This window comes from Urocampus carinirostris, chromosome 10, assembly GCF_059441175.1.
Source record: "Urocampus carinirostris isolate Australia breed hairy pipefish chromosome 10, RoL_Ucar_1.0, whole genome shotgun sequence".
Classification (NCBI taxonomy): Eukaryota; Metazoa; Chordata; class Actinopteri; order Syngnathiformes; family Syngnathidae; genus Urocampus; species Urocampus carinirostris.
In genome coordinates this window covers 16,448,034-16,558,256 of record NC_142358.1, presented here as the reverse complement: position 1 = coordinate 16,558,256, position 110,223 = coordinate 16,448,034, and the positions used below count along the sequence as shown (strand labels likewise).

General features: G+C 39.2%; 7 protein-coding genes and 1 non-coding gene across 10 annotated transcripts; 5 read left to right on the top strand and 3 right to left on the bottom strand.

Annotated features, from left to right (window-relative positions):
• Positions 1-1,104: 1,104 nt before the first annotated feature.
• LOC148357930 (rab5 GDP/GTP exchange factor-like) lies at positions 1,105-22,450 on the top strand. Of its 3 annotated transcripts, XM_088345223.1 has the most exons (9): positions 1,105-1,249; positions 1,632-1,826; positions 3,884-4,038; positions 5,566-5,747; positions 6,975-7,056; positions 7,123-7,255; positions 8,413-8,504; positions 9,795-10,051; positions 13,754-22,450. In XM_088345223.1, exons 2-9 carry the CDS (start codon positions 1,645-1,647, stop codon positions 14,144-14,146), a joined length of 1,476 nt encoding a protein of 491 aa, XP_088201349.1. In that variant the 5' UTR covers positions 1,105-1,249; positions 1,632-1,644; the 3' UTR covers positions 14,147-22,450. The 3 variants fall into 3 exon arrangements, with proteins under 3 accessions (XP_088201349.1, XP_088201347.1, XP_088201348.1); XM_088345221.1 differs by having other exon boundaries at positions 6,975-7,255; XM_088345222.1 differs by lacking the exon at positions 1,105-1,249 and having other exon boundaries at positions 1,309-1,826; positions 6,975-7,255.
• Positions 4,696-4,882, bottom strand: LOC148357931 (U2 spliceosomal RNA). The gene has a single exon (XR_015851909.1). It is a non-coding gene; the product is annotated as a U2 spliceosomal RNA (small nuclear RNA).
• A 5,026-nt stretch (positions 22,451-27,476) lies between the features above and the next one.
• On the top strand, positions 27,477-40,249 carry LOC148357929 (high affinity immunoglobulin gamma Fc receptor I-like). The gene is made up of 5 exons (XM_088345820.1): positions 27,477-27,558; positions 27,627-27,662; positions 31,753-32,031; positions 34,715-34,981; positions 37,815-40,249. Exons 1-5 carry the CDS (start codon positions 27,534-27,536, stop codon positions 38,084-38,086), a joined length of 879 nt encoding a protein of 292 aa, XP_088201946.1. The 5' UTR covers positions 27,477-27,533; the 3' UTR covers positions 38,087-40,249.
• A 2,455-nt stretch (positions 40,250-42,704) lies between these two features.
• On the bottom strand, positions 42,705-45,572 carry otol1b (otolin 1b). The gene is made up of 4 exons (XM_088346060.1): positions 45,203-45,572; positions 45,043-45,132; positions 43,690-43,761; positions 42,705-43,591 (listed from the first exon to the last, which is right to left on the bottom strand). The coding sequence occupies exons 1-4, from the start codon at positions 45,570-45,572 to the stop codon at positions 42,705-42,707; spliced, it is 1,419 nt and encodes a 472-aa protein (XP_088202186.1).
• Positions 45,573-51,936: 6,364 nt separating this feature from the next.
• Positions 51,937-66,532, top strand: LOC148357926 (olfactory receptor-like protein DTMT). Its single transcript, XM_088346128.1, has 3 exons — positions 51,937-51,972; positions 61,163-61,540; positions 65,999-66,532. The coding sequence occupies exons 1-3, from the start codon at positions 51,937-51,939 to the stop codon at positions 66,530-66,532; spliced, it is 948 nt and encodes a 315-aa protein (XP_088202254.1).
• LOC148357927 (uncharacterized) lies at positions 56,332-60,090 on the top strand. The gene is made up of 3 exons (XM_088346057.1): positions 56,332-56,395; positions 56,971-58,098; positions 60,065-60,090. The coding sequence occupies exons 1-3, from the start codon at positions 56,332-56,334 to the stop codon at positions 60,088-60,090; spliced, it is 1,218 nt and encodes a 405-aa protein (XP_088202183.1).
• Positions 66,533-69,861: 3,329 nt separating the features above from the next.
• On the bottom strand, positions 69,862-89,751 carry masp1 (MBL associated serine protease 1). Its single transcript, XM_088345032.1, has 12 exons — positions 89,715-89,751; positions 84,133-84,361; positions 83,863-84,064; positions 82,157-82,288; positions 80,380-80,576; positions 78,164-78,311; positions 76,761-76,879; positions 75,480-75,561; positions 74,356-74,430; positions 72,808-73,055; positions 71,587-71,772; positions 69,862-70,564 (listed from the first exon to the last, which is right to left on the bottom strand). Exons 2-12 carry the CDS (start codon positions 84,337-84,339, stop codon positions 70,169-70,171), a joined length of 1,992 nt encoding a protein of 663 aa, XP_088201158.1. The 5' UTR covers positions 84,340-84,361; positions 89,715-89,751; the 3' UTR covers positions 69,862-70,168.
• On the top strand, positions 89,108-103,852 carry ppp2r1bb (protein phosphatase 2, regulatory subunit A, beta b). The gene is made up of 15 exons (XM_088345033.1): positions 89,108-89,276; positions 91,858-91,948; positions 92,100-92,200; positions 93,215-93,447; positions 93,530-93,677; positions 94,579-94,734; positions 95,362-95,476; positions 95,563-95,633; positions 95,977-96,111; positions 96,653-96,826; positions 96,961-97,021; positions 99,416-99,570; positions 101,626-101,768; positions 101,846-101,937; positions 103,578-103,852. Exons 1-15 carry the CDS (start codon positions 89,199-89,201, stop codon positions 103,595-103,597), a joined length of 1,773 nt encoding a protein of 590 aa, XP_088201159.1. The 5' UTR covers positions 89,108-89,198; the 3' UTR covers positions 103,598-103,852.
• Positions 103,853-110,223: the final 6,371 nt, after the last annotated feature.

Below are 110,223 nucleotides of genomic sequence, written 5' to 3'. Positions count from 1 at the left end.
CCATCTAGTAATTCATTCTTTTAAATACATAAACAATTCTAATATAGATGCAAAAACCCAAGAAATGCAAAGTCTTATATTAGACTGAGAGCTTTTGAGTCTTTAATAATTCAAAAAAACCATAGGAGATAACGTTATCGCCACAAGTTTTTTTTTCAACAAATATATGAATGCCACAAGTGATGCGATGTGTAATGTACTATGTGATAAGCTTCGCAACTAAAGATTATTTTAATAATTAATTAATTGGCCGATTATTTTTTTCAATTGATCGATGAATCGTTTTGTTCTTCTAAACACAATTTTCATTTCCTCGTCTTAATTAAAATATTGAATTCTTGGATGGATAAAAAAGTAGTGCACAAAAAAACAGAATATTCAATACTATAAGTCAAATAAAAAAGCTAAATGTTTGTAAAATAGCTTAACAATGAGCAAAAATACACACAAATCAATGCTATACACTTGCAAATATGTGAGATACTATTTTTTATAAAAACGGTCTTGAGCGCCCTCTGCAGGGCCAACGTGCTACCACAAGCATGTCCCCACAACTCTACTATTATTTGCATTTAATTAACGTGGTGAGTGGCACATAAATCTCGTGACAAAGCGATTAAATGATGACATTTGTTGCCAACGCTTTTAATAAACGATTTTAATTGATTGTATTGATTCGTTTTGGCAGCCCTAGGTGTGATACTCCAAATTTCAGAACGGAATAGTTTTTTTCCAATGTGATTCAGGATCTTGTATCAGTTTTGTTACATGCCCATCAATGCCGAGATTCAGTTTGTATGTGACAGGATTTACACTGAAAAATAACAGCAACCATGTGATAAAAATGATGTATCTAAGTCAGCTCAAGGGTGTTTTCCTGCTACTGGTAACCATGGAAATATTTTTCTTTATTTAAGGTTTGTTTTTGTTTATTGTTTCTTTGCATTCACTCAGTATTGAGATAAATTCAATAATATCCAAGCACATGTTTTCAACGAGTGTTTAAATCTCTCCGCTATGAAGACATTATCAACACAAAAGAGTTTTGGTACTACCAAGCCGCTAGTTGGCGGTACGCTAATACAATTCACTTTCAGGTGATTTAAGAAAAGCAAGGAAGAAAATCCCCGGTCAAATGACAAAATGGCTGATTCTGTCTCTGGGACTGAACTATCCTTTACGCAAATGTAAACAGTCGACTTTTTAAAAGCCTCGAGTAGAAGCGACGTTTCGGGACACGAACGATAATGTACGTTGGCATAAACCACACACGTTGTCTTTTTATGACAATGACGGTTGTTGCTTCGGTACTTTGTTTTTAGCTTCCGTAGCTAGCTTGACACACGTTAGCCCGTTACATGACAGTTCTCATCCAGTGGCAAATATTTAATAATTTGGATACACACTCCTCCACAGAACCAATGCATTACTCTGAATACTTAATTGAATTGGATCTGAAGGTTTATTTCTAACCTTCACAAGACATTTAGGGGAGGATGACTAATTAGCGAGCTGATCTATACAAATAAACATAACTTGACTGACCACAAAGTTCAACAATACTTCAATCACGTTGAGGCTGATCATTGTTAGAATTTTTTTAACATCCATGTGCCCTGTTCCCTGTACAGTCTTCTGTGAAGAATGATGGCCCAGCAATCTGAACGTCGTCGGATCTATATGGATCAGTCAGAGCTGCTTTGTACTAAAGGATGTGGTTTTTATGGTAACACTACTTGGATGGGGTTGTGCTCTAAGTGCTGGCGAGAGGAAAACCAGCGAGACAAACAAAAACAGATCCAGGACGACTTGGCGCTCGCTAAGAGGTTTGTGACTACAAATATCTTGAACTTCAACAGAGGACGGTCCATGAATATTGTTCTTATGTTTTTTACATTTTATTTTCAAGAACATTTGATTGCTTGTAAGCGGCCCGATAATGCGTCATCACTATTTTTGCATTCAATCAGAGAGAGGAAGCGGACAAATCAACAACCATGGCGGACGGAAACATGGAGTGTCATGAATTCCTAAATCCATGGAAGATGAACACTAGTGTATTTTATAACTAACCTAACAGCCATCATGTCGCATACAACTGGATTCACAAGATGTTGTCCAACTACATTGCTGTAAAAGACAGTGGCACTCATTGATAAAGCCCTATTATCCTCTAGTGGTAGTTAACAATATTTACATTCAAATCACACTACATGGTGGGCATTCAAAGAGGGTAAAGCAAGGTTTTGGATTTAATTAATATTAGGGGTGACAACACTCCTTTAGTACTGACCGCAAACATGAGCACATTGCAAGTGATTTCACTTTGTCCTCTTCTATGCATGCAGACCACTTGTGAACACCCAGCAGATGAAGTTGCATACAAGTCGCATTTAGTTGGTAATGTGAACCATCTCACAAAAACATCGGATTTCACCTCAAAATCGGAATTGAGCATTATGCTCTGCAGTGTGAACCTAGCCTTAGACATGACGCACCAAGGTTAATGCGATATGATTACTATAACAACAAAAATAACATAAAAGACTGCAATAGGCATTTTTTACAATGTAGTACTTAGAGCCTGGCCTAAGTTAAAGTTATAATTATAGTTCTCAAATTGAGGTATTTGAAGGTACGCTCAAGCTCTTCAAAATGATCAGGCAAAATCGCAGCAGCATTTGCTTCCCTTATACATACAGATATCCACTCGCCACCTTCTCATCTTCAGTGGTTGTTTATAAGAATAATTGTAAATGTATTTTTCCCATATTCAAAATGTTTAACATATGTGTCTTTTAAAATATGAAAGTAGTTATTTAAATTAAACATAAATATCTGCTATTGCAGATAGAGTATATCCATCCATCCAATATCTGCACTGCTCATCCTTACCAGGTTTGCGTGAATGCTGGAGCCCATCCCAGCCATCTTCGGGCAATGGTCAGGGAACACTCTGATCCGGTTGCCAGCCAGACGCAGGGCACAAAGAGACAGACAAATCACACACTCATTCATAGCTAGAGACAATTCGGACCAGACAATTAACCTAAAATGCAGGTTTTTTGGAATGCGGGAGGAAACCGGAGTGCTCAAAGGAAACCCACTCAAGCAGGAAGAGAACATGCAAACTCCTCACAGGAAGGCTGGTAGTTGAATTCGATCCCATGACCTCAGAACTGTGTCGCGGACACGCTAACCACTCACCCGCCATGCCGCCCCAAAGTATAATCCACAATAAAATAAGATCAATTCTATTAAAAAAAGAAGTAAATACAATAAACAAAATAGAAATAAAATGAGCAATATTATGGTAAATGATAAATGGTCTGCATTTATATAGCGCTTTTCTCCCATAGTAGACATTTTAAGCTCATGTCATTTTTATTTTATAAGTCACAAATTAGTCAATAAATATAGTACAATATGCTGAAAAATAATGATTTAAGAAAGAAATGCATTGAAATTATTTTACTGATATTAAAAAAATAACCTATCCATAGAAAATACAAGTAAATAAATACACTTTAAGTGCTGTCCCTTTTTCCATTTTTTTTATTGCCAAAGAATAGTAATTAGTGGTTCATGTTGTGCTGTGCCCAAATTAAAGCCACAAACAAACTATGTAGAACTAGAAGGTTTTTGTAAACTTGTTTTTATTCTTGATGTGAGTTGGTTAGATGGGATCTTTGAGATTTCATAAAGACTTTATTGTAGCAGACTATCTTCTGTGTCACCCACAAATTTATTATTTTGCCAATATGAACTAAAAATTTTGAATGTTTTACATTGTGCGCCTTTTTTGTTTATGACATAAACTTCATCTTTTGACATCCATTATTGTCCCCTGACACTTCTGTTCTGCCTCCCTTGTCTGCCGCAGGCTGCAGAGGGAAGAAGAGGAAGCCTATGCAGGCAGACATCAGAAGACCCCGACGCAGCCGGCCACCGGGGAGCGCAAAACAAAAGAAAAATCGAGCAAGGTCAACCCTGTTGCCAAGTTATTCACTCCGTCCCTCAAAATACCACTAAAGAAAGGTAGGCCTTTTAGCTGATGCGTCTGCTTGCAAATAAATGTACCTCATTTTTCCGCACTACATGACGCACCCCCAAGTCTTTTTTTGAAATATTTTTTTTGCTATATTCTATAATTCACATCGGACTTTTAGGCGCATATAAATAAAACTACAGTAAGGGCTAAGGTTGCACTAAAGATGAATAAGAACCATATTTATGTATTGATTGATCAGTCAAATATATCACAGATCAAAGTTGTAAACCAAAAAATTGGATGTGACCGGAATCAAACCCGGATCCTGGCATATGTGGGGGGGGGCGTTGTAAGGTTTATTTTTCTATATTCTTTATCAATTATCCATTATCGGTCAAATCATAATACGCTACAAAGCCAAGGGGCCGAGACACTTGCTCTCTGCCAAGAGGCTGAGTCAATGTCCTAGCCACAGAGCCAAGCAGCGATCAGTGCGAATGCACCGTTCCCGGAGGTACTGCAATACCGGGCCGATGCGTGGGGTTTTGGGGTTTTTAAGGGTTATTGTTCTATCTTCGTTATTCATTATCCATTATCTGTTATCGGTCAGTTCATAATACGCTACAAAGCCTAGGAGCCGGGACACTTACTCTCAGCCAAAAGGCCAAGCTAAGGTCCTAGCCCTAAAGCCTTGCTGCGATCATTGCGAATGCACCGTTCCCGGAGGTACTGCAATACCGGGCCGATACGTGGAGGGGACAGAGCAAGCTCTTATACCATCTCCAAACTGCAAAAATCGATTGGAAATAAATGTCCTTCATTGAAGCACACAGTCCAATAACGTAATGGATACTACACAAATCCAAGGTCACTTGTCGACACAGACTGAATCTCAGTGCCTGGTCTTATTTACTATAATACAGGAGTTACAGACAAAGAGGCATTAGCTTTTATGTCATAATCACAATATTTTCAGTAACAGTACCATGTTGTTGATGATTTTATTGGGTCAGGCCACGAGAATATTGTTACAGTCCTTGGTACAGAAAAGGTTGCAGACCACTAAAATACAGTATTGTATCACTGAGTCGCAAAGGTCTTTATGAAGCGCACAGGATCCTGAACGGAATGAAAAACAAAAGGCATTGTGGGAAGTCATTTTGTTGTCCTGAAAGATATAAAGGAACGCATAAGCACACATATTCAACAACGTTTGTGGCTTGCAATGTTTAGTTTGAGCTTAAAAAAATTGAAATAGTTGCCCAATGATTATTATACTGTGATCTTATCGTCGCTATCAGGGTTTCATGCCCATGTTAAGCAAATATGGTGTGTGATATGTATTTACTGATCAATATTGAACAATTATGATAATATACTTTTATGCATTTCCATTTGTTTACGTACAAAAAGTGCACCGTTCAAATTTTTGGCCAATTTCAGGTTTTTGGGTGCAACTTATAGTCAGGGAAATACGGCATGTGTAATTAAACCATAAGTGTTTTACCCGGATGAAACCTCTCAAAAGCTCAAAAGTTAGATAATCAAACAGCAATTGTGTCTCCTCCCCCTAGATACCACTGCTTCAATTGATTCTCAGTCCACCCTGAGCTCCTGCTCCACAGTGAGCCGGCCATCCACCGTGGACACGGACCAAGCAACGAGAGATTTCATGGATTTCCTCAGGCCTCTAAAATACGGACAGCAAATCTTCAAACAGTGTCGCGCCTTCACTGAAAGCATGGCCTACAAGCGGGTGAGCCCTAGTACACTTGGCACATAAGTTAAATTGGAACATGATGAACCGTATTTTCCTATAAGGCGCACCCCAACAAACTAGTCTTTTTTGGTATCTTTTCATATATAAGGCACATAGAATTAAAACTAGTAAAAGGGGTAGAGTTTGAAAAAAAAAATAAGTGTTGTATTTTCGTGCAGTCAGATTAGATCACGGATCACAATTGCCGACGTTCACATAACATTGATTGCAACAGTAATCAAACAAGATCAAGGCGTGGAGTGTGGCAAATACTGTCCACTAGAACACTATGTATACAGACGACACTTGAAAAGGTATCAGGTCTTACCAAGTTGTTGATGTTGGTATTGGGCCAGGCTGTGACAATATTCTCACACATTAAATGGACTCACAGTCTTTTCGAGACACACGAGATTATGAACTGAATGATGAGAAAGGCGCGTGAAAATCTTTGGTCGTCCTGAAAAATATAAGTGGCCGCCCGTATGCAAAACGTTTGTCACTTACACTGTTTAGTTTGATTTGAGAAAAAAGTGAAACAACATTCTCTCTACTCTTAACATCTGGTTCAAGTTCAAGCTTTTCTGAATTGCTTGGGTCTTAGGGACACCACTTCTTTTGGTATGTCTTGAGCAAGTAGAGACTGACCATGGCCGTTCCTCTCCAGGTCGTTTTTTTTGGGCAGGGGTTTGCTCCCCCATATGAAAAAGATACTACCATCTGTCCTTGGTTACCAGTAGCAGGAGAAGCCTCCTAATCTGACTCAGATACAGCACCTTCATCATCTCATCGCCTTCGTTTTTTCGTGTAAAGCATCATCCCACTCTGTATAGATGAGCCGAACCTTGGCATTAACGGGCTGTGATAACGAGATAAGACCTGAAGCCATTTCAAATGTAGTTTGTATTCCTTGTTGTCTAGTTGATAGGATCCAGAGGTCTCCCCAGCCTAGTCCTTTGCATCCAATGTTATGCAATTGTGATCAACCATCCATGTCCCCAGCGGCCTGGTGGTTAGGATTCTGTGCTTTTATCCTTGCTATCAGGTTCGATCCCCATTGCCACCATTGTTATGCAACAGTGGCCAGCAATAAAATGTATCAATTGATCAATAGTTGCAGTAACATGGTATTTCCAATATTGTCCATGTCCAAATATCTGGACAATTTGGAGTTGCCTTACAGTCTGGAAAGTAATCATTTGCATTGATGTGTCCTCATATTAGGACATGGGTGCTGAGGACATGTCAGAATGCATTCAGGACTTTTACCAGAGCCTCTCAGAACGCCTGCACAGCCAATTCAAAGGTACGAGAATGCTTGTGTTGGTTAATTTTACACGTGAGGTTCTCAAATCCATGACTTTGCTTTCAGGCTCCTCCGAATATGTGGAAAGTATTATGGATGAGGTGGAGAGGTACATGATGACGCGTCTGTACAAGGAGGTCTTTTGTCCTGAAACATCCGACGATGAAAATAAAGACTTGGCAATTCAAAAAAGGATAAGGTTTGTGCACCGAACACACAGTTGTAATTGAATCATTTATTATTTCAGATTTAAGTTCACTATGTTCAGTTTTTTTCCCCAAAAAGATACCAAAATTCTGAAAGATTACTTCGAAAAAAAGGATCAATTTTATGAAGAGAAAGTTAGTTTCCAAAGACTGATTAGTTGATTTGCATTTTTGGAAAGTTGTACAGTGTATATAACAAATTTTCTATGGACAAATATAATTTTTAGCAAACGCTGTAGGCCTCCCAAAAGGTTGGTGGACCCCAAATGGCAACTGGCCCATAGTTTAGAGACTCTCTCACCAGCGTGGATAAATTTGTGGGACAGTTTGTATTATTTAGGGCCTCAGAGTGGTATAAGCACTTAATTTGCTAAAAAAATATATATATATATTTATTGCAATAATAAGCAAAAATACATAAGCTATCATATAAAGTGCATTTCTTTCCAATACCTGTAGGTATAGAAATTTGCATTTATTTTACATGAAAATATATTTTCCTTTTTTTAAATTTTAATTTCTTTTTTGTCCCTTTTTTACTTTTTGTTCTCTTCTTCTTATTTTATTGTGTTTCTATTTTCCCCATTCTTTTCTTTTTTTTCTTTTTTCCTCTTTTCTCTTCGCAAAACATGGAGGGAAAAATGTTGCGGTTTGGTCACTTTGAGTCTCCGTCGTTTGTAGTCTTCCTCGTGCTTTTAAGTCCTCGTTTTCGTTTGCACGACACAGAATGGGGACATCTAGTGGTCAAATATTACACACTGTTCCTTAAAATGTTACACAAAAAAAAAAAATCACAATTGTTATGAGATTTTTTAAAACAAATACTCCCTTTAAAACCTTATTTCTAATTTACTAAGATTTAGTATTAATATTTAATTTTCCAAATTAAAAAAAGCAAGAGTGAAAAGCCAATTCCCCACATGATAGTTCATCTCTTTTTGCTTATTATGGAAATTCACGTTTCTTTTAAACAAACGAAGGGTTTTTTTTTTTTTCGACCGTTAGGAAGTGCTCCACAATACTCACTGTCCTTTTAACACTAGCAACGACATGATCTGCTTGTTTCCGTGTTTATAGTCAGGTCTCATAACTTCTGTTGGTGGTGTTAGTATAGTTTTATGCAATCATTTCGGTGTCTTCTTATTGACAGATCCTTGCACTGGGTCACCATTGAGATGTTGGGCGTTCCCGTCGACGAGGAGATCCCCGAAGCTTCCGACAGCGTGGTCAAAGCCATTACGGGTTTGTCTCAAATAGGGATGCAACTAACAACTATTTTGATAGTCTACTAGTCTCCGACTGTTGAAACGATTAGTCCTATAATTGGATAATTATTCTTTTTTTTCTTACATGTAGCATGAATTGATTTACTCATATTGCAAATGATAATAGACTTAAGAAAAATGGGTGTTAAAAAAAAAATACACATTTTTTTTAACATACAGTCTCTGCTCTACTTACGAACGAGATCATTCGTGAGTTGAATTTGTACATAAGTTGCTTCAGTGCTATAGTTTGTATGTTTAATGTTTATATATGTATGCTTATGGTTTGTATAACTAACCTGTATTGTTTTGTCCTAATAAATAAACATTTCATAAAATAATATGCTCTATAAAGATAAATAAAGTTACGTTTAACTTACTTTTGGAAGATGAGCTTCAACAGTTAGGCGACTTCCTCCTCCGTGGTAAAAAAGTGGCCGACAAAAGCGATCCAACCATTTTCCCCACCGCATCGAGCTTTCTTATTCCACCTTAATTTCAAATGAAATGGCTCACCTCTTCTTTACACTTTACACCAACCATATTGAATGGATACAAGAGATATTAAACAATAAAAATGTAAAATTTCTTAGCACGCTGGAGATACAGTATAGAATGTTTACACACAAACTAGTAAGAGGAAACTGTTTTTTTTTTACTTCCGGGTGGATGCTGGGTGACCTCTCACAGCGTCACACGCCGGTAGCGGCGGTAAAAAGCACTACAGTAATGTCCTGTACACAGAAAAAGGTGCACACAATACAAAATCTAACTTACAGCAATGTCCGGATATTTTTCGACATCCCGAAAAAAATGTTTGTATCTACTGTTTTTTTGTAAGTGGAATGGTCGTAAGTAAGGGAGCGTCTTTACTGCGGATTTTCTGCAGAACTTTGAAAGAGAGTTAGTGAGACAAAGAATAACAATGATCGATGGATAGAAGCCTGGTCCGACCCAAACATAATGATTGATATTCTGGGGCCCCAAATTTTACCTCTACTCGAGATAGAGACACTATTACGCATGAGGGACTCTCAGCAGAGATTATGATTGTGTAAGAGGCCTCACTCGGTCTGAAAAACGTTTGTGACGACAATAGTCCAACAATGGAATTGATTTTTGACGACAATGTTGACTAATCGTTGCAGCCCTAGTCAGGAACCCACAACACAAACCTTAAACGCGTGATATGTATAGATTTGATTGTAAGAGTCAGTGTGTCAGTGTTGCTCTGCCACAACCTCAATTAACGTGTGCTTTTCCTCAGACGTGATCGAAATAGATTCCAAGCGGGTGCCCAAGGACAAGCTGGCGTGCATCACGCGCTGCAGCAAGCACATATTCAACGCCATCCGCATCAGCAAGAAGGAGGCGGCATCTGCGGACGACTTCCTGCCCACGCTCATCTACATAGTCCTCAAAGCCAACCCGCCACGGCTCCAGTCCAACATCCAGTACATCACGCGCTTTTGCAATCCCAGCAGGCTCATGACCGGGGAGGACGGCTATTACTTTACTAATTTGGTGAGGAAACATGTTTAATGTCAACTCTACACCTGATTTTGTTTTTCATTTTACTTGGGCAAGGTAATTGGGGCTCTGGTTTGTAGAAAAAGCATCAGTGAGCCACTAGGGACCGCCAAAGAGCCGCATGAAGCTCCAGAGCTTCTTGTACACGAAAGCAGATGTTTATTGGTTCTGTTGGTAATTATTGGAGATGCCTTGACACTAAACCTAACTAAAAACACTCACAGCAGCCTAAAGTACAACTGTAAATTTTTATGATAATCTAGCCGTATCGCAGCTTCTTATACATATACAAAGAGATATACATTGATATATTTAGACATATTAAATTTAGATCTGTGAAAACATTTGTAAATCTAGTAAAACAAGTAAAAAAAAAGGGAAAATCATGATTTAAGTCAAATTATCTTGCCTACAGATGGATTAATTTACTCCTTTTAAATATTATTTTTCTTAAAATGTATTCAAAGAGACACCGTGTAAAATTTGACCAATCAATGTCGCTGTATTGTGTCCTACACGTGAAAAGAAGTGCTACAAAGTGCAAGGAAGCAGGGCTGCACGATTTTGTAAAAAAACCTAATTGCTATTTTTCAGACCTCTATTGTAATTTTAAAATATTCTACTGTTGATGCCATCTTCTGGCTGAAATCATGAATGCATCCTCTGCCAAGCACCTTTTGTTGCGTGTGCAAGTAAGTGAAATTCCTAAAGTCGAGTAAATAAACTCTTCCTTTTTTTAATCTTTTTGGGGGTTTTGGTTGGCATTTGGACTGTATTTGAATCAGTTTTGTTTTTACTTTCACCATTTTTATTCAAGAATAAAAGAAAACCGCAACCATGGACGTTTTGTTACTCTCGCCCCCCATCCAACCACCAATACGGTGAATTTATCATGGTATTAAATATTAACACAATATTCTGCCAGATGAACAACTTTTTGTAACTGAGACTTTTTTCTTTTTTTTTTTATGTCCTCCGCTGCCATGGTTTGACTTCCAAGTGTGTCCAATTCTAAAGTGAATAGTTCCATACGGAATTACTTTTTTTAGATTATTTTTTTTCCACCTGGTAAAAAGAAAACACATGAGCAATATATTTTTTTTCAGTGGAGACTGAGGTCCTCCATTATAAAATAAAAATAAATAAAACAGTGATTCAACACAGGTTTTTTTTCCTGGTTGTTCAAATGAAATAATTCAAAACGCCTCGTAAGTAAAACGATGTGGAAATAGTTTGCAATACTCCGATTGTGCACTTCGGGGCAGTGTTGACAAAGTGAAAATCGGAAATTCCTTAAACGAATTGACAGTTAAAAACTGGATTATAGAATTCCACTTTTTTGATGCTTCAAACTGACTGTATATGGGCCCAGTTGTATCTTGACACCAACTATAAGATTTGAGACGCAAATTCTGTTTGAAGAAAAACATAAATTTTGCTTACTAACACTGTAAAACTCCTCCCAATTGGATAGTGAAAACAATTTTTGAAATAATTTCTCTCTAATTGACATACAAAAAACAGACAGGTATTTGCTTGAAATTTGTTTTATCAAACATGCCAAAATGCTGTGGAAATATCAGTTATCCAAAGTAAAATTTAAAGTTGAATTTTAGTTTTTCATAGAGTTCTATACTGTAATCAGAATGTATTTACCCTCATAACTGTATTTGTTATATTTAAAACTGAACTTACACAGTATTGGACAGTTGTATCACTTATTTAATGTTTGTACTTTGTGGTAAAGAGAGCTAATGTTGTGCTTTACTGCATACCTGTCAACCTCCACGGTTCCATGCCCGTACAAACTGTCATATTTTCCCTTACAAAATACAAAATAATCTTACACCATATTTTTTGGGGGGGGATGATGCATGATGGGAAATGCCCAGGCGGCAGACGCATGCACACATTAGCATCAGACCGCTCGCTTCGATTGCAACTAAAAAACGATACCGAGATAGAGGCTTCCGCGGCGAACTGGTTAGACTTGATTGATTTAACGTTTCGTGATAGTCGGTGTTTACCGGATGGTACCCATAATTTAAAAAATGCGTTTTCTTGTACATCGTACATGTTTTAAAATGCATAATAAACGTACTTTGTACGGCAAAAAGGTACTGGTTGACAGGTATGTTTACTGGGTAGTTGTGACCATCGTAAAAGGGACAATGTGTTTTTATCATGACAAAGAAGTTCACCTGTTAATAAAAGAATAATGATTTGATTAGAAGCAAAATTGTATGAACTATCATATAAAGTTGCTTTTAAAAAAAAAAAAAAACCCGTTAGTTGAGTATTTTTATTTTATTTTACATAACATGAGTCTCACTTAGTGGAAGCTGACAATGATGATGTAATGGTGCTGTTTGGTCATTTTGAGTCTCGTAGCTTGAAGTCTTTGTGGAATGTAGCACACATTTTCGGTTGCACTACACAATACTGCGTCATCTAGGGGTCAAATATTAAACAGCTTCCATTTAAATCTTTGTAAATATTATTACTGTTCTCTGGTGGCCAAGATGCACACATAATATTGAAAGCAATAATGATTCAGGGATATTTTCTATAGTTATCAAAGTTAAAAGGTATAAATTATTAAGTGAACACACATTATAAAGTCATTGTGGCAGTCCTATATTGCACTAGGAATGTGACATAACTGTAAGATCCCCATACATTTTCTCTTTCCACATTTTACACTTTAAAGGTGGGTTGTGTAGTTTGAAGTATCCTTAAAGAAGTTGAAATTAGAATATTTTCTCCATTAAGTATGTGTTAACGATGCCCAACTGAGTTTAAAGAGTTCTTGCGCTTTTTTCCATCTGCGCCTATTTGCTTTTAATGTTTGGCACAGCTGTTCGATGCAGAACCCATTTAGTAGGAGGAAAGGGGGGGTTGGTTGGACAGTGACTTCATGCTTGCCTCGTGTTTTTGTTTGTTCCAAATTTTAAGTGTAGCATGAAAATGGTGAAAGTAATAAAAGATGCCTACCCAAACTCAAGAAAGATGTAAAAAGACTATCCTAGCTCATCTAAGAAAGACTGATGCGTGCCTCATAAGTAACTTGACAGAGGTTGCGATAAAAACTTGGGCCAGAAGATCGCGGCAGTGGGTAAAAAAGCTCCAAATCCGAGACAGCTCATTTAACTCATTCAGTGCCATAACGTATACCCTATTTTCTGTACTATAAGTCGCTATGGGGCGTAAGCACCAGTCAAAAATTTGTAATTGAAATGTAAAAAACATAAGTCGCACCTGGAGTTCAAGTAGCATTGTTAGGGGAAATGTATTTGATACAATCCTATACCAAAAACATAAATGTCATATTGTAAGGCAATTTAAATGAAAAATAAAAAAAAAGAACAACAGGCTGAATGAGTGTACGGAAACTCACAGTACGTAGTTTAAGTAAAGACCAGATGATAGAGGTGCTGTATCTGAATATAAGGAGGCTTCTCCCGCTACTAGTAACCATGGAATCTGTCGAATGTGAGGGAGCAAACGCCAACCTAAAAAGAAGAGCTTGCAGAGGCTCATCTTGGCCCCGATACATCACAGGGATTTGTGAACTCTGAACATGTTCGGAGGACTTTTTTCTCTTTTTCAAATTATGAACCACATGATTTCCAGGCGTTTTCAAATGCCGCTCCCACAAAACAAAACTTTAAAACAATGTGAATGTCAACTTTTCAGTGCTGCTCCGTGGCCTTCATCGAGAAGCTGGACGGAAAGTCCCTCAATATGAGCGCCGAGGAGTTCGACAGTTACATGTCTGGGGGCCAAACGTCCCCCACTGCCGGCATCAACCAAGTGCACAAGCGCCTGGACCTTCTGACGGGCCTCGGAGAACGGCAGGAGCTGGTCATGGAGCGAGCGCGGCAGATGGAGAGCGACCTCATCGACTGGACGGACGAAGTGGAGCAGAAGGTCCAGAGCGTCCTGGAGAATTTCGAGGCGCCCGGCGCGCCCGTTGCCGAGGTCAGTAGTAGTGCGGCTGCCCCGGTGACTTCTTCAGCGATCGACTCTGATAACATTGAGAACGAACATCTCCCACCACCCCTGACGCCGCAAGTTTTCGCTGGATAACGACAGAAGAACTACGGATTCTGTCCATTGAAGTGCAAGTAAATCACAATAACTGGGTCACACCTACGACTGCGACTCCAGCTGGCGGGGCAATCCTTTGCCACTACATATATATATAAATTATTCCTAGTTAGGAATAATCTAAAATACACTACAACCTTTATAGAATATTTTGTGTCTGGCAGTGCTTCTCAATTATTTTCTGTCATGCCCCTCCTCGAAAGAAGAAATCCTCGCGTCCCTCCCAAAATCGAGCTTTTTTTTTGTGATCACATAATATTGGTGGGGACACAACAAAGCTTGCTTGATATTGATGGTAACACGTCAACCTTCCGACCGTGCAAATTCTAGGCCTTCCGGCACATTTTCACTGAGGAAAAACTCAAGGGTCATTGTGATTAGGTTGTAATGCATTTAATTGACCGCTTAATTAATTTGGCTTTGTGCTGTCCGCCGCCAACATTTTTAACAGGGCAAGCAAACTGTTCTTTGCTCGTCTCCCTCCAAGGTCACAGTGATGTGCAACGGGAGATTTTTGTTTGTCTCTTCTCCCCCATCTCCCCTGCCCTGTCTCCGCTTCCGCGTTGAATTTTTTTTTCATGGAGTCACTTGAGGGCGTGTTACACATCGTGTCTACACATTATACTAAATGTTTGTACTCTGTGCTTAATGCACTGCATGGAGGACAAATGTAAACAAAACACTCCACTGAGAACGCCACTGCCCCCTATTGTAGTGGTGCAACTGTTATTTATTCTGGGACCGTTAAAAAAAGAATAGTTCCCCGAAGTCCAACGTGCCCGTTCCCCCCATAACGGAGGGCCTTCTTCATTATTTGAGAACCTCTGGTGTACTGTAATTATTTGTGTATAACGCACTTTTTTTTAAACTTAAAAGAAAAAACTTTGGGTGCGCCTTACACATGAGTTTTACGGTAGTATTTTACAGTATTTTTGCACTGACTTATCGGTCAAAAATATCTCAAACCAGAATCACAAAACATTGGATACAGCAGTGATGAGAGTGACATGTCTTTACCACTGGACCCCCAGTGACACACATGGCATACCTAACATATCTGATTATCACGCTATTATCAAAGCCAAAGTCAAATTCATTTTCAATTCTGCAGCATAGAATTGAAATTACGTCACTCTTAAGTGTCTAGACAAGTCATGTTTCTTTGTATAATCACAAGAAGTCTCAAAGTGTTGCACAGACCACAGATTATTGCAAACCACAGACTATTATTACACCATCCCCTGATCTAGAACCTACATTAGAGCAAGGAAAAACTCAAAAACCTCAACATGGGGAAAATGAAGAAACCTTGAGAAGGGACCACTCATGAGGTAATCCCCCTTCCAGGATGACCAGGCTGCAATGGATGTTGTAATAACAATTAATACACAGATGTCGTCAACATGAAATATAGGTCATTCATAAGCTATAGAATATAAGTGTGTTTTAAGCCTAGATTAAAACAGTTCCACTGATGTTGCAGATCGGATCTCGTCTAGAAGATAAAAAAAAAGTAGCAGTACCATAGTAGAATTTTAGAGCATGGCAAAAACATAAAGTCAACAGTGTTTGTCACCTACAATGCATCGAATACAATAGAAGAATTGAATAGAATTTATTGTCCTTGTAACATGGAAATGCACGCCACAATAACATTTGTTGCTATTCCCATGAATAAAAATAATGTGATAAGATAAAATCTTACGCCTTTTCATCCGTCATCCATACCACAGTTGGTCCAGTGATTAGGATTCGGCACTATTACCGCCGCGACCCAGGTTCAATTCTTGTTGCATCCAACTGCAAAGGTTGATCTGAGAAAAAGTGAATCAAAATGTTTTACCGAATTTTAATTAAAAAGCCAAATGCGCGTTGCACACAAATAAATACAGTAGGTCTGATTCTATGAATTCACATTTAACTGTTGATGTGCTGAACTTGAAAGTCTGCAATTGTTTCCTGAATGTCAGTTGACCCATTTGAATTGGAATTTGGGTACACTTGTCCCAAAGATCCAATTTGTTTGTTTTGTATATGTTGTATCACATGTTTCATCAACTCTATTTTAAAAAAGAAAAATAGGTCAAAATTAGGTATTTTTGTAAGATGGCTAATATTTTTAGTTTTGTTTTTAAAGATAATAAGTAATGATACTCCTAAGCCATTTTGTAGATATTTAATCGTTTTAGGAACCCATTTTTCAACAAAATACAAAATGAATAGTCTGCTAGCTGCAAATTTATTTTTTTTAATTCTTTTTTCAATATATTTGTACTTCAATTACTTGGAAAAATATCTGCCATGTGACTAATTTTTCTCATTATCAGTATTATTTTTGTTTCTTTAATTATATTTTCAACCCTTTGGTAAAACAAGAAATTATTTACCTACAATAAGTAAAATTCTCAGTAATGTCTACAATTTTGGAAACGTAAGTCTTGTTTTTTCTGATTTGACTCTAAGGGACTACACAGATTGTATTTGCTTCCTATTTTGCCATAAGGTCAAATAAGAAAAAACAATAACTAAAATTATCAACTTTTACCCTTGTAAAGCGTGGCTCAAAATACATTAACTGTTGAAAACTGACAAAAGTAAAGTTAAAATAACGTTTTCCTAACTGGAAAATTATTTCAGAGCACTTTTAAAAATACCCAACTATATTTAACATTAATTAAGGCGTCATTAGCAAAAATAGTCCTTTGTCCCAAAATAAATGAATGATAAATTAAAATGTTTATTTTTAAAAAATCTTAATCTAACAGTAAACTAACCAAAATGTAAAGAAAATAGCACATGAAAAATACTAACAAACTCCTAATAAGACTAACTGAAACTGCAAAACACATTTAAAAAAAGTAGGAACAAATCTAAATGAGAAATAAGGACTTAACTTTTGCCAAATTAAATTCTCTTGGAAAAACCTCCATACATACCTTGTTACTTTTTTTAAAAATATTGAGGTACTTTTGACCCAACCATCACCATGCAATGTTAAAAGTAAGTAACTGCGGAGTGTTAAGTAAATAATACGTAATCAACACTTTTCTAGTGTTAATCAGTGTTTATCATGGTTCACCAACCTTTTCAAGCTAAAAGCAACTTTTCTGTTACTGATCAGTACCTGGAGCTACCAGTTTGATGTACATCCCAAATGACAAATGATTGTGTTTTTTGTTTTACCCGGTTGTAATTATTAGAAGAAGGGTTTAAAAGAGCAACCACTAAAACAGGGGTGTGCAAACTATGGCCAAATGCGGCATCATGTGTTTTTAATCCAGCCCGACAAATTAAAATGGTAAAAATATAAAAAATATGTAATGTATACAAAACGATAGAAAAAAAAGTACTAATGATAAAAAAACAATGTTGAATTGGAGCCAGTCCCCAATTTCCCTTTGTGTGTCTTTCATATTGATACTGTATGTAAATTATAGGCTAACTTAAAAAGAAGAAAGAACTGAGCATTTATTTAAAGACACCAATTGTGTCAATGATTTCTCATGCCAGTTAGAAATCAAATCTCTGAGAAAATCACAATGACCCATCACTGGCGAACTAGTTTCAGAACTGGTCTGCGGGCTACTCGGCTGTATTTAGGGGGCTACCAGGGGCCCATGGCCCTTTTGTTGGTGACCGCTGGTGTACATTATACTTGGCAATATTGGCACACATTTGCAAAAGGTAAAAACTACTTATGTTTTTACTATGTTATTATGGGTTATTATTAGAAATAGGGTCCAAATAGTCTCAGTCATGCACGAAAGAAGTTATAGTCTCATTCTAAAATAACTTGGGAAAGATTGGTCATGTATTTAAAGACAGTGATCACGTCACTGATTTCTCGTGCCAGCTAGAAATCACATCTCCTAGAAAATCCCTATGTCCTATCACTGGTGAGTGTCAAGTGAGGCATGGCAAAGGTTGCCCTCAGAGGTCAATCTGACACACTGGCTGGGGATGAAAGAGGAATTCGTTGACTCAGCTTGTGTGAGTTGGAAAGAGATTTTGTTATTGGTCATAGTGATGCCGGTCATTTTTAAACACATGTCCCTATGGGGAATGTTTTTGCAGGTGTCCAGGTGTGTATTTAATGAAAAACATGCAAGCGTCATACGTGTTGTCTTTCAAACCTTCAGAAGCAAATCGGGCACACTGGCTGGTGATGAAAGAAGGCCTTGTTGACTCAGCTCATGTGGGTTGCAAGTTATTTACAAAATTATAGACTAATTTTAAGTAATTTAGAAAGGCTACCATGTCTGTGACCCCGCATGTTGCGCTAACACAGCACTCTATGGTGCTCCATTTTATGACCTAATAACAACTGTTTTTATATTTACCATGACAATCAGGAGGTCCCACTGTGCTAGTTGCTAGCGACAAATTCAGAGATAATCATTTGCACACTAGTGTATGGAGTCAAACACTGAACGATGCTTTTTAGCACTTTTTTTGCACTTGTCCCTGCAATGCCAATATCCATTTGGATATTTAAAGGTCAATATTTCTATTTTAAGCTTTCAGGTATGCATATTCTGAAGCCATATTTGGTCTGTTTTTATTGTTTTGAGCGAATGTTTTTTAAATTGTTCAATATACTGTACAGTGCCCTAGTGAATGTATTGCTCCCCACCCCCCAAACTTTTTTGTCATATTGCCACATTTCAGACTGCAAACATCAAGCTACAAAAACTGAAACTTTTTTCTAAAAATCATCTACATCTGAGACACAACTGTGTACCGTAGTTGAACTAAATTATTTCAACATTTTATATTGAAATATACATTGAAAAAAACGGAAAGGTAAGTATTGCAAGAATAATGCACTCCTGTTCCCTCAGCTCAGTAAAGCGACTCCAGAAGTTCCCTGAGGAGTTTTGAATGATCCATTGTTGACCTAAATGACAAACAGAGTCAACCCACGTGTCATTAAGTCTTAGTTCAAACAGACAGCATTGTGAAAGCACTATGACAGCATTATGAAGACCAAAGAACACACCAGGCAGGTACGGGATACCATTTTGAAAAGTTCAAAGAAGGAATGGGATAAAAAAAGATTTTGCACCCTTAACCGTATTTTCACGACCATAAGGTGCACATAAAAGTGTCAGATATTCTTCAAATTGTGCGGCACGACCTGTGTGTGATGTAAAGCATTGGACGTAGGTCAGCTCGGTGGGCTAGTGATAGGGTGCCTGCCCCAAGAGTAGGAGGTCACAGGTTTGAGCCTTGGCCGAGTCATACCCAAGACTTACAATATTTCTGTCAAAAATCCGATTTTCTCCTGTGACTTCAAGTGTCCCGCTTGCGCAGAATTGGACATGGGACGTTACACGCAATACGTCCATTGTTTGCAAAAGTACTCATGGATTCTAACGCTGTAGCGTATCTATCAATTTGAAAGTTATTGAGCTACTGGAGGCTGAAGAGCGCTGTCCCCCAAATATTAACTCAATCCAAAACCTCACTTTCTTTGCATTGAATGCTTTTCTGTGTTTTCGGCCGCCATGCTGTGTTGATTTCTTTGCTATGAGCACAACCATGGAAACCAAGCAGCCGCGAGATATTTGAAGATTAAGGAATCGATGGTTCGCAGCAGAGAAGGCTAAAAAAACGAACTCTGACAGATTTCTATCCGTATGTTTTACTTTGCAATCGATACTCAAACCACAACCAAACTCAGTTTTGTTCCAGTTGCACACTTGTATATATTTGTCGGGGTTGTTGTCAGGCGGCCGCAGCAGAGGGCATCAGCGCCCCATCGTGCGGTATGCCCTGTGTAGTGTTAAATTTAGGAATAGAACAAGCAACAGAGACTGCGCTTTTTAACACCGTGAAATGGTAAATGGTCTGCATTTAATAGCGCTTCACACTTACCCATTCACACACACACTCACACACCAATAGCGGCCAGGCAGCCGACATGCTTATTGGGGGCATTAGGGATTCAGTGTCTTGCTCAAGGACACTTAGACATATAACACGGAGGAGCCGGGATTCGAACCTGCGATCTCTTGATCCCAAGACGAGCGCTCTACATCCTGAGTTACGTGGGCCCTATGGTCATGATAATACGGTACGCATTTCCAAGAGCATCGTGCGAGCAATAATATTAAAATGGAGCCTAAAACCAATGCAAACCTACCAAGACCCGGCCGACCCTCTAAACCAGGGGTCAGGAACCTTTTTGACTCAAAGAGCCATAAAAGCAAAAAATATTAATTTTATTTTGGGAAAGAGCCACACCATATATTATGAGACAAATTTACTAAATTGCTAAAGCCGCGCCCCAGACAAAAGCTTAGTCTTCAGCACATTTATTTTTGATGATTTGATAAAAATGATGAAAAGAGAATAATGCCAGAGCCCCTGTCCCAAAATCAACAAACATACCACTTTAAACTTGTCTTTTTCTTGCAATTACTCAAGATCGGTTAAACTCCTTTTGACCCTTTTTTTCATACATATTGGTTTCAAAACCAGATGCAAGCAGTTATTGTGAAAAAAACGTCACAACATTCTGCAAATAGGGAGTCTGATGGGCTCACTTTTGGCGCAGACGGCGTAGGGCGAGAGATGGGAGGGAGTGCTTGCACTTTTTGCATAGCTCCACCCATCCCTCCCACTCACCCAATCAAATGACTAAGTTCTCTTCCGGTGTTTTGGCGTATTTACAGTTCTGTGGATTTATCATAAGGTATCTGAACACTGAACACAGATTATATAGTGAACTTTTATATAAAGGATTCTTTAGCGTTGTACAGCCAAAACGAGTTTTTTCCCCCCCTTTTTTGTGTGACACCTTGACTGTAAATTGTAGTGAAAAACGTGCCCTATATATACTGCGAAGTAATACCTTGTTATTTAGCTTTGGTTTGGCTTTGTGTGTACCCGAATAGGATAGACAAATCAAGTTTTGAACAAGATGGAGAAATTTTGCATGCAATCAAATTTGTCTCTGAGCCACAGATACTCATAGAAAGAGCCATATATGGCTCCCGACCCCTGCTCTAAACTTTCAGCCCAAACACGGAGAAAACTAATCAGAGAATCAACATGAACATAGGCCCATGAACATATTTGATGACCTGCAGGCGTACACATACGATCTGTGCACAAGACAACTATTAGTCGTAGTTTTTATAAATCTTCCCTTCATGGAAAAGTGGCAAGAAGAAAGCTTTTTCTGAAAGAATACCATAAAAATCCCCGTTTGGTGTTTGCAAGGAGCCACGTGGAAGACACAAATAACATGTGGAACAGGGTGCTCCTGTCAGATGAGACCAAAATGAAGCTTTCTGGGCCGAATGCAAAGAGGTACATTTGGCACTAGAGTCACCCTGAAAACACAACACCCACTGTCAAACATGGTGGTTGCAGCGTCATGCTATGAGGTTGATTTTGTCAGCTGGGCCTGGAAAGATTGTTAGAGTTGATGGGACGATACACGGAGCCAAATGCAGACCTTTTATGGAAGAAAACCTTTTGGATTCTGCAAAAGACCTTAGAATGGGGCACAGGTTTACCTTCCAACATGACAACAACACTAAATCTAATGCAAAATCGACAATTGAATGGTTTCAAACTATCAAAATAAAGGTGTTAAAATGACCAAGCACAAGTCTATACTTCAATTCTTTAGAACATTTATGGGAAGACCTGAAACTGAAAAATGCTGTGCCGAAAATGATCAAATGATAGAATGACTTGTTGCTGTTACTGCAGTGAACGGAGGTTGTACAAAGTATGAACTCAAAGGGGGCGAATATTTTTTTTATTTTATTTGTTAGCAAATTTAAAATGTTGAATAAATTTGGTTTCTTTTCACGATTGATGTCCCACATGTTGAGTCTTACGAAACATTTTGGGTTCTTTCTAAGTTTGACGCCTGAAAAATGGAAATATGTCAAAAGTTCTTGTGTTTGTGTGTGTAGATGGCTGGGGGGGGGGCAATACTTTTGCAAGGCACTGTTGGTTAAAGCACTGAATGAAAATGAACTCACACTCAACCCACTAGTAACTGCAATCGAACAATTGAGTGAGATTCAATAACAATTGAATTTAGGGGGGGATGCCCATAATTCCCAGATTTTTAGACATTGTGTCCCACTGAGTCTACTGAGAGCTTAAAAAAGCATCCCTTTTGGTTGGTTAATGTATCATACAAAAGATAAAAAATGATTCTCTTTTATTTAAACAATTTATTGGAGAAAATATTGTTGATTTGTATCGCCGTGTTTGCGTGAGAGAAGTGATGATGACTAATAAAAGATAAAAAGAGAATGCCTGGTTCGATGGGTTATTTTTCCTTTTTGCTTAGGCTGTGATTTTTCGCACCACTTTTACACAAATTGTGCAACTTCAGAATAGGAACAAGGTTTTGCAAGATATCTCAGAAGTGGGCAATAGATGTTGAGAAAACTTCTTTCACTTGCCTATTTTGGGAATTTCAGAATCAGAATTTCAAGGAACATGTGTTTTCTCACCCAAACAGTTTCACAGTATGATTCTAAATCCAGAAAGTCGTCGATAATTTTTAGTGATCAACAGTTGAGAGTTGGTCACTTTTCAAGTAAAAAACAGATGGAGCCAGGTTTAGGTGAAGTTATTTTTTATATTTATTTTCACTCATACATGAGTTTTTTATTTTATAAGTGTCCCTGCATAGAAACATGATCATATCATTTAAAATAAGAAAGGGCGCTTTTTGAGCAAAGAGCAGAATGAAGCAAGGTTTTGGTGAAATTCATTTTGGTTTGGGGTTTTTTTGGGGGGTGGGGTGTATTTTAATTTATAAGCATCTGTGCACACAAGCATGACTATATCATTTAAAATAAAAAGGGCAGATTTTTGAGCAAAAAGCAGAAAGAGCATACATTTTAGTTTCATATATAGGGGTGATGAACACTAAAATGAGTTTTGTTTTTCTTTTATACCTATCCCTGCATGCATTTTGTAATTGAAAACAAAATTGAATTTGTTTTTGCTTTGTGAGTTACATTTTTGCCCTGAATAAACAAATGAGTGTACAGTAAAGAAAATAAGAATTTGAAAGCCCTGCTATTTTGCTATTCCTCCCACTTAGAAATCATGGAGGGGTCTGAAATTTGATCGTAGGTGCATGTCCAATGTGAGAGAGATAAACTAGAAAAGAAAAATCCAGAAATCACAATGCATGATTTTTTAACAATGTATTTATGTTATAGAGCTGCAAATAAGTATTTTCCGCACTGGATTATAAGGCGCTACAATGGGAACGTCGACAAAACAGTCAGATGATTCAGTCCAACTGATTACCCCCTTAACATTTCCAAAGCTTGCAAAGAAGCAGACACGTGGGGATGCGGTGTTAGTAGGATGTCACTCAAATGCATCGTTTCAAATATCATTCGGAAGGTTAAAGTCTTGGGATTCAAGAAATGCCAAACATTTCTATGTTTCTATTTTCTTTTTTGCTCACAACTTTACTGTGCATATGACAATAAACACTTGGAATTGAGTTAAATTCACTCAACTCATCACAGCAACATCAAGATCGTTCTAAAACAAAATACCGGGAAAATATAAAGCCGCATAGCTCACCTAAGTTCTCACGTTCAATAATGATACGCAACCATGGTCTTCTTACTACCGTGAGTGTAGTAAATCCAGGAGAGTATAATATTTACAAATACAGACTAATGAAACATGTTTCTTTATGGCGTAGTTTAGCAAGCTTGCTATTCAGTCATCTTTTTCGGCCAATTGCAGGGTTTGTTTTGGCCCTCTAGCCTATCCGAGGCTCCGAATAACTTTAGCCAATAGCGATCGATTTAACTGATGATTGACACATCTTTTTCGGTCAATTGCAGTGTTTGTTTTGGCCCTCTAGCCTATCCGAGGCTCCGAATAATTTCAGCCAATAGCAATAGATTTAACTGATGATTGACACATTGGTTAGCCAATGAAACGCCGGCATAGAAATCCCAGCATACACCGCGGACTACTCCACGTTCGGGGGAAAATCGAGTCGGCGGCTGTTGCGTAAGTTGCAAGACCTTGCGATTTAATATTGAGCCATATATAAGGCGCACTGTATTATAAGGCGCATGGTCAGCTTTTGAAAAAAATTAAGACTTAGGTGCGCCTTATAGTGTGGAAAATACGGTATTTGAACACCTGTGTATTATCGAGAATTCCAACCCTGATAGACCTGTTAGCCCGCCCATTAGAAGTCCACCTGCACTCCATGTATCATCCTGAATAAGATGCACCAGTTTCAGGTTGTTAGCTGAATGAAGACACCTGTCCACCCCATACAATCAGTAAGGCCTTAACTTGTATCATGGCGAAGACCAAAGAGCTGTCCAAAGACACCAGAGACAGAATTGTACACCTCCACAAGGCTGGAAATGGGTACGGAGCAATTGCCAAGCAGTTTGGTGAAAAAAGGTCCACTGTTGGAGCAATCATTAGAAAATGGAAGCAGCTAAACAAGACGGTCAATTTACATCGGTTTGGAGCCCAATTCATGATATCATCTCGTGGGGTCTCAATGATTCTAAGAAAGGTGAGGAATCGGCCTGGAACTACACGACAGGAGTTGCTCAATGACCTGAAATCATGCATGGGATGAAACGTTCACCTGCGTAAACCAGCACATGTCAAGGCCTGTCTTAAGTTTGCATATGACCATTTGGATGATACAGAGCAGTCATGGGAGAAGATTTTGTGGCCAGATGAGACCAAAATAGAACTTTTTGGTATTAATTTCACTAAGCGTGTTTGGAGGAAGAATAATGAAGAGTAAATTCCGACGAACACCATCCCTACTCAGAAGCAATGGGGGTGGTGGCATCATGCTTTGGAGGTGTTTTTCTGCACATAGGATAGGACGAGTACACTGCATTTAAGAGAGGATGACTGGGACCGTGTATTGTGAGATTTTGGGCAACAACCTCCTTCCCTCAGTCAGAGCATTGAAGATGGGTCTTGGCAGGGTCTTTCAACACGAAAACAAGTCAGGAAAACCAAGGAGTGGCTCCGTAAAAAGCATATCAAGGTTCTAGCATGGCCCAGCCAGTCTCCAGACCTGAACCCAATTGGAAATCTGTGGAGGGAGATCAAGCTCCGTGTTTCTCAGCGACAGCCCAAAAACGTGACTGATCTAATCATGCAGTGTGATTTCTGGATTTTTCTTTTTAGTTTATCTCTCTCACAGCGGACATGCACCTACGATGAAAATTTCAGACCCCTCTATGATTTCTAAGTGGGAGAAATAGCAAAATAGCAGAGCGTTCACTTATTTTCTTCACTGTTTGTATATATATATATATATATATATATATATATAACATATTTTTTGCCAAGTGTTTTTTCTTTTGTTTATTCAAGGCAACAATGTGTTTTCATTACAAAATGTATGCAGGGATAGGTATAAAATACCTCACGACGTTTGGAGGATCATTCTGTGGACTGAGGAGTCAAAAATTGAACGTTTTAGAAAGTGCGCAGCCCGTTACATCTGGTGTCAAAATGGCAAAGCATTTCACTAAAAGAATGATGCAAATGGTGGCAGTGTGATGCTCTAGGGCTGCTTTTTATTATATTTATTTCTGGTGTTTACAAGAAGATCCTGAAGGAGAACGTCCAGCCATCAAGCGCTCTTGGATCATGCAACAGGACAACAATCTGAAACACACCACTAAGTCCACTTCTGAATGGTTAAAAGATAAAAAAAGACAGTTCTGGAGTGGCCAAATCGAAGTCCAAATTCAAATCCAATTGAGATGCTGTGGTGAGCTGAAACAGGCAGTTCCTTCTAGAAAACTCTCCAATATAAAAACAATTTTGCAAAGAAAAGGGCTATAATTCCTCCACAGCATTTTGAAAGACTCATTGCCAGTTATCGTACGTTTTACTTTGTTATCGCTGCCAAAGGTGGCATAACTCGCTATTGGGTTCAGGGGGCAATTACCTTTTCAGGTAGGTTTTGACCTTTTTCGTGCCTCAATAAATGGATCCAATTTTCAAAAACTGCATTTTGTATTTCCTTCAGTTGTTTCTGTGGGGTAGTAAAATTGCTTTGATGATTCAAAACCTTTGTGAGTAATAGATATGCAGGAAACACAAATCAGGAAGGGTGTAAATACTTTTACAGGTACTGAGACTGGAAAAAGAAGCTCTGAAGTTCATGTGAGCCGTTTCTTTGAACTTTTGTTATCACAGAATATTCTGGGCACAAATGTGCTCAGAGAAAATGGCTTGTAGAATTCACGAGTCTTAGTTCAAAACAGTTCTAACCGGAAATGATACGACCAACTCAAGCCTCATTTGTCTACAATGAAACACAACAATGGAAAAGCCTTACAATTGTGACTTCAATTATAAATTCCTGGGATAACAAAGACTAAGTTGAAGAATTCATACAATCATGACTATACAGTATATTCAGTGAGACATTTCAATATTGCAACAAAACCAATTATACTAAATCCCAAAAATTTGTTATGTTAATACTTTTTGTCCATTTTTTTCTTATTCAAACACTTTGTTTAATCCTAACATTGTTTTACGAAACCAAATTCTTTCAATGTGCCCCTACAATCGTCCCGGAGGTCTGGTTCCGTGTGAAAACAAAATACTATACAGTCTTTTTAGCGTAATAATGAAATGGCTTTGTATTTTCTCCTATTAAAAATAGTGCTGGAGCTGAGATTACAATTTTTTTAGGTTTTACTACAGAATATTCTGGGCACCAATAAGCTACGGAATAACGTTTTGTAGGATACATGAGTGCCCGGTCAAATGGCTGACAATTACATTTATACTGGGAGAGCGGTCAACTGAGTAAGTGGAATTTTCCAATGGAAAGAAGCGTTTTTACACAAAATGGTTCTAAGAGGAACTGATGTTGCGAGCCCAAGCTTCATCTGTCCACAATAAAACAAAACTGAAACCATGGAGAAGTCTTACATCTGTTACTTAAAAACAAAAAGTTATAAATGGCTCTAATAATAAATAGGTTACGTGGAAGAAATAATAAATCCATTACTGTATTTGCAGTGCCGTATTGTAGTATTGAAACACAACCAATAGTATTAAATCGATTAATAGCAAAAATAACGCTTCATAGTAATTCTTTTGAACATATTTTTTCTATACAAAGACTAAACGTTGTTTAATCATTTTTCAGGACTGTCAGAAGGTCTGGTTCCCTATAAAAAGAATATGATAGATTTCTTACATCTTATTAGCGTAAAAATGAAATGAAAGAGAAAGAGGAAGTACTTTATTCCGTGGGATGACTTTAGAAAAAAATCACTTCCCTCCTTTTTGGGGAATAAAAGTCGGCTCCCGCCATGAAAAAATACATAGAAAAGTCACAATGATCGCAACAATATCATTTCTTGGTAAGTACCTACCCAAATATATGACTTATATAACGGCATCACTCATATTGTTTACTCTTGTATTCTAGTTCTCTCCACGTTGCCACAAGTGCTGCCCTCTATGGGTAAGACATTTTGAATTACCCTATTTATACATGCCAACTTTTTTTAACAATAAAAAGAAGTCGATTTTACATATTTATTCTCTTTTTTTACGCGCAAAATAACAATCTGTCTTCGGAATATTACACAAATAAAAAATAAAAATAACGTGCTTGTTGAAAACCGGAAGTGGCACACTATTACCAAAACAGAAATCGATTTAATAGAGCGCTTCATTAACGCGTTAAAGATTTTGAAATAAAGCAGCCGAAGACTAAAAATACTAGTTTCGAATGAAGTTTATTTTTAGGTTTGAATTTGTAAAAGCGGTCGATATTTAAAAAAAAAATTAAAAAAAATAGGCGTTTTTAAGAAGAGTCAAGCGGTAGTCTGACGCGCGAAACGGTAGGGTTAGTGTAGCTATTCTACATTTGTTTTCATTTATGAATTAATAAACACGCAGACGTCTACTTGGTATATTTATTTTGAAATACATTATTTTAATCTCATTTGATTCGAAACACTCACAATTTAAGTGAAATAATTTATGAGGTCCCTGTTTTAAGCACTAAATTTGATCTTCAGTTTTGTTATATTGCTGTAGTTTTCTAGCATTTTTTTCTAGTATGTCTGCCGTCGGATTTTTATAGTATTACTATAGTTTTTTTTTGTAGTTTTTCTGCAGTACTTTTTTGTAGTATTTATATTGTATTTCTGTAGTATTTTCGTCGTATTTCCGTTGTAGAAAAGTTGTTGTAAATGTGTAGTATTACTGTAATTGTGTTTTTGTAATATTTCTGTGGAATTTCTGTCGTATTTTTTTTTTTTGTCGTAAGTGTTTCCATAGGAACAGATTTGTGATTTCTGTAATAATTCCATAGTAGTACTTCTGTAGTATATTCGAAGTATTTCTATTATATAAAAAATGTTGAAAAGCTGTAGTATTACTGTAATTGCGTTTTTTTATATATCTGTGGAATTTCTGTCGTATTTTCCTCGTATTTTTTATTTGTAGAATATTTGTAGTAAATCTGTAGGATTATTGTAGTATTCCTATAATTGCTTTTCGTAAAATTTTAGGAGTAACATTTTTGTAGAAGTATTTTTGGAGTTGTTCTGTAGAAGTATTTCCGTAGGAACATTTTTTGTATTTCTGTAATAATTCCACATTTCTCTAGTATTCATTTCGTACTTAGTAACATTAGTGTTGTATGTAGTATGTTTGTAGTATTTTATTTGCAATATTTGTGTAATAGTATTTTTGTAGTACTTCTGTTGTAATATCTATAAGAGTAGTTTTTTGCATTACAGTACAGTTTTACTGTAGTGGTGTTTTTGTAGTATTTAGGTAGTGTATTTTTATTTCCAAAGTATTGTAGTATTTTGTAGTAGGTCTTAAGTGTTTTTGTAGTAAATTCGTTGTATAGTAGTATCTTTGTAGAATGCCTTGAATATTTATGTAGTATTTCTGTCGTAATTTTTTTGTGGTAGTATTTTTGTATTTCTGTCTCAATATTTCTGCAGTAGTATTTTTGTAATGTAGTATAACTGTAGTGGCATTTTTGTAGTTTTTCCTGTAGAAGTATTTTGTAAGTATTTCTATAGTAGTATTTTTGTAGTATTTCTGTTGTAATACTTCTGTAGTAGTATTTTTGTATAATAGTATTACTGCAGCAGTATTTTTGTAGTATTTCTATATTACATATACATATATTTATATATATATATATATATATATATATATATATATATATATATATATATATATATATATATATTTTTTTTTTTTTTTTTTTTTTTTTTCAGGACAACTTTCTGTTTGTTCCATTCTCCAACATTCCTCTCTGATCGTGACTAAAAATAGTGTGATAATGAGAAAACCTGATGCATTTTCTTATTCATCTGGGTTCAACGCTTTCACCGCGGCGACCCTGGTTCGATTCCCGTTGCATCCAATGGTTTGCGATTCTGTTCAGCTACAGTGGCTTGCGAAACTATTTGGCCCCCTTGAACTTTGTGACCTTTTGCCACATTTCAGACTTCAAACATAAAGATATAAATCTGCAATTTCTTGTGAAGAATTAACAATAAGTGGGACACAATCATGAAGTAGAACACTTTATTGGATATTTTAAACTTTTTTAACAAAAAAAAAAAGAAAAAGTGGGTGTGCGAAATGATTCATCCCCGTTGAGTTAATACTTTGTTGCGCCACTTGTTGCTGCGATTACAGCTGCAAGTCGCTTGGGGTAATTCTCTGTCAGTTTTGCACATCGAGAAACTGATACTTTTGCCAATTCCTCCTTGCAAAACAGCTCGAGCTCAGTGAGGTTGGATGGAAAGTATTTCTGAACAGTAGTTTTCAGATCTTTCCACAGGTTCTCAATTCGGTTGAGGTCTGGACTTTGACTTGGCCATTCTAACACTTTGATATGTTTTTTAGTGCAATATTCCGATGTTGTCACGAGACGTGGTGGCGTGGAAGGTGACCGGACCAGAACGGAGGCAGGAGGCATGAAGGGAGAACTCAAATGCGTTGACGATCCATAGGTTTTATTTAATAAAATAAAAGTCGCCCAATACTCCGAGGCAAAACAGAACAATACAGAGTTCCTCCGGCACGAACTCAACAGGACAAGGCATAACAGACTAAAACAGGACAAGGCATAACAGACCGGGATTGTGAATAATGAGTAATGAACCAGCACCCGCCAAACCCAAAATCCAGCCTTAAATAGCAGAACATCAATCAGCTGATCTGCTTCAGCTTGAGTTCGGGGGCGTGGCATACTGGTCGTCATGGCGACCGTGACAGATGTAGCTTTATATTTTGGTTCATTGTCTTGTTCGAAGACAAATCACCGTCCCAGTCTCAGGTCTTTTGCTGACTCCATCAGGTTTTTTTCCAGAATGGTCCTCTATTTGTCTCCATCCATCTTCCCATCAATTTTAACCGTCTTCCCTGTCCCTGCTGAAGAAAAACAGGCCCAAACCATGATGCTGCCACCACCATGTTTGACTGTGGGGATGGTGTGTTGAGGATGATGAGCTGTGCTGCTTTTACGCCAAACATAACATCTTGCATTGTTGCCAAAAGGTTCGATTTTGGTCTCATCTGACCAGAGCACCTTCTTCCACATGTTCGGTGTGTCTCCCAGGTGGCTTGTGGCAAACTATTTTATGGATATCTTTTAGAAATGGCTTCCTTCTTGCCACTCATCCATAAAGGCCAGATTTGTGCAGTATACGACTGACTGTTGTCCAATGGACAAAATCTCCCACCTCAGCTGTAGACCTCTGCAGTTCATCCAGAGTGATCATGGGCCTCTTGGCTGCATCTCTGATATATTTTCTCCTTGTATGAGCTGAAAGTTTAGGGGGACGGCCCAATCTTGGTGGATTTGCAGTGGACTGATACTCCTTCCATTTCACTATTCTTGCTTGCACAGTGCTCCTTGGGATTTTTAAAGCTTGGGAAATCTTTCTGTTTCCAAATCCAGCTTTAAACTTCTCCACAACGGCATCTTGGACCTGCCTGGTGTGTTCCTCGTTCTTCATGATGCTCTCTGAGACCTCTGAGAGTATCACAGTGCTGGTGCGTTTATACAGAGACTTGATTACACACAGTTGGATTCCATTCATCATCGTTAGTTATTTAGATTAACATTGAATCATTCAGAGATCCTCACTAAACTTCTGGAGAGAGTTTACAGCACTGAAAGTAAAGGGGCTGAATCATTTTGCACACCCACTTTCTAGTTTTTTATTTATTAAAAAAGTTTAAAATATCCAATAAAGTGTGTTCCACTTCCTGACTGTGTCCAACCAATTGTTGATGCTTCACAAGAAATTACAGTTTTATATCTTGATGTTTGAAGTCTGAAATGTGGCAAAAGGTCACAAAGTTCAAGGGGGCCGAATAGTTTCGCAAGCCACTGTATATATTTAGACTTTTTGCACAAATACGATAACATTCTGCCATGAAACCTCGTATAATAACTTGCACCTATACTCTTTTGTAGGTAAAAAATACACGAATAAACACAGTAAATTTGAACCTAACATTTATTTTTCCCCTGTTCATATTTTTCTTACCATTTTATTCTTATGTAGATACTTCCTACAGAGCAAAATTAGAGTTGGAATCGGGATATCCTCGGGTCTTCTCTGGGGAACCCGTCAAGTTTAGATGCGACATTCCAGACGGGAACAGGTCCACGTGGAATTATTTGTGGTCGAAAGATTCCAAGCAGCTCGGGCATAATGGGAAATTATTGAGCCTGATGGGCTCGATTAGCGACACCGGAACCTATCAGTGCAGAGGTTTCAGAGATTCGGCCATCGGGAAGATCCATACACTCGAAAGCCTGCCTGTTGAAATACATATAGACGGTAAGCCACCATATTTTCTTTTTCACGTCATAGAGGTTAAAATAATCTCTTAAGACACTTCAGTTGCTACTTAAAGGGACAGTGTGTAATATTAAACCATTATTTGACTACTTTTTTTTAATCTCACTACCCAAAGCAGCAGAAAAGTTGTAAAAAAATAATAAAGCCCAAGTGTGTAATATTCGACCACTAAATGGAACTGTATCATCAAATGCGGACGTAAACCAATGCCAAGAGCACAGTGTGGCAGCAAGATGCCGGACAAACATGGCGGTGACTACTAAGTATGGATTTTACTATGTAAAAGAAATGCAAATTTCTCGACTTATGATTTTTTTTAATCAAATTTTAAATCGGTATGTTTGTATTGTATTCTAATCATTAGTTTTTTTGTTTTTTTTTTACTGAATGAAACTTTTTCTTTTACCACTAGGCGGCACTAAATATTACTCACCGTCCCTTTTAAATGTCACAGTATGGTGTCATGCAATCCAAAACGACATAGGAAGAATACAAACTATGAAGACTCCAAGTAACGACTCTTTTGAAAAAAAGTTTGTGAAAATAGAGGATAAAAAAACAGAAAAGAAGAAAAAAAGTGAAATTAAATGCAACACAACAAAAAAAGAAGGGGGAAAATGCAAGCAAAAAATAATCTTACAAGAAAAGAAAAAGAAATCAACAAAAAGTGAATCATCTATCTATCTATCTACCTTGCTCATATCCCTCAAGAGGGGTGACCGACAGCAAGACACACACATACAATAACAAAGAAAATAAAAGGGAAATAAATAGCATAAAAAGACACGCAAACATTTTTGGACCATGAAAAGTGAATCAAATAGAAGAAAAAAGAGAAAAAAAGCAAGAAAAAAATAAAATACTGAAAAATAAAACAAGCAATTAAAAAGAAAATTAAAAGAGTAATGAAAGAAAAGGTAAAATAAATGTAAAGGTAAAAGGAAAGAAAAAAGAGACAGAATACACACTGTCCCTTTGAAATAAGATGTTTTTGGCATTGTAACCTTGAATTTCTTCTGCAATCTTCCGGCAGGAATTCTTATTTTTAGATTATCTACAATTTTTTTTTATTTATTTAAAGGGTCGGTGTGTTTTTTTCCCCCACCTTCTCGTGGTTAAAAAAACGTAATACATTAAAAAAAAACATATTAATTTAAATAAGCAAAATACCATCACATAAACATCCATTTTTTGTTCGAACACTCGTCATTTGAGAAATTATCTTTAGCCTCGGCTAAAGGGAGCTGACATAATTGTCCACTGTCTTGCTTCTACGGATCCCCAAAACCTCCAAAAAGTCGGTGAATTTTTTTTAAGTAAAATGTTTTTTTGGTCCCTCTGAGTCTCTGTAGTTTGTATACATCCTGGTGCTTTTTAGCACTCGTTTTCAGTTGCACTACACAAGGACGTTTCGTTTTCAAAAAATACACATTGTCTCTTTAATGCAGGGCAGTGAAAATCATCTTAGCTTGGGGGCTACATGGTGGAATAACTTACGGGGACTGGACTAGTAAATGAATGGCATAAAAAGTGTGCCATAGCTGGAGGGCTGGGGGTCTTTTCGGAGGCTCACAATTATTTTGTAATTTGGTTATGTGAGATTTGATTAGAAAACGATTATTGAGGGCGTTACTCAATATATTTTTCTTCCACTAAAATATAATGTTTTGTATCGTCCATCAGATGTACATCTGTTAAAGGGACAGTTTGTAATATTTAGTGCCTCCTAGTAGTACAACAAAAAACATTGATTCGAAAACTAGGCAAAAAATACATGAACTACCATACCAATGTTGCTTTTTATAAATAATCAGAGGTAAGGAAATTTGTATTCCTTTTACATAGCTAAATCTATACCTAGTAGTCGCCGCCATGTTTGTCTGGCATATTGCTGCGCTCATTTTGCACAGGTCTTTGTTGGCATCAGACAATACAGTGCCATCCAGTGGTCAAATGTTACACAATGTACCTTTAACAATTTAAATAAATTCACTTTATGTTTCAAAAGTCTTCTACCTTTTACTTTTTTGTAAAACAATGTTTTACTGAATATGGGAACTTAGCTGTTTCATATCTATTATAGAAAGCATTGCGGTTGCAATTTGTGAGGCTCTGGTGAAATCCATGCCCAGGAGGATTAAAGTGGTTCTGAAAAATCATATTGGCCACACTAATTATTGAACTTTAGGAACTTTTACTTTAGAGTGTTCTCACTTTTGTTACCAGGGGTTTAGCTATTAACGGCTATATTTTGACTTTTTGGAGGGGAAAAATAAATTTACACTGCGTCATAAGCTTTACACAGACTACCTTGCATTGCATCAAACCAATGTTTCTTCATTTAAATATTTTGATGAGATCTCTGCAGAAATGTGAGTGGTGTACTCACTTTTGTGATATACTGCAGGTACACAAATGAATGAAGAACAATCAACTTATTTAGAGGACCGCAAAATCTTCCGTAGCATTTCAGAAATGACATATTATTTGCCCCTGCACCAAAAACAGTTTGATGTGATGTTGTGTAATATTTTCTTGGTTTACCTCACGGGAACAAAGGGGATCTTTTTGGAAGAGTTTGTTGAGAATGACGGCAGAACAGAAGATGCCATCCTTCTGCTTCAGTCCTTGCCGTAACAATGATCCACACCTTTCTCTTCAGGAGGTTGGTCCATCTTGCAAGTCCCGCAGCTCCCCGGCCTGGTCGGCGAAACTTTAAACATGACCTGCCGATTCCGAAGCCGCCATCGATCTCAACAGGTGATTTTGTACAAAAACGGCATAGAAGTTATGAGGCAAAGCAGCCCAAAATTCGCATTGCGCCTCATGAGCATGGACGACCAAGGACTTTACTCCTGCAGAGTTTCCTGGGACAGCGGGAAACAAATCCATTCGGTCGTTTCGACAGACCTTCAAGTCAACGTTTCAGGTCAGTGTGTGCAGTTTTGGTCGAGTCCTTATTATACACACCAAAAATTCTAAAAGACGCTTTTTATTCGGGACCTTAAATACAGTGCCGTAAAACAGTTGTTGCCACATCCTGAATTCTGTATTAATGTAATTATTTCAGATCATCAAACCCGTTTTAATTTCACACAGAGATAACCCAAGGAAATACAAAATGCAGTTTTGAAATGTTGATTCCATTTATTGAGTCACCAAAAAATCTGAAAACTGAGTTCAATTTTACAGGCCACACCCAAAATTGATTGCCACCACCTGTGTTGAATCAAAAAATCACTTACATTGATTCTGTTTTAGTGATGTACGCTACAAAATCTCAAGAACACAATCGACATACCATGGTCCAAAGAAATTCGAGGTGAAATTGGGAAAAAAAGTGGTTGAAATCTATCAGTTTTATAAAAGTGCAATTTCGAAGGCTGTAGGGCTCCAGCGAACCACTGTCAGAGCCTTCATCCACAAGTAGAGAAAACTGGGTACAGTGGAAAACCTTCCCAGGAGTGGTTGACCAACTAAGATTTCTCAAAGAGTGCGATCGCTGCTCATCCTGGAGGTTACAAGAGAACCTCGAAAATCACCCAAGGAACAGCAGGTCTTGCTGGCCTCAGTTAAGGTCAGTGTTCATGACTCGACTATAAGAAAGTCACTGGCCAAAAATGACATGACGTCACAAACCAGGACAGGAAACAGGAATGAGAACCCAATCGCGTAACGTTACTCACAATTTATTGGGGAGAAGAGGAATGCACGCACAGCGCACACTCGATCCGGGGATCGATGGTCGCGGAAGTAGATTGAAATCAAACAGATCGGGCCAAAAATAAAACAGGATCGAACACAGGCAAATTCACATGCTTTGGCATATCACACAGAGTCTTGCAGGAGTTCCGCAGACGCTCTGACACCAGGCAACTCGCAAGACTGCGTTTAAGTAGTCCGGCAGCAATCTGTCAACGCGTTTCAGCTGGTGTCAGTGGGTGGGGCCAATTGGGCAATGGCAACCGTGACAGAACCTGGCGCCACACAGCGGGGAACCAATTGGGAGGGCGGCAGTGGCTCAGGAGGTAGAGCGCTCGTCTTGGGACCAAGAGGTTGCAGTTCGAATCCCGGCTCCTACGTGTTACATGTCGAAGTGTCCTTGGGTAAGACACTTGAACCCCTAATACCCCCAATAAGCAGGTTAGCGCCTTACATGGCTGCACGGCCGCTATTGGGAAATGTGAAGCACACGGTAAAGCGCTTTGGGAAGTCTTGACTTGAAAAGCGCTATATAAAAATGCAGATCATTTCATTTCATTTCATGGCAACCATGACACTTGAACTGACACCCAGGCGAAGACCACTTGTCACAAAAGAACACATAGAGTCTTCTCACATTTGCCATAAAGCATCTTGATTATCCTCAAGACTTTTGAAGGAACATTCTGTGGACTGCTGAGTCAAGAATTGAACTTTTTGAAAGGTGTGCGACCCATTACATATACCGTAAAAATGGCAGTGCGATTGACAAAAAGAACATGATGCCAATAGTAAAACATGGTGGTGTCAGTGGGATGTATCGAGCTGCTTTGCTACCTCAAGATCAGGACAGCTTGCTGTGTTTAACGGAATAATGAATTCTGGTCCTGACCAGAAGACCCTGAAGAAGAATGTCCGGCCATCAGTTTGTGCCCCAAAACTTCGAGTGCGTTTGAAATGTATGATTTCAAAGGTGGCCCAAGCCACTATTAGGTTCACAGGGAAATCACATTTTCATACAGGGCCAGATAGATTTGGATTTTTTTATGAAACATTTCAAAACAGCGTTTTGTTTTTCCTGGGGTTGTCTCTGTGTTAAAAATGGTTTGATGTTCTGAAACCTTTATGAGTTATAAATATGTAAAAAAAACACAGAAATCCGGAAGAGAGCAAATATTTTTTCACGACACTGTATTGAGCAGCTTGTTCTTTTTTTTGTCGTGGTGGCACCGAGGAAAACGGCAAGCTGCTCTTTTCTACAACACATGCACTCCACAGGCATCGCTCACCGTTTGGAGAAATTCTCACATTTTGAGGTCAAAAAGGCTGAATTACAAGGATTGTGTCAATCCAAGGAGAAAACGTGTTGTGAAGAGTAGAGGGGGTTATAAAACCCATTCATCTTTCACACGTGAGACACAGTCGAAGTTCCAGATGTATACTCGGGGGAAATCTTAGCCTAGTTGTTGCATACCCTTACAAACTGTCGTATTTTCCCTTACAAAATAATCTTACACCATATTTTTTTTTCAAGTGTGTTTATTTATGTAGTTTAACATGTTATATTGTACATGTATTTCGTTATATCATATATACTGTTAATTAACATTTTGTTGTGAGATACTGAGCTGCTCCACATGAATGAGGTATATTATAGAAAAAGTTCCAAAAATGAAGTCCGGCTCTCTTTAATAAGTTAAAAAGAGACGGACTTCCTGTCACTACACAACTACCACAAATTTGCGTTTTTCCGTACAGATTTTCTTGTTCGTCGTACACGTCTTAAAATGCATAATAAACATACTTTGTACGGCAAAAACGTACAGGTTGACAGGTATGTTGTTGGCCTGTTCAGAGCAAGCTAGCTGTAGAGAAAAAATCACCATAGTAACTGAGCAGAGCAAAATTTAACCCTCTTTCATGCAAGCGACTCGAGGCTTAATTCAGCCAGGATAGCAAACTTTTTTTGGGTTGTACCGTGTACCAGACCATATTTCTTCTACACCTTTCTCACTTTTTTAACCACCGACCCATTTTCATGCGTGCTTATTTCCCCACAGAGGTCATGACCAAGCCTGTGCTCGAAGTGGTCACGGACAATGACTTGCACCTAATGGATCAAATGGAGCTGGTTTGCCAACTTCAGTACAACGCCCGTGCTCCTGCACCTCCCATACTTTATTATTTCTACAGAAATAATAAACGGTTGGGGACGGCCCTGTCAGAGAAAAGCAGGCTGGTCAAACTGAAACCGGGAAAGTACAGCTGCAAGGCCAAAGTGCCCCAGCTCGGTCTGTGCAGGTGGAGCGAAGCTACTGAGTTTGCGGAGTAACAAGGATGTGAAAGTGTCTTAAAAACACACTAATTATGGAACTTTAGGAACTTTTACTTTAGAGTGTACTCACTTTTGTTACCAGGTCTTTAAAAAAAACGGCCTTAAACATAATGCATAGCGAGATTTGCTATAAAGCTGGGGTCTCCAAAGTGATGCCCCCTAAAAGACAGTATAGGAGCCCGTTGACCTGCTCTGAAAATGGCTCACCAGTGCTGGGTCAGTGTGATTTTTTTTTTTAATTGGTTGACCGAGCATATTTAACCCTATTTTTAATAATTCACCTGGTAATAATTTAGTAATAACATATAATTAACATAATTGTCACGGTTGCCCATTGCCCTCGCTTGGCCCCGCCCGTTTGGCGCCAGCTGCAGCTCGTTGCTTGATTGGATTCCTTCCTATTTAAACTCAGTGCTCTCATTCACACCTGGTCAGTCTGAAATGTCAGGACCAGGACAAATGGTAGACCCAAACGCGTAACGTTTGATCACAAGTTTATTGAGATATAGAGGAAAATAACGCCAGCGATCCGGTGCTCGCTGGACGAGGGAAGCAAGCCGCTCGCGGGATCGGAGCGTGATCGGAATGCGGAAGAGGATATCCCGAAGCGGTAGATCGTAGCGTGATCGAACGGGCAAAACGTGTCGATAGTCGGAGTGGAGGATCGGAGCATGGTCGGTGGTCAAAAACGGGTTGTAGCCGGAGCGGGGGATCAGAGCGTGGTCAAAAGGACAAAACAGGTCGATAGCCAGAGACAAACGGGGAATCAGGAACAGACGAGCCAGAGTCAAAGTGCTTGCCTAGCGCATACAGAGGTTCGCTGACGGACTCACCAGGAATGACTGGCGTACTGGGTATAAATAGGAAGGGAATCAATTTGGCAACAAGGAGCAGCTGGCGCCAAACGAGCGGGTGAAGTTAATGAGTAGTCATGGCGATAATAAAATGGCTATTTCAGAATTTCAAAAGAGTAAATTCTAGTTCATTGGCTTTATGAACAAAAACCATCCATTCTAGTGTTAAAAGAATAGAATGAGGCTCTATACACATATTAAACAAATGTATTTAATCGTCTTTTTATTGATTTATTTTACAAAAAATACAGCTAACTGAATTCCAATTTATGGGTTGAATAACGCGAATGAGCAAAAATGTGCAGGTTTTTTTTTAGCTAGGTATCTGGCTACTTTTTTAGCTTTGTAGCTACCTATCTTCCTACCTTTTTTGCAATTTAGCAAGCTGTTAAGCTAGCTTTTTGCTTTTTTTGTATGCTATCTAGCTAACATGTCATCTTTTTGGCGAATTATCAAGTTGAATTTTGGCCTCCTTTTTAGCTTGCTGGCTAGCTTTTTTAGCTTTTTACTCTTTTAGCAAACTATCAAGCTACCTTTTAAGCTCTTTAGCTAGCCATCGAGCTTAGTTGCTATTTCAGAAATTCACATCAAAATGGGTGCCTTTAGTGCTATTTAGTAACTAAAAGTAGCTCTCAGCTTGAATAAGGTTGGAGACCCCTGCTATAAAGGGACAGTATGTATTCATTGATCACTAGATTTTCCTGTATTATGTCATGCCACCAATGATCAATTGTACCGACAATTATTTTTTTGAATTAGCCTAGCATATCTTGTCAGACCAGCAGATTACAGGGCGCACCTTGTTATACATTTTTCATATAAGAGGCTCACTGACAATAAGGCGCATGGAGTCAAAACTATAGTTAGAGCTACTGTACTAATTTGTGTATAGTAGTTGTGCATTTATATATTTTTGCCATATATTAGTGCAATTATCAATCGGTCTGACCAAAATCACAAAGCATCGTAAGCAATGGAATTCGAACCTTGGTCATGGTAAGAACTTCAATACCTAATCACTAGTGACTCAGGCATTACATTTACCACATCATGACTCTATTTTTACTCATGGTGCCAGAAGCTAATGTTAAAGAATAGAGAAAACAGAAAGTCGTCCTGAAAAATAAACCAAAAAAAAGTTGGTTTTAGTAAAAACTAGAGGTTTACAGGTATACATAAAATGCTTTTATTTTTGTTAAAGGAATGCTTCGGCCTGTTAAAAGGGTTTGTTCTTTGGTTTCAATGTACGATGGAGTATTTAATTGCATAATAATTGTGAAAATAATAAAGATTTCTACTTCATGGAGTTGGCCTATCATTGGGTTCTCTAGGAAACGTCACCCCAGCAATAAAAGGGGGTTCACTGTGTGGGCAAAAATACGTAAATAGCAAAAAATGTTCAGTATATTAATTTCCTGCGTTATTCTGTTGTTTACTCTTTTGTATGATGACAATGTCAGGCACTTTTTAAGATTCAAAAACAAAAACTACCGTGATCCCTTTTCCCTGGTTGTATAGTGCTGTGAGCGAGGGGTGGTAGAGTGCTTTTTTTTCCCATTTCAGACTACTAAAGCATGCCACTGTGGCCCGCCTACGATCTGTTATCCCCAGTCGACTATTACAGAGAGTGGGAGCTGAGAGAGCAAATGTGTGTCATGATCTTGAAATGAACAACACCCGCGCAGCCACGATCCATTATCCCCAAAAGACTATTGCTGGGAGCGGTGACTGGAAGAGCGCATGTTAAAAATGAGGAGGGAAGTCTACTAGATAATTTTTTGCTTATCACGGGGGCTTGTTATCCCCATAAACTGTGATATATAAGGGATTAGGTAAATACATGTCGCTGGTCTTTTTTTTTTAAATCATCTTGAAAAATATGGCAGTATTTTCCATATCATCCACAAAACTCCAACACAATTTAGCATTTACTCCTGTAATTAACAAACAATATGAAGAGTTTAACAAATTGATCAAGTATAAAAACCATATCAGATTGGCATATAATTGGGGTGTAAACACAGGGGAACTAAATTCAATTGAAGTAAGGTGGTAGTACAAGTGTGCATACCCTACGTTTGGGCTTTAGATCAATCGTATTTGAACTGAGTAAAATGGAATTGAGAAACATATTTGTCATCACAGTAATAATGTTTTGAAAACACAAAAAACTTTGACTGATTCGAAAAAAAAACAACTTTTTGATTTAAAAAAATGACTTTTTTCTCAGTGGATAGTTCTATGAGTACTTAACTCTAGCGTCACGGATAAATATTGATAACACTAGACATATTATTACCTACACTCTCTCCTTTCTCTTAAAACGCCTGCAGGTTTACATCAGAACGTAGTACCGTAAATTCCGGACTATAAGCCACTACTTTTTTCCAAAATGTTCAGCCCTGCGGCTAATTCAGGGAAGCGGTCAATTTATGTAATTTTTCTAACTGCCACCAGCTGCATTTGAGTACATAAGGTAAAATTTAGACCGGTGGAACTGTGCGCCGAGGTAGACTGCATCCTCTTAGTTTATGTTCGAATTGTCCGTATGACAGAGGACAGGGGTTCGTTCCGATTATGAGGAAGACGCCCTTGATGGCGACACTTATGAGGAGAAAGACGAGGACGGTCTATCGTGAATTTCGCAATTGCGGTACGGCTTTTTTTAACAGCTACGCTTTATGCGTTGCGAGCGTGTTAGGAGTAGCGTGGTGGTACCTTTCACAGGCACGGTTTGGGATGAAAGTTATATTATTATTATTAAAGCTTTGAAAACTCTCTCGGTGTACCGTCTTTCTTCGTAAATATGTGTAACCATGTATAATATGTATTTGCAACTGTATATTTTTGTAATGTATTTATTTTAGAGACTTGTGATATGTTTTCTACGAGTGAATCAAAAAGAAGGGGCGGAGCAAACGCGAGCTGACGGGAAGTGGGGTAAAGCTGAGTTAAATCTCTTTGTTGTTGCAGCGGACAATAGTGGATATATATATTTTCCCACCCTTAACTTTGGAAATATACATTTTTTTTGTTGGATTACTTTCAACGGGACCTGGACTTTAAAGGTTTGCATTAAATTCTAATTACCGGTATCATTTTCCGTTCATGTTGCCGATTGTGGTGAATGTATTGTGTACTATATTTGCAGTTGCAATAGCGGCACCTAAAGTCAGGTTTGGGATAAACTTGTGACTGTGTTACATGTTTAAATGTTGACGCATGCGGCCTATATACAGGTGCCGCTTGTGTAAGGACAAAACCAATAATGTCCGCAAAAAGTGGTGCGTGCGGCTTATAGTCAGGTGCGCTCTATAGTCCGGATTTTACGGTAGTAGGGTAGTGCATTCTTTTAATTAGTTTATCCTGATTGAGAAATGACTACAAGTGGTATGTATCGCTCTTGCAAGGTCAGATACTTTTGAAAGATGGCTGGGAATCGGCATATTTAGCAGGTATATGCAAAACTGTGCTATTGACCGCACATTAAAAGGGTAAGTGTGAAAACGTCAACATATATTCAAATTTTGGATATAAATTTTTTTAGATCTTGCATCATAATTGGCGTAAAATGTTGGAATTGTAAAAAAAGGACGTTTAATAACACGCATGAGACAAAATAGATTTGTACATGCATATGTAATGATGACAATGATCTACATAGCACGCGAATCGTAGCACTACATGCTCCATGAAGTACAAATACACTTGCAGCTCGCTGAGTAAACACAGTCCACCGCGAACCCGCAGCTTGTTCACCATCAGTTTGAGTAAAGCAGAAATCCGGAGAAGATGCTGTCGTCCTCATTGCTGGCGTAGACCCCGTTCCACTCTCTGAAGGTCTCCATCCACACCTGATCCCCCGCTTCCAAACGCAGGACCACCAGAGTGGACGCCTGGTCGATGTCTTGGCCATACAGCGAGTCCCTAGTCCTGACACGCCGTGAGCCGTTGACCACCAGGGCGGCGCGCAAGGGTTGATTCCGTACGGTGATGTGAAAGGAGAAGACGTACACGCCGGGGTAGACGCACACAAAACTGCTGCTGGTGACGTTGAAGTGGTTCTCTTCGTTGTACAACACTTTGTCGAATCGAATAGGGAAGCCTGATGGGGGGAAGGACCGTCTTGGGGAGATACCAACGCTAAAGGCCGAGCGTTTCTGTGGAAGGCCTGAACCTTTGGCTCCTTTGACGCCTCGCATTCCCCGCTCCCCTCTCATCCCGTGGTAACCCCTATCCCCCTTTGGCCCCTGGACCCCTCTAACGCCTTGTGGACCCTGGCCCCCTCTCACTCCAGGTTCCCCCTGTGCTCCTGGAGGTCCATGATCACCGCGGACACCAATGGGACCCGGAGCCCCGTGCTTGCCGTTGATCCCCGGTATTCCCATCGCTCCCGGGATTCCTGGAGAGCCAGTGTCTCCGCGGTCACCTTTTGGACCCCTCTCCCCAAATGTGCCACAATCTCCCCTATCACCCTTATCTCCTTTGGGGCCAATGGCTACTCCAGGTGGTCCAGGTTGGCCCTCTTTGCCCGGTTGTCCTTTCTCACCTATAGTCCCATTCTGTCCCGGTTCGCCTTTTTGGCCGCCCGGTCCTTTGATTCCTTGCATGCCTACCTCACCTTTTATTCCTTTCATGCCAAAATCCCCTGAAAAGAAAAGGTTAATCGTATTTGCTTAGAAATATGTAGCAGACACTAGCACAATATACAGATTGAACTCAATCATCTGTTTCAAAATGTTTTACCTTTCTGCCCCGGTTTACCGGAAACTCCAGGATATCCACTTTGGCCAGTGCTTCCTCTTTCACCCTTATTTCCTTGTAAACAAGAAAAAAACATTCAAATTATGTGAATGCAGTTTAACTTTTGAGTGCAGTCCTCGATCATAAACTCAGTTAAAAGTTTAGGTGTCATATTTGACCACGATCTGTCCTTTCAAACACATGTGAAGAAAATTACTAGAACCGCTTTCTTCCATCTTCGCAACATTGCTAAAATTCGTCCTATGCTGTCTCAGTCGGATGCGGAGATTATTATTCACGGGTGGGTTACCTCCCGTCTCGATTACTTTAATGCACTACTCTCCTGTCTCCCGAAGTCCAGAATCAAGAGTCTTCAGATGGTACAAAATGCTGCAGCGAGGCTTTTAACTAGGACAAAAAAGTCCGATCACATCACGCCGATTTTGGCTAACCTGCATTGGCTCCCTCTTAGCCTAAGATGTGATTTCAAGGTTCTCTTAGTATTATACGAAATCATACATGGACTTGCTCCCTCATATCTTCCAGATCTGATTTCCCCCTATGTTCCAGTCCGAAGCCTTCGTTCTAAAAGCGCCGGTCTACTGGTGATCCCAAGAGCCAAGAAGTGTTCCGCAGGTTCGAGAGTGTTCTCCCTCCGGGCACCGGTGCTGTGGAATGCTCTTCCCCCTGAGATCCGATCTGCAACCTCAGTGGAAATGTTTAAATCTAACCTTAAAACACACTTCTACTCTAATGAATAACCTATACTTTTTGCGGACAATATCTCTGTATTATTTGTAATTGCAACATCCTTTGCCTGGTAATCCTGAAAGGGGAATACCACATGTGCGGTCCCTTCTCACGGTTTCTTCATTTTCCTTATGTTGAGGTTTTTGAGTTTTTCCTTGCCCTCATGTTGTTTCCAGATCAGGGGATGGTGTAGTAATAGTCTGAAATAATAGTCTGTGCAACAACCTGTGCAGCCCTTTGAGACTCTTTGTGATTAAGGGCTATACAAATAAAAATGACTTGACTTGACTTGACTTGAATATGAAAATCCTTCAGCTGGTAAACTATTCTAGGGGTTTATTACTTGGTTCAAGAGCTGAGCTCACATTTTTGGAGCATGTAGTGTTACGATTCGCGTGCTATGTAGATCATTGTCATTATTAACGACCAATTGATCACATAAGAACCTTGGAATGGTTATAGAGCAACACCATAAATTGTTTAGCTCAATAGTCTCTACCCAGCAACAAGTTGTTAAATGACTTGTAAAAATAACCCAACTTGGTTATCAGCTGCATACAGGTGCAGATGCTAGTTGAAAATGTTTTAGAAATTGCTTTAGTATACCTTTGTCCCCTTTAACACCTCTAAGTCCATTTGTTCCTGGTGGTCCAGGTAAGCCAGCAGATCCAGTAAAGCCTCTTTCCCCCGGTGACCCTAGACACGGCATGTTTTAAATAACTGAAGATACAAGAAAGTAAGTTAAGGTATTTTTACTTCTCATTACCTGTCCGGCCACTTTCTCCCTTTGGCCCTTGGGGTCCTCTCTCAGGCGGGCAGCACTCGCAGAAGTTGTAGTAACACTCACTGTAATCCAGAGTGTAGTTGTCAAGACCTACACTGTAGGGCTCGGTACTCACAGTGTGGTCCTGAGGGAAGGCTTGACTAAGGTAGGTGGGCAGCGGCTTTGGCTCCGCTGGGATGTTGTCCGTATTTGGCTTTGGTGTACCGGGATTGGGCGCCATAACCTGAGAGATGGGTTTCTTTGTGTACTGGTACTTTGGCTTAGGTGTGGTCTTGGCTTCAATATTAGACATTGCAGTGAGTGTCACCAGGACAATGGCTACAAGAGTCCACTGACTGGGGACGATCCTCATGGTTGAGTCTAAGAATGGATCCTTTTTACAACAGCGTAAAGCATTGAAGAGTCTCTAAAAGCGGTTAGATCCTGCCTCTCGATCCCTCAGATTAATGACCCACTATTGCTATTTTCCTTAACAAAATAAAGAACAGGAGTGAAAACCACCCAATATTGTATCAATATCAATACTGAGATTCAAAGAGACTCACCCAGTTATGCATAAGCAGTATGACCATTCATTTCTGAAAGGTGGCTCCTCCCGGGTTGCTCCAAGTCCAACTGATCTTAGCCAGATGAAAACGAGCCCACCAATGAGGCCGTCTGCCTGAAGAGCAAGTGGGAGGTCTGAAATCTAACGAGGTAGGAGACTGGATCAGACCCAAACAGAACCACTTTGCTGTGGCCTCATTCTCTTTTCAGAAAGGCGCTTTTGTGACACGAGATACGCACAACTGCCGGGAGGACTCCCCTCAATACGAGCTCGGCAAGGAGCAAAGGCCCTTGGTCGATGGGTCACTCGATACGTAAGGGAATTCTTAGAACTGCCAAGCGGCTAGCGTGTTCTCAAGGTGGAACAAAGCAAAGCAAAGAAGGTTCTTGGACCCCGGCCAGCCCAATAAAGCTAAAAAATGCAATGCCTAGCTAGCAAATTTTTAATTTCTATCAAAATCTATTCTGCTTGTGGCGTGCTTGAGCTATTACCATCAGTCGAACCTTTCACCTACCCATCATGTACCAAGCATTTGCTGGATTGCTGCTCTAAAGGAGCAGTCCCAGTCACCCCAGTTCGTATTTTCAATTTAAAACCAAAGCTTAACTTCAATCCGCCACAAAAACTTGACTTTCTAAATTGATGCCTTAATTTTCTTGATGCAATTGACTATTTAACAAAGACTTTCCTGTGGTTGTTTCACGTTTTTGATTGAGCATATACAGTGGCTTGTGAAACTATTGGGCCCCCTTGTGACCTTTTTCCATATTTCAAACTTCAAACATCAAGATATAAAACTGTAATTAGTTGTGAAGCATCAACAATAAGTGGGACACAATCGTGAAGTGAAATAGACTTTATTGGATATTTTAAACTTTTTTAACAAATAAAAAAACAAAAAAGTGGGTGTGCAAATGTATTCAGCCCCTTTACTTTCAGTGCAGCAAACTTTGTCCAGAAGTTCAGTGAGGATCTCTGAATGATTCATTGTTGAGCTAAACAACTAACGATGATAAATGGAATCCAACAGTGTGTAATTAGGTCTCTGTATAAATGCACCTGCACTATGATAGTCTCAGAGGTCTGTTTAAAGCGCAGAAGGCATCATGAAGAACGAGGAACACACCAGGCAGGTCCAAGATACTATTGTGGAGAAGTTTAAAGCTGTATTTGGATACAAAAAGATTTCCCAAGCTTTAAACATCCCAACTAGCACTGTCCATGCAATAATATTGAAATGGAACGAGTATCAGACCACTGCAAGTCTTCCAAGATCTGGCCGTCCCCCTAAACTTTCAGCTCATACAAGGTGAAAACTGATCAGAGATGCAGCCAAGAGGCCCATGACCACTCTGGACGAACTGCAGAAGTCTACAGCTGAGGTGGGAGAATCTGGCCATAGGACAACAATCAGTCGTATACTGCACACATCTGGCCTTTATGGAAGAGTGGGAAGAAGGAAGCATTCTCTTAAAGATATTTATAAATAGTGTTGTTTAAAATTTACCACAAGCCACCTGGGAGACACTGCAAACATGTGGAAGAAGGTGCTCTGGTCAGATGAGACCAAAATCAAACTTTTTGGCAAAAATGCGAGACGTTATGTTTGGTGTAAAAGCAGCACAGCTCATCACCTTTAACACACCATCCCCACAGTCAAACATGGTGGTGGCAGCATCATTGTTTGAGCCTGCTTTTCTTCAGCAGGGACAGGGAAGATGGTCAAAATTGATGGGAAAATGGATGGAGCCAAATACTGGACCATTCTGGAAGAAAACAAAAGACCCAAGAAGGAGATTTGTCTTCCAACAAGACAATGATCCAAAACATAAAGCAAAAGCTACAATGGAATGGTTCATCAAAAACATGTCAAGGTGTTAGAATGGCCAAGTCAAAATCCAGACCTCAACCGAATTGAGAACCTGTGGAAAGAACTAAAAACTACTGTTCACAAATGCTTTCCATCCAACCTCACTGAGCTTGTGCTGTTTTGCAGAAGGAATTTGCAAAAATATCAGTTTCTCGATGTGCAAAACTGATAGAGACATACCCCAAGCGACTTGCAGCTGTAATCTCACCAAAAGTTGGCGCTACAAAGTATTAACCCAATGGAGCTGAATAATTTTGCACACCCACTTTTTCCTTTTTTATTTGTTAAAAAGTTTAAAATATCCAATAAAGTGTGTTCCACTTCATGATTATGTCCCACTTACTGTTGATGCTTCACAAGAGATTACAGTTTTATATCTTTATGTTTGAAGTCTGAAATGTGGCAAAAGGTCACAAAGTTCAAGGGGGCTAAATAGTTTCGCAAGCCACGGTATTTGATGAACTGAATCAACAAAAATCAACAACGCACATCCAAAAGTCTGGGAAGTTTCTTGTTTTGTTTTTTTTCACAGAACGGATATCTCTTCTGGCACTTGGTGGGCATCCAGAGGAAAGTTCTAAACCAAAGAGCGCTACTAATCTCCTTAATCACCCCTTGCTAAACCTGAGCTCTTAGTCAATAGCACCATCTTATCTCTTTAAAATCTAAGTTCCTCTAAGGTTTGTGTGACTGCTGCTTTTAGCTTTTTGTCTGTGACCATGCACTGGGTAATTTTAAAAATTATTTATAGAATTCTTCCAATGTATGTTGGAAAGAAAAAAAATCTGCAATCTTCAGCAAATGTTTCAGGAGCAAACACGCTCAACGTGGCAGACACCCAAAACCCTCAAAGGGATCTATGACAGAAGGGAAGGAAGGAAATGGAATTTGGGAAACCAGAGAAGACGGATGGCAACAGAGTGTGTCAAAAAGGAGATGATGTATACCTAATGTTTTAAAAGAAGGCTCCAAGGTACTGGATCCACGTGATGTTGCCTTAACTATTGCAAAAATATAACTGAATACAATGCTTAATACCAGGGAGCGAAGTTCATAAGCAACAAGTTTAGGGACCATGGGTTACAAGATTAAGATGGCCGAGGGACCTACTAGTTCAATGATCAACAAACCATTGGAGACACAGAGTAGCTAGGACAGAATGAATGGTCTTAAAGGACTGAACAGCTGGAGGTAATGACTGAAGGAACTGATTAAACAGTCTATCAACCGTCTGATTAGGCAACCTAATACCACTCAACCAAGAAGACTAAATGAATTACAGACATATCCAATTCAACTCGACCCTATAATGCTAGTGATATTCTAAAGTCAGCCAGACAAAGGCTCTTCTTCCTTCGTCAACTCAAATCATTCAGAGTCCGTTAATCCATTCTAGTGAATTTTTATCGTGCTATCATTGAATCCGTTTTAACTAGGTTAATCACATACTTGATCAATTTGTTCAACTCTTCATATTGTTTGTTAATTACAGGAGTAAATGCTAAATTGTGTTAGAGTTTTGTGGATGATTGGTAAAATACTGACATATTTTTACAGGTTCGGTTGCGTTGATCAGAAAGAATTGTCAAAGATGGAATCAGTACTGAGGACGGCAGAGGAAATAATAGGTACTGGCCTCCCGTCCCTGCAAAGTATCTACATCGATCGAACTAGAAAACGGACACTAAAAATTATAGACGATCCCAGTCACCCTGCTCGCAGGTACTTTGATTACCTGCCGTCAGGTCGCCGTCTTCGCTCCATTGTAAAGATAGTTTTTACCATTCCGCTATCCGTATGTTCAACGGGATTTGATATAGGTGATTATGTATAGTATTATTATGCCAACGGCGTTCTTCCGACCTATTCTACTCTAGTTTTGTTATTTACATATTCTTTCTTTTTAAACTATTCTATATAATTACCTTGTATTATACACTACAATATCTTTTTTACTCTATTCTTTTATTCTTTTAAATCTTATATATTATCATTATTGAGAGTTTGCGTGTCAAATGATTTCATTTTTATGGTTTATACTGGCCGAATAAAATAAATACAATACATACAACAAAACTTTATGAGCCACCGAGTGGTTGACTGACTAACAAACAGAAACTTACCGAGTGACTAATCTACAGACCATCTCCCAAAGCTACTGGCCAGTCTTTCTTTTTCAAATGGGTTCTGACTAAAAAAACAAATCGAATGATGTTCCATGGACTTTTGCCTCACAGTTTTTACTAAAAAGGTGACTTTTTAATAAACATGAGCAAGTTTTACAGAAGTACATAGGCAAAATTGAGGAACTAACCATTTTTTAATGTAAAATCTAACAGCTGGACCTTAGTGGGATCGGAGAGGGTCGCCAAATGGTTTGGAGCCTTTGGTTTCCAACCCGGCATTCCTTTTTGATTATTTTGTGATGAGGTTTGTTACAACATGCCTAAAAGGAAAACAATACATGTAGAAAAAAAAGGATCTCTCCCACTACCGTTACCTAAAAATTCATAACTGACTATTGGTAAAATTAGAATGAACAGTTTATTCCTATAAAGTCAATCTTGGAGGAAGGTAAATCTCCGGATTAACATAACCACTTTGGCTGCAACTAGATCATCAACATGTTCGGATTCAGCATTGACATTTTAAAAAAAAGAAACCGCTTGTCTTTCATATGACTCTCGATTCTCAATTCATACTCATACAGGCGACACACAGCATTTACTTTCCTTAGTGGTCACGAGGGGCCCTCTCACCTGATTTTCCTGTTCATTTAGCTTCACCTGGTTTGCCCCTTCATTTAGCACTCTGGCCTCTCCACACACACAATGAAGAGCCTGGGAGAAGAAAGGGTTAATGTGATCCGCTGGTGCAGCCAAGCAGAAAAGAGCTGGGATGGAGATGTGTTGTGGGTTGCCTCGTGTTACATTCACATTAGGGGTAAAAAAAAAAAAACGGAACCGCAATGACGAATGTGGATGTAGTTTCACACGTGCTGCTGTAGCTATCTATTATTATTTTTATTCTATATAACACGCTACAGTGGGCATTTGCACGTCACCCTGGGTATTTGTGTATTGTATTCTTTTGGCTTTATTATTGTACTGTTCTCAGCTCAGGGATGCTGCTGGAAATGTGAATTTCCCTTCGGGGATGAATAAAGTATCTATCTATCTATCTATCTATCTATCTATCTATCTATCTATCTATCTATCTATCTATCTATCTATCTATCTATCTATCTATCTATCTATCTATCTATCTATCTATCTATCTATCTATCTATCTATCTATCTATCTATCTATCTATCTATCTATCTATCTATCTATCTATCTATCGCTTCTTTTTTTGTGTTTTTAAGTATTTTCTTATGTTATTGCACCTTAACAAAGGCAATCTATATTAAAAAAATAGCTGCTAATATCATGCCTCATCCATCTATGAACAAAAAGTTCCCAAATGTGGCATTTAAGATGTTTCCTTCCAAAAACACACCTGATTTATATGGTCGTTTTTGGGTTTAGTTTTACCTTTACGCTCGTGTAGTTTTCAGATCAGGGGATGTTATAATCATGGTATGTGTGGCCCTATTGAACAATTATTGATTAAGAGCAATACAAATAACTCTGAATTGACTTGACTTGACTGTATTAGAGGGAGGAGACTTGTAAAACCGGCTCAAATGGGACTTTCGAGGGCTCAGCTACCCATTGGCCTTGGAATTTGTATTTTCTTACTCAAGAGTGCTCGTTTGAAACTTTTAGTACATGATTCAGACAGGATCTTTCAAAAAACTTTTTTACGTTGTTACCATTCTGTTTGTTCATATTGACTTCTGATAAAGCCGTGTTTTCTGCTTGTCTGTGTGTTTCTTCGTTTAATGGAAGATCGATGGATAGAGGGATAGATAGATAGATAGATAGATAGATAGATAGATAGATAGATAGATAGATAGATAGATAGATAGATAGATAGATAGATAGATAGATAGATAGATAGATAGATAGATAGATAGATAGATAGATAGATAGATAGATAGATGGATGGATGGATGGATGGATGGATGGATGGATGGATGGATGGATGGATGGATGGATGGATGGATGGATGGATGGATGGATGGATGGATGGATGGATGGATAGATGGATAGATAGATAGATAGATAGATAGATAGATAGATAGATAGATAGATAGATAGATAGATAGATAGATAGATAGATAGATAGATAGATAGATAGATAGATAGATAGATAGATAGATAGATAGATAGATAGATAGATAGATAGATAGATAGATGGATGGATGGATAGATGTAAACTTTATTTTGCACATTAAAATAAAAACAGAACAAAAAGAATGAGTCAACAACAAAAAATAATGTCACATAAAGTTTTCGAAAAGGGGTAGTCATAACCAGATGCTTATTTTCCATAGATAGATAGATAGATAGATAGATAGATATCTTCATGTTAAAGAATAAAAGGAAATAAGAGATATAGAATACAAAAATACCTCATATAACATATGGGATAAAAAGCATTTAAACAATGTAATGGTAATTGTGGTCCAATGAAAGTTGTTTTCCATTCTAAGGGGTCTGTCAGCTTTGTTTCCTCTGCCCCCTCACCTAGGATTTATTTGTCATGGGTGACCCTACCAGGGATTTGAAGACCGAAGACAACATAGCTCATTTGGACACACAAACTCCTCTACCAGAGTGTTGTAACAGGTCACGTACAGATTAAATGATTTTAAAAACAAATTTGTTTTTATGTTAGACCAATCACGTCTTGCCCATTTCGTCTGTAATCCGGATTCTCTCGGTCACTGATGAACAGACAACCACGTCATCATCGTTGCGGCATTCTACATAGGCTTTCTTGCTGTGATTCAATGAGAGCCGCATTGTATTTTAAGGTTTATTATCGCTTAAAAAAGGAAATGCAGTCACGGAAAAGGGGAGCTATTAGCTGGGGTAAACAAGTATGTATTATGCATATTATTTAGAACGCATGTTGAAACTTGGCTCTATCCCAACATAGGAGAGCTTAGGCCAAGCATGTCCAAAATCCGGCCCAGGGGCCAGTTTCGGCCCGTGATAAATGTTTTACTGTCTCACGGCCTCTGTCATATAGTACATAATTTGTGACTTGCCAGTAATGTTGACAGTAAGAGATGATGGCAGTAGCCCTTTGGCCCCTTGCCTTTTGCTTTCTGTGAAAATTTTAGCCCACCCCAGTGATTTTTTTCTCTAAAATCCGAAACAACTACGTCTGCCTAATTTGCCTAGAGACTGTGGAATATAATATCAAGATGCACAGCCAGATGAAACATGCTGACTAAAAAAAGCTAAGTCAATTGAAAATGCTACAAAGTCGAGCTACGAGGTCGCAGCGCTGATTGCCAAGCACTGCAAACCTGAATTTATTGCAGGACCGTTTAAAGAATTCCAGGCTCAATAATCAGCCCTCACACATTCTCATCTTACCAAATCTGGCCCGCTTTCTGAAAAGTTTGGACAGCCATTTTTAAATAAATCCACAGCAAAGTTCTTTCTGAAAATGTGACTTAAACTGGACTAGTATTATTATCTTATTCAGATTTTACTTCAAAAACAAAACGACACGTCTGTCTGTTCGTCTCTTTCCCCAGTGACTTGGCTAAACACTTTGTTTACTCGTTTGTGTCCAGCGACAATGATGTAACATTGACTTTAACTTGGTTGCTAATGATCTCTCCAGGGGATCTTCATATTTGGATTCTGGGGATGATCGAAACATCAAGAGGCCAACCAGAGGTTAAGTATCAAGGGACAATGTCTAAAGGTGCCATGGTTATATCATAAACACATACGACACTCCAGCTTGATTATTGAGTCATTATAAGTATTGGTCCTTGTGAGGGTTCCAGAGTTTGTTATGTGGCATTCTAGAACAATTTTTTTTCTGTCCTTGTTGGTCTCCTAATTTGTGTCCAAGTATACTTTGGAGTTTGTGTCCCTACCAATGTAAGCGAGCGCGCCAAACCACATCTGCACCTCGCATGTTTATGTGTTCAAAAGGGTCAAGGTCAGTAACTTTTTGCTAATGGTCCCATGAGATTCACATCAGGGCTTTAGTGGCTACATTCTAATTAGCTTCCAAGGGACAAACGTGTTGTGTTGACACTTGATGTCCATCAACATGTTTAACAACAGTGAGATAAACAATGTAAATGCGTTTCGGTCCCGCTTGTAAGACTTCCTGTCAACATTTTTCTCATTAAACAGTTAAACAGTTAAAAAATTAAATATCTTCTCTATCAAGTGTGTCTTAACAATGCCCAACTGAGTTAAAAGATCCTCTTTATTTTTATTTTCCCCGGGCGGGCCTATCTGCTTTTATCTTACTTTTATCATCTGTGTTCTGGACACAGAGAGAATTAGGCTGGAGGAAAGAAGGCGTGGTTAAACGCGTGCGCTTGAGGTTTTCTTTTATTCTAGGAAACAAATGGTGAAAGTAAGAGAAGGACTGTTCCAAACACAGTCCAAATGCCAACCCAAACCTCCAAAAAGATGAAAAAAGAAGAGTTTATTCAAGCCCATCTTATAGAGACACGTAGGTGCACGCGCCATATAAGCATCTTTACAGAGGCTGCAATGATGATTTCAGCCAGAGGTTGGCTTCAGCAAGTGGAGTATTTTGAAATTACGAACACCACCTTTAATGCAAATAAGATATTGTTTTTTGCGGTACTCTTCTGTGTCGTGACACCCGCCATGTTCTAAAACATAGTAAAAGGTATTATTAAAGGTATTTTCAAATACTAACCACAAGACAACTGTACATTACAAAGGTCCCATTATTCACCATTTTCAGCAGGCCTACGGCTAGTAGTTCGAGACAAATTATTCAGAAACTGTCCTTTTATCAATAAACCGCATGCTATGTCACAGGGGTCCTATTGCTTGCGAGCCATATATTGCTCTTTTTTATGAGTACGTGTGGCTCGGAGATAAAATTGTACCAATGTAAATTTAATCTGTCGCGTTATAATTCTGATAGACTCGATGTCAAATCCATTGCGCGTATATCTGCAGCACACTAGAATTAAAATCGTTTGTTACCGTATATTTAGGGCACAGTCTTGAGTTTACAATCAAGGTGTCATACCAATAGACCCCCTTTTGGCTAAACATCACTAAGGAATCCTTTATATGGAAGTTCTATAAACAATTTAGGTTCGGTCTGAAGACACCTGATAATGAAAACCCACAGAAAAACTGTAAACAACCAAATACGCCTGCCAAGCACACAGAGCAATTTAATTAGGTGAGCAGTAGCTGTGAGTGACGCTATGCACACAGCATATTTCTGTCTGCCCAGCGCCGTCTTCACTGAAGGCAAATATAGCAGTATCCTTGCTTGAGGTATTTTGTGACATTTTTACATAAGAACTTTGCTTGCACCTTGTTTTGAAACTATTATTTGTTTAAAAATTGATTGTCAAAATCAGATATACTGATCTTAAGTAACTGCAAAAGGGAGACAAGTTTAAAGTGGCATATTTGTTAAAATAGGACACAGGCTCTCGCATTATTCTTATTTCATAAATCTTGTCCAATCATCTAACGTCAGGTATTGCCATAAAATTTGACTGCAATCGTGTGGTCGCTATCCATTATCCAAGATCTCATATTACTGTGAGCTGGGAGCAGTAGAGCTCACTTTTGTCGGGCCTGGCGGCTCTTTTTTGCTGTTTGTCTACAAAAATCGGACTGCAATTGTGCAGCAACAATGCATTATCCCTGACCGCACATCCCTGCAATTTGGGACTTCACTTTTGTCGAACCTGGCAAATCTTTTTTTTTTGGCCGTTACTTTTTTTCTGCCTAAAATCAACTGCACTCGTGCAACTGCGATCCATTATCCACCATCTCATATTGCTGCGACCGAGGATAGCAGAAGGCACTTTTTGATGGGAGGCATGCTGTTGTGGCTTGCTTTTCTTTCAGTTCTGGCCGCTGAAGAATGCCATTGTGGCTTGCTTAAATGGACTGCACTGTTTTGGCTGCGATCCAATATCCAGGGCAGTACTTAATTATATTTTTTTGTCGATCATTATGTTTTGAAAGTCCGGAAAATTTAAAACCAAGTCAGAACAGTAAAGCAAGCAACAGTACAATAGCCACTATAGTTATATCTAATTACTATGGTTATTGTATTGAATTTAGGAAAACACAATAAAACTAATTCATGCATTGTGAAATGGAGGTTATGGGTTTAAAGCAGCATCTCCTCTGACAAGTGGCAATGTAGGCAATTGCCTAGTTCAGGGGTTTCCAATGTAGCAACTGCAGACACCAGGGTGACTCCTAAGGACAGCTGAAGTGCCCGCGGACCTGTTCTGAAAATATCATCGTTGACAGTTAGTGTTAACAATGCCCAACTGATTTCAAAGAGCCTTTATATTTTTTCCACCTTACTTTTAGCAACTCTGTTCTGGGACGGAAAACACACAAGAAAGCCTGGAAGGGGCAAAGGGGGAGTGAGGGTGGAGAGTGATTTCATGCTCGTCCCCGCGTTTTCTTGTTACTGTAGCATGAAAATGGTGAAAGTAAGAAAAGGCCTATTTCAAATATAGTCCAAACGCCAACCCAAACCCCGAAAATGTACATATATATTCATCTAAAAAATGCACATACTTGCACATGCCAAAAACAGAGATCGACAGGGGCTGCAATGATGACTTAAGCCAGAAAATGGTGTCAGAAAGTAGAAAATTCCTGACTTCCTTCCAATAAATGAATGAATGAATGAAAACTTTATTCGAACATTAAGATAGAAACAGAACAAAAACAATAACTCAACAACAAAATAATATTACATAATGTGTTCGAAAAGGGGTAGTCAGAAGCAAATGCTTATATTCCTTATCCCTTCATCTCCCCTATTAAATACACCAGTTATATAACAACAATTGTAATAATATTAATTATGATATAACAATAGCAAAAATAGTCAACCATAGTTCTAGTCGCACTATTCCCAATCTCTCGTATCACTCATACCCGATTTTCTACATTTCTGTATTCCGCTAGGAATGTTTTTTTGTATTTAAATTTGAACAGGTGAATAGTTGGACATTGTTCGATCTCATCTTGCAAACCGTTCCAGAGCTTGACTCCACACACATACTTCTCCTGGTGGTTCTCACCTTTGGGATCCTGAATTCACTACAGCCCCTTAAGTTATAATTTCCTTCTTTCCGAATGAATAATTTATGGATGTTCTCTGGCACTATGTTTTTGTTGACCTTACTCTTGTGCAGTGAAAGATTTTCTTAATAGAACTTTTGTCTGAACTAGTTACCTATGCAGACAAAATTATAATTATGGGGGACTTTAACATTCATATGAACTCCCCACTCAGTTCACTTACTATTGTGTTTAATTCTCTAATTGATGCATTTGGTTTTAATCAACTGGTTGATTTGCCAACCCATAAAGATGGGAACACGCTAGACTTGATTCTGACTCGAGGAGTTTTAACCTCAAACATCATGGTGTTACCGTGTACTACCGTTATCTCGGATCATTATTTAGTTACATTTGAGGTGCTAGCTAAAAGTAGTGTTAAAAAAGCTGAAGGATTTAGAGGATGCAATATAAGCACTGGCACAGTTTCTGAGCTCTTTGAACTACTTCCTGGAGCAGTTGCGTCCTTTCCTTCATACAATGGCCCGATAGACTCACTCATAAATGATTTCAATACCACCCTGACTAGTGTCCTGGATTTAATAGCGCCCATGAAGCCAAAATCACGTCCTAAAAGACGCACGCCTTGGTTTACTGATGAAACTAGAACCCTTAAACAAGAATGCAGGAAATTGGAAAGAAAATGGCGCACTACCAAGCTTGAGGTTTTCCATCAAACATGGTGTGACAGCTTGTTAAAGTATAAAGCGGCCCTTGCCTCTGCAAAATCGGCCTATCTTTCGAAGGTGATTGCGTCTCAAAAGAACAATCCCAAAGCACTTTTTGAAACTGTAGCATCGCTTACAAGGCAACAGACTACTGCAGATAGTTCGACGCACTCTGCTCATGACTTAATGGTCTTCTTTACTAAGAAGATTCAATGCATACAGGAAGAAATTGCTAAAGAAATTATTAATACCACACATACTAAAGGGCTGAAATCTACAGATGCACGACAGGGTGGCTGTCCTGGGAAATTGTCCCGTTTTAGTGAACTGTCACTTGATGATCTCAAACAGGTGGTGAATGCGGCCAAACCGACAACTTGCCAGTTCGACCCGCTCCCAGGTTCACTTATTAAAAGTCTTTTTGGCGTCCTTGGACCTTCAGTTCTAAATATTATAAACATATCACTCTCCTCAGGTGTAGTTCCAGCAGCTTTTAAGTCCGCCGTTATTAAACCCACACTGAAAAGACCCAACCTTGATCCAGAAATCTTAAGTAATTATAGACCTGTGTCAAACCTACCTTTCCTCTCTAAAGTACTTGAAAAAGTAGTGGCACAGCAGCTAAATGTTTTCATATCCGAGAATAACCTTTTTGAATCCATGCAATCAGGATTCAGGGCTAACCACTCTACTGAGACAGCTCTGATCAAGGTAACAAATGATCTCCTACTGGCAATGGATTCTGGCGCTTCATCACTTTTGCTGCTGCTGGATCTTAGTGCTGCTTTTGACACAGTGCGCCACAATTTCCTACTAGAACGGTTGGAAAAATGGATTGGTCTCTCAGGAACCGTCCTCTCGTGGTTCAGATCCTACCTCTCAGATAGGACGCACTGTGTTAAATATGGTGAAATGACATCTGAGCCCTTTAACGTTACCTGCGGTGTTCCGCAGGGTTCAGTGCTTGGCCCCCTTCTTTTCAGTATTTACATGCTTCCATTAGGTGATATTATTCGCAAGTACAATTTTAGCTTCCACTGCTACGCAGACGACACTCAACTATATCTTCCGTTGGAGGAATCTCACACACTAAACTGTGGAAATTTGGAGGCCTGCCTCATTGAGATAAAAGAGTGGATGTCACTCAATTTCTTGCGTCTTAACTCTGAAAAGACCGAAATGTTAGTCATTGGTCCATCTAAATGCCGTGATATATTCTCAAAAATTGCTGTGAACATTGACAAATGTCACATCACACAGAGTGACTCAGTTAAAAATTTAGGTGTCATATTTGACCCTGATCTATCCTTTGAAATGCATGTAAAGAAAACTACTAGAACCGCTTTCTTCCATCTTCGTAACATCGCTAAAATCCGTTCAATACTGTCTCAGTCAGATGCGGAAATTATAATTCATGCGTTTGTCACCTCCCGTCTTGATTACTGTAATGCACTACTCTCTGGTCTCCCGAAGTCTAGAATCAAGTCACTTCAGCTGGTACAAAATGCTGCAGCGAGGCTTTTAACTAGGACAAAAAAGTACGAACACATAACACCGATTTTGGCTAACCTGCATTGGCTCCCAGTTAGCCATAGATGTGACTTCAAGGTTCTCTTAGTATTGTACAAAATCATACATGGACTTGCTCCCTCTTATCGTTCAGATCTGATTTGCCCCTACGTCCCGGTCCGAAGCCTACGATCTGAGAGTGCCGGTCTTCTGGTGATCCCAAGAGCAAAGAAGTGTTCTGCTGGTTCGAGAGCGTTCTCCATCCGGGCACCGGTGCTGTGGAATGCTCTTCCCCCTGAGATCCGATCTGCAACCTCAGTGGAAATGTTTAAATCTAAACTTAAAACTCACTTCTACTCCATAGCATATGAATAACCTACTCTTCTCGTCGGCTGAAAAAAATAGTCTGTGTAATATAGTGTAATAATCTGTGAAGCCCTTTGAGACTCTTCGTGATTTAGGGCTATACAAATAAAAATGACTTGACTTGACTTGACTTAATAACATAGTAACAACAAAGTAATAACATGAACATTTGTTATTCTAGAAATGTATATCAAACTGGGTGCCATTTGCGCTATTTAAGTATCAAAAATGAGCTCTCAAATTGAATAAGGTCGGAGACCCCTGGCCTAGTTCGATGCCAACAGTTCCATTGCAGTGCTGTATCCATATACTACTAGTACTATAAGCACCACTTGTCGAGTACTCACAAGCTAAGGAACACACAAAAATAATCCAATAAAATCCAATCATGCTGCCTTATCAAATATAAAGCTCAAGACAATCACGTTAGAAAATGCCATGCAAAGGAGTGGTTAATGATGAGGGGGCGTGGCTTGGGAAATTTCGGTCGATAAAAGATCCATCGCCCTCCAACTTTCCTCATTGTATCGTCTTTGTATTTTTTTGTACGTTTTTTTTAAGAGGTAAATGCATTTCTGTCCGTCAATGTCCATTTAAATATGATTGTATCCCTATTTATTCTCATTTTAAATCTTTTCCTCCAGGGCTCAACTTCTCTCATCTTGTTTAGTGGTCACGACCGCACGCAAGATTTTGCACATTTTCAGCATTTCGACGGAAAACGAGAACATGGCTGCTAATATGTTTCTCCCGTTTTGATCTGAGCCACTCAGAGAAAATCAGGAAGGTTCTAGAAGGGTTTTCACTTTTTCTTGCAGTCATTCAGAAAAGCAGTTGGCTATCAATGTAACGTTGCTTTTGTGTACGGATTTTGTTTTCAAGGGTTGCGAGCACGTGGAGGATAGGTTCCGTTCGACAGAACTACAAACATGTATCGTATACTGTTTCAGTCAAGTGGTGCAGTTTTCAGGCTAGTTTTGACATTGTGAATTGTTTTTCATGAAAGGGAAATAAGCGTTTTGTCCGTAGATGGTGTTTTTTTATTTATATATTCCTTTTAAAGAGTTTTTATGTTTTCTTGCATACATTTTATGTGCTGACTGGATGAAATTTGAATACGTTTTGACCTAAATGCTAATATGTGTTTGTGATTTTGATGCTTTTAGCTGAATGTTCACTGTTTTTCTATTGTTTTGTCTTGAATATAAATGCAAATTCATATATTTTTTTATGCTTTTTATGTGGTTATGTGTCTTCTATGTTTTTTTTTAAATAACTGATGTTCATCTGTGACTACACTGAACCGTCTTTAAATGTTGTAATGTGTGTTGACAACTGTATGCTGTTGTCAATCGTAATAGTTTTTGTTTTTTGGTTTCGAAGGATGTTCCGGTGTGGGATTTTCGACGATGTTTAATCAGTTTGTTTTTAATGTTTTCAGTGTGACTAAGAACAGTTTAAGAATTGGTCCTCTGTGTCCTTGGGAATGAGCACTTTTTTTGTTACTTTGAAGACAAATTTTGAGTGCATGGTGTGTTTTGACTTGCTTCCATTTGACCAAGGAAATATGTTTGTTCATTTTTAATCTGTTATGGTGCTTTTGGCGCGTGTTGTTATTTGTTTGCATCACTGTTTGCTGGTTGTTTATCGCTTTTCTACATTCGAGCAATTTCATAGGTTTCTGAGACTTTTTAGCAGTCATGAACGTCAGTTGGTTGACACCGTCGGTGCTGGAGCTGGACGGCTTAGCCGGTTTAGCGCCCCACCGCCGGCACGTTTACTTTGTTTTGGCGCTGGGCTCGTACATCCTGACCCTTTTGATGAACGGGATGCTTATGGCCACGGTGGCGGCAGAGAAAACGCTGCACCAGCCCATCTACGTGCTGGTATGCAACCTGTGCGCCAACAATACGCTCGGCGCTTCGTGCTTTTACCCAAAACTGCTTCACGACCTGCTTTCGGAAAAGCACACGGTGCCGTACGTGGGCTGCCTGGTGCAAAATTTGGTGCTCTACCTTTACGTTTTCAGTGAGTTTGCCAGCCTGACTGTGATGGCCTACGACCGCTACGTGGCGATCTGCCGCCCCCTGGTGTACTTCACTATCATGACACCGCAGAAGGTCCGTATGCAAAGTCCTGACGCGCGCTAGGGAGCAGGGGTGTTGGACGTGCAGCTCGGGGGCCGGATCAGTTCCGTCAAGGGTTTTAATTTGGCTCGGGGAACGATGCCGAGAAAACACCATAGAAAAATGGGTTGCAGTTTCAAATAGGTCCACTTGATATCACCAAAGCCAGGCACAGCTCCAAAAGCATGTGTAGTTGAATTGTTTTTATTTTCTCTCTCTTGCTCTGTCCCCTTTTCTCTCTCTCATTTTCTCTTTTGCTCTTACTGTCTCACTTTCTCTCTTCCTCTCTTTTTTCTTTTCATTTTTGTCTCTTTCTGTCTCTTTCTTACTCCCTCTTTTCTTTCTTCCGTTCCTCTCCCACTCTCTTTGTGTCTCCCTTTGTTTTTTCTCTTTTGTCTCTGTGTCTCTCTTCCCCTCTTTCTCTTCTTATTTTCTTTCTCTGTTTCTCCTCTTTACCCTCCTCATTTGTCTCTCTTTCTATTTCTCTCTCTCCCTTTCTCTTTCTTCCTTTCTTTCTTTTTTCTGACTTTCTTTCTTTATCTAATTTGCCCATTCCATCTCTCATTTTTCCTTTTTATTTCTCTCTGATTATCTCTGTTGCTCTTTCTTTCTCTTTCTTCCTCTTTCTTTTTTCTTAATTTCTTTGTTTCTTAATCTCACTTCCCCATTCTATCTCTCCTTTTTCCTTTTTCTTTCGCTCGGATTGTCTCAGTTGTTCTTTTTCCCCCTTTCTCCTCTCTCTATTGCGCTCTATCTACCCCTCTCTCTCTTTTGCTTTTTGTCACTTTTTCCTTTCTCTTTCTTTTTCCTGTCTTTCTCCGCTCCTTTCTCTCTTTCACTCTCTTTCTTTATTTTACTCCCTCTACCCCTTTTTCTTCCTCTTTAATCTACTAGTCCGGCCCACATGTATAGTGGTTTTTCCTACCTTGTGGCCCCCGAGCTCAAACGGGTTTGACACCCCTGCTATAGAGGATTTGTGTAAAGTGTAAGCAAATGTAAAAGCATGATGGTTATTATAAGATCCTGTTGGGGATCGAGCTGTGTGATTTTTGCATGAACGACAACGAGATGGATATTATCACGCACTCTATTTTTACGTGCGAAACACTATCCATATCCAGAATATTAGGAAAAAACGTGCTTTTAAAAAAAAAAAAGAACAGAAGCCGCATCTTTTACCAGAAAGAAAATCTAGTGCGGCCTTAGTCTTGCTTCAAGATAAGGCACCCTTAGATTAAAATACTAGTCTGCAGTCAATTTTTCTTTTATGGTTCATGTTCTCAAAAAATTGTAAAAAAATGTTTTAATCAGTACGCAATTTAAGGGGTGAAAAGCGGTAGTCTAATGCATAAAACGGTAGTAGGTGAGTATGCACTATTGTAAATGTATCTAAGGTAGATTTAAAAACACAATGACACTTGGAAAGTTTAGTTGGGCCTTGATTTGAGTGCATGTTGCACATTTTATGTTGTACTTTTCTAGAGTAAAATAAGAAAAAGAATATATAAAAGGATCCTTCTGGATGACAATTTTGGTTATTAGTTAATATAGTTTTAAGTTAAAAAAAAAAGAAAATGACAGTGGCAGACAATTTTGCTCTTTTTAATCCTAATTGAATTTAGATTCCCACGTAGTTTAATAGAAAAAAGGAAAACCTTTGGAAAAATGCTAGAAAAAAATATAATGAAATCAGAAAAATCCTGTGAATTACCCTCACAGTGTGCAGTGTAATATTTAAAAAAAAATATGTATGTGATCATAGTATTAGAATAGAATGGAATAGAATAGAATAGGATATACCTTTATTGGGTTAACATATTGTGACAACGAAATTGGGCATGACACATTCACAGTGAGGTAAAAAGCCAAGAAGATAAAGGAACAGAGAAGATAAGGTTATAAAACAAGGAGGATAAGGCTATAGTTATAATTTACATGATATTTACACAATAAATGTCGGAATGTAGGATGTTACATACAGTTAGTATCGTAATACAGTTGGTATCGCAAGGGTTGTGCAATTTTGCATTTGGTGCAAAAGTCATCATAGTGCAAAAAAAAAAAATAGTCAACATATGCATTGGTGCAAACATAGTCATCATAGTGCAGAAAAAAATGGTCCACATTGTGCAAGGTGAGCAGTTAGCATAGTGCAGTCAACATGTGCAAGAACATAGACATGAGTACCATTTTACACATATTTACACGAAAAGTGTGGGCAAGTAGAATATATAGTGAAATACTAGAAGAAAATACTTAAAACGTGAATTATAATAAATGGAAAAGTGTGCATGAAAATAATATAATAAACATTTTCCTTTAAAACAAAATCTACATCATTAGTTTCCTCAATTATGTACAGTAATGTACATACGTAAAAGAAAGTGTATTTCTTTGCTTATTAACAGCATCAACAGCTAGACTTATGAGGATTTCACAAACAATAGGCAAACTAGTATAAATCGCCTGTCACTTTTCCATGTTAAAACTTCAAGACAAACAAAATCGTGTACAATGTTGCTCGCAGTAATATTACACCCCAATAAATAAAAGGCAGGGCCGACTATAGAACCAGGTCGAACTATGGTCCTGGAGTTCTGGGGTCGTGGATGCGTAAAATGCTTTCCATCAGCACTTCGATTCAAATGAGGAGGGTGGTTGTCAAGAGTTGGGCACTTGGGTCAATGCAACGACCATTATAGACGGGTAGCCAAAGTTTGCTGTGTGACTAGCGTGCTTATGAGCTAAAGATTTGAATTAGGTGCGTTAGAGGACAGACAAATCTAAAACATTGATGACAGTAGGCCAAAATGACATTCATGCAAGACCATTGGAATAGACATGTTGGCACAAACATGAAGCAATCATATAATATTTTTCCCTTTTTATTGTGCTATTTTTGTTTTTTTGAATGGACAACAAACAAAAGACAAAAACAGTTAAAATATTGCAGTGTTGGGGAATATCTTCTCATTTCATACCTATCAAGTCATTTTAAAAGTTCTGTCTCCGTTTTGCGGAAGTGTTGTCCTTCATTATTTATAGTCTGTCCATTTTTCTCATTTGTCCTTGAATTGGGTCCCCTGTATTCTTAATGGAAATATTGTTGTAATTCCTCCATAGTACTCACCCACTCCTCCATGTTGTCCCCCTGAATATTATCCATCCATCAATTATCTGCACTGCTTATCCTGGGTAGGGTGACGGGGGTGCTGGAGCCCATCCCAGCTATCTTCGGGCAGTGGGCAACTGGTTACCAGCCAGTCACAGGGCACACAGAGACAGACAACTCACTCGCTCATTCACACCTAAGGACAATTTGAACCGGCCAATTTACCTGAATGCATGTTTTTGGAATGCGGGAGTAAACTGGAGTGCCCGGGGGAAACCCACGCAAGCAAAGGGAGAACATGCAAACTCCACACAGGAAGGTTCGATTTCATGACCTTAGAACTGTGCTGCGGACGCGCTAACCACCCAGCCGCCATGCTCCCGAATAATATGTGCTCACTTAAAAAAAACGTGCCATGTCCCCACCGAATCGAGCAATCCTTGTTTTGTCCTCACGAATATTATGTGATCACCCTAAAAAAATCCTCATATCCTCACCAATGCGAAAACCAACCTAAACAGCAGAATCTACCTGGACCAGAACTGGGCCAAATGTGCTGAAAGGTTTTGTCCAAATCAGTCAAACACATCCGCACCAGTTCACTGGTGTCCAACAGCTTCTCGGTCCACCTGCTTTCACTCCCTGCGGTGGTGACCTCGGTCTGCAAAGTCTGCCCCATAGCAGCCCCGAACCAATCATTTCGACTGCCAGACTGACGGTCTGGGCCTTAACTGGTTCACGTGTGCTGATCGGGTGTGAGTGCCATGTGGATCTGGCGACTTGTGGACAGATTTGGCATATCTGGGAAATCTATGCCCTTGCGTTTGAGAACTATAAACAGTATATATATATATATATATATATATATATATATATATATATATATATATATATATATATATATATATATATATAAACCGAAGCCATATCCCCCTAGTGAGAGGTGGCTAGAGTCAAGAACACATTCCTTACTCTTTCTGGGAGATTGATAAGGAGGAGGGGATTCCCAGCCCCATCGCTCAACCCAACTGATGTGTTGGAGTCATTAGGTGGCCAAACCCCCCAATTCCAAACCTTAATGCAGAGCGCCAAGCAGGGAGGCAATGAGTACCAATGTTGTCTTAGGTACGACTCGCCCGAGGCTTGAACCAGCGACCTCCCAGTCTCGGAGCGGGCGCCCTACCCCCAAGGCCACCGAGCTGAGAACTACTGTGTGCAAATTTAAACCGATACTTTGTCAAAAACGGCATAATTCATGACTTCGATTTGTACTTTGGAGTTTGGATGGGAGTTGAACAGGTATTACAACCACGTTCTTTTCTGATCTTCTGTCCTCAAAGTTATGGATGCTGCTGCTTCTGTCCTGGGGGTTGCCGGTGATTGAGTCAGGACTCGGGACATTTCTGACCGCCCGCTTGCCGCTATGCGGCCGGCGGCTCCGCCGGCTCTTCTGCAACAACTGGGCGCTGGTCAAACTGTCCTGTGTGGACACCACCATCAACAACGTCTACGGTTTCGCCCTGATCATCCTGCACGTGACGCAAACCGTCCTCATCGGCTTTTCCTACGGGCACCTGGTGCGGTCCTCGCTGCGTTCTCGGCGTGATCGCCGACGCTTCGTGCAGACGTGCTTACCGCACATATTAACCCTGAGCGTCTTTACCGGCTCGCTGCTTTTCGACGCCCTGTTCGAGCGCTACGGCGGCGGCCGGGTGGAAGGAGTTCGGCATGCTCTAGCCGTGTTGTTCATGGTTGCGCCACCCCTCCTCAATCCGCTCATCTACGGCATTAACCTGCAGCATCTGCGGCGGCGAGTCTTCGCAAATTTGGTGCAAAGGCTCCCGGCTGCCCTCGCGCTCGGCTTTCATCGGTAGGCAGTAGAGCGCTACTCTTACCTCGATGAAACAGGTCAACTGTGTCTGGCTCTAGGATCAGTTGCGAGCAATGACTTATGATGAAGCTTACTTTCCTTTTTCTGTTTAAGGATTGTTTGCTGGAGGATCTTAAATCATGAACAGTTTGTATCCAATTTGGAATAGGCCGAGTTACCTATGCGGTACTGATGGAATATTGTATGTTCAATATGATAGGATTTGCACTCTGAGTATATTCTACAGTGAATTCAAGCCCAAAACTAAGCCCGACCCGATTGCTGACCTTAAATGTACATCATTAGGTTTGAATAAGGCCAGGCTTCTCTCTCGCAACCTTTTTCTTAATTATCCAACCCTTATTGATCTCCTTTATCTCTCGTTCCCTCTTTCACCGCTCTAGATTCTTAAAGATTTACTTGTTAGGAGCTGGAAGCTTCCCCCTGGATCCTTTGGTGGTGATGTCATTTCATTTAATTTACTTTGTTAACACTACATCTGCTTTTCTTTTTGTTTCCTGTTTCTGGCTTTGATATTGTGTTATTGTTTGGCGCCAACTTTTTTTTTTTTTATTATTATTGTTACTTAGTTCCTTGCTTTTCCATTGCTAGGTTAATTTTCTTTTGTGTCCGGTTTCTTGTTTGGAAATTTAATTGGAAGTTTAGTCTGCCTTGTTTGTCTGTTACTTTGTTCCTTATTTTGTTAATAAAAACCTTCCTAATTTTAAGCCTCAGTTCCTGCTTCTCATCACTTGAGTCCACTTCTGCAAGATTTTACAGAATCAGTCTGGGTCGGGTTTAAATAACCTGAGTCGATTTGGGCTTGATTTTTCTATACCTCTATACCTGTTCTTACCCCCAATGTACTTGTCTGTGGCTCAAAACAATTGCGGACAAAGTTTGATTAAAAACCATGACAAATGATGACAAGATTCTGTGTGGAGTAGCTTGATTTTTTTTTCTCAAATAAAATACAAAGTAATCCATTGATATTGATGCAAATATTCTAAATTTCTATTATTACTTGTTATTAGAGATGGCACCATTGTGTTGCAATAGAACATGTAGACGTGCTTACCACACTTGCAAACACTGACCGTCTCCACCGGCTCGCAGCTTTTTGACGTCCGGTTCGAGTGCATGTGTCATGTCACCTTGGTTGTTTAATTTGTATATGGATGAAGTTGCACGCAAGGTGCGTGTAAGATCAGAGAGAGCAGGTATAGTATGTGAGGGTGGGTTTCATGTAAGTCAGCTGTTATTTGCAGATGACAGTGCTTTGGTGGCTGACTGTGCTTTTGTTGTGGGGTTTGGAGTGTGTAAGAAAAATAAGCTTAAGGTGAATGCATACAAGAGTAAGTTAATGAGGTGTTTGAGATATGGGGAAGTAAGTGGGTTATGGATTTTGTTGAATGGGGTAAAGTTGAAGGAGGTAGATGGTTTGAAGTATTTGTGTTCGTATGTGGTAGCAGGTGGTGGTTGGAGGAGGATGGGAAAGAGGAGAGTGTATGAAGGGTGCAAGGCAATGAGTGTGCTAAACAGATTGGTCAAATGTAGAGATCTCCGAATGGATGGAAAGCGAGGAGTGTACAAAGGTGTGGTGGTACCAACCGTGATGTATACCTCATTGGCATGGGCTTTGAGAGTAGATGATTGTAATAGGTTAAATGTCTTTGAAATTAGATGTTTGCGTAGTATGTGTGCAGTGACACGACTAGATAGGTTAAGGAATGAAGAAGTAAAGAGAAGAAGTGGTGTGATGAGAGAGTTTGATGAACAATAGTAGTAGTGCAGTAGTAGTGGGAAATAGAATGAGAAGAAGGCTCAAATAACGTTGGATGAATGGGGTTAATGTGCTCTGGAGGTGAGGTCGGTTCATTTAATGGAATTTAATCGAACGCGAGAGTGTGTGCTAGGGATGAATGTGAATGGCGAAGGATAGTTAAGAATGACTAATATTGACACATATGATGCATAAGGGATAAACCAGTGTATGCTGTTGGGCCCCTCTGCTAATAAAAGGGTACTTGGCAGCAATTCACCCCTTGTTGTACTCTGGGCTTAATGTTCGATGTCAGGCTCGGAAGAGCAAAGGGGACTGAATGTGAGTGTGTTCTTGACTCTGAGCACATCCCACTCGGGAGAGATGTCTTCTGTAGATAGATAGATAGATAGATAGATAGATAGATAGATAGATAGATAGATAGATAGATAGATAGATAGATAGATAGATAGATAGATAGATAGATAGATAGATAGATAGATAGATAGATAGATAGATAGATAGATAGATAGATAGATAGATAGATAGATAGATAGATAGATAGATAGATAGATAGATAGATAGATAGATAGATAGATAGATAGATAGATAGATAGATAGATAGATAGATAGATAGATAGATAGATAGATAGATAGATAGATAGATAGATAGATAGATCGATAGATAGATAGATACTTTATTCATCCCCGTAGGGAAATTCACACTTCCAGCAGTCTACGCTGTTGTTTATTAACAGATGAACATGATGCCCGAGGGGTGCTTGTAGCGAAGTGGATGACGTCACGCCAGTCCAAAAATTCGACATCCTTGCGGCAGATGGAGAACTTTTCTTTGCGAAAATCCAGGGATACACCACCTCGTGTTAGCAAGTCCGTCCGCCTTCTCTCCGATTCCCCCCGGCTTTCGTGTCTCTGTTTAGCGGCGTTGAAGCCGGATCGCTCCGGGTAGCTCCGGGTGGCTACACGTTAGCGTCCGGAATGCTAAACGTGAGCCACGTTTCCGCAAAACACAGCAACTGCGCTCCCTGTGCGCTTCGATGTTTTCCAAAAGCACTCGATGATCTTATTTGGTCGTGAGTTCGCATTTACCATGATTACGGATGGTACCGAAGACTTATAACGCCGCTAGCCGCTTCGCTAGCTCCGGCTTTTCCTCCACGATGGGCCCCTTCATCACGCCGGCACGAGAATTCTTAAGGGCACGCATTTCTTGTGCGTTAAAACCCATGTCCATAGGATAGAAGTAATCCATAGTGTAGTTGTCAAAACGGGAAGAAAAAACACCGAAGATAGGAGCAAACAATAAAACAATAGGGCAGCTGCTGGAAAAGGCAGCCGCTAGATAGATAGATAGATAGATCCATCCATCCATCCATCCATACATACATACATACATACATACATACATACATACATACATAGATACCTGGATAGATAATTGAGTAGAGCCCTGCTTCTAGGACAGTCCAGACTCCAACTCAAACCACAAGAATGAAGAAAAATGAAGAGTTTATTCGAGCGTGTCTAAGAAATGAAAGTCCTTGCACACACATTGTTAACAAGCAGACAGATGCGCAAATGACAACACAAGCCAGGAGATGGCGGCAGTAAGTAAAAAAGTTCAAAATTCCGCACAGCTCCTTTAAGCAAACACTAGCTTCTTTAGGAGGCACCTGTTAACATGTTGGTTATTATTCTGAAAATAAAGTATCATAATTGTTAGCTACATATATGTTAGCCAAATTGTTTGCTATCACTTGGCAAAGACTGCAGCTGTATGATAGCCGCAACATTATATGTTGACCATATCATCGTGCTGGAAGTGTAAGACATATGCAATCTTTGTGTTTGACATCATCATGGAGCCACTAGGAGGCGCTGGTGTATCCATTCCAGGTATTTGTTGACACGCGTATAAACGCCGTAAACTCGCCGGCTGCCGCATTCTTCGGGCCCCGCCCAGGAAACCAAGCCGAACACGGCCCACTGAAAGCTAACAGGGTCCTGGACCACAAAGGCACCCCCGCTGTCCCCCAGGCACGTGTCCCGACCGCCTTCGAAGAAACCTGCGCAGAACATGTTGTAGCTAATGTTGTAGCCTCCCTCACGGGCCGCGTAGCTAGCCCGACATTCGTTCTGCGGGACCACCGGCAGTCGGACAAACTGCAGCAGGTCGGAGGTCATGTCGGGGTGAGACATGCCCCAGCCGGCGACTACACCCAGGGAGTGGGGTAGGGGTTCAGTGGTGTCCCCCTGTTGGAGACACCAATACAAAATGTACAATGTCTTTTTTAGTTGTCATTTGTTTCTATTTTGGGGATTCATGTTTCATACTTTCATGTTTCATACTAGGGTTGGGCAATACTGGGAATTTTGGTGTTGCTCAATTTCCAGTAAATACACAGTAGTATCAATTGATACCGGTCCAATATCGATACTTTTTGCCTGGAAATGTTTTGATCGTTGAAAATGGAACTCTTCTCCTCTTAAATTAGGTAATAATTACGATAAACACAGAAAAAATGTTTTAGGCACTATATATGATTACGTTTTATTATATAACTAGATTGCAAACTTTAATAGTATAGAAAAATAAATAGAAATATTTCTATTACAACTGTTTCTGACCAAAGCCGAGAGAGCCAAACGAAAAAAATATGTAACAAAATAAAAATACAGTAAAAAAAACAAATGTCAAAAAGACAACTAAAGTACCTTTCATCGCATACTATTTTAAAAATATAGTCAGTAGTGCAAATATTGAATTGATTGTCATCATTGGCTGTTGCAATATTGACAACACATTTACAGCTTTTTGTTCAGGAAAAATAACATATTTACATTTTTGGTAGCAGCTTCTTGCTCTCTGCAAGGTGAGCTTTTTTTCATGGGTTTATATAATTTGTTGGTGTTGCCACAGTAGAAGACCACTTTAGCTCACAAATAACACCTTGCATTGTCCTTTTCTGTAGCCACACTGCAATGCGCTTCCTATTTGCCTCTCTAATTTTTAGCTTCCGGTCGGGTTCGGCAGGCAGGATGCAGCAGCAGACCAGTTGCTTGAAGTGTGCCTGTTAGTCACTTACGCAGGCATACACTTAAAAGTGGCCAAGGATACTGGGTGAGGGAGAGAAGAGCTGTGCTAGTTACATAACTAAGCTGCTCTTTGAGAAAATTGGTGGAGGAGCGTAGTATCGTTCCCAGGACAATAATATCAATCCGATCCAAGTACTTGCGCAATCATTTTGATATTCGGCTGGACCCCTATTTCATACCTGCAGAGGTGGCGGGAGGCACACAGGACGGACAGTATGGTTTAGCTTCACCCTGATAAACAGCTTCAGTAGGGCGATGTCATTGTCGAAGTTGCTGGGTGTATAATCAGGATGGACCACAACCTGAGACACGGCCAGGGCCTCCGATGCCTGCATGTCCCGCACATCCACCGTACCTACAAATACCTAGCAAACAGGTAAGGAAAGAAAAAACACCGCTTATAGCTTTACACGGTTGTTTTAACAATAGGGAAGATGTCCTGTATTTTACAAACATTTAACTGAACTTGCGGCTCCTTGAAATAAAGAAACCTTTTATTCATTTCAAGCAGACATTGCTAAATTCAACCATTCATTGAGAATGCTAGGCTGCAACCAGACTCTTGGATCGCGTTAGGATATTGTAGTCAGTGTTGGGAGTGACGTGTTAAAAAATGGAACATGTTCCTGGAATGTGATTACTTATTTGGTACCTAGTACTGTAACGCATTATCGATAAAATTGTCTCCCTTGGACATCCAACACAAGCCCTGTTGTGAGTGCATCCTGATTTTTTAAAACGTTGAAGGATCTTGACCACTGTACTGCAGCTCAACTTCATCTTGTAGCCTTGGGCAGCCACAATTTATTTTGTAAGGTCACCAGAGAGTTCCTTGCCATGGTTTGCCATATTGGGAGTTTCAGCGACCAGTATGGCAGAGTGTACTTCAAATTGAACACAACTGTTCCCTGTTCATACCCGAGACCTAGTAAGAGTAACATGTTGCATGGTATTTTGGAGGGCAAATGACAAGCAGTGCTTTGACATTTCGAGGTGTAGTGCCTTTGAGGTGCACTTACTTTTGGTGGCAAGGGGTTTAGTTATTGATGGCTATATTTTGAGTTCTTTTAAAGCAGGAAAATAAATTGACTCTGTTATATAAGCTTTAAACAGACTTATTTTTATTGTGTCAAAGTGACATTTCCTCAGTGTTGTTCTATTAACCATTAGAATGAAATCTCTGCAGAAGTGTGAGGGGTGTACTCAGTTTTGTGACATACTGTACCTCTGCTTCATCAGATCACGTTGCAGTATTTTTACATAGCTCTTACTCTAGTTTTAAAACCATGTGCCTTATCTATGAAAAATATATCACGAAAGAGTATTTTTGGGGGTTGCACCCGATAGTCTGGTGCACCTTTAGTGCGGAAAATTCGGTCTTCTTAATAGCGGCTCATCACCTTGATGTTTTCGGGGGCCACAGGGACCACTCGGGCATCGCGGCGGCGGGAACGCACAACATGGGCGGCAGTCAGGATCCACATATCAGACAGTAAGGCGCCTGAACCGAACCAGCGCTCCGACGGGACGCGGCTTGAGTCTTCCACGTTAAGCAGAACTTGCCATGGGAAGTTGCCGAGTTGGGCAGTGCGACCGCCCACGATTCGCTTCACAAGGCCAGCTAGCGGACGAGACATACGGCCGCATGCTAGCGGGCGACATGACAACATTAGAACATTGTAACCAGTGTTGGGACTAGCACGTTACAAAGTAATTGCATTCCTGAAATTAATACAGTAGAGTTCCCTCAATCCACTATCTGCAACCGCTTATCCTCAGTAGGGTCGCGGGGTTGCCGGAGCCCATCCCAGCTATCTTCGGGCAGTGGGCAAATGACACCCTGAACTGGTTACCAGCCAGTCGCAGGGCACACAGAGACAGACAACTCGCTCGCTCATTCACACCTAGGGACAACTTGCACCGACCAATTAACCTGACATGCATGTTTTGGAATGTAGGGGAAACTGGAGTGCCCGGAGGAAACCAACGCAAGCACAGGGAGAACATGCAAACTCCGCATAGCAAGGCTGGTAGCTGGATTTTATCCCATGAACTCAGAACTGTGCCGCGGATGCGCTAACCACTCAGCCGCGTGCTGCCCATTAAGAGTTAACGATAGAATTTTCTAACTCAACTGTTGTTACAGCATTGTGGGTTACTCCAAAAAGAGGGTAGGCGTGTTTACCTAAAATATATGACTAAATGCAGTTTCATTGGCGCCGTCTCTAAGCACTCGAGTATGGTGACGCTGAATTTTTACCTCATTGAAATATTCTCCCTATTGTATATACTCACATCCAAGCTGTATTTGCAACTATAAAATAAAGTACCAAAATCAGGGGGTCAGCTTATATGCGCATATTTGGTGGTGTGTCACTAGTAGGCAGCGCGTGGGGAAGGAGGCCTGTCTTATACAGGTATAAAAAACTAACGGGAAATATTTAAGGCACACCTGAGCACAGAATTAAAGGTAAAAGTGTGCTGAATTTTGGGATTTATATTTGTCAAATGTACCATGCCTGGAGAAAAAAAACCTGCTTTGGGCAGTTCCTAGAAAAGGAGATCTAAATATTTGAGTGGTTTTTAGAACAAGATGGATATGGAGTGTCTCTGCTAAGATTTTGTTTGCAAGCTGTCAAGATTGCACAAGTCAAAAAATATGAAGGTCACTGCATCCACAGGTAGGGCTATAGACATTTTCTACTATTTATTTTATTATTATATCTTAAAGCAGCTTTACAGTATATACGGTGAGTTGTAACAAAATAGTTACTTTCAGAGTAACTGGTTACTTTTGGGTATGCTTAATCTGGGCGATAATGGAATAACTTTTTCAATTAAGTAACTAGTAAATGTAACTTACCTAGATTTTTTTAGTAACGCGGCCAACACTAGGCGTGTAATGAAAACATATCCTGACTTAAATATGGCGGTTTGGTGGGTTTTACCCATTGAACAGGATAAAAGGTCTGTCCCTGATGTATTGTTGGCCCCAGGATCGTTTGGTCCGCAGCTGTACTCATCTAAAGAAAATACAAATAAACATACATAATAGTAGCAGGTAAAGTGAAAGACCACAAAGCGGGTCCAAAACCCCCCCCAAATGGCATCAAATACAATCTACAACTAATAGAACTGATTCTTCTCAAAGACGTGGAAACAAACAAAGTCCGATTTAATCCAAATTTAAAAAACAAAACACTCTTCAAAAACAAACAAAATTCCAATGCCCTAGGATAAAGGTTTTTGAAATGGGTACTAAGGGTATCTGAATGCATTTGAGGGGTGATGCCCTGGCTACTGCCATAGATAAAAAATATTTTCACTTCCCACAATACACCCATGACTCCAGAAAATCCATCACTTCCAATTGCACCCTCGTTGAAATGTTTGATTATTGACCTTGGGCTCAGGAAAATGCTAGTGATTCCAAGAGCCAAGAAGAAATCTGCAGGTTTAAAAACGTTCCTCATATGGGCCCAGGTGCTGTGGATTGCCCTGCCCTCTGAGATTCGATCGGCAACCTCAGTTTTAAGCTAGATTTTATGGCTCAAGAGTGAGGTTGAGAAGGAGGGGCCTGGTTGTTGATTATGGGAACGGAAGCTGTCAAGAGGACATTTAATTATTACCTATATTTCATGTTGATGATGTCAGTGTATTGCCTGGTGATGCCCTTGCGCTATCCATTGCAACAAGCTCCTCCTGGAACAAGGGTTACCCCAATGTCACCTCTTCTCCAGGTTTCTTCAGTTTCCACACGCAGAGGTTTTTGAGCTTTTCCATGCCCTCATGTAAGATTCAGATCAGGGGATGTTGTCATGGTTGTCTGTGCAGCCCTTTGAGACGTTTTGTGATTAAGGGCTATACAAATAAGCATGACTTGACTTGACTTGGTTTGAGGGAGAACAACTTGTACTTTGACATAGTGGATGACCAGGGGAGAAACTATTAATTCTACAGACAGGAAGTAAACTAGAATCGCTGTTGCTTCTATTTAAAGTGAACAAAAACAGAAAGAAATATGAAATAAAAAATATTTTACTGTGATAGGGATAGAGACAGCAGCTCTTACTTTGACAGAGAGGAAATGCTGTATCCCAAGTGCCGTTTTGCTGACAGACCATCTGAAAGTCACCATTCACATGCTCGCCATCCTGTTGACAAAAATAAACAAACACAATTCCAGATACAAAGCCAAAAGATAGAGGTTAAATTGTTTTTTATCAAGCCGCTAACGCTAGCTAGCAAAATAGCAATGGATATCCAGTAGGGCTGCTTGTGGAAGCTATACAAAAAGATTTCGTGTCATGGTTACTCATTACACCCACCTGTGCCCACTTGTTTGGCGCCAGCTGCTGATGGTTACCTGATTGGTTCCCTGTCCTACTTAAGCTCAGTCCTTTCACTTGCCTGTTGTCAGTCCGTCAGTGAACCTCTGTTTTCACAAGGCAGGCATTTTTGACTCTGACTCCCATCGCTCCCGTTTTGTCACCCGTTTTCCACTCGTCCGTTTCTGATTTCCCCGTTTGTCTCCTGCTACGACCCGTTTTTTGACCCCGACCACGTTCTGATCTAACGGCTAACGACCTGCTTTTCCGTCTAACTACGCTACGATATCCCGCTCCGGAAGATCCACTTCCGCATTCGGAACACGTTCCGATCCCGTGAGCGGCTTGCTTCCTGGGTCCAGCGGGCACCGGATCGCTGGCGCTGCCTTTCCTCTATATTTCAATAAACTTGTGAGAAACGTTACGCATCTGGGTCCGACTTATGTTCTGGTCGTGACATTTAGGTGTACTGTAATCCCTTGCTGTTTTGCAGATTTTCTTTGTTCATTGTGTTTGGAGAGTGCTCAACATCCACATCCATGCTCAACATAAGAAGTGCTAGATTATTTAAATAGGTCACTAAGCACTTTGCTACCTATATTAACTTTATAAATTAATCATCACACCATTACTTTGATTATCATATTATTCATTTTAGTTGTTGTAAATCCATATCATATTTATCTACATATTTTAGTGAAGTTTTTACTTGGTGAATGTATTCGTTCATACCAGTGTACTTTCACAGAAATGGTCTTATCATATAACTTTGAAGATTCAGCTGTGTGCTAATCTCTTGTACAGGGACTTCTTTTTGCCATGTAATTTGAGTTCTGGGTGTCTGTTTGTGCTGCATGTTCAATTTTTGGCAAATATTCCCAACTATAAGAGAGGGCCAGAGACATTCTTTCTTGCCTTTTAGGGGGAGCGCACTCCCGGCCTCTTGGTGGGAGGGCGCTTCCCTGATCAATCGGTCAAGAGTCCGATCTGTTTTACTTTACGGAGGAACAGGGACGTAATGTCACCTTATAGAGTATGAATCCCGGTGAACACGAAACCCGGATGCGGTCTCCAGGTAAGTATTCCGCTTGGAGCGGGCTCACTGTGGCATTGTCCAGTTTCACTGGAGAGGAACACCGACTTCCTGTCTTGGGAAAATAAAAGAGACAAATAATGTGAGAAAGAAATTGTGACATTAAAAAATCCTGGTGGGAAGAGCCTAAAAGTGTCAAATCCAGGGGTGGGCGATACTAAGATATCGTCCCGATCCAAATAAATACAAGATAGTATCATGTTTGGAACTAACATGATCCTTAAATAATTGAACCCTTCACCCCTTGAGTTAGTTTATAATGTCGATGAACGTGACAGAACAGTTTTTAAATGTTTCTATCTTTATTGAATTACTACATTGCAAACCTTAAAAGTATAAAGAAAATAAATAGAAATATTCTGTTCTATATAAAAATGAAACAGATTTGCAGGTTTTTTGTTCAGTAACAGTTACCTGTTTACTCTTTATTGTGTGTTTATGTTAAGGTTTTGAGGGTGAATGGACCCATGTGATGGAGGCGGGAACTGCAGGCAGAGGTTCTCAAAAAGAGGACGGTATTTTTTTAACAAAAATCAGGACTAAAGTAACAAACAAACAAGTGGGTACTTAACGACTAACAAACAAACGAGAAACTAGAAACAAAAACCAAACTTGACAAAGTTCAAACTAGAAACAGCGACCGAAACTGGAAATTCGAGGATCAAATTAACAGAAAAAAAAAGAAAATGGAAAAACCTGGCGTGGTGGTGAGAATGAAACTGAGGATGATAGAAAAAATAAAAAGACCCGAAAAAATATCCTTTTACAGGGTTTAGGATGATTGTGTGTATGCCCAGTTCAAGGTGTGGGAGGTATGCCGGACCCTAACAGTTTATATCAATTTGTGGTGTTGCCACAATAGCAGGCCACTTTACAACACGAATTACTCCTGGCATTGTCCTTTTTTGTAGATAAAAAAAATCCACACCTGGCTGCACTTCCTGTTTACCACTTTAATTTTTAGCTTCTAGTAGAGGGGCACCAATATGTGGCCCTCCCTTATGCCTGGCATGCAAGATGCAGCAGCAGGCCGGGTAAGAGATGTGCTAAAATGTACGTTTTAGATCAGGGGACTGTGTGATAAAAGTCTGTAGTGTGTAATCGTCTGTAGTCTGTACAGCCCTTATAGACTTCTTTTGATTAAGGGCTATACAAATAAAAATGACCTGACTTGACTTAATAATGTGCCTGTTGAGGAAATTGGTGGAAGAGCAAATGATTGATCCCAGGACAATAGTAGCAATCTGATCTCAGTACTTGCTGAGTATCAATAATAGCAATATTTGGATCGATCTCCCCACCCCTAGTAGCGCTTGCATAGGACTCGTGACCCACCTTCTGCAACGTATGTCATCCTCCATCCAACGTTTTCTCCCAAGTGGTCGCTGTGAAATAAGATGGTGACGGCATTGGTATCGGTCTGGATGGTGCCGGGAGACTGTCGACCGCAAAACGGACCCCACTCTTTAGACCCTGCTCGGATCTGAAATGAATCCAAACATGGAACAGTCAGTGTGGAGTAAATCGTGTTTGTCTCGCAAATACTGTGAATAGTATGTACAAATGTTATTTAAAATATTCAAATCAAAACCGACTCACAAATATCTTAAATTGGGTGGTTGGCTACATGCTAACAGGTTAGCATTTTCCTCTCATCATAATTCCAAAAGATTAGGATTTTGTTTTAAAATGATTTACTTCCGTCATTGTACCAGTGAGTTCTAAAACTGCTTTAATAATACTTTTATGATGCATTAGAGTGTTTTAGTGCCTCAAGCTCAATTTTATTGGATGTTGCCAGAGCTAGGGTCTGGGTAATGTGGGGCCAAATCGAATTTTCAAAAAGAAAATCTCTGAGAACATTCAACTGTTCTAAAATATCTTTTTGTGTCACAAAATAAAGTAATAAAAATAAAGTAAACGGTGTTTGAATTAGTTATAAAATAAATAAAATAAATTAAAACTCAAAAATAATTTAGACAATAAGTAATTAAGTTCATTTGCTACCCAAAATAAGATTGAAAAATAAAACAAAATCTGGATTATTATGAGAATAAATCATTTAGTAAAGCTGTACTTACTTTAAATTTTCAGACTAAGACGTAAGCCTCAAACTATAATTTCTCTAAATTTATGTCTGGGCATGTGACTGACAGGGACACTCTCTCCCTACCTGGCCTGCTGGTGCATTTTGCCTGCCAGGAGGAAGGGAGGGACAAATCAATGTGCCCACTCCTACCAGAAGCCATAAATGGCAGAGACAAACAGGAATCACAGCTTAAACTACAGAAAGGATAATGCAGGGTGTAATGTGTTTGGTAAAGTTTTTTGCTACTGTGGCAACACAAAACAATTACATAAACACATGAAAATAAAATCACTGTCATAGTCCTGCACTCAGGTTTGGTTTCCTCTCGCACTCTCGCTTGTCTTTACCTTGTTTGGTCACTCGAATCGAATCGAATCGAATTTACTTTTATTGTCATTCTTTGTAACAATGCACACAGAACGAAATGTCGATACACCTGACCCGTACAGTTGAACTGTAGCGAGCCGATGCAGCCGCAGCCAAACAGGGCGCAGCCATTTTAGTCATTAGGTGACCAAACCCCCCAATTCCAACCCTTAATGCTGAGCACCAAGCAGGGACGCAATGAGTATCAATGTTGTAAGTCTTAGGTATGACTTGGCCGAGGCTTGAACCAGCGACCTCCCAGTCCCAGAGCGGGCGCCCTACCATCTAGCCTACCGAGCTGGTTCTCTCACTCCCTGGTTTTAATCTCCAACCCATACTAAACCTGATTACCCTCCAATCATACCTCTCCCTCTTTACCATTTAAAAATTCAGTTTCCTCATGCTGGTTCGTTGCCTATCTTGTCACATTCTAAGCTTTCTTGTCCCAGTTTTGTTCTTATCCCAGTGAACTAAACACATGCCTGCACTCCGGGATCACGTGTACAGCCTGCTTAATTCTTGGACTGCCAATGTTGCTGCCTGCTGGATCACTGATCCCTTGCCTGCCGCTTATATAACGGCCGCTGCCTCTGGTGTCGTAGATACTATTGCCTCGATGCCCATGTTCCGAACCCTGCCCAAAATAAAAGCCACTGCACTAATCTGTTTCTGCATTGCGCTTCTTCACAATCTGTGTCGGGCCTTGACCAGCTCCCCTACCGGAGAACCACAAGCTGCAACCAAAAATCTAAACATGTTGCTGTTCCTCAACTAAAAATCTGTAAATCTGTTGTCACTATGTCATCAGAGCTGGTGAGAGACAATTGACACTTCACTTGCAACACTGACTTTATTTTGAAAATATTTTGCAAGGGAAGATATTTGACTTCTCTATTGTTATACCGTATTTGCATTTTCGTTACATAGCTGCTTTTTTCGTTTGACTCTCTTGGTTTTTGTTCTGAAACACTTTTAAGAGAAAGATTTATGATTCGTCCAATGATTATGACAATTCCAAGAAAAATAGTATTGTATTGGTATTGGTATTGGTATTGATCGAGCAAAATACACTGTATCGCCAACCCTTACCATTTACCTTAATGTAGTCGTAGGGGCAGAGAGCCTGCGGGTGGTCCTCCACGTCAAAGATGTCATCAAAGCAGAGGCGAATCTTAAATCCTAGCAATGCCCGGATATCGTAGGAACACTCAGTCCTTTTCGGGTACGGCGCAGGGAAGTTGGGGCTGCTAAGAGTACCCTCGGAGTCGGAAAAGACCAGGCCGCTGCACTCCACTGCAAAAAACGCAGTACTTGTAAATATTTACAAGCTATCTGTACAAATTATCAGTCACACTGCGGCCTCACACACACACAATCATGCCCAAATAGTTGTTGTATCAGTTGAGTAACTTAAAGGTTGAGAAGGTCATCAGCGTGTTTGAACATCCTGGTGCCGGTCCACAAGTTGGGATTTTAGTGGTGGGAAAAAACATGAGAGGCAGTTTGAAAGGTAAATCAAACTTTCTCTCACATGTAACATCATACTCTCACACATGCACAACTATATTCACATACAGACACAGTCATACCCATGCACAAACACAACTATACTGTCTCAACCATATTACTTTACTCTTATACGCACACAAATACACTTTCACACAGAAATTACCATATTCTCATTCATACACTATTATACTCTCTCACGCACACCACTGTACTCTCATACACACGTATACTCTCACAAACACATTACTATATCTTCTTACACACACTATTAAACTCGCTCAACATACCCCGATACGCTAATACACACACTACTGTGCTCTCTCAAACATACCACCATACTCTCATACACACACTACTTTACTCTCTTAAACATACAACTCTACTTTTATATGCTTTACTATACTCTTTCACTTATACTACTATACTCTCATACACACTCCACTGTACTCTCTCATACATACTACTATACTCTCATTCTCCCCCTACTATAGTCATTCACACATACCACTGTGCTCTCATACACACAATACTATACTCTCTCACACATACCACTATACTATCATTCACACACTACTATACTATTACAAACACATTACCATACTCTCATATACACACTACTATACTCTCTAACACATATTAGTATACTCTTATAAATACACTACTATTCTGGCACATACATACTACTATGCATTGTCACAAATACTACTATACTCTCTCACACATACTACTATATCTTCAAAGACACACTACTATACTCTCTCATACACTTGCCACGTGTGAATGAGAATACAATAGAATCTATGCGAAAGTGTCGTGTGTGATAGCATAGGGACATATAGAGAGTACAGTATAGTAGTATGTGTGTGAATGCATAGAAGTGTGTGTTTGAGAGTATAGTAGTCAGTGTGAGATAGTAAAGTAATGTGAATATGAGAGTATTCACACTACTATACCCTCTCACAGGTATACTTCTATACTCTCTCACATATACTACTATACTCTCAAATCGACAGTGCAATACTCTCACACACATTAGAAGAGTATAGTAGTATGCCTATGAAAGCATTGTAATGTCTGTATTAGAGTATGTTGATATATCTGTATAGTATAGTCAAATTTGTGAGAGAGTATAGTAGTGTGTAAATAACAGTATAGTAGTATGTGTGAGAGAGTATCGTCGTATACCTGTGAGAGAGTACAATTGTCTATATGATAGATTATAGTAGTGTGCGTGCGGATGACCGTGTGTATATCAGAGTGTAGTATTGCATATTTGGGTGTATGACGCATATGTGAGAGCAAGTGTGATTGACTTCTCAAACGGACTCTCGTAAAAAGACTGTCGTGCGTGTTTGAACCCAAACCTGTGCACGTGCGGTTGTCGGGGTGCAGCAAGTATCCATGGGGACAGGAACAGTAGAAACTGCCCGGGTAATTGTGACACTGGCGGTCACAGGCGGTATCCTCGTCCACTCCCTCGACACACTCGTCCACATCTCGAAGAGACGAAGAGAAAGCGCCAGTCAAAAATAAAGTACAATCACATATCTCTATTTAGAAATGAAACGTTGAATTTGGTTTATTTTATTTTGCAAAGTAGATGAATGAAATAATTGGATTAAGATATTTTAATCATTTCTGTTATCTACATACAGTGGTTTCTTTTTATACGAGCAACCCCTAACACAAGAATTTCGGTATACGAGTTTTACTTGCAACAATGCACTGCTCACCTCACGAAGGGAAATCTAGATCAGGAGCAGTCCCTGAGGCTATCACTCGAAATCGCTCAGATCGCTTACCGCAAGTGAACGACTGTTCACTTCTAAAAAATACTACTAAAAAATATAGAAGAAGAAATGAGAAAAAGAGGCTAAATGGAAAACGGGAATAAAAAAGTAGGGGGAAAGAAAGCAAAAAAGGACAATGTAAAAAAAATAAAGAAAATCCCATTTCTCTCTTTTTTCGTTTCATTTTTTAGTTTTCTGTTTTTTAGTTTTCTCATTTTTGAAATGAAATGAAATGAAATGATCTGCATTTATATAGCGCTTTTCAAGTCAATGACTTCCCAAAGCGCTTTACATTGTGCTTCACATTTCCCAATAGCGGCCGTGATCTGTGCAGCCATATAAGGCGCTAACCTGCTTATTGGGGGTATTGGGGTTTCAGTGTCTTACCCAAGGACACTTCGGCATGTAACACGGACAAGCCGGGATTCGAACTGGGATCCCTTAATCCTAAAACGATCGCTCTACCTCCTGAGCTACAGCCGCCCCAACTTTTGATTTCCTTTTTTCTCGAGTTTTTTTCTTTTTTGTCCTTTGTTTTCTTTTTTTTCTTTTTCTCTTTTTATCATTTTTTTTTCTTTTTTTCTTGAGTTTTACTTCTTGTCTTTTTTATATAACTCTGTTTTGTTTTTTGTCTTTTTATCTTTTCTATTTTTATTTTTCTAATTTTCTTTTTTCAATTTTGTTTCCCTTTTTGTCGTATTTCTATCTTTGAATTTTTCTCATTTGCTTTTTTTGTCCTTTTTAATTTTATTTTTCTTTTTTTTATTCATTTTTCTTTTCCTTTTTTCTTCAGTTCTACTTTTTGTCTTATTTGTATTTTTATGTTTCTCTTTTCTCTCTTTTGTTTGTTCTTTATTCTTTTATCCTTATTTTCTTATATCTCTTCCTTTTAAAAGTAATTAGGTGTGTTTTTGGTCACCTCGAGTCTCTGTATTTTGTCTTCTTCCGATGTGCTTTCACCACAGAATACAGTGACATCTACTGGGAAAATAATACACACCGTCCCTTTACATTTTAAATTGAGACGGGGCCGCAAACCGGGGCTGTAATTGGCCCCCGGGTCGCGAGTTTGAGACCCCTGTCACGAGGGACTCATTAAATGTTCAAAAGAGAACGAATCGTATGAGTTTGAAGAAAAGGGGCGCTGCGGATAAAATAGCAACATCTCTGCTGGTAAACCTCATTCAAAAACTAACCCAATTTGGAAAACAAATAAGCAACGAGCTCCAAAACACAAATGAAGTGAAAGACAACAAAGGGAAGCAAAAGACGAGACACACCGATCGCTGCGTAGTGAGCTCGGAAACCAGAAAAGTTTTGCTGGTTGGAGAAATCAGAAGAGAAGATGACGCTGATGCTGTTGCCGGGGGAAACCAGCGGCAAAGGGCCTGGAGTGTTCTCCGGATCCTCAGACTTGCTTCCGCAGAACACAGCAAGGACAGAAGCCGCTTCCCTGTCTAAAGTCCCGCCCCCAGCCTCCACCTGGACACACCACCGCACGCCTTATTTTGCTTTGCAGGCTTTTGGAGATAAATATTTTACAGTTTTACCTTGACGAAGTCGCACTGGCACAGGTCGGACGGTTCCAGGTCAAAATGGCTGAAGTCAAGTCCGACTCGGAAGCCGTCATCAACGCGGATGTCCCAGCGACGGAGCGTGTTGTCGGGATAGGTCGCTGGGAAGTTGGGTGACTCGAAGCTTCCGAAATTTTGAGTCAGCGACGCTGCCAGTTCTGCTTCTGCCAGGCCCAGCAGCATGCACGCACACAAATACAATGGCCTGAACACACACAATCACCTTGTGGATCAGTGAAAACAGAATGTATTGATAAAGATCGATCCAAATATTGATATCATCGATACTAAGCAAATACTTGAATCAGGTCGATACCATTATCCTGGTATCAATCCTTCATTACTATAGCAATTCTTTCAAAGCGCTGATTCTATATGTATAGACCAGCCCTTCTCTCTCTCACAGAACACAATTTTTGCCTGTGTGACTGACTGGCTCCTTTTTAGCAACTCTTCCTACCTGGCCTGCTGCTGCAGAGCCAAATCTATGTGCCCATTAGGGGCCTCTATGGCCCCTAGCAAAAGCCAAATGTGACCGTGTCGAACAGGAAAAGCAGTCTGGCGTGGACAGAAAAGGACAGTATCAGGTGTTATATGTGGGGTATGCTATTGTGGCAACACGACAAATTGACATTAACACACGATAAAACTTTGCAGAACGCAACGAGCAGCCACCAAAAATGTGAACATGATACTGTTTTTACTACATTTAATACATTGTCACAATGGCAACATAGCCAATGAGAGAGGGTAGATAACTCATTTGAATTACTGACTTTGTTTTTAAAATATCGTGCGATGGAAGGTAGTTTAGTTCTGCAGTTGAGTTGTTATTCAATATTACTATTTTCGTTATATTGCTTCTTTTTGGGTTGGACTCTATTGGCTTTTATATATTATATATATATATATATATATATATATATATATATATATATATATATATATATATATGTATATATATATATATATATATATATATATGTATATATATATATATATATGTAGTTTATTACTTTTAATTTTAATTAATTTTTATTTTATCCGGAGTTAAAAAAAATGTTTTACTATCTGTCAGCTCATTGGTCAAGTATGTGCAGTTCTTAGACGCGCTGAAAAGAACTTTCCTTTTTTCATTTTTTGGGCTTTTTGGACTGCTTTTGAAACAAGCCTTTTCTTACTTTTACTATTTTCAAGCAAAACTAGCAAAAAACTGCGATGATGAGCATTAAGTCACTCTTCAAAAGCCCGAACCCCCCATCCCTGGCCCCAACAGTCAGATAAGAGCAGATAGGCGCGGCGGAAAAAATCATAAAGGCTCTTTTAACTGTTGGACATTCTTAACACATACTTAATAGAGAAAATATTGTACTTTCAACTTTTATATATTACCCATGTATAGCTGATTGAGAACAAAATCCCCAGTATCGGCCACCAATATTGACAACTATTAAACTATCCATCAATACAAGACCTAAATTACCCAAATAGGATTACGATGGATCAATCAATAAATCAATGAAGTTTGGTCAAAGTCACTTTACATTACAAGATTATAAAAAAGACCGTCAATCAAATATTGCAGTTGGTCCATTATAACAAATAATCAATAATCCATCTATCAACTCCTTAAAAGTATGTTGGGAAACCCTAATAGTCCCCAGATGAAAGCGCATCACTTAATAATCAATTGTTTAAAGTCAATTATCCATTTTGTCTGCTGACCTCATGCTTTGTCTGCCGTGTGGTCCAGTCAGTGTCCATAAATGTGGAAGAGAAAGAGAGCGAGCCTTGGACATTGGAGTAGAGTCACGGGGCTGGCATGTTATGTTATCATGCAAATTGTGGGTCGGAGTTAGACGGTGGTCGGTGGGCTTTATTGGCTTTCCCAAATCTTGAAATGCAAAATGTTAGGAAATAGTATTTGGTTTTTGCATACAATCTCTGTATACTTCATTGCATGCCGTTATATTATATTATATTAAAATCTCTCTTTCCCTTTATAAGGAACAGGATTGGCTTAAATTTGATGAAAAACGCTAGAATTTTTTGTTTTAATTAAAAAAAAAAGCACGTGAACAACACAGCGTCGGCTATACTCCAGTGCCTTGAAATTGTTAAGGCTGGGAAAGTGTTATTTGCAGCATAGCGGCGGAGTCTGTGGAGGCTCCAGTGTATTACAGCAACAATAGATAAATACAATGGTGATGTTGAACAACTATGTTCATACGCTCCCCTACTTCCAAACATTTGAGTCACGAAAAACAGTAGATATGAACATGTTTTTCAGGATGTCAACGATCGTCCGGAATGTACTTGTCTCGTTCGTAAGTAGGGCAGCGTCTATAGTATGTTTAGACACTAACTAGGAAGAGGAAGCCGGATTTTTTTTCTTTGGGGTGGATACTGGGTGAGCTCTCACAGCGCCACCACACGGCGGAAAGAAGCACTACAGCACTAACCTAAACCCGGATAAAGGTGCACACATTACAAAATCTAACTAACAGCAATGTCTGGATACTTTTCGCCATTCAGAAAAAAATGTTCGTATCTACCGTTTTTCGTAGCTCGAATGTTCGTAAGTAGGGGAGCGTCTGTATACTGTATCTCCAGCACGCTAAAAACATTGACATTTTTATTGTTGAATGTCTCATGCATCCATTCAATATGGTTGGTGTAAAGTGTAAAAAAGAGGCGAGCCGTTTCTTTTGAAATTAAAGTGGAATAAGAAAGCTTGATGCGGTTGAGAAATTGGTTGGATCAATTTTTTTGGGTCACTTCCTACCAGGAGGAAGGCTCCAAACTCTTGAAGCTTATCTTCCAAAAGTAAGCTAAACTTAACTTTATTCATTTATGTAGAGCATATTATTTTATGAAATGTTTAGTTTTTAGTACAAAACAATACAGATACACGCCTTAAACATACTTCTATAAACCTTAAACATACATTCCATACAAAATATACAGTAGCACTGAAGCATTTTACGAACAAATTCAACTTACGAATGACCATCCGGAACTTATCTCTTCGTAAGTAGGGCAGCGTCTGTATTGTGGGGATTACAAATAAATGAGGAAAACTAGGCATATAAAGTGTATATAAGGCTTTTAATTTTTTGCGGCTCCAGACATTTTTTTATTTTTATATTTTGGGTCCAGGGGCAGCACGGCGGCGCAGTGGTTAGCGCGTGTGCGCCACAGTTCTAAGGTCTCGGGAACCTCCTGTGTGGGTTCAAATCCAGCTACCGTACTGGAGTTTGTATGTTCTCCCCAAGCTTGCGTGGGTTTCCTCCGGGCACTCCGGTTTCCTCCCACATTCCAAAAACGTGCATTTCAGGTGGATTGGCCGGTCCAAATTGTCCCTAGGTGTGAATGAGCGAGCGAGTTGTCTGTCCCTGTGTGCCCTGCGACTGGCTGGCAACCACTTCAGGGTGTCCCCTGCCCACTGCCCGATGATTGCTGGGATGGGCTCCAGCCCCCCCGCGACCCTACTAAGGATAAGCGGTGCAGCTAATGAGATGAGATGAGATTAGATTTTGGGTCCAATATTGCTCTTTCAACATTTTGGATTGCCATACCCTGCCCTAATCCGTCAAAAGGTAGTGTTTTTTTTGTTGTTGGAGATTTTAAAGATTAAGGGGGTAGTTTTGGCACCGATGTTATTAATTTAATATCAGTATATTATGTGATCACTTGGAAAACTAATGCCAAGACCTGAGTAAAAAATAATTTAGGAAAAAAAACTCTGACATTTTGTTATTGCATTTGTGAAACTGATCAACTTTATTTTTAATCTGTTTGGTAGTAAAAAAAAATATGAGAAAAATATATCAATTCAAAGCTTTATGGGTCGTACTGAAAAATTAGTTCGAAAAAAAGTGTAGTAACTTATAGTGTAATAAATACAGTACTTGTGCTTTCCTATATATATATATATATATATATATATATATATATATATATATATATATATATATATATATATATATATATATATATATATATATATATATATATATATATATAATAGTCCCCAATATAACGACAATCAATACTTAAAATAATTTGTACAGTATATGTATATGTTTTTATAACCTAATATCTCACCCCGTCGAGGAAAAGGGCCAATTTTACGTGAACAACTGCTGACACTCAGTGGTAGGGATAAAAATTACAAGCAGCTAAATTTCGACATTCCTGTTGTTTTTCAATCAACATCGGAGCTTTAAAGTCACAATTGCTTCGAGAACATAACAAAAAATAATGGATTCTATTTGTTTGGTAAATAAATAGAGTCAATTCAAGTAAAATTTATATGTATAGCATTTGATCGCAAAATGTCTCAAAGGAATGCACAAGTCTCAATTACACCATCCCCTGATCTGAAACAGAAAAGGTCCGAATTCTGAGAAGTCTTCATTGCCAGGAGAAATAAACTGAATGCTGACTTGAAAGTCAGAATCCTAAATATTTTTTTCCATTTTTTCTTGTAGGATTATCAACAAAATTTAGCGTCGATTAAAAAAAAATACGACAGCAGCTACTTTCTGACACAAAGTGCGTCACGTGACATCGACATGACGTCATAAACTCGGAACCCTAATACCAACTCTGACTGTCAGTAAATTAAAACTATTTAAATCATATTGAAGGAGGCTTATTACTGTTACATCTTCACACACACACAAAAATAAACAAATAATAACAAATAAATACACTAAAATAAAAATGAAACATTTATTGTAACAGATCCAGAAAGTTGAGTTTTTTTGTGCAGATAAAATATGTAAATACACATACCCCCCCCCCCTTCTATGTCCCTTTAAAGATAGAAAAAAACGTTTTATTTTATTTGATAACAAAATAAAATATGTTTGTTTTATTGTTCTTTTTTGGTGATTATTTTGAATAAATTCCAAACACATTTAAAAGCGAAAGACATCCGCTCCCTTAAAAGTGGGGGCCGGAAACCCCGTAGGCTGGTCGAACACAGCAACAGCAACAGCAGCAGCGCCATTCGTTTCATTGCCGCACAACCCAAAATGGCAGGAGCCGATGGAGACGATTCTCTTTACCCTATCGCAGTTCTCATTGACGAACTTAGAAACGAAGACGTGCAGGTAACTTTCTGGGACTTAATTTGCATCTGTTTTACTCATTTAAGAAACGGGAGTCCGGTCGTGTGAGATTTTCATTACTGGTTGCTAACTGTGTGGCATTGCTAATTAGCTCATATACTAGCGGGGCCTTTCCGGGTTTCTCCACCAAAGGGGCGCACCCATTTACTATGTTTTGCTATATTCACTCTATTTAATATCACGTGTTTAGACATGTGTAATAGTATTTATGATATATTGTTTCGCTTAGTGTATACTTAGAAATAATCGAATGCGCTTTAGTGATCAGGCTAGCAATGACGTTAGGTGGAACGGAGGGGACAGTGGGGATGTCGAGCATAAGATTTCTACATTGCAACCCATTTTAGTAATTTTCCTTTTAAAATATTAAACACAAAGTGGATTGCAATTTGTTTAGCTGATTGATGTTTGTATACTTACTGGAGGACTCGCTACACGACGATGGGGCTTGTGCTCTAAATGTACCCGGGTATTTGACATCTCAATCATACTACGTCTTATTTATACTGGAGTCCCATGTGCAATCTCGTTGCAAATAAATCTCAGTACGATGTTTTCAATAATAACCAAAACAATTACATTCTAAGTCCCGTCACTTTAAACCCTCGAATTATGGAAACATGTACTCAAATGCATTCTATATTAGTTGCAATTCTGTAATCCCTGTGTAAAATATTACTCTATCGAGTAACCCTTTACTGGAAATAGAATTGTCTCTGTTATTGATAAAAACTGAATAAACCAGTAATTTAGACTTTAAAGAGCAAAACAAGCAACTTAATTTCTAATGGTAAATGGTCTGCATTTATACAGCGCTTTTCAAGTCAATGAAGACCTCCCAAATCACTTTACAATGTGCTTCACACTTACCCATTCACACACACTCACACACGAATCGGGAGTCGGCCATACAAGGCGCCGACCTGCTTATTAGGGGCAATAGGGATTATCTGTCTTGCCCAAGGTCACTTCGTCATATAGCACGGAGGAGCCGGGAATCGAACCTGCGACCTCTTTATCCCAAGACGAGCGCTCTACTTAATGCGGTCAAATTTATAGTGATTTGTGTATTTCTCGTGTTAAGTATTACCTTATTATGCCACTGTTTGTTTGTTTTTTAGAATATTTGTCCACTATAATGTCATTTTTTTCTTTTCCCATTCTATTTGTAATATTTCTTTTTAATACCCGTAAAGTTTTATAGAATTCTTCAGCACAGCGGTCGAGAGTGAAAAAAGCAAAATATTTTTATTTTACTTTTTAACACCATATATTTTAAGACAAAACTCAACAAAACTGCCAAACATGGTCTCCAGAAAAAGACAAATCCCTTAGGGCATTTTGTCCTCAATGTGACGATTCATAATTTGATGAATATTTATGAAATGATGACAATAATGCCAGAGCCTTTGTCCCACGTCAATACAAATATACTAGGTGCCAAATGCAATCATGAAAAGAGCCATATCAGGCTCCGAAGCAATAAGTTCCCAACTTTCGGATTAGCAGATGGAAAATCTCATCTCATCAGCTGTACCGCTTATCCTCATCAGGGTCGCGGGGGGGCTGAAGCTCATCCCAGCCATCTCCGGGCAGTGGGCAGGGGACACCCTAAACTGGTGTGCCAGCCAATCGCAGGGCACACAGGGACAGACAACTCATTCGCTCATTCACACCTAGGGACAATTTGGACCGGCCAATTCACCTGAAATGCATGTTTTTGGAACGTGGGAGGAAACCGGAGATGGAAAATCATTTTTTTAATTTGATTTTCTTGTCAAAAAAAATGCTAAAATGTAGTCAAATAGTCTAACCGACTGCCAAACTCGTCTGTTTTTTTTTGTAGGCTTTAATCCAATGTTTTTGTTTTTCTTTCAACAAACACTGCTCATGTATTCAAATTCTCATTTTAACCATTACCTTTTTAATGTTATAATATTTTTGCACATTTCTCTACTTGTGTGCTATAGTTATTTTCCTATTTTTTTTGTAGAAAAATATTTACTGATTGTTGGAGACTAATGTTGTTGAATTGGTTTTATCCAGATTAGAAAAACGTTAAAGTATAATAAAATATTCTTCATAGCCACTGTGATTTTGAACATATTTGTATTTATTCGCAGTGTATGCATGTAAAATTTTATTTTATTAACAAAAGCTACTTAAACTTAAAATGTCACATACTCCCTGGGGTGTTTTCACAAACCTCTCATTTAAGAGCCATTGATTTTGTGCCAAGAGTTTCTGTAACATTAACAGCTATTCCTTTTGCGGGTATGTTAAGAAATTGAATCAAGTTCTCGTTTATACTTCAAATGTGTTTGAAAATGTTTTGGAGCAAGTTAGAAAGTGCATTAATTTTTGCATATGTTATTGTACTAAATGAATCCCATCTATTTTGTTTAAAGGATATTTTTTGAAGTTCTTTATTTTCTTTTTTGACATGGTAAACGGTTGTTTGGAGAGTTTCCTAATTGATCTCAAGGAAGAAAACTGACAACGCATTTCAAAGGACAAGTCCTTGCTATTTCTGCTGTCACTAATTCTCGTTTTTGCTGTCCAGTTGCGACTGAACAGCATCAAGAAGCTGTCCACGATTGCGCTGGCTCTTGGTGTGGAGCGAACTCGTACTGAGTTGCTTCCTTTTCTCACAGGTAAGCAATCGACTCCATGCATCCAATAAAAGCATGATATGCCTCAAAGGTCATGTCTTGCCAATAATATCTCATGTTATGAAGAAGTCTGTCATTGTTCTTTGTTGTTAACTGATGTCATTTGGAAAACCGTATTTTTTTTTCTGTATAGACACCATTTATGATGAAGATGAAGTGCTGTTGGCTTTGGCTGAGCAGCTTGGCAATTTCACCATGTTGGTGGGAGGTCCCGAGTACGTCCACTGTCTGCTGGTATGGCCGATGCCCTTACTCCACTACTCCGCAACATGTTAAATACACTACAATTATCATATCGATTCAAAATATGTTGTACCTGCCGCCATCCGTGAGTACAAAATGATTTGAAGTGACATTCAAAACACCGTATGAATCTCAAAAGTATTTTTGCTCAGGCTAAAACTAACGGCCGTTTTAAGTCGTCTTTCCGCCAACTATTGAAACGATTAGTCCAATCGGATCAATAATACCGTATTTTCACAACCATAGGACGCATCCTTTAAAATTTTTAACCTTTTTATGTGTTATGAAGTTGATCGAGTTATGTGAAAATTGATAATTAACTAAGAAAAACGGCTGCAATGAAAAATAATACTTTTACAGAACATACTGCAGATTAATGCAAAAAAAATGCCTGCTCTAAAAGCAACTATGCATAGTGCTCAATTAGTAGAGACATAAGTAAATCATTGTCCATTTTATGTGGACGAGCAAATACAGACGCTGCCCTACTTCCGTGCGAAATTCTGGACGATTGTTCATAAGATGAATTTGTTCGCAAGTTGCTTTAGTGCTATAGTTTGTACGTTTTAAGGTTTTTATAAGTATGTTTAAGGCTTCTATTAGTAACCTGTCTTGGTTTGTAATGAAAAATAAACATTTCGTAAAATAATATGCTCTATACCGATAAATAAAGTTACACTTAACTTACTTTTGGAAGATGAGCTTCAGGAGGTCCTCCTCAGTGTTGGAGAGTGGCCAGAAAAAAACGATCGGACCATTTTCTCATATGCAAAGTATGCTTTACTATCTTTGTAGGTAGTCTTTATATCCGCCATATCTAGGCTAAAATTGTCCCGAACTTAAGAGGTTTTATTTCGTGTACTCTATGTTGATGCCTTCGTTTCAATAGTAGAAAAAAATTATTGTCTGCCATTTCGGTAATCGCTTTTTGTCATTCGCGTCTACTAATTGTTGCTGCACTACTAAAATCTCATTAACTGTTGTCCTCCTTTTGCTTACTTACAGCCTCCTCTGGAAAGCCTAGCGACGGTGGAGGAGACAGTGGTCCGAGACAAAGCAGTAGAGTCCCTGCGCAAAATTTCCCAGGAGCATTCTCCAGTTGACCTTGAGGTCCATTTTGAGCCCTTGGTCAAGCGTCTGTCCTGCGGTGACTGGTTCACCTCCCGCACTTCGGCGTGCGGACTCTTTAGCGTCTGTTACCCGCGTGTCTCCAGCACCGTTAAGGCGGAGATTCGCCAGTGAGTCTTAGCACAAACACTAGTTATTTATTTATTATTATTTCCCCTCTCCTGATTCATAATAACTGTATGTGTCTTGTAGGCATTTCCGCACCTTATGTTCAGATGACACTCCAATGGTTCGTCGTGCCGCTGCTTCGAAACTTGGCGAGTTTGCCAGAGTTTTGGAATTGGATTACGTTAGAAGTGACATCATCTCACTCTTTACGGCTCTGGCCTCTGATGAGCAAGTAAGATAAAACATGTTGTATGAAAATCATATTTATATCTTTTTGTTGCATCTTGGTCATATTTTTAAACATGTATGTCTTAATTATAAAATGGACCGTTTAGGTAACATATTAAGACAGGTTGGTCTAGAATGTCAAAATATGTACTGGCTCACATCCTCATTTACTCCCTTTTCTCAAATATACCCGTACAGATGTACAAAATTCAGAGGAGAAAATAAGGGTTTCCCAATACAATATTTACATCAGATAGAGGTTGAAATGTTAGCTTAGCAAAATAAAAAATCGACTTTATTATTGTTCATTTATACATATATCCATTCTACTAGTAAATAAAAACTGATGCGTCCTCCATCTAGATAACCCAAAAAATGTATTTTTACTTTTAACAATAAAAATGGATAATGTTACCGATACCAACTCGAGGAACTTGAATTATACACATTCAAGCTGTTGTGGCCAATTTAGATAAAATAACGTGAGCAAAATATAATTTCTGCTGATATCGAATTGGTTAGTTTTGGTATCAGGTATTCTTTGCAGCCAGAGCTATCTGTATCAAAAGTCAAAAAAGTTTATGGGGAAATGACCAGGTGGTATGTGAAGTTAAAGCTTCAATTAAAATAACACTTAAATTACATGATATCCTCGGTCACAATAGTGTTTTCATAGTGCAACTCTTTGCAATTTCATTTTACGTAACTGATACATAGTTGATGTTTCGATCACTCCTATGAATTGGTTTTAAGCCAAAAGCAACATTGTGTACTACATACTTTACAATTAGAAATGCAAAGACCTTTTTTATTTTGTTAAGTTTTTGGTTATTGCTTATGCAGTCTTAGGCGATACTGGGTGTTTTTCTCCACTAAATCTGTCCGTCCTTTCCTCCATCCCTCAGGACTCTGTGCGGCTGCTGGCAGTGGAGGCTTGCGTCAGCATTGCCACGCTGCTACCTCAGGAGGACCTGGAGACCCTTGTAATGCCCACCCTGCGACAGGCTGCTGAGGACAAGTCCTGGAGGGTCCGTTATATGGTGGCTGACAAATTCTCTGAGGTAAACTTTCCATCTGACACGCTGATCGATAAAGCTCCAGGTCAGGCGGGTCTGCTCGATGTTGGACAGCAGAAGTTCCATATGCTGGCCAGACTTAAGCAGGAGTTGCCCAACCAGCTTTTTTCCCCCATTGACATTGATTGCCTCAATGGCATTATGATGGATGTTTGAGATCTTTTGTGCTTAGCTTAATGTGTCTCTTACTTTACTCTTCTATGTAGGTTGTTTAACTAACTCTCCTGTGGTCATGGAGGTTGTTTTAACCTGAATACATCACTAAACCTTTCCTTTTCATTTTTTACTCTTGAGTGCTTACACTTAAAATTAAGAGAGTTTACTATTGCTAATGAAAGGGTTTTTCTTTAAAAGTCAAAAAGGCTTAACTATGAACTGGTTAATTAGCTGCTTTGAACAATTTGGTTCTCAAACTGACCTAAAAATGGAGAGGTTTTATATTGTGAAAAACTGTATATTAATGTAATTCTAAGGGGCGCTTAATAATTTTTCATACATGATTTATTTTCAAATTATTTTAAATAACATCCCGAAATGTTATATTAATAATTTTAACTAAGTTGATTAATTTCTAACATTACCCCGTCCTTTGTCTATTTTTTCCACCTATAGCTTCAAAAAGCGGTAGGTCCAGAAATCACAAAGAATGACCTTGTCCCAGCCTTCCAGAACCTTCTCAAAGACTGTGAGGCCGAGGTTCGCGCTGCTGCTGCCAACAAAGTCAAAGGTTGGTCCGTGACTGCACATTTTGATACATACATCAATGTTTCATTCAATTGCAAAGTCTTACAAAAGTGTTTTTCCTCTACTTAGAATTTTGTGAAAATCTCCCAGAGGACAATCGTGAGCAGATCATCATGACTCACATCCTACCCTGTGTCAAGGTAAAGAAAAATATTTTTCAGGTGAACTTTAAACCTCAATTATTGAGTGAGTGCCAAATGATGCACTGTATCTTTTTTACTGCCCATTTAGTAACATTTATTGAGCTTTGCTGACGCTTGGATGAATAGGGTGGTATAAATAGGATGACGTATTCGCCAAGGGTGACTTTTTGCACCGCTCTAAAACAGCAGGGGGCGTTATTTACTGCAAAGCAGTAAACTATAAACTGGTGTTAAGCTTTACTACAGCTTTCCTATTTTGCTTCATTCGAAACCTCAAATGTTCGTGTAGTTTAATATAAAAGGTTTATTTAATATCTCATGTTTTGTGGTCTATTTACAGGAGCTGGTTTCAGACACCAACCAGCATGTCAAGTCCGCTCTGGCCTTGGTCATTATGGGCCTTTCTGCCATTCTAGGCAAGGATAACACCATAGAGCATTTATTGCCCTTGTTCCTGGCACAGCTAAAGGATGAGGTAAAGGAAATCCACATTTCTTTTTCCTTCAAAATGACTCATTTACTGAATCAAATGTTGCAGCCCTTTCCCATTTACAATGGCAATTCACACAAGCTTTGTCATAATATAGTCAAACAAAAATTGCACTGGAGTCTAATAGTGTATGTTGTATTTGTCTATCTTTTTCCAAACACTAATTTTTGTTCCTACTGTATGTCCAGAAAGAGTTAAGTGACATCCTAGTCTGTTTTCTCTTATATGAAGTTGACCCTGTTTGGTGTAAACGCTCCAAAGGAGCAGGCTGTCTAATTGGTTTACAGTTCAAACACGGTCTGCTTTGACATGGAGAATGTCAGAAAGTTGAGGTGACTCTCAAACAACAGCAGTTCAAAATTCTCATTTGCATGCCCAAAGAGGGTATAGTAATTGGCTGTGGTTGTCACTCATCTGTGGTTTGTGCAGCCCTTTGAGACTCCTCGTGATTAAGGGCTAAACAAATAAACATGACTTTACTATAGAGGGGGGATAAGTTGGATCAAGTGTGTGTGTTTTATTTCAGTGTCCCGAAGTGCGCCTCAACATTATCTCCAACCTGGACTGCGTGAACGAGGTGATCGGCATCCGCCAGCTGTCTCAGTCGCTCCTGCCAGCTATTGTAGAGCTGGCCGAAGACGCCAAGTGGAGGGTCCGCCTGGCTATCATCGAATACATGCCCCTCTTGGCGGGTCAGCTGGTGAGTTATGACACCGGGCAAAACGGTTTAAGTCCCTATTGCACACGTTCGGCCTAGACCTTATGACGTTTCTATTTTATTGACTCGTGAAAGGCAGAATAAATCACGCTTTGTTTTGCCTGTCTGTTTTCTAGGGCGTGGAATTCTTTGATGAGAAACTCAACACTCTTTGTATGGCCTGGCTAATTGACCACGGTAAGGCAGTATCGTTGTTTGTCTTTGAATTTTTCCATCTCTTAGACTTTGATCTAATTTGTTCATTTCAAATTAAATGCTTATACAGTGTTAGTTTGTTTTTTCAACTGAATTAAACTAATTAGTTTTGACTTAAAAAGTCCATTGCTTTTTCCAATCACCACAGTAGAAATCGTGATAACACACATGGGAAGCTCCTCGGAAGGTTACGCAACAGATTCCTTCAGTTTAACCGATTTTTGCCAGTGGGATATTGCAATGTTGCGCCTTGCAAATGGCACTTAAGCTTTTTTTTCTCATACATATTTGCCCAAAAATTACTTGATTTTATCCAAAATCTCATATTTATGGTGGTATTACAGTTTCCGCTTCTGCTTTTTGAATTCTTGCAAGCAAAGTGCATGTGATCAAAATGAGCGTGTCCGACGGATTCAGTTTTATATTGCACATGGATACCCAGAAATTGTAGTTCACGACTAAAATTAAGTATGAAGCTGACTTAAATCGACACGGAACTTGAATCATCTAAATTCTAAAACACCAGTTTGGATACGGTTATTAGATCGGACTCTGGCTGCAATAATAGTTATTTTTTTATAGTCTAAAAGTTGTAGTGTGACACCACTACTGTCATAAGCAACTGAACTTGTGTACCGTATTTTTCAGACTGTGACTTCGGATTATGAGGCGCTCCAGCAAAATAAAAGAATAATTAAGGACAAACAGGAGAACATTTCACATTTTTGGGGGGGATTTATTTGATGAAATCAACACCAAAAACAGACATCTCATTGAAAGCCAGTCTAAAATAAAAATGAGTGTCCCACCTATTCATTTGTCATTCTGTTTTATAAATTATGTGATGAGTTTGCACAGCAGTTGGACATTACTTTTTGTTTTTGGCCTGGTGGGGGGCAAAATAATCCAGCTAGCCCACCAGCCTAAAGCATTGTGGAAACGAGCTGTCGTCTCATCCTCGTCGGCAGAAAATGTTGAGGGCCTTGTTCCTTTCCAGTTTTCCCCAATTAGAGATGCGTGATTGAGGAGGACGGGCCAGCTGCATTATATCATCGGAATGTTGTGCGAGTCTGGGGTGGGGGGATGGTGGGTCACAATTCGGTCCGGGCTACCGTTACATAAGAAAGGACACAGAATTTCCAGAATGTGTTCCTTGCTAACCCCATACTGTCTTATTAGCCTCTTCTCCATTGGGCTGTATTTGTTAAATGGCTACAATGTTTTTGAGTCAGTTTGATTACTCTGTAAGTGAGCCTTTAAATGTATTCACAAATAGGGATTTTTTTTCCTAAATGGGCACAGAACATGCATTGTTCCACCCCACAATTATGCAAATTTATTGCAAAAAATCCCACATGCCGGGTAATCGATAAGTTTTGACTCAAAAATGACCGGTCTGGCTTGTTTCCCGTAGAGCCGTGGCGTCATTGAAGGAACACAAAACTTTCATAAAGGGAAATCCCATTAACGCAACATGTGAGGCGACTTCTGAAATGCAGGGCTTGTAGTGAATAGTGTTATTTCTGATAAGAGGTAGGAAATTGTGGTTTCATGTTTTTTGCCACATATGGTATTATTTTTGTCGCTGTGGCTTTGTTTTGTTTGCTCCGGTTGGCGCTTGTTGGCTGCCCACCGGGTGTTGACAGGCTGGCGAGCTTTGTGTAAGCGCCGGTTCTGTGTCTTTTGGTTTATTTGTCTGCTTCGCCTGTGTCGCTGTTGCAGCTTTTCATTGTTGTTGACTGCATCCACCTGTGGCACAACGTCTCGGCATTCTCCACAAAAACCTACAAAGACTTTGCCTAAAACATTCGTAACCTCTTCGATTAAAACAGGAGTGTCAAACTCATTTTAACTCGGGCGCCACACTATAGAACAAACATTCTATCGGGGGCCGGAATGTAAAGGGATAAAGAAATAAGAGAAAGAGGGAGGGAAAAGGAGATAGGGCGGGACAAATAAAGAAAAAGATAGAGCGTGAGAAACGAAAGATAAGAAGTTGTGACAGAGGGGGGAAAGGGAGAAGAAGAAAGACATATTTCAACCTGCAGCTTGTTTCTCTCTTGAGCTTCTCTGAGTGTTGTCTCGCGGGCCTGATCTGGCCCGCGGGCCGCCTGTTTGACACCTGTGGACTTAAATGTAAAACAATATGGCAACTGGCTTCTTGGGGTGCTGGTGTACTTCCTCGATGACTTAAGGATGACAAAAAACAAGACGTGTTGTTTACAAAATGCATCCTTGGAAAATAATTGGATTTTACTCATGAAATAGATCGTTTTTATCCCCAAAACAAGTACCATTTTTCTCACATTTTGCATGATTTAAAATTTTTGAATTAACTTCAAACGGCCACAGTGACAAGTGATATGATTTTTTCAGTTTACGCTATCCGCGAGGCCGCCACCTGTAACCTGATGAAGCTGGTGGAGCGCTTCGGAGCCGAGTGGGCACAGAACACTATCGTGCCCAAGGTCCTGGGCATGGCCAACGACCCCAATTACCTCCACAGGATGACCACGCTCTTCTGCATCAACGTGAGTCACGCACACACAGCCAGAGTTAAGCTTCCTGAATTTGGATACGGCAAAAGAATTTTGGATCCTGTTAGGAAACTGAAATGAGTTTTGATCATCTTTGTCTTTGGTTTGTTTTTATTTCTTTGGCCCGAAGTGGGCGTTTCCAGGCTGCAAGAGCTCTTTTCAGATTCAGATCTACTTTATTGTCATTCTAGTACACGTGTATACAGAACGAAATGTCGATACATCTGACCCGCACAGTTTCCTTGTATGTACAGATATAAATAAAATGTTGTATTGAGTACTAATAATATACTAAACAATTATGGCTATGTATAGTATTTTACAGTAGCGCAAATAGTGCAAGAGGAGCAGCTAACCAGATGTGCAAAATGGGCAGTCAGGTAAACAGTAACAATAACACTGTAACAATAACGCTGTAAGTACAATAGTGCAGAGAAACAGTTGTGCAAGGAGTGGCTAGCTATAAAGAACTGCCAGTAGTGCAAAAAGTCAAACAAAACCAACAGATGTACAGATTAGCAGCAGTTTAGATTTACTATGTGTTTGATTGACCATTTAACAGGCTAATGGCCAGGGGGACAAGACTATTGTGGAACCTGGTGGTCCTGCACCGCACACTGCACTGTTTTTCAAGCTCACCTGAATCTTTATGTTCACAAGGTTTTTCGGTTGTAGATTTTAAGTGTGAAAAAGTTGCAAATTATTTTGCCATGATTGAAACCGCGTCACGAAAATATACGCTTTTGGGTTTCACGATTCTCTATTATTCTGTTATGTTACTCCTTGGTTGTTATTTGAAGTATGGGTAAAATGTGCTCAGTCAACCACTAAAAAAGCTATCTTGTAAAAGTCACTGAATGATATTGATGTTTAAATTGCTACTTTCCTCCAAAAAAATTTGCAATAATTCATTATGAAGTCAAAGCCTGATTATTTTTTATTTTTTTTTTAATCCATTTTCCTAGAAAATCAGTGAGCAATTTAACAACTGGTCTGGATAATTAAATGTTTTTATGGGTGAACAAGGTTTAGATTTTGCCCCACCAATGCGGTCAAAATCCTGCAGCGAGACAAGTCAGTGTAGCATTTAACGTATTTGTACAAAATGGTTAATCAGTGAAAATATCTTCATGTTTTTGAGTTCACTCCCATTAAGCTGAAGAGAGAGTACAGTGAATATTGGTGTAATTGGGTCATATTGTCCTTGTTCCTTGGTGGAAATTTCACCTAAGTGCAATTTGTTCACCCAATCGCAAATGCACAAAAATAGGTGGAGGCATGCTGACTTGACGCAACTAAACAATTGTGTGAGAAGGGACTTTGTCATAAGAGTGATTTTCTGATTTTTATTTATTTATTTTAAATCTAGAGTTAGAAATGGATTTTTTGTGTGTTGGTTAAAAATATGAGAGCATTTGCTAGTATTTTTTAAAACAGGGATTGTAGCTGCGCTTAGAATGCTTGAATTCAAATGTGTTTTCAAGGTTTGAAAAGTGGTGGAATTTTTGGGTGAAGTGCTTGAAATTGTTGCCATAATTTTTGGCAATTTCACTTGATAGACCAGGCATTAAATGAAGAAAAAAATAACAAGTCTGCTTAAAAAGAGGCCGCCACAGCTCTCTGGTGACTTTGCCATTGCATTCCTTTTTCCCACGTGACCCAACAGCAGCTGGCATTAGTTTTTTAGGCGTTGGTATGTTAACTCATTGCCCACTACGTGTTGCACCCAAGAGAATCGGAAAGAGGCGAAGATGCCGGGAAAAGGAGCTTTATAAGTGCTTGAATTTGGCCATGAAAAAGATGTACGAACCCTGGAGGAAACCCAATTTGGTTTGGCATTTGACCAAACATTTTTAGTACTATTAAATGGTTGTAATTGGTTAATTCACACAATATGGCATGATGATTTATTGCTCAATTATACTGTAAGGTGTGGAATGAATCAGTCCTTGTGTAGACTTTAAAAAAAAAAAAAGCTTGGCGATGTTGTGTCATAAGTCTGTTTGCTTTCATTACGGAAGTCTTGATGTTTTCACTAACTTGCTTCAGGCTCTGTCGGAGGCGTGCGGTCAAGAAATCACCACTAAGCAGATGTTGCCCGTGGTCCTCAAGATGTCCAACGATCAGGTGGCCAACGTGCGCTTCAACGTAGCAAAGTCCCTGCAGAAGATCGGGCCCATCCTGGACGGCAGGTAGGCAGCGTCTGCCCAAGACTGCAAATATTGAGGACGGCTGGCATGACCCGGATCTCGTTTTTTTTTTTTCTCAGCACGCTGCGGGATGAAGTCAAGCCAGTGCTGGAGAAGCTGGCAGCAGATGCTGACATGGACGTCAAATACTTTGCCCAGGAGGCCATCAGCGGTAAGCAAAGTGAATGACTACATTTAAATGCAGGCGATAATCCCATTAGAAAATGAGTATTGGATTTCTGGAGCAAGCCGAAGGAATCGTTAACAGCCTGGAGACAAACGAGTATTCTGATTACAAGTGTAATAAGTCTATATGTAAAGTGATGTCCTTTCTGCTTTTGATTTTACCGTAAATACTTGCATCCAAGCCCAAATTGCCTAATCCCCCACCACTAAAATGCTTTAAAATAGCTTTATACTAAAAGAAAATTACCTAAAATGAATGAATGCTCGTCACTGCGGTTTTTTGATAGTGCGGCATTAAAATGTTGAAAGTAAAGGCTTCTTACAAGTACAGTCTAAACGCCAACCTAAACCCCCAAAAAGTGAAAAGTTTATTCAAGTGTGTCTGAGAAATGCACGAACTTGCATATGCAACATAAGGAGCTTGTAGCGGGCTGCAACGATGACGCAAGCAAAATGATGCCATCAGCATGTAAAAAAAATTCATACTGCGTACGGCATCTTTCACAACAATAATTTACATGTGTAGATGTTAAAGGTAATATTACCTGTAATAAAGATTTTTTTTGTAACTGTTTTAAAGCATTTACTGTAGCTTTGCGCAGCGCTTTATGGTCGACACTATTTTTGGTTTTGTATTTAGCAATTCTACTAGATTGTCAGATTTTACCCTCTTATCACCAACTCTCTTGGTAACTATTATAGGCAATACAACCTACTAAATCAACATAAAATGAGATGGGGCCTGGCATGGCACACCCCTTGTTTTTAATTTGTTTTATGCACATATAAGCCAACAGCTTGATTTCAGTATTGTGGTTTATAGCTCTCAATTCTGCTTGTTTGCCTGTGTATTTACAGTTAATAAAAGATTTGTATTTTTGATTTTCAGTCATGTTGCATTAAACAAAAATACCTAAAAAGAAAAATAGGCTGATTTAATTCATGTCAATCATCATATCAAATTTATTAATGAAAAAATAAATTGCCACTCAGTGCTGTGCTAAAAGCATTCAGCGTACAATAAGACAAATTCCCTCCTTTATCCCCAACAGACAACTTGAAATACCTAATACATGCACACTGGTGTAAATACAATAAAGTATAAAGAATGATTATGCAAACTACCCTGCTTGTTTACTCTATTCTCCAAAAGTGTGACCCATCCCTGCGTACATCTGTTTACAAATTGTACTTGCATGTGGCTCGCCAGAAGCCATGATTTACACTAAACATGGATGGGGAAAACTGTAGCATCCGCTGTATATTAATGTTTACAGCCGTAGCATTTTTGTCTTGGGGGCAGGAAATGAAACTATAATTGTCCTGGAGAAAGCCGGCCAATACATATTAAGCTTTTTATTGAGTAAGTTTGTGTCCATCCTTAGACTCTGTACTACAATTCCCACAGTGCTTTGCGGCGTAAACTGCTCATGTGCATAAGCGATCTGATTACTCCAGGGCTTTTAAATGCAGGCGTAAACTGAAATGGAGACGGTTTAGGATTTCTTTGTGTTAAATAGGCTCGACGTAATCTAAATCCGGGTCAAAATCAGATTATTGCCTGCACGTGAACATATTTTTTTTTTGATGACGAAAAATAATTATTGATTTTTCTTCTCCTTGCAGTCTTGCCCTGGCATAAGTGAAGCTTCTTTGACAAGATATTTATTGATGTTCAAGATCAATGGCTTAACTGTATAGACCCTTCCCATTACTTTTCGATTTCCTCCTCCAAGCGTCCGGCGTTCATCACCTGCTGCATGCTGAGCAAAAAGTGGGAAAAACCGTTTTGTGCACCATTTGATGACCAGTGTGCTTTTATTGTTCTTTTCATTGCTTCGCAAACTTGATGCTCTTCTACTGTATCTTCATCCCAATAAAGTAACAAAGAACCTGCTAAATGGCTCGTCTCTTTTGTTTCCAATGTCACTTGCTAGGTTTTTCTCATTCTTTAAAAAACGTGTTTTTTTTTTGTTTTTTTTTGACTGTGGTGACTAAATTTGAAGTCAATGTTTATCATTCCATTGGTTGTCTAATAGTACTACTTTATTTTCTGCATTTTTAGTCGAGATGGTCATGTCACCCTTTTTAGCAGCAGATATTATTGAACGGTTCAATCTAATCTCCATTTATTTGATTTACTCGGAACCTGAGGTCTGAGTAAGCTTGGGCCAAACCAGGTTTTCCACAAAAATGGAAACCACGATAAAACATCCCAATGTTCTTAAATATCTTGTTTTCAATCTATACAAAATAAGATTTTAAAATTGAAGATTAAAAAATAATGTGTAAATCAATCAAATGAATCCATAATCCGCATGGGTTGGACTTAAAGGGACCGTGTATTATTTAGTTCCTCTTACGTCATTGGTGTCCAGCGTGCGGGGCAGTTCAGGTCCGCCGACAGATTGGATCCGGCCTGCGAGAGGAACTTATCTATTTCTATCTCTTCATAACTTTTCTCTCCCATGTTTTTTTTTTTCTCTCTTTCATTGTCTTTTTTTCTCTGTCATTCTAACCTTTTCTTTATCTCCTGCTCCTTCTATACATCTTACTCTGTCTCTGTCTTTTCTCCTCAGTTTCCCTTTTTTCCTTTCTCTTTTTATCTTCTTGTCATATCTTTCTCTTTGCCTTTCTTTCTCTCACCATTTCTCTTCCTTTCTTTTCTCTGAATCATTTTCTCCTCTTCCCTTTCTCTATTTTAGCTCGCCCCCCTCTTTTTCTTCCATTCTTTGTCTGATTCTGTTTCTCACTCTTGCTTTTTCTTTTTAATCTACTTGTCCAGCCCCCGAGAGATCTTTTTCTACTATGTGGCCCCCAAGCTAAAATGAGTATGACAGCCCTGCTCATAGTGGTATAAAAAAAATCACTAATCACTCAACAGAAATGTTCACACAAGGCCAGAAAGGTCTTGATATTCTGTTCGGCCCTAATAAATGGAATCAACATTTCAAAACTGTATTTTGTATTTCCTCAAGTTTCTGTTTAATGTTGAATTGGTTTGATGATCTGAGAGACAAATATGCAAAAACGCAGATATCAGGAAGGAGGAAGACACTTGTACGACACAGTAGCAGGAAACAAAGTAGGAATAACCTCCCCAAGTGGGCAGTCACACCCGAAGTTTTCCTCCCGCGAGGTTTCAGGTGCGGAAACCAAGATGGCGCCAAACAAACAGAAATCAGGTGTCGGGTGCATTTGTTGCTTTGTTCAGATGGATTTCCCGCTTGGACCACAGCTTTCATCTTCCCAGTTGAGGTCTAAGAGGCAGGAGTGGACTCCGTTACATCGAGTACACATTCTGCCTCCTGATCAAAATATTTGGATTCTAGGGCCCCCTGAGATTTCTAACTAGTGTAGTCTAAAGCCGTGTTTTTCAACTGGTGGGTCGATACCCTAAAGGCGGTCCCGGACCTTGGCCTTGGAAGAATAATTCCAAGAATAAGAGAAAACTGAGGATCAATTACACTATAAGTAGAAGCCGATGATTCACAATCTCTTATTGTTTAGTCAATCGCGATTGTGTTTGAGAGGTACCACATCTAATTTTAATGTGGTTAGGTTGGTTTTATTTCCTTTTTCTGTCAATAAGACCGGGTCTCAAGAAAGTTGGTGACAAGGGGATGGAAAACTGAAAAACGATGACAACGATCGAGACGAAGGAAGCAATTGCGAAATACAAAAAGTTTGTATGAGTGTCTGCCATTGAAGCGTTGCTTACAGGTATAGTAAATGGTTTAAAAAGTTTTTAGCTCTTTAATAGTATAATAATATTTACTAACTACACTTTTCAATGGTTAGCAATGTTTAAGTACATGTTTCATTAATATTTTGGCTGCAAATATCTTTTACTATGTCGTGATGTAGACTTACAGTATATGTGAGTATATATACGATTTTGTTTTTTGAGAAAAAACAAATATATTCTATCTCTGAGAAATGATACATGAAGAAGTAGAATTTATTTCTTTTTTTTTCTAACAGCTTGTCATTAAGACGGAATTGTGGGTCTTGAAGTCTGACCAGTTGAGAACCACTGCTCTAAGGCAGTAGATGGGCCACTAGTAATAAAAGGCTTTCAATATTTCAGCTGATTCGTACGATGATTTTGCAAGACATTTATTCAATTGCATGACAGAAAATAATCCTTGATCACATATTCAACTTGCCCAAGACACACCACAGAAAATGGTGCCCCCTACGACCCTAGTGGATAAGGGATTCAACCAACCAAACATGTCAGAGCGTACAAGAAAGATAAATCTGTATCTATACATGTATAGATTAAAACCTCTGTAAGCCATCCAAAAAGTATATAAAAAAAACAGTAGTCTAGAAGATTAGTATCTAATTTATAGATCATTATTGTCATTGATATTTATCATTTTGTTTCTGTGTCCTTCTGTCGGTCACTAATACACACTATGTGTTTATTTGCTAGTGAGAAAAGAACGTGTTCATGACTTCATGTCCGCTCGTTATCTCGACTATTTTCTTTTGTTCTCGTTGTTAGGAAATTAATATACAAACGTATCGTTTACCAAATTGTTCGAATTAGTTATTCTCCTAACTATGCATGCTCGTTTCTTTATGGAAAAATGAACAAGAGACCGGCATTTCCACACGGGGGCAGATTTAATTGCTTAAATAAACTAAGTGAATTCCATCGAATTAGCCGAATTAGTGTCGCTCTTCGTCGAGCCTCTCTCTCGATTGTCCCTCGATCTTCGATCTTCCCTTTTCCCGCCCACGCCTTTTTCCCAAGCTGGCGTGTCAGCTCCTCCCATGGGCGTGCCGACTCCTCCCATGGGCGGGCCAGAGACTCCCCACGAGGACTCCACCTCCTCTCCTCGATGTCTGGACCCCGAGCGATTATCAAATCAGTGCCTGGCCTTCTGCGTCTTGGCCTTCTCCGTCAGTCTTGTTATCAACAGAACTAAACAAAACATTCGCATTCGGAACGGCGTGACCTGTCATCGAACTTAAGCCTTCTCTGTGAAAAATCTTCATTGCATTCAATAAATGTAACTTGTATAAAATCCTTTTATAGTAAAATGTATAAAATCCTTTATCGTCCGAGTCACAATAAAAAAATCCCACGGAAACATGCACGTTAATCCGTTTGCAGTTTGTATTTGAAGAACCGCTTCGGATTTTTTCCCTCTTTTTGGGTCATCTTGCCAGCAAAGACGCAGTTGCACGTTGTGATGACAGAACTATCCCCCACCCCCACCCCTTGTCATGGCAACCGCTGATGTCATTCCGCTATACTTTGACCTAATGCGCATGGATATACAGTTTTTTTTCAGTTGTGCCTGTAACTAAAATTGTGCACACAAGAACTCCTTAAGAGTTTTTAGAATAGAGAATAAAACTGCTTAATGGGAATGATATCAAGGTTGGGAGGGTTACTGTAAAATGTAATCGGATAGTTACTAGTTACCTGATGAAAAATACCACCAGTAACGTAATACACTACTATATTCTCTTTGGGTATTGTTTTTTATCTCTATTTTATTCTGAATATTTATGGATCCTTGTTTTTTTTTTCAACTGAGTTGCTCTTTGACAATCACAATACATTTTTTGAACTAAACATTGAATATTGCAGTAAAGTACATAGATGACTTTCAATTTCTCTTAGATTACTCCGACACCAACTGCGCTATTAAAAGACAAAAAAGACTAAATATAAATAAAATGACTACATTTTGTTTGAGATAAATGAACAATGCAACCTAGAAAAAACAAATAGTGGAACCCGAAATCAGTTAAATGCTTGTAGTACACCAAAGCATGCTGACATTTTGACCACGTAGTCAAGTCTATCGAGCAAAAACAGAACTCTCTCTCTTTCACATGGTCGACATGGTACACATTATAAATGACATTAAGAACCTGATGTTGTTTTGACCACCATTTTTTATTTTTTTTAACAAACTTTGGGATGTTTTGTCAGTTCTATTTTTCTCTTTAATGCCAGTGATTGAAATGATGACAAACACAATTTGTTTATGAATGCATTATGCATATGCAGAGGTAGGTAGTCGCAAAAAATTGTAAAAGTATTGTTACTTCAGAACAATATTACTCGAGGAGAAATAAAAGGAGTCATCCAAATACTTGAGTAAAAGTAAAAAAGTACTTGGTGAAAAAATGAGTACTGAGTAACTGTAGCAACGTCGTGTTTATTGATTTTTTTAAATAACCAATCAGATCATCAAATGATCAAAGGCCAGCCAATAAACCAAAAAATACATTTAATTTAAAAGTAGGTTAAAATAAAAATAAAAAGCCGGTTCTCTAAAAAGAGACAGACTTCCTTTCACTACATCAAACCGCTCGCTTCGTTTGCAACGGAAAAAACGATACCGAATTAGAGGCTACAGCGGGGAACTTGTTTGACTTGATGGATTTGCCGTTTCGTGATAGTCGGTCTATACCGGATGGTACCCATAATTGACAAATTTGCGTTTTTCCATACAGATTTTCTCGTACACGTCTTAAAATGCACAATAAACGTACTTTGTACGGCAAAACCGTAGAGGTTGACAGGTATGCGATCTGTTTCATCCATTAATAATTTCCCCCGCTAAAGGCTGCTACGTTTGATTGGTTGCACATAGTAGAGCCTTAGCGGAGACAGACAGACGCGTACTTACGTGGAGGGGATTTATTAAGGAACGAATTAACGACTTCAATGTTGCCTAATAAAGCGGAGTAAAGTTACCATTTTTTCTACACAAATTTACTCAAGTAAAAGTATAGGGATTTCAATATACTCATAGAAGAACAAAATTTCCCAAAACTTACTCAAGAATAAGTAACGGAGTAAATGTACTCTGTTACTACCCGAATTCTGTGTATATGTAAATGCGAGACACATGTGAACGAGTGCATGAAGTGAGTGAATGAATCAATGGATGCTTGAAAGAATGCTGTGGAAGAAGGAACATGCTCCAGGGCACTAATCATTTCTATGTTCATACTTTGTTGATGTTGTATTGCTAGTTGCACGTTTAATTCTATAAAACTGTTCAGTTAGTTTTGGTCAAATAGTCATTTTTTTGTACTTAAGCACCTGGGGCATTTTCGAGGGGACCTGAGAGTGAGCGCACCAGTGTGTGTGTGTGTGTGTGTGTGTGTGTGTGTGGATTGGAGTGATTTAGAAGAGAGAGGGTTGGGAGAGCGAGAAAGCAACACACACACACACACACACAAACTAACATGGAAAATGAAGATAAAAGAAATGAAAAGAATAAAGTTAAAACCCACGCACGCCAGATTTCCTCATACCGTTAAGTGTGCAACATATGCTTTAAATAAAAAAGTAATCCTGCAAAGTAATCTTTATTCTAAGTAAATATACCTATAATTTGATTGTGTTCTGCTAATTACAGAAAAGACAATTACATTTTTTGTATCCCAATTACATAACGCATGTATTCCGTAACTCCCCACACCTGAGCATGACGTAGCAAATTAGTGCACAACTTGTTAGAATTAATAAGAGTTGACACACACATAACTGAGTTTGTTGTGTTTCCATCTGTTGTAAAAAAATTTAATTTTCCTTGTACACAACGCACCCCCTAGACAAGATGTTATGATTAGAGTGGTACCTCTGTTCCAGAATTTAATTTATTCCGGGAATAGCTTTATAATTTGAAACGATTGTAAGTAGAGACGCCTTTTGAATGTAAATGCGCTAGTACAGTACGTATTTTTTTAAATAAATCATAAAAGAGCATCAGAACATGAAACAAATACATGTTGAAATTAGATTACCGCACAAGCAGAAACGAGAGGTACATAATTAAAAAAAAAAAAAAAAAGGAAATAATAAAAATATGAATTTACCTTTTAACTTGCCTCGTTGTTTACTGGTCCTCAGCAAGGTTTTTTGCCTCATGTTTCTTGAAAAAAAGATCCAATGACGTCTGTTTTGTCCTGCTTTCAACAATCCCTCAGAAATACGCGGGGCAGACGTCATCATAATGAGCAATAGACCGACCTGTCAACACTTCTGGGTGGGTGATTCCTTGCCACAAAAGTTAAAGACTTCATGGAATTTTGCCAAATTGTCTTAGAGTTGGGCTGATGGAATGATGGCTGCATCCTCCTCGTTGTCTCCGAACTCCTCTTGCTCGGCGGTGTCTTTTCATACCTTTTTATTATCTCTTGCTTTGTTTCGACGGCCAGAAAAAGTATCTTCCTCTTCTTTTCTCTGCGAATGATAGCTCTTCATAGCAGTACCATACAGTAGACTGTT

Bases quoted from the DNA above. Each gene is read 5' to 3' on its own strand.
- LOC148357930 (XM_088345221.1), top strand. From the start codon at position 1,645: ATGATGGCCCAGCAATCTGAACGTCGTCGGATCTATATGGATCAGTCA. The intron at 8,505-9,794 runs GTTTGTCTCAAA...GCTTTTCCTCAG, and splicing joins CGTGGTCAAAGCCATTACGG to ACGTGATCGAAATAGATTCC. The intron at 10,052-13,753 runs GTGAGGAAACAT...TCAACTTTTCAG, and splicing joins GCTATTACTTTACTAATTTG to TGCTGCTCCGTGGCCTTCAT.
- LOC148357929 (XM_088345820.1), top strand. From the start codon at position 27,534: ATGATCGCAACAATATCATTTCTTG. The intron at 27,559-27,626 runs GTAAGTACCTAC...CTTGTATTCTAG, and splicing joins CGCAACAATATCATTTCTTG to TTCTCTCCACGTTGCCACAA. The intron at 34,982-37,814 runs GTCAGTGTGTGC...ATTTCCCCACAG, and splicing joins CCTTCAAGTCAACGTTTCAG to AGGTCATGACCAAGCCTGTG.
- otol1b (XM_088346060.1), bottom strand. From the start codon at position 45,572: ATGAGGATCGTCCCCAGTCAGTGGACTCTTGTAGCCATTGTCCTGGTG. The intron at 45,133-45,202 runs GTAATGAGAAGT...TGCCGTGTCTAG, and splicing joins GGGAGAAAGTGGCCGGACAG to GGTCACCGGGGGAAAGAGGC. The intron at 43,762-45,042 runs GTATACTAAAGC...CTTGTTTACAAG, and splicing joins AGGTGTTAAAGGGGACAAAG to GAAATAAGGGTGAAAGAGGA.
- LOC148357926 (XM_088346128.1), top strand. From the start codon at position 51,937: ATGGATGGATGGATAGATGTAAACTTTATTTTGCAC. The intron at 51,973-61,162 runs ATTAAAATAAAA...CTGGAGCTGGAC, and splicing joins ATGTAAACTTTATTTTGCAC to GGCTTAGCCGGTTTAGCGCC. The intron at 61,541-65,998 runs GTCCGTATGCAA...CTGTCCTCAAAG, and splicing joins CTATCATGACACCGCAGAAG to TTATGGATGCTGCTGCTTCT.
- LOC148357927 (XM_088346057.1), top strand. From the start codon at position 56,332: ATGCCAAAAACAGAGATCGACAGGGGCTGCAATGATGACTTAAGCCAG. The intron at 56,396-56,970 runs GTAGAAAATTCC...TTTTCTTAATAG, and splicing joins CCAGAAAATGGTGTCAGAAA to AACTTTTGTCTGAACTAGTT. The intron at 58,099-60,064 runs GTAATTATAGAC...CTTTTCCTCCAG, and splicing joins CCTTGATCCAGAAATCTTAA to GGCTCAACTTCTCTCATCTT.
- masp1 (XM_088345032.1), bottom strand. From the start codon at position 84,339: ATGCTGCTGGGCCTGGCAGAAGCAGAACTGGCAGCGTCGCTGACTCAA. The intron at 80,577-82,156 runs GTTTGGGTTCAA...CGTTTTTTGCAG, and splicing joins CGACAACCGCACGTGCACAG to TGGAGTGCAGCGGCCTGGTC. The intron at 70,565-71,586 runs GTATGAAATAGG...TGTCTCCAACAG, and splicing joins GCCTCCCGCCACCTCTGCAG to GGGGACACCACTGAACCCCT.
- ppp2r1bb (XM_088345033.1), top strand. From the start codon at position 89,199: ATGGCAGGAGCCGATGGAGACGATTCTCTTTACCCTATCGCAGTTCTC. The intron at 89,277-91,857 runs GTAACTTTCTGG...TTTGCTGTCCAG, and splicing joins TTAGAAACGAAGACGTGCAG to TTGCGACTGAACAGCATCAA. The intron at 95,634-95,976 runs GTAAAGAAAAAT...GTCTATTTACAG, and splicing joins ACATCCTACCCTGTGTCAAG to GAGCTGGTTTCAGACACCAA.